We start from the raw sequence: 144,179 nt of genomic DNA on the forward strand, positions 1-144,179 counted from the left end.
TTTAGTGGCTGGCATTTGTTCAGAATGCCCACAAACTGTCCTTATTTTAGAGTTGTACGTGGAAAGCTGCCCAGAATAGAAATCCTAATTATAGGTCCAATGGCAGTGGCAATATCAGGAAATATCAGGACAGTTTTTCGAACAGGAAACTAATGAGGCTTATTCTATGTTTACTTATTTGGAACTTTTGGAAAAATTTAAACAATAAGTAACCTTTGAGTTGTAGAAAAGAAAACTAGTACTTTTTCTAACACATATAATCAAAATTTAATCAGTACCAAATGGAATTTCATAAAGCTACCTAATCTCTTCTATTTTAAATACATTTATTAAACTATACCATCCTATGAGAATGACAGTTATGTTCTTAAATTGTGTTACCAGTAGGCTTAAGCATCTTCATAAGTGGTCATCATGTGATCTCCTTTCCTTTGCTACTCCAGAGACTCACAGGGTATTTACCTTCTTATATTTAGCCGAGTATTGCACGTGACAACTTATGTTGACTTTTTTCTTGCTTTGACTTTAATGATTTTCTTCCTTGAAAGTTGTGGCCCATTTTGCAGAATCTCATCAGAACAAGTTTAAAGCCAAACCAAATTAGAATAGTCAACATATTTCTAGAGCAGTGCAGAATAAATTTTCATAATGCTTTTCTCAGCTTTAATACGAAATGTACCTTAATTGAATTTTCAATAACTGTCAATATTGTCCAGGAAGAAATTATTCCAACCTGATATGTATTTTATGATTTCCCTGAAATGAAGTAATTGTGGACTTTAATATTCTTGTCAATGGACAGCTTGGCATCAGGATTAACTATTGGGATAAATCACATTTTTGCAGCGATCTCAGTTTCAGGAAAGAAAGGATTCTTAAGTTAGACTTTAAAAAATGAGGATATGGAGAAATAGGAACGCTTTTACACTGTTGGTGGGAGTGTAAATTAGTTCAACCATTGTGGAAGACAGTGTGGCGATTCCTCAAGGATCTAGAACTAGAAATACCATTTGACCCAGCAATCCCATTACTGGGTATATACCCAAACGATTATAAATCATTCTGCTATAAAGACACATGCATACATATGTTTATTGCAGCAGTGTTCACAATAGCAAAGACTTGGAACCAACCCAAATGCCCATCAGTGATAGACTGGTTAAAGAAAATGTGGCACATACACACCATGGAATACTATGCAGCCATAGAAAGGATGAGTTCATGTCCTTTGCAGGGACATAGATGAAGCTGGAAACCATCATTCTCAGCAAACTAACACAAGAACAGAAAACCAAACACTGCATGTTCTCACTCATAAGTGGGAGCTGAATAATGAGAACACATGGACACAGGGAGGGGAACATCACACACTAGGGCCTGTCAGGGGGCTATGGGAGGAGCCCTAATGTAGGAGACGGGTTGATGTAGATGACGGGTTGATGGGTGCAGCAAACCACCATGGCACGTGTATATCTATGTAACGAACCTGCACGTTCTGCACATGTACCACAGAACTTAAAGTATAATTAAAAAAAAATAAATTAAAAAAAATGAGAAACATTCAGAAAGCAGTTCTGAATGCCATCCTCATCGAGGGAACCATAATGATGTAGGCTCATTGTGGATCTCTCTTAAAATCCATTTTCTTTTGCCCCATCTCTAAATTATTATCTCCTTGTTTTTCTGTTTCTGATATAGTTCCCATGTACTCAATGTCAGCCTGCCTGATTTCTCACTTTTATTTATCATGGTCCCTAAAATCAAGGATATAATTTGGAAGGCTGTCACAGTAGGTTTCAAGATTTTGTAATTTGACAATGGCACATTGCTGTGTAATGGTATTTGTGAGATAATGCAAGTATTTTCTACCAATAGCAACTCATGTCATAATTTTAGAAAAATAAGAAAAAGACAAAAAAAAACAGGATAGTTAGTGAAAGAAGGTAGTTATAAATATCAACTATAACCATGTAATCAGTTACATAAATGAGGACTGTTAGTATTTCCCCCTTATTTTGTTAAGAAATGTTTGTGTGTGTATAATAAATACCTTTTTCTCCCTCTCTTATTCCTTTATTATGTATTATATAATGTATTGATTTATTAACATAATATTTAAGTATTGTTCAATTTACATCATAGTATTTTTTAAGTTACAGGATGTCAAGGAGAAGAGTAAACATCAAGAACTTTACCTCCTTTTCTGGGGATTGGGTAATGCATATTCAGTTGTATGTGGGATAGTTGTATTATGTAAAGTGGAGTTATGACCTTGTTATTGTGTTTATTTGGAGATTAAATATGATTTAAAGAGATGTGAATGAAAAAAAAAGAAAAAGAAAAGAACAAAGGAGATATAAAACCTTCAAAAATGTTTCCATGAATAAGTGAAAACTTAGCTGCATTAAACATTTTACCAAACATTTTCACATACTTTATCTCAAATGTCATCTTTCTGGCAATCTGGAATTTTTACCAATAGAGATAAATAGTGCTAAATAGAATGTGTGAGCAAGGGAGAAAATAATTTGTATAGTATAGTAGTTACATATAATATAATTGCCTACACACACACACACACACGCACACACACACACACACACACACACAGGACCTATATGCCGTGTATACATATGTAGGTATGTAAAATAACCTGAACAATTATTGTTATAACTTCCCACAAATAAATCACTCCTTTTTCTTAACTTAAACACAAAGAAAAAAAATTTCCTTCTAACTTTAAGTAGAAACTATTTTACGTACAACTTCCCAGGAGAGTCTTAGAAATGACAAGCCAAATCTAAGCCCACAGCATATGATATGATTGTCAACAATCTGACTTTTGACTATTCATGTCATATTGTAAATGAAATGGCTCCTTGACTAACTCTCTGAGATGGCAACCAGCTGTGCAATGGTTGGTTACTCATTGCATTTTAATTAGTACTTGCTCTCCATAAGAGAGGATTAAAATTGTTACAAATGTTTGCTAATAAACTAAAGAGATTGACAATATTTTATTCTTGGAAGCATTTTTGACACAGTGTGTTGACATCAGAGAAAAAAAGCAAAAGTCTCTTATGACAATGCCCTTAGGCTTATTAGTATAATCTATTAAACTTCAATTAGCAATTTTAACTTGGTCTGTATTAGCACTAAAAAGATACTCTGAGTTTAAGTTACGAGATTATTTTATTTCCAACATGTTTTGATGTTCACATCGTAAACATTTCTGATGCACATTGTAACAGAAAACACTCAAATTGCTTAAACCGTTTCACTGAGGAAGTAAAATTAGATTCTTGAGCAAAGGGAGGAACTAAATTGAAATTTTAAAATTCTAAGATATATATTAAAGGCAATGATAAATTATACTGTAGTTTTTGCCTTTCAGAAACTGAGGAGCAGCCAAGATCTATTTTTACTTCATTTATCAGGACTATCACATAGCAACTTGATAGTTGCAAACAATTAGCCATTAGATCCTTTTGAAAGATCTTTTGCCTCTCTTATCTTTCAATATTTAAAATGATTTAAGAATACTATTTTTAAAGAAAATTGAGAGTAAAAGGAACTGAATTAAAATTCAGGAAATATGACTATACCTACCAGACTCTCTCTTACTTTGCTGTGGATCATATGGGAAAGCCTTTCTATTTGCGTTGAGATGTGATTCCTCCATGAAAAGCCAGATACACCCTGTCTTTGTTTGGAGAAATAATTTAGGTTCTTAGCCCTGGAATGAATAAGGCCTCTCCTGTGTGGAAATAGCATTAAAATTGAATTGTCCATGTATTATGTTTATGTTTTTGTTTATTCTGATTTTTCATATGGAAGTGTTTTTATACTTACTTTACTATCGGGCTTCTTTACAAACCTTAATTTGAAATGGTCCTAAAGTTTTCCTCCTATTTTTTATGTTATCTATGCGACATAAAACGTGAATGTGTACATGTGAATGGCTTAAGGCTATATTAGCTGGAATAAAACTTGGCACTTTGCTTATTTTTGTCTTGCTTTATTGAATCATAGAAAGTTTGGGCCCAAGGGATATTAACAATAGTCCACTTTTTTATATTGCAAATGAGCAAAGACATTTAGAAGGTTTGATTGGCTTATCCAAGGAGATGCATGAAGATGGTGAACAGCTAACACATAACTGACAAAATATTCTAATGGGTTTCCACTATTCTACAGTATAATTGTACTGAAGATTTTTGTTGTTGTTGTTTGTTTTTTGTTTGTTTGTTTGTTTTGCTTTTAGAAGTCACTCTTGGCTCCAACATTATCCAGTCAAATTATTTTACTGAAGCTTTCAAACCTGGTTAAAGTTCTGATACGTGAATATTTTGTCACATCTTTTTGCAAAGTTTAGTTTCATGATAAGATAATGGCCACCTGAAGTCAGACCAAAGGCAGCTGAAACAATATCTCTCATTATCATTCTTGGGATGTTTCCTCATAAAGCTACTGGTTTGGATAAGAGTCTATAAATGACTAAATTACAAGGTCACAACTTTGAAGAGTAAGACATTTACTTAGATCACGGTCAGCTCCTGTCACAAAGAAATAAAACCGAAACCTACAGATATACAAAGGGTAGATTTTGATCTAAGGCAAACTTTATATTGCCATCGATGGATTAGAGGTTCAATTACATAGATTTTAGTAAATTGGTTCAACGCCATGCATTATCATGCAACAGGGATGACCAAGTACTAGCAAAATATAGAGTATACAGAGAAACACTAGAAAATGAAATATATGTCATTCTGGGTGAATTTTTAAAAGCAATTAAAAAAATCTAATCATCACCTAAAAATTGAAAAGAATAAGCTTATGCTCATTGATAACTGATTGTGTTTAATGACTTTCACATGCAATAACAGTCTATCTTCCTATTTCTCTGTTCATAAAAAGTTATATTCATGGAAACAGTGCAATTATACCATTCATCTCTCATGAAGAGATTTAGTCATTTAATTTCCATTTAATACTTTACATGTTAGATTACAACTAAAAATACTTACATCTACTTGTTAAATAAGCATAAACAAAATATTCTCTGCTTTGCTTCTGACTTGCATTTGAAAATATAATTGTCGTCTCTTTTTCAAGGATGAGTGATCAAATAATTCATACGAATTACTGTGCCTCCTCCCATTTTTATATTCATCCTTAAAATCATTAAAATTTTAATAATTAATAGTGATTTATTTTTGCTTGATATATAAGGTAATGACATGTAACTGGAATTCCATTAAGGCATTCATATAAATTTTTAAAATCTCTTTTAAATGGCTTTTGTCAATTTAAACATTAAGCTAATTTTATACCATTTAATATTTATTATTTCTAATTTAAGACCGAACGTACTTCCAAAAATTATAAAACACACACCTCACAATAGAAGACATAGGTGAAAAAACTATTAAAATATTTTTAAAGTATACAATGTAAGAGGTAGAAGTAAAATACTAAGCCCAAAGTCAGAAAAAAGAATGTTCAAAAAGCTATTATAATTGAATATGGTCACGTGCCACATAATAAGATTTAGGTCAACGACAAACACATATATGACAGTGGTCCCATTAGATTATAATGGAGATGAAAAATTCCTATTGCCTAGTGACTTTGTAGCCATGATAATGTCAAAGCATAACACATTACTGACCTGTTTGTCATGATGCTGTTGTTAAACCTATTGCACAGCCAGCTGTATAAAAGTGTATCATATACAATACATAAGGAGTAGGGCCTCCATATCTGTGAGTTCTGCATCCACAGATTCAACCAATGGTGGATCAAAAATATTTTTAAAAAATTACATCTGTACTGAACATGTATAGATTGGTTTCTTGTCATTCTTCCTTAAACAATACAGTTACAACAACTATTTACATAGTATTAGATATTACTGTCCGCATTAGTCCATTCTTGCATTGCTATAAACACCTGAGACTAAGTAATTTGTAAAGAACAGGAGTTAAATTGGCTCACAGTTTTGTAGGCTGTACAGGAAGCATCTGCTAGCATCTGCCCAGCTTCTAGGGAAGTGTCAGGAAACTTGCAATCATGGCTGAAGGCGAAGTGGAAGCAGGCATATCACCTGGTGAAAGCAGGAGTGAGAGAGAGAGAGGGGAAGCATCAAACATTTTTCAATGACCAGATCTCATGCAAACTCACTCACTGTCATGAGGACAGTACCAACAAGATGGTACTAAACCGTTAATGAGAAATCCACCCCATAATCCAATCACCTCCCACCAGGTGCCACCTCCAACTCTGGGGATTACAACTAACATGAGATTTGGGTGGGGAGACAGTTCAATATTACTGTATTTGCATCGTACTAGGGGTTATAAGTAATCTAGTAATGAATTAAAGTGTATAGGAGGATGTGCATAGGCCATGGGCAAATACTATGACATTTTATATTAGGGACTTGAACATTCACGGATTTTCGTATCTTAGGGAGGTTCTAGAACCAATTCTCCCATGGATAATGAAAAATAGCAGTCACTGATAATGATAATAAATGACTATGTTACAGGTTGATATACTTACTATACTTTTATTGTTCTTTTACAGTGTACCCCTTCTAGTTATAAAATTAAAAAGTTAACTGTCAGACAGCTTCAGGTCCCTCAGGAGGTATTCCAGAAGAAGGCATTGTTTTCATAGGAGATGACAGCTCCATGCGTGTTACTTCGCTCCATGCGAAGGCCTATGAAGACCTTCCAGTGGGGCATGATGTGGAGCTAGAAGACAGTGATATTGATGACCCTGACCCTGTGTAGGCCTAGACTACTGTGTTTGTGTCTTACTTTTTACAAAAAAAAAAAAAAAAAAAAAAAAGTTTTAAAAGTTAAAAAAATTTTAAAAATTGGCCGGGCGCAGTGGCTCATGCCTGTAATCCCAGCACTTTGGGAGGCCGAGGTGGGAGGATCACGGGGTCAGGAGATCAAGACCATCCTGGGTAACATGGTGAAACCCCGTCTCTACTAAAAAAAAATATACAAAAATTAGCTGGGCGTGGTGGCGGGCGCCTGTAGTCCCAGCTACTCGGGAGGCTGAGGCAGGAGAATGACGTGAACCCGGGAGGCAGAGCTTGCAGTGAGGCGAGATCACGCCACCGCACTCCAGCCTGGGAGACAGAACGAGACTACATCTCTTTAAATAAATAAATAAATAAATAAATAAATAAATAAAATAAAATAAATAGAAAAAGGCCTCATGGAATAAGAATATAAAGAAAATATTTTTGCATAGCTATACAATGTGTTTGTATTTTTAAGATAAATGTTATTACAAAATGTCAAAGTTAAAAACTTTAAAGTTTATAAAGTAAAAACATTACGGTAAGACAAATTTATTATTGAAGAAAGAGAAAATATTTTGTATACATTTAGTGTAGCCAATGTGTACAGTGTTTACAAAGTCTACAGTAATATCCTAGGCCTTTACTTGACTCACCACTCACTCACTGACTCACCCAGGGCAACTTCTAATCCTGCAAGCTCCATTCACAGTAAGTGCCCTATGTAAGCGTATACATCTTTTACATTTCATATTGTATTTTTACTGTACCTTGTTTATGTCTAGATACACACATACCATTGTGCTACAATTGCCCACAATATTCAGTACAGTGACAGGCTATACAGGTTTGCAGCCTAGGAGCAAGAGGCTGACCACATAGCCTGGGTGTGTAGTAGGCTGTAGTATCTAATTTTCTTTGAGTACAATCTATGATGTTCACACTACAACAAAATCGCCTGATGTCATTTATCAGAACGTTTTGCTATCATTAAATGACTCATGACTGTTCTAAGTTTAAATTTTACTTTTACTAAAGGCAAGGTGGAAGACTATTTAAAGCAATTCCATAGTGAGAGTTCTCTCACCAGCATTTTCAAAAATCTACACACATGGACACTGTCTTAAGCAACTATTATAGGCATGAAGCAAACAGCAGAGGCACATTAGTTCAGGCAAAGTCCCGACTGGAAACATCTCGGGACAAGTTTTCCAGTCTGAATGGAGGCTCGGGGACCTAAAAAAGCATGGCTTGGGAATGAGCTACAATAAAAAAAGAAACATGATTATGGAGATAGGGAACTCCTACGATATACTGTCTGCAAGCTGGAAAACCAGGAAAGGTGATGGTGTAATTCAGTCTGAGTCTAAAGCCTGAGAAGCCAAAGGCATAACTCCCAGTCTGCATGGGAAAGGCCTTAGAACCAGAAGCACTGACGTTCAAGGTCAGATCCATGTCCCAGCTCAAAGAAAGAATTTGCCCTTCTTTGACTTTTATGTTCCATTTAAGCCCAGAAGAGATTGAATATTGTTCACCCTCATTGGTGAGAGCAGATCTTCTTTACTCAATCTACTGATTCAAATGCTAATCACTTCCAGAAACACCCTCACAAACACACCCAGAAATAATATTTTTCCAGCTATCTGGGCATCCTTTAGCCCAGTCAGGTTGGCACATAAAATTAACCATCACACATATTCTCTCAGAATCCTGTACACTGAACATAGGCAGGACCATTATTCCTGCCTGCCTTAGTGACTCCTTCTCTTCCTTCCAGATACCATTTAAGCCTTCCTCCTCCAACAAGTTTACCCTCCTATCTTAGGTGGATTTTGTGACTAGGGGCTAAGATGCCTACCTCCATATTAGCATTTTATATGCTATGCTTTAATTGTTGATTTACGTCTCTATCTTCTCCATCAGAGGTTGTGCCTACAATTTTTCTGTGCCTAACATATAATAGACAATAGATATTTGTCAGATTTAGATTGAATAAATAAATGAAAGGATACTTTGGCTAAATCTTGAAGACTGAATAAGATGAGAAACATAAAGGAATGACAAGCAAAGGCAGCAGCATGTCTGAAAGTCTGAACGCGTAAGACTGCATGAGATATACAGAAGAGAAAAGACTTCCATATGGAAACTCTTAATGCTCACTTCATCACACATCTACTAAATTCAGAACCATATGGTTATGGGATTTGCTAGGAAGTGGCAGACAAAAAAGTGGGAAAGCTGAGGATTATAACAGACACTGTTGGTTGCTTGTCTAGTAGCCATTCCTCCCTTCCTCCTTCTAACAAAACTTGCATTAAGTAATGTGCTTCAGGGACTGCTTATCCTCAGGTTCAGGAGGGAAGAAGTGGGCATCCTCTCATTCTAAGGCAATCAAGGTGGGTACATTCGCGTCGTCAATATTGGTGTAGACCAATGATTATCTGATGCAACGTACCCTTACAAGTAGGTGAAAGTCCACCCATGCAATTACAAATGGCAGGTACTTCATTCATTTGTATTGATTATTCACTTCATACTAATTGGAATAATCTCAGGCTATTACTACTACTACTTAACAATTGTCGTCTATTAAGCATGCTCTCTTCCAAGCACTATAGCAGGTGTTTTACACATCTCCTGTAAAAGGAGGCTTATGTGCAAGGTCTTTGTTGTGGTGAGGAGATCAGGACTGACAATTTCTGGACAACCTATCAATGTTCTTTAGCTAATCCATTTTGTTCAATAAAGTCCAGTGCACCTTGACCTCAGTGACTAGAACAGGAGAAGACGTCTTTTTATACATGCAGTGGATTAGAAATCAAAGCGAGAGAGAGAGAGAGAGAAATTAGAAATTTTATTAAACAGCTTCCTTCTCCATCTCAACCCGGTTTGCAAAGGGGAACATTCTGTATGACTTGGTATTCTTATCTAAATAAATGTGATACTGATTTTAACGAACCCACCATGGCAAAGACTTGGCTGCTCCAAGACCTCTATTTCAGTTACATGTTATTGCTTACTGGTAAGCCATCAGGTAGAGGTGAGTCTAAGATGAGGATTACAGATTATACATTCTCAAGATGAGGATTATAGCAGATTCTCTTTCTGATGAGAATCAGCTCTCTTAGATTGTTCTCCCTCCCGTTCCTGCCCACAGCAATGTCAGCCTGTCACAGAAATGTCACCCTGAAAGCAGAAAGCAGAAAAGGGGAAGTGAGCTCATGTGAAGAGACCAAATGAGAGAGGAGGCCTTTTTTTAAATAAAGACCTGTCTCCTGATTAATCCAGTTCCATTGAGAGCGAGACTGCATTAATTCCCTCTTGCAGGGTGGATGCTTCAGGACCAAAATACGTCTTTAAAGGTCCCAACACTTCTCAACACTTTTACATTGGCAATTAAATCTCAGCATGAGTTTTGTCCGGGATAAGCCACACTCAAACCATAGCAATCATGCAAACCTGAATCATGATTCAGGTTGTCCTGACTCCTGATCCCAAATTGCCCTCACAAAACCAAAATTTCTCAGCACAACAAAGGCCATTTTTATAAAAAGGAGCCCGTCTCAAAAGACAGCAATATCAAAGTTTCCTTCGTGGATAAATGTATAGTTATGAGTGTGTGCACTAATAGAAAGTAGTATATGACAGATTTCTGTGTATTTTAATTTGAATAATATTGAAAATACCAAAAAAATTGAAAATTACCCATAAAGTCAATATCACACATGTGTGCTTCAACACACATATACCACATACATAAAATAGGAAGCACGTGTCTACATTGGCTCCCACTATGTTTTAAATATGACCACTTTAGAAGTTTGGTGTGTTGCCAAGTTTTTCTACGCTAATGAAGGCATTTGCCTACATGCCTACAGATGCATGTGCAGATTTTACACAAATATAACCATGTGAAACACTTTTGTCTACAAGGATTTTTTTTCCCACATTATCAATGTGTCACCAACATGTTTCTGGTCAGCTTGTGCACCTAATTTTCTTGTGGATGTGGCGTATTCTCTTTTATGAATGCGGCGTGATTTATTTAAGCCATGCTTGCTATGCCATCCTGCTCCTTACAATACTTTTCAGTCTTCGGTAGCATCTAATTGGTAATCATCACAGCTTTTTCAAAATGTTTTGGCTATGATGTCCTTATTTTTCCACATAAAGTATAGGATAAGTTTTGAAAGGTTAAAGAAAAACAAATGTCGCTTTTAAATTCATACTATAAAAAAATGTAGATATTAACATGAGATGAATTAGCCCTTTAAAAATATTGTTTTTCCATTCAGGAACACGGCAAGCTTTTGAATTCATTAATGCTCAGATTATTTGTTTGATTGGCTTTATGTTCCCAAATAATGTTTTCTAGTTTTTATCTTAAATATCAGATATGTGTAACGATAAATGGGTGCTAACATGTATCCATGGAAATTTTACAATTCAGCCCATCACATAATTTATAGATGAAAGATCAAAACAGCAGCCTTTGTGCTCCTACTCTCAAATAATTTCAGTTATTAATATTTTAATGGCTGCAAAGTGGCACCTGTTATTCTCATTGCTAATATTTCATTCAATAATGGAATCAATCTTAAGATTTAAGGATGTACCTTTTACCCTGGGAAGCTCAATAAAGCTACTAAAATTTTGAATAAAATGTGTGACCTGCAATATATATAGTATTTTTTTCCCTAAATGGTTTCCCTGCAACAAAGTTTGGTTGTCAGAGTTAGAAGTCCTAAACATTTCTTTTAAAGTTAGTCCTTTTAGTGAAGTATTGATAAGGGGTCAATCAAAGCACTGATTGAAATTGTTCCTTTTCTAAATAAAAAAAATTCTCTGTGTTCTCCATTGTTTACTGATTCAGAAGAAAAAGCTGGCCATTCATACTACTTTGTGGCAGTATGTTTTTTCTCATTGGGTCTTTTTCTAGTCTCTGGATTGCTACTATGAAACCTTTCTCTGAAACAATCTTGCCTGAAGCTAAAAGAACTATAAATCCTAGATTAAGTTTTCTCTCCTTGTACACCTCTACTCCCAGAAAATCCAGATAACCTAGATAATTATACCAGATAATTACCTCAAATAATCAAACAATCTAGAAATCTATTCCAGATGAAGTTATCACAATATTTTGTCTTCATGTGGAATGTATTTTTCCAACACGCCTACTAAAATATTGTTATTCAACCAACTTTATACTTAATGGAGAAAAGTTGAAAGCACTCCCTCTAAGAACTGGAACAATAAAAGGATGTTCACTTTCACCCCTTTTATTCAACATTGTACTGGAAGTTCTTGCCAGAGCAATTAGACAAGAGAGAAAAAAAGGCACCCAAATTGGGAAAGAAAAAGTTGAATTATCCCTGTTTGCTGATGACAGGATCCTATATCTACAAAAACCTAAAGACTCCACCAAAAAAACTCTTAGATTTTATTAATGGATTCAATAAAGTTTCAGGATCCAAAATTATTATATGGAAACCAGTAGTATTTCCATACACCAGTAATGATCTAGCTAAGTATCAAATCGAGAAGGCAATCCTGTTTATAATAGCTATCAAAAAATAAAAATCTAGGAATATATTTAACCAGAGAGGTAAAAGATCTCCATAAGGAGAACTATAAAATACTGATGAAAGAAATCAGAGATGACACAAACACCCCTTGCTCATGAGCTGGAAGAGTCAACATTGTTGACATGACCATACTGTCCAAAAGCAATTTACAGATTTAATGCAACCCTTATCAAATTACCAATGTCATTTTTCTACAGAATTGGGAAAAAATCCTAAAATTCATGTGGTACCAAAAAAGAGCCTGAAGAGCCAAAGCAACCCTAAGCAAAGGAAAAAAAAAAAAAAAAACAAGCTACAGGCATCACATTACCTGACTTCAAATTACTTCAAATTATACCACAGAGCTATAATGACCAAAACAGCATGGTACTGCTATAAAAATAGGCACAGAACCCAGATATAAAGCCACACACATACAACAAACTGATTTTGACAATATTAACAACAATATACAGTGGGAAAATGACACTCTATTCAATAAATGGTGCTGGGAAAATTGGATAGCCATATGCGGAGTAATAAGCCTGGACCCATACCTCTCACCATATACAAAAATGAACTCTGGAATAGGAACACTTTTACACTGTTGGTGGGACTGTGAACTAGTTCAACCATTGTGGAAGTCAGTGTGGCGATTCCTCAGGGATCTAGAACTGGAAATACCATTTGACCCAGCCATCCCATTACTGGGTATATACCCAAAGGACTATAAATCATGCTGCTATAAAGACACATGCACACGTATGTTTATTGCGGCATTATTCCCAATAGCAAAGACTTGGAACCAACCCAAATGTCTAACAATGATAGACTGGATTAAGAAAATGTGGCACATATACACCATGGAATACTATGCAGCCATAAAAAATGATGAGTTCATGTCCTTTGTAGGGACATGGATGAAATTGGAAATCATCATTCTCAGTAAACTATCGCAAGAACAAAAAACCAAACACCGCATATTCTCACTCATAGGTGGGAACTGTACAATGAGATCACATGGACACAGGAAGGGGAATATCACACTCTGGGGACTGTTTTGGGGTTGGGGGAGGGGGGAGGGATAGCATTGGGAGATATACCTAATGCTAGATGACGAGTTAGTGGGTGCAGCGCACCAGCATGGCACATGTATACATATGTAACTAACCTGCACAATGTGCACATGTACCCTAAAACTTAAAGTGTAATAATAAAAAATAAAATAAAAAAAAAGAAAGTGACAGCAAGAAAAAAAAATGAACTCAAGATGAATTAAAGATCTAAATGTAAGATGTGAAACTATAAAAGTTCTAGAAGAAAACCTAGGAAAAACTCCTCTGAACATTTGCTTAGGAAAAGAATTTATGACCAAGTCCTCAAAAGTAAGCGCTACAAAAACAAAAATAGACAAATATGACTTAAACTAAAAAGTTTCTGCACAGCAAAAGAAACAATCAACAGGGTAAACAGACAACCTACAGAATGGGAAAAATATTTGCAAACTATGCATCTAACAAAGAGCTGCTATCCAAAATCTGTAAGTACCTCAAATATCTAAACAAGAAAAAAGCAAATAACCCCATTAAAAAGCAGGCAAGGCTATTATTAAAAAGTCAAAAACTAACAGATGCTGGTGAGGTTGTGGAGAAAAAGGAGCTTATACACTGTTGGTTGGATACAATGTTTACTATTCAGATGATGGGTACACTACAAGCTCACCCTTCACCACTATGCAATACATTCATAGTGCAGGTAAGAAACCTGCACTTGTACTCTCAACACTTTGGAAACAAATTTTATGTTATGGAACAGCTAGAACCATGCCACTGCTCATGCTTCTTGACAACCTTAAATACAAGAAACAAAGTTATGGAAAATATTTGCCTTATATGAAATTTTTAGTGTGTACACCATATGCGGACACCAAGAATTCGATCAAGTAATCTTAATATTTAAATGTTCTATCTGTCACACCTTGGCAGGAGAACAGAAACCACTCTGCTTGTTTTAGCAGGAAGGGATTTAAGAAAGAGAATTGGATACTTAAAAAGCTGTTAATAGGACCAGAAGAATAAAAGTCAGAGAATGCCACTGCTGACTTTCAGGAAATCAGAAGGCATGGGAATTAAGGAAGGTATCCCTGAAGCTCTTAGTTTTCTACAGCACTGAAGCAGGTGATTCACAGGAGCTCACCCAGAAGATGCTGCAAACCTTATGTCTATAGCCTGCAGAACATCTCATGTTTTGCTCCTAGAGAAAAAAACAAAACAAACAACAGCAACAACAAAACACTTCAATTCTATCATTCACATCTCTTATCACTGATCCCTTTGTTAGAATTAAACTTAAATTCTGCATCAAAGGAGAGTAGGAAATGTAGTTTTGGGGCTTCAGACCATGAGCTATAGGGAAGATTTTAAAGGGCAGGGAAAGTGCTGAATACCAACAGAAGTATCTCATTCAAACATTCATTAGCATGATTTCTAAGATTGTAGTTTTCCATTGGAGAATACACATATTTATTTCTAATTTGGTCAATAGTTAACAATTTCCAGCTTGGGGACTCATCTGGGTGTCCCAGTTCTCTAATTACAAAAACCTACGAGTGCTACCTCATCTAGGATCCTCTGTTGGCATTTTCTTCTTGGAAAATGGTGTTAGTAGAGCGTGGTGGCTCACGCCTGTAATCTCAGCACTTTGGGAGGCTGAGGCGGGTGGATCACTTGAGGTCAAGAGTTCTCTAGACCAGCCTGGCCAACATGGTGAAACCCCATCTCCACTAAACACACACACACACACACACACACACACACACACACACACACAAAATTAGCAGGGTGTGGTGACATGCACCTGTAATACCAGCTACTTGGGAGGCTGAGGCAGGAGAATAGCTTGAACCCGGGTGATGGAGGTTGTGGTGAGCTGCAATCACACTGCTGCAGTCCAGCCTGGGCAACAGAGCAAGACTCTGTCAAGGAAGAGAGGAGAGGAGAGGAGGGGAGGGGAGGGGAGGGGAGAGGAGGGGAGGGGAGGGGAGAGGGTGTTAAAACCCCTGTCATAACTGACCTGGCAGAACTGACTTATACCCTCTTTACTTTCATTTTCTTTCACTGTGAAAGTGGAAAAATTAGTCGTAAAACTTGGCTAGTGCTTTTCCCTAACAACAAACCAAATTAATACAGCTTCATTTCTCTTGGGTCACATTTTTATACAAGAAGATTAACATGTTTTCCAGTCTGTCTGGGTGGTTCTGGATGGCTGAAATGCTGTCAGCCTTATTGAGTCATTCACGGAATTGATGTGAATCTTATAGAAAGTTCTCTCCATCTTCAAAGGCTTAATTTGGTTATTTATGGATGGATTTCATGCAGTTTTCAAAATATATTATTTGTCTCCATTTCAATGAGCCTGAACGTTTGTATAATGTTGGATAGGTTCCAGCAACATTATTCAGAGTGACTATGGGCATCAGGATCCAGGAACTTTAGGCAAAACATTTTCATTTATACCTCCTAATTTTCATCTCCTGTCTCCTTATAAAATGACTATATCTTGAATTTTAAATATTTGTTTATGTCAAAATCTCCACTGTAATCAAAAAACTCAATCCAAAAATTATTTTTCTCTTCTATATGTAGGAAAGGGTAATTATAAATTTAGGGACATTACTAGCATAGAAACCCTAAAAATGCTGAAATATACCAAAAGAAAAGCAGTCACAAGTTAATGCTTTTGTATTTTAAATAATTTGAAGAAAAGCTCCAATTTAGTTATCAATTATTCAGTTTCAAATTTCTTTCAATAATTTTCTGAATTTGGTTGATATGCAAGAATGCATTCTGTATGTTTCTGAATTTTATGGATACAACTATGGCTTTATTAAAAATTACATTATAGAATATATTAATATTGAAACTCATTTGTGATGTAATGATATGTTAAGCAGATTTCAAAAGAACATATTTGGATTCCATTATTAAAGAGGTAGTGGGATAAATTGTGGGCTAGAAAACCACTGATTATCTCTGGCCAGTGATATTATGGCTGATTTTAATTTTTGTAGGTGATTTCTGCATTTTCCTTTATAACTTTTATTATTAAAAACACTTATTTTCAAATAAAAGAGCCGATCTTTATTTGGAAGTTTTTCTCAGAAAAGCAAATAATTATCGTATTAAAAAATTGATAAGCTGAACTTCACAAAAATGTAAAACTTCTGCTTGAGGAAGACACTATTAAATGATTCAAAGGGCAAGTTACAAAAATTTGCAAACCGTGTCTCTGATAAAAAACACATAAAGAATATAAAATTTTTAAAACACAATAAAAATTATGCAAAAGACTTAGTAGACACTTCGTGAAAAATATGGATAGCAATTAAGTACATGAAAAGATTTTCAACCTCATTAGTCATTAAAAGTGCATATTAAAATTATAATCGGATACAACTACACATCTATTAGGATAACTGAAATTTAACAATATTACTATACCAAATGTGGCCAAGGATGTGAAAAAATTGAAACTCTCCAGGAATGTAAAATGACACACTTTGGAAAACAGTTGGCAGTTTCTTAGAAAGTTAAATATACACCGATGATATTATTTCCTTTGCCAGGCATTTACCGAAGAGAAAAGAAAGCAAATATTCAGTAAAGATTTGTGCACAAAATTCATAGAAGCTTTGTTTGTAATAGTCCAAAACTTTAAAGAATCCAAATGCCCATAAACAGGTGAATGTACAAATTGTGGGATATCCAATACTGTATATAAAATGAATTACTACTCACCAATAAAATGGAATGAACTATTTCTATGTGGATGGACTAATGTGAATGCATCTCAAAATAATTCATTGAGATTGAGTGAATGCAGCCAAACCAAGTAAGTACATACTGTGTGATTCTGCTTACACATAATCCTAGAAAATGCAAAATAATCTATAGTAAAAGAAAGCAGATAGTGGTTACCTTATGATAGGAATATAGCAGGTCAAGAAGGAAGGATAACTGCAGGGCACAAGGAAATTTGGGGGGGCATGATGGGTGTGTTTGTTATCTTGATTTTAGTGATGACTTATGGATATATACATGTTTGTGTGTGTGTGCGTGTGTATATATATACACATATATACACCATTTATATCATACACACAATTGAGAAAGTATATAATTTAAATATATATTTTATATGTCAATTATACCCCAATACATCTGTTTTATATATGTGTATGTGTGTATGAATATATATAATCACACATATAATAGAAAAGTGATATAAGTTGTATTAATTATTTCTAAGTAACAAGTTTCCCCAAATCTTAATGTCTTCAAACAACAAATATTTATTACTACACACAGTTTCTGAGAATCTGGAATCTGGGTATGGCTCAAATGGATAGTTCTCTGGGTTCCTTATGAGGTTGCAGTCAAATGTCACACAGGGCTGCTGTCATCTGAATGTTGGGCTGTGGCTGGAGGATCCTCTTCGAAGATTGCTCGCTTTCATGGCTATTGGCAGGAGGCTTCAGTCCTCCATGTGTACCTTGCCATAAAGCCACTTTTGTATCCTCCAGAGCAAACAATCCAAACAAGAAATAAAAAGGAAGAAAAGATTCTTTTCAAGATGTGTCTCATAAGTGTCATATCCTCACTTCTGCCACATTCTGCAGGTCACAGACAAATCCTGATACAATGTGGGAGGGAATGGCAAAGAAAGTAAATCCCAGGAAGTAGGAATCATTGGGAGTTATCTTGGCTATGCTCATTGTAGATTATTGTAGCATTTAAACTTAAAAGTGAAAGCTCCTTGTATTCCCACAAAGTTAATATTTTCCACTTACGTGTATTTAACAAAAGATATGGCTATTGCTTTATATATTTTTCCCCACTCAATACATTGTGGACATATTTCCTATGAGTGGGAATTGGCTTATTTAGATCTATCTCATACATTTTGGTTTTGTAAACAGTTTTATTTCATTTAATCAACATAAAATAAACTGCACATATTTAAAGCAAAAAACCAAAAACATCACGTGCTTATTTAAGAATAAATAGATCTATCTTAATAATTAAAGTTCTGCACGTTATCTATTTGCCCCCTTTGCCTAATAAATTGGTATGTGAAAATAAACATTTGAATCAAATAGATAAAAAGGTTAGGTATACCTCAGACTTCTTTAGGTATAACCTTTAGGTATACCTAAAGGTTAGGTATACCTTTAGAACTTCTTGGTTTCTCTGCCTTGATGGGAAGTTTGGAGATTAAACGTTTGGGGGCATTTGAATTAGGCAAGAGATGAAGAGTCATTGAAACACTGAGGCACAGTGAAAGAATCGGAAGAATCTTACGTCTCTTATATCACTTACCACAATACAAACAGCTGGCAATTTTCATAGTAATCATCCCACTAATAGTATTTATATAGCACTTGATATTTAAGGTAAGATTCTAACAATTATGTTTGTAACAAAAGATATATTGCATCTATTATATGAATATGGTTAAGAAAAAATATTTATTATTTCTTGTATGCAGTCTTCATAATGAACTAAGCAACAAACAAAAAAACTCTAATAAACTGAAGAGACTATGAATATAGGAGAGTGGCTTAATTTTCCTACTTCTTATTTTAGCTACAAAATTAAAGGTTTAAAAAGTTTTAAGATTTAAATTTAATATTTATGCTTCCATGGAAAACCTTTCACTATATCCTTTGCAGTTAAATTTATTATAACAAAATAGTACTTTTGGGAATACTGTCTTGGAGACTAAATTGTTTAGAAATACACAGCCTCATCAAAACATTTCTCAGACTGATATGGAGAAGTAAAGAGAAATCAACCATAAGCTTCATGAGGAGAGGCTTACCACTGTGCCACTAGAGTCTGATACATTGCAGGTACCCAGGAAATATGAGCTCAGAGAACAAATATTAAGAGAGCTCAATGTCAAACATAGGTCCCCTGCTAACCAGGTGTGTGTTGACTTAGGCAAATCACTTGCAAATTCAGATTTCATTGCCCTTGTATGTGATGTTTCCAGTGGATCCTATTAATTGGGACTTTTAATTGCCAAGAAATTCAAAACAAACTGGCCAAGCCAAACAAAAAAGAAAAACAAAAAATGTCAGTTAGAGGGTAGAATTTATTGACACAGGAGTTCTTGCTTCTTTGTATATCAGGGATTTTTAATACCCCAGATGTCCATCTTTCTTTATTTGGGACTGGTCAAAAAAAATCCTAAAATTACCACTGCTTGTAACACATGTCTGCTCATGAAGCAGTCACTGGGGCTAAGGGAATATAGTATTCAGCTATACAAGTCCTGTATCATGCGTCTAACCCTTTATAGTGGTCAGGCATGGGAGTGGGAGAGGAAGTCACTCCATCCAAATCCCGTGGAATAGTTTTTCTTAGTAAAAAGAGTTTTCACAGATATAGATGATATAGATACAGATAATAGATATGGATATAATATATAGATTCCGAACACATAAAAGTAGACAATGTCCATTACAAGGATCATGAAATAAATAGCTTCCCATATTTCAGACATAATTAAATATCTGGTTCTGTTTTCAGGACTTAACACCTACTAAATAATTATTATGAGGTGATATGATTTGGCTGTGTCCTCACGCAAATCTCATCTTCAGTTTTAGCTCTCGTAATTCCCTTGTGTCATGGGAGGCACCCAGTGGGAGATAAGTGAATCACGGGGGCAGTTCCCCCCATGCTGTTCTCATGGTAGTGAATAAGTCTCACAAGATCTGATGGTTTTATAAGGGGAAACACCTTTAACTTGGCTCTCATTCTCTTGCCTTCTGCCATGTGAGACATGCCTTTCACCTTCCACCATGATTGTGAGTCTTCCCCAGCCACATCGAACTGTGAATCCATTAAACCTCTTTTTCTTTATAAATTATCCAGTCTCAGGTATGTCTTTATCAGCAACATGAAAACAGACTAATACATGTAGTATACCTTTTTATATGATATTGGTTCCCAGTTAAGAGTGCATATCTGAAATGTGAAGGTCAATCATGTCAAAATACCATGTACAAACATTTCACTCAAATGCTGCAGAATACTCATTCTCCTCATCAACACAGGGAAGGTTCTCAAGGATAGATCATATGTATTAGACCACAAAGCAAGTCTTAACAAATTTAAAAACTCAAAATTATAGCAACTATCTTTTCTGACCACAATGCAATAAAACTAGAAATCAATAACAAGAGGAACTTTGGAAACTATACAAATACACAGAAATAAAACAACGTGCTCCTGAATGAACAAGTGGTCAAATAAAGAAATTAAGAAGGCAATATAAAAATGTCTTGAAACTAATGAAAATGGAAACACAACATACCAAAACCTATGGGACACAGATAAAGCAGTTATTACAGGGAAGTTTACGGCAGCATATGCCTTCATTAAAAAAGTAGGAAGACTTCAAACAAACAACCCAATGACAGAACTAGAAAAGCAAGAACAAAGCAAACTCAAAATTAGTATAAGAAAATAAATTTAAAAAATCAGCCAGAAATAAATAAAATTGAGACTATAGAAAAATACAAAAGATCAACAAGACAAAAAGTTGGATTTTTTTGAAAAGATAAACAAAATTGACAAACCTTTAGACAGACTAAGAAAAAAAGAGAGGCTCAAATAAATAAGAAAAAAAGAGAGGCTCAAATAAATAAAATCAGAGATGAAAAAGGAAACATTACTACAGAAACTCAAAGGATCATTAGAGACTATTATCAGCAATTATATTCCAATTAATTGGAAAGCCTAGACAAAAGGAAAAAATTCCTAGAGGCATAAAACCTACTAAGATTTTACCATGATGAAATAAAGAACCCAAACATGTGACTAACCAGTAACAAGATGAAAGCAATAATAAAAAGTCTCTCATCAAAGAAAAACTGAAGACTTGATGGCTTCGCTGCTGAATTCTACCCGACATTTAGAGAAGAAATAGTAACAATTCTACTCAAACTATTCTAAAACGCTGAGGAAGAGGAAATACTTCCAAACTCATTCTATGAGGCCAGGCTTGCCCTGATGCCAAAATCAGACAAAAACAAAACAACAACAACAACAACAAAACTACAGGCCCATATCACTGATAAACATAGATATAAAAATTCTCAACAAAATACTGGGAAATTGAATTCCAAAACACATCTGTTGTGCTGCAGAAGAATTTATCATGATCAAGTGGGATTTATCCTAGGCATGCAAGGATGGTTCAACATACATGAATCAATAAATGTGATACATCACATTAACAGAATCAAAGATAAAAATTATATGATCACTTCAATAGATGCCAAAAAAGCATTCAATAAAATTCAATATTCCTTCATGATAAAAACTCTCAAAAAACTGGTTATAGGAGGAACATATCTCAAATAATAAAGCCCATATACAATAAACCCACAGCTATCATTATACTCAATGGGGGAAAAATTAAAAGTCTTCCCTCTAAGATCTGGAAAAAGATAAGAATACCTACTTTGCCACTTTTATTCAGCATAGTACTAGAAGTCCTAGTCAGAGAAATTAGGCAAGAAAATCAATAAAGGGCATCCAAAGGGAAAGTAAGAACTCAAATTTTCTTTGTTTGCATACAACATAATCTTATGCTTAGAAAAACCTAAAGACTCTGCCAGAAAACTGTTAGAACTAATAAAGAAATTCAGTAAAATTGCAGGATACAAAAATTAGCATACAAAAATCAGTAGCATGTTGTATGCCAACAGCAAACAATCTACAAAAGAAATCAAGAAAGCAATCCATTAACAAGAGCTATAAAAATAAAACATCTAGAAATAAACTTAACCAAAGACATGGAAGATCTCTACAATAAAAACTGTAAAACACTGATAAAAGAAATTGAAGAGTACTCAAAAAGGGAAAGACATTTCATGTTTATGTTTTGGAGGAATTAATGTTTTGAAAATGATCTTACTAAGCAAAGCATTCTATAGATAAAATGCAAACCTTTTCAAAATACCAATGGCACTGTTCACAGAAATAGAAAAAACAATCCTAAAATTTGTATGAATATACAAAATACCCAGAATAATGAAAGCTATTTTTAGCAAAAACAAGAGCATCATACTACTACACTACAAAATATACTACAAAGCTATAGTAACCAAAACAGCATGGTGCTGGCACAAAAGCAGAAATATAGACCAATGGAACAGAATAGGGAACTCAGAAATAAATCCACATATTTACAGCCAACTCATTTTCAATAAAGGCATCAATAATCTATATGAGGAAAAAGTCTCTTCAATAAATTGTTCTGGGAAAACTGTATATCTACATGCATAAGAATGAAACTAGACTACTATCTCTCACCACGTAGAAAAATAAAACCAAAATTGATGAAAGACTTAAACCTAACAACTGAAATTATGAAACTATTAGAAGAAAAAAATTAGAGCAATGCTTCAGAACATTGGTCTGGGCAAAGATTTTTTTGAGTTAGACCCCAAAAGCATAGGCAACCAAAGCAAAAATTGACAAATGGGATTACATCAAGGTAAAAAGTTTCTGCACAGCAAAAAATACAATCAACAAAGTGAAGAGACAATTCACATAATGGGAGAAAATATTTGCAAACTATTCAACAAGGGATTAATAACCAGAACACATAAGAAACTCAAACAACTCAATAGCAAAAAAAAGAAAAAAGAAAAAGAAAAAAAATCTCATTTAAAAAAGGCAAAAGATCTTAATAGACTTTTCTCAAAAGAATACATACAAATGGCCAACAGGTATATTCTTTAAATGATCAATATCACTAATTATCAGGGAAATGCAAATCAACTTACAATGTGCTATCATCTTACTCAGCTAAAATAGCTATTATCAAAAAGACAGAAAATTCCCTACGCTAGTGAAGATGTGGAGAAAAGGAAATACTCATGGACTGTTGATGAGAATTTAAATTAGCATAGGCACTAAGGAAGAGAGAATGGAGGTTCTTCAAAAAGCTAAAAATAGAATTACCATATGATCCAAAAATCCCACTGTGCTGTACGTACAGCCAAAAAAAAAAAAAAAGGGAAATCAGTATATCAAAGAGATATCTGCACTCTCATGTTTATTGCAGCACTATTCACAATAGCCAAAATATGGAATCCACCTAAGTCTTCATCAACAAATTAATAAGGAAAATGTAGTATATTTACACAATGGAATATTATTCAGCCCTAAAGAAAAATGAAATCCTGTCATTTGCAGCAACATGAATGGAACTGGTGGACATTACATTAACTGAAATAAGTCAAGCACAGAAAGATAAATATTTCATGTTTTCCACTCATATGTGGGAGATTAAAAAATTGATCTTATGGAGGTAGTGAACAGAATGATGGTTACCAGAGGCTGGGAAGGTTTGTGGCGGCAAGGATTGAAGACAGGTTGGTTAGTGGGTACAAAAGCCAGTTAGATAGAATGAATAAAACTCTAGTGTTCAGTAGCACAATAGTTAACAATAATTTTTTGTAGACTATAGTTAATAATAATTTTTTGTATATTTCCAAATAGCTAGGAAGAGAAGAGTTATGATGTTCCCAACACAAAGAAATAATAAATGTTTATGGTGAATGATATCCCAATTACTCAGATTTGATTATTATATATCATACACTTGTATCAAAATATCACATGTACACTATAAATATGTATAACTATTATGGGCCCACAAAAATTAAAAATAAAGAAGAAATACCATGGGCAGGTATTAGTCATTTTATGGCGTATTTTCTCACTGAAGACAGAAACTGTGAGATACATGTATGTTGTTAGAGAAGCTTGCAGAAAACTGCTTTTCAGTATAATTCTTCTTATCCCAGACACAATCCCTAAGACTTTGTTCTCAACTGGACTTGATTAAAGCTGTGCTTCTACAGTTTCTTTGTTTAGCTTGCACTAACCACACAGGCACACTTAATGCTAACTGCTTTCAAGCAGTGTCTGCACAAAAACACTCTTCTATACACAGTCTCAATTGTGACCCTCTGAAAGAAGAAACTCAGCCTGAGAGACCAAGGTTTGTTTTCATAAGACCAAAGTCAGTCAGTGATCACTTTTGAATTGCTGTGGTGTCTGCTTTAATTTAGAGTAAAGTTGTATATTTTTTAAGGCCCATATGTTTTGAGTATGTAAGTGCTAAACATTGTAAATGAGGTTTATAAAGTAGGATTGAAATACATGCCTAGTTAGAAAAAAAAAAATCACATGGCCAGAAAAGCAACAGAGATGAAAGAATTCTGGAAGCATCGAGATCACATTTTATTGAGAGAAATATCACTCCTCCAACACAACCTAAAAATCATTTCTGAAAGATTTTTGTCAGGGCTGCTTAGGCTACAGAAAGAAAACCTGGAGTGGCTTAAGGATCATCTTCAAGTGTATGAAGGATTTCTATGGAATTGAAACTTACTATATTTTCCCTTTCCATGGTGAACTGAATGCAATAAAATAGCATTGAATTAAGTCAGAGGCAATTTAGGTTGGAGGTAATGGAGATCTTCCTGGCTTTCAGAATTGTAACAGAGCAGGATTCCTCCAAGGGAAGGCCGGGACCTCTTTGTTCCTCATGGTCAGTAAAGAAGAAAAGAGGAGGAGGATGGGGAGGGAGAGAGGGAAGAGAAGCAGGAGAGGGAGGGAAGAGGAGGAGGAGGAGAAGGGAAGGAAGAAAGAAAAAGACTGCTTTTCTCAGTTCCCTGAGCTGAAATGGTTGTAACTGCTCTACAAGTACTAGGCGCTAGTTCTATTCCATTGATCATCATTCCTACACATTGTCTCTGATTGTCTTTAACGAGGGAGAACCAGCTTTAGCCTGGACCACAAGATTTCTAAACTACTGCCAAGAAGAGGCTGAAAACAAATTGAAGGAGCTTGGAGCAATATATCCAGGGCTGCTAATGTCACATGTGATGTAACTTAATCCTAAATCACTCAGAATCCAGGAAGTGTGGTGAAGCAGTCAGACAACTGTTTAACTTTGGGACCACAATGCTGGATCATGTCCTCCTGTGGAGTGCAAGTAATACCAGGACAGGAAATGAGACTGTGGGGGAAGGAAACACAGCCCTCCTTTTTTCTGGGACCAGAGTCTGCATTGTGATATGAAGGCATGGAAGTAATAGGCTACTTCTGGTGTTAAGATCTGAGGAAACAGCTTCACCAAAGAAAGGAGTGGCCCAGGAAACCCTGTCCAAGCCTGTTATAAGCTTTCCTTTCTGTTGTAATGCACACTCCAATGGAAGTTAAACCTGGGCATATGGACAAACATGAATTGGGCTACAAATATCTTGACATGACTCGAGAAAGAGACTAAAGAAAGAAAAGTAGTAAACACTCAAGAACAAAGAGGGTAGGAGCGGACATAGTGATGGGTACTAGCAATCCATATTTGAAACTGAAAAGCAGATAGGGGAATGGTAAGCAACCTACGAGAGTGGAGAAAGTGGAAAACTAGCATCTGAATACAAAAAGTACCATAAAAGAAACAAGCTGATTCACCTCCCAGAACCCAGGAAAGGCTAAGGGCTGCAGCCAGAAATTGTGATGCCAAGGAGAGTAAGAAATGAGAGACCGAAGACAGCTAAAACATATGAGGCTGACACTTTAGACATAGAGCTATCAGAGGAACTAGTCCCTCTTTCACCCTGTTGAACCATGGTGACTACTCCTTCTATACCCCTGCAAGAAGTGAGAGGTTTATACCCTGCAGAAATCATACCAGAACGGTCTTGGCTCAGAAACAGGCACAGAGGGTAAGTGGTGAGGTGCAGCACTCATGCCTAAGAGTGAGACCTCTTCACCCATCCTGACTGGCTATGCTCCGCCCATCAAGGCAGAAGATTGAAGAATCTTCTCTAAAGAAAAAGAAAATGATAGATTTGGGGATACCTCAATATTATAGCTGGTCTAGCAGACACAATGCTTTACTGCCTTACTTTGGAGGCAGTCAGAAATCATTCTAGGCCGGGCACGGTGGCTCACACCTGTAATCCCAGCACTTTGGGAGGCCGAGGCGGGCAGATCACGAGGTCAGGAGATCGAGACCATTCTGGCTAACACAGTGAAAACCCGTCTCTACTAAAAATACAAAAAATTAGCCGGGCGTGGTGGCGGGCACCTGTAGTCCCAGCTACTCAAGAGGCTGAGGCAGGAGAATGGCGTGAACCCGGGAGAAGGAGCTTGCAGTGAGCCGAGATCGCGCCACTGCTGTCCAGCCTGGGTGAAAGAGGGAGACCGTGGCACAAAAAAAAAAAAAAGAAAAAGAAAAGAAAAGAAATCATTCTAACTCCTGGGCAGGCACAGTGGCTCTTACATGTAATCCCAGTATTTTGGGAGGCCGAGGTGGGTGGATCACCTGAGGTCAAGAGTTCAAGACCTGCCTGGCCAACCTGGTGAAACTCCATCTCTACTAAAAATACAAAAATTAAGCAGGTGTGGTGGCATGCACCTGTAGCCCCAGCTACTTAGTAGGCTGAGACAAGAATTGCTTGAACCTGGGAGGTGGAGGTTGCAGTGAGCCGAGATCGCGCCATTGCACTCTAGCCTGGAAAACATAGTAAGACTCCATCCCCACCCCCCACCAAAAAAAAAAAGAAAAAAAGAAATCATTCTAACTCCAAAAAGAAGACCAAAACTCAGAAAAAGACACCACCATTCATACACAGTAACTCAAAATAAGAGAGAAAATGCACGGGGCAGAAAAACTTAAAAACTAAAATTATTATCCTTAGAAAAATAATGAAAAATATTGAATTCATGAAATAAAACCATGGTACCATTTACAAAAATAGTTAAACAGTATGGGAAAAATAAATATAATAGATGAAAGTTTAAAAATTTTTCAAAAGTGAGAAGATAAAGAACCTACAATATAGGATAAAAAGATAAAGAGATCAACAATAGGAGGGAACAGACTAATTTATCCTGAATGTTGTCTGAATTTGCTACCACATACTGGTAACATTTTCAGTACCCCACTTTTGTATATCCTTGGACTTTCAGAATCCTAGATCATGTCAAAGAAAACAGATAGACTGGCAGTATCTTGAGACCATTGAGTCACATGTGAAACAGGCTGTTCAAAAAGCCACCTTTTGATTTAACATGGGTCTCAAGCATTACACTGCCCTCTCCAATAGGAAGCCCCCTCTAATCAAAATGCAGTCATCACTAGATTGCATTTTCTGGAGAATTGGGCTACATCAGCTTATCGCTGAAACCACTGGTCTTTGCCATCCATCCCATCCTAATGAACTCTTGGAACCTTAGGATTTTCATTGGCCTCCCTTAGAGAGTCGGATACAGAGACATTCTAGCACTTAGGCATCTCCATGACCATGTTAGAAGCAGAATTATATAGATACTATATTTCAACCAGGAAAGGGTGAAAAATACTCCAAGACAAGGAAAGTAGAAGTTACTTACTAGTGGTTCTGTTTCAGAGGTAAGGAAAATGTAGGTGGTACGCTGTAACACTTCTTATTTATTAACCAGTTGGTCATTTCCTATTTCTAAGTGTCAAGCCCAGAAGAATAATGCATCCCTAACACAGTTCAGATCTCCTCTCTGAGGAACAGGCATATTCGTATAGCTCCCACTCAGCATCTTTCTGAAGACAGCTAGACATACACACTTTCATGGTTTATTCCTTTGACTTCTATGCTATATTAACCATTCTGCTTTTAAATTATTTATTATTACTAAAGATTAAATACATTCAAGCTGGTCTTAATTAAGGAAATATAATTCATAGGAGGTAACTTTATTTCCCTCACTTCTAAATTGTTGGAGAAGCCACCTACATATATAAGTGTAGTCCTATTTAGCATAATATTATGCTAAGTTGTTCTCTGGTTTAAAGTACTATGATATCTTTAGAGGTTTCATTAAATATATCTTTTCATCACTCTTAAAAGATTCCAAAATAAAAAATAGCATGATACAATGCCTTTTAAATAAAAGAATGTATAAGGTTTTAATACTTATGGAATTTTTACTAATGAGAAGGGGAAAGACATCCAGGAATGTTTGTATGTCAGAAAGGTAGTGAAAGTATTTTCTTTTCTATTTCTTTTTTTTTTTTTTAAGTTTCTTTTTTTTTTATTATACTTTAAGTTTTAGGGTACATGTGCACATTGTGCAGGTTAGTTATTAAATTGTAAAATTGAGGCTGTATTGACTTTTCCATGGCATGAAACTTGCAAAAGCTAGGGCTTTATTTTAATCAATTGATCATAGCCCCCACAGTTAAATAAAATATTTAAAATATCAAGAATCATAATATAAATAAAATGGACAGTTTTGCAATCCCAACATACATTTCTTAAAAAATACAAACCTAATCTTTTGCTAAGTGGACTTTTCCATATACTTTCTTTTGAGAAAAACTTGAAAATTTTTCATAACTTGTTTTTTTCCCTAGTTCATTTCTGTGCCTTATTTCAGCAATTCCTCTGAAAATCAGAAACTTGGCATTGTTCTTTGTGTTTCTGAAAAGAATCCTCCCTCCCACAATTGTTCTTTGGTGAGAAATGCTGATTATGATTTCGCTAAAGAAGTTTTATTAAATGTATCTTTTCATAGCTTTTAAAAGATTCCAAATAAAAATAACATGATTTGATACAGTAATTTTAAAATAAGGGCATTTAGAAAGTTTTACTCCCAGGAAAGAGGAAGGCCATTTTTTAAAGATTGTTAAGCACTTGCCAGCCATGTTATCATTTTCCACTTGGAGAACATCAACCACGGTAAGGCCAGATCTTCCCCGAACCTTTCTGTCTGCAAACCATTAATCTGCCTGGCCTCTTATTTATTTAGTTCACTTTGCAGACTGGAATAATTCCCTCTGCTTAAAGAGCAGTACAAATTTTTTCATCCGCCAAAAGCCTAGGACTGTCTTCTTTAAGACTCCGCCCAGTTTTATGAGACTTTAACCATTGCAAGTGCCAGAATTTAAAGCCCATCAGCCAAACTATAACTTATACCTTTGTCTCAAAAGGATTGTTTTGATCTTCTGACTGGAAATTTTAATACTTTGAGATATATGTGGTTACATGCATATATATTGTCATACTCAAACTAAACTAGAAATAACCTAATGTCCAAAGATAGAGAACTGCTTATAGCAATTGTGTTACATTCATATGTAATGAGGCATTCTCAGCCATTTGCATAATGCTAAAAATGAGTATTAAATGAAAGCGAAAGACGTATAGAATATGGAGTTAAATTTAAATATATGCAAGTATGAAAGCTGTGTGTGAACGTGAAAAGAGGTGAATACGGTGAATGTGGTGGATATGAATGTGCATGCATAGTGTGTATATCAGGAAAAAAAACACAAGGGATTCAACATTAAATTTAAAAAGTTAAAAGTGGTGAAGATAAATTTTCTGCTATTCTTCCTATATGATATGTTTTCTAATGTTTTACAGTGAGTGAGTGTATATGGCATTGTAATAAAATTTTTAAAAGTAATTTATAACCAACAGGTTCTGTATGTTTTCATTAGAGGTTTGCTGTTTGTTTATTTTGTCTTAGGATAAAAATGGAGTACTTTCTGTCTGGAGAGTTTGATGAAGACTTGTCTAAAATCAGAAGAAGTAGGGGGCAAACTATTGCAGATCCTGAAGGAAAAGCCTCAATCCACATAGATTTACTCCTTGCTCTGAATTTCCAAGCTGAGAAGAGTTCAACCACACCGACTAGAAAGCATTCAGTCTGGTGTTCATTCCATCCTCTGTTACAACTGCCATCTCACTTTCAGTTAGGGGAAACTGCTAACTCAGATTAACATTCAAACAGAAAAACAGGATAATAGAACTTAAAAGAGAGAGAAAAAGAAAGAGAGAGAGAGAGCTCTACTGCTGTAAATTGGCTCTCTATCCTCCAGTCTTCTGGAGGCACAGTCTTCTCCCTAACAAATGACACCAAGTTGTTCCTCCCTTATACTAGCCCCCTTATCTCCCAGACGTCAATGAATGTTTATGATGCACATGCCATGGTGTGTGGGTTCAAGTGCAACCCTTCCACTCCTGCACCAGAGTCCAAGTTCAAAATATCAAGGTCTCCGAGTACCACACTCTGCTCACATTACTCTGCTCACATTAGAATCACCTCAGTGCCAAACCCAGTGCTTGATAGCACACCTACTTGTATCACCACACTCAGATCTTTATAACCTCCTTTGAGCATGTCAGATGTCTTACTTTTCCCAAAGATGTTATTTGTTTTTTATAGATGTTCAGCAATTCTGTTAAAGACAGGACAGATAGACATGAATAAATATGTGTAAGCTGGTATAAGCATTCCTCCTCCTAAGCTAAAAATGGGGACTCTTATTTATATGTATTTGAGGGTTGGAAGTTGCACAGTGAATGATATTATTTTCTCCGGCACATGTTAGGACTAACTGAAAAAAGCCAGGAGAGTGGAGGTAAAGACATTTTGGAGGATGTGGGTAGCCACAAAAGACATCTTCATAAATCACTCCAAAGCTAGGTAGACTTACTAAAGGCCCAGCAGAGCAGCCACATCACAGGAAAATCCAAGAGGTTTAATAAACCAGTTTTACTAGCAGAGAACTTTATGCTGAAGTCCTCTAAATCAATGATTCTCAAACTTCACTTTGCTTAAGAACACCTGGAGAGCTTATTCAAAAATCAAATTATCAGGTTTCTACAGATAAGTGGCCTGGGTAGAACCAGTTATTTGCACATTTTCAGATTTGGCTCTATGTTTTATCAGGGAACAGAATTGTTACAATAAGGTACCAAACACTGCAGCTGAACAAATGGCCTTCTCTTTCTTTATTTGGGAAGGTTGCCTTTTCAAAGAGCAAAGCATGTGCAAAATTCAAATATGCAATTTGTAAAAATCAGCTAGTCATTACTAGCTGTTGGAGATGAATATGGCTAGCCAGTCGAGTTCATACTGCCTCTCAAAGGGCTTTATTATAACAAGTGGCAGAACACACTACTTGGCTGGAAAAGGACAGCATCTGCATCGGGACATCCTGGGAGCACAGATGTGTGCTTTGGCTTGCGAAACACTGACTATACATCAGATGTTTTTCTATTATGTGGCCATCGTGAGAATGCTATAAGCCAGCCATACAGCTGACTGGGTGTTTAGCTTTAGGAAATTGATTCTTCAACCTGAAAAGTTAACCATCTTATTTAAGAAACATGAGTGATGCTAGAGTAAAATCTTAATTTCCTCAAGCTTTCCAAATGAAAAAGGTAATTATTTTAAGACCACTTCTTCCATTCCCCCATATACATGCAAATGTTTTGGAAAAGAACCTAATGCTGGCAGGGACTAAGCTAAGGGTCACTGATAAATGGCAGTGAAGAGTTCTCCCACCCTCAGCTCCCAGGGGACACATTTGGTGCCGGTGGAGGATGCAATTTTAATGTTATTGCATTACTTCCAGATCCTTTTCCTCGCCTACCAGCTAATGAGAAAAAGTTACTGGAATATGAAAATTTATTGTCAAAGTAAAAACTTGCCTTTGTTAAAAGCAAAATGTTGTAAATGAAAGATGAAGTCTTGTCATTTTTTGCAGGCAAAAGGAGGAAACTGTGTCAAATTCCTACTTTGTACCAGACATGGCTACAGATCCACTGAGAAGAGTGAGGAGTTAAATATTCCAGGTATTCATTGAGAAAATGTATTACTCTCATTGTAACAATGGAGCAATTTGCTGATTATTTTTTCCTATAGACATTAGTCATGCCATAGTGACTAACCTTTAAATTTTCTGGCAAATGTTTCTCTTTATAATTGTTCCTATTAAAGATCAAATGCTGGCTAATTTCAATAGCAGGAAAGAGCAATTAGAAAATTAAGGAGCCTTTCTCTTCATACTTCCATTTCAGAAGCTCTGTGTTAGCTTAAGTAATGTTTTATGCATTGAACAGAGCTATTAGCAAATGGCTTTATTTTACGAAAGACAAGAGTATGTCTAAGGTGCCAACACATTTGTGAAATCGAATTCCAAGTTGCATTAATTAATGTCTATTAATAAGGTATAAATTCTCAGTTAAATACTTATTTGGTGGTGCAAAAATAATTATTAATTTAGTCCTTGTCAAGGGTCTTTTGGTTATGAGTAGAAGAAATCCACTACAACTAGCAGAGGCAAAATGGGGGGAGTTTACTGGACAATGACAGGCTGATCTTCCATACTATTCCCTGTGTTGGCTGGTTTTCTCTGCTGCTATGTGTGTTTGGGTGCATGATACCACCCCTTCCTGCAACATACCCTCTGAGTTCTAACATCAACCTCAGGTTGTAACATTTGTGAGTCATAAATCCGTTTTAACAGGAATGACAAGCATATGAGTATACCTTGGGTCAACTGTCTACCTCATAGTCCAATCAGGACTTGATTTAAAAATGCTACAGTTTCTCTGGAAAGAGAACTGGACACAGTAGTAGACACTTGAGCAGTCGCCAAAGCTGTCACTAACTGGTACTTCAGACCATGTGCCACTCAGCCTCACTGCTTTACCATAATCTCACCTGCAGAGTCCACAGGTGAGGATAGGTCATTTCTAACTTCCCTTAAATGACATTAATCATTTAAGAGAACATCTTCCAGGCCAATGATAAAGAACATTACATCTGCGTGTTATGAGATTTCAAAGAAGGCAGATTCCATTGTTAACTTAAAAAGAAAAAAAAAAACCTGAGAAGACCAAAGGATAATCAACATAATGAATCATTTCATTATAACAAAATATTTAATTATATTTCTATTGAAGAAAATAATATTAGTTAGCATCTGTTGTGCCCTATTAATAGCCAGGCATTGTACTAGGCATTAAAATCCATTAGCTAATTTAATTCTCACATGTATATAAGTTTGATATTATTACCCTTATTTGGAGATAAACTTACAATTGAGTTAAATAATGAACTAAAAGTCAAGTGCTCTGAACAAGCACATTTGAGAATCAACTCTGACTATGAAACTTTTGCCACAAGATGCTAGCCTTCTGGGCATTCATCTGACATGAGTATGCTTCTATCCAGTGCTTATGTGGGATCCTGGGTAAGGAAGATGCAAATTTGATGCCAAATGGATAATCATATTCTACCCCAGTTATCCTGACGAACTACCACTCACTCATGGATCTGACTCTATCATCCATTACTACCCTCCCAGGGCATACACAGAGGGAGAAAGCAAAAAGTAAATGCAGGGATAAACTAAGATGCTTTGGGTTTGTGAGACACAAGTGAACAGATGACAGCCTTCAAAACAGTCATCCAAAATGTTATAGGGAATCATTTCACTTCTTGTTTACCTATAATTTTATTCTACTTTTTCATAAAATTATAGATACCAGTATATTACATGCTGATATGGTTTGGCTGTGCCCCTACCCAACTTTTATCTTGAATTGTAGCTCCCATAATTCCCACACGTTGTGGGAGGGACCCGGTAGGAGGTAACTGAATCATGGGGGTGGGTCTGTCCCATGCTGTTCTCCTGATAGTGAATAACTCTCACCAGATGTGGTGGTTTCATAAAGGGAAGTTCCTGTGCACAAGCTCTTGCCTGCCACCATGTAAGATGTAACTTTGCTCTTCCTTCATCTTCTGCCATGATTTTGAGGCCTCCCCAGCCATGTGGAACTGTGAGTCCATTAAACCTTTTTCCCTTATAAGTTACCCAGTCTCAGGTATGCCTTTACTAGCAGTGTGAAAATGGACTAATATTCATGCCTACATACTAAAGAGCCATTTAATTCAGACTGATCCCAGGATAGCCTGTTGATATGGTTTGGATGTTTGTCCTCTCCACATGGCACGTTGAAATGTTGGAGGTGGGGCCTAGCGGGAGGTGTTTGGGTCCTGGGGGTGGAACCCTTATGAATAGCTTGGTGATAAGTAAGTTCTCCCTCTATTCACTCACATGAGAGCTGGTTGTTTTAAAGAGCCTTGCAACTCCTCTTCTCTCTCTTGCACCTTCTTACTCCATGTGACATGCCTGCACCTCCTTCACCTTAGGCCATGAGTAGAAGCTTCCTGAGGTCTCATCAGAAGCCGAGTAGATGTTGGTGCCATGCTTGTATAGCCAGTGAAACCGTGAGACAAATAAATCTCTTTTCTGCAAAAATTACCCAGCCTCAGATATTTTTATAGCAATGCAAAATGGACTAACACACCTATCTAGCAAGTCAAAGGAAAAGCAGCACAGAATCTTGATAGTCCTCTGAATAGATAACCTAGATGACTAGTCCTTGAATTAATGAGAAATGGCAATGCTTATTGGGTTTATTTTTGAATCATCATTAATGGGGGAAGGAAAAACTTAATTCAATATCCCAAGCATTCATAGAACACTAACTACTAATATATAATGCACATTATATGCATCTATCAAATACTGCCTTAGATAGTATCATTGATAAAAAGGAATTTATCCAGTTTATAATATAAGACTGAGAACATAAATAGGCATAAGGCCACAGAGAAGCAAACATTAAGACTAAAAAAGGACAAGAAATAGACTGAAGGAATATAATAATCCAAAATCGATCATCATCTTCATATGTTTCATTTTGTTTGCTGCTATGAAGATCTTTGTCATTGTCATTATTCATTCAATAAATATCTATTAATATGTACCAGAAAATGTTCTAGGTCTGGGAATCCAGGGGTAAAAACAATTAGAAGTGGCTGCTTTCTTCATAGAACTAATATGTCATTTTCTTTATTTGTTATCAAATCCATGGAGATGCCTGATTGATTTAAAATACACATTATGTGCAGCTGATCTTCATAGATGTGTCTCTCTTGCCTTTGTTTGGTGTCTGTTGTACTTCCTGTGCCTCATTATTTATCAAGAAACCATTAAAACTGCACAGTGGAAAATAAAAGATAAAAAGGAGGAAGAGTTCAATGAAAAAAGAAAAAGCCAAGTGTTCCCATCCATTCTCTGTCTGTCTCCCTCTGGATTTATAAATGTTTATTTTGCACTTTCTGTGTCAGGCTTAAGATCACTCTGAGTTACCACAGGAGTTACGTCCAGATGCAGGAAATGGTGCTGTCAGCCTGAAGTCAGTGGTGCTTCCCTTAGCTGTGAAGTATTATAGGAATATGTGTGCTTTCCATCCCATCTAGGACTAGTCTTCACAGTAAGCTGTCATTTTTCCAACAGAATTTCAAGCTATTCTTCTTGAATGCAATAATAACTAAAGACTACAAACCACACACAGGGAAGTATAGATACCTATTATCTGTTAGTCCATCACTACACACCTAGTGCCTGATAGGGTGCATTGTAAACAGAAAGTACTCAAAGGAAATAATAAAAATGGATCCGGAGTTTATCTATATACAACCACTGAAGGATCACTTACTGACCTCCCACTATGAGGTTAGTTCTATCAACTTCTCCAATTTCAATTCCTTTTTCCATCCCATTTCTGTCCTTTTGCCTGTTTCCCAAGTCTGTTTTATGTTCCAAGACTCATAATGTACAAGTTAAGCTACTAGCTGAATTCTTGTCCCTTTACTGTTTCCATCTGGTTCCCATCCTTTATTTTGATTTTTGTATTGTTGTTTGCCATTTTGTTTTTGTTTTTTGCTCTCCGTAAAGTCTCTGTATTCTGCTAGGATTCCTTTAATTTATTACTCTCTTTTTTTTTTAAGTGATATCTCCTTTCAACCCATCAGCAATTACGTGTTTAAAGTTAAACCTATACCCATATGCAATATACACAGTATGTTATCTCATATGTACGATCTACCTGGGATCCACAATCTGCTGTCTTCCAGACATACACCAGGTAGCATCTCTGCACAATAGTCCTGTAGTTAGAAACGAGCATTAAAGGGTATTTCTTCCCAGAGGAGCAAAAACATCTAATGAATGCTGGATGGCAATAATAAATAGGCTTAAATGGGAAAATAGGTCAACTCAGGAATACTTTGCCTCGAATAACAATAGAAATAACTAAAATGGTTTTTCTTCTACAAATTGCATTGTGTGGTTTTCCCCTTTACTCTCTTAGTAGTAAAGATTATTTTCTCCTGAATGCAATCATTTGTAAATACCAAGAAACCTAAAAATACATTTGTTTGTAACAGGAATTTCTTAAAATACTCGAAATTAGATTTTAAGAGTTGTCCATTGGCTTTATTTCCAAGACCAAATTTCTGAGTCAAATTCTTTAACTTATTTTATACGTAAAGATTTCAGTATGTACTCCAAATAATTGAAATTTTATGTTTTAAACAGTATAACACCTGAATAAAATGAATTCTTTAACATTATGGAATATGCTGTCATTGTTTACATTTTGTAAAGTATAAGTGCTGTGCAACTTTGTTTACAGTTTATTTTATCAGAATCTAAATAAGGTCTATATATTAAAATTGGCTGATTCATCTCTTAAATCTCTTTTAATCTAGAGGCTCTTCCCTGACCCCATTCTAACATTTTTACAGAGAAAAAATGGATCATTCATTTCATAACATTTTCCCCACTGTTTGGAGTTTGCTAATTGCATACTATGGAAAAATATTACACTTTAAGTTTTAATTATTTTTTAGAAAATAATTTCTTGAGTCAGATATCTATATGCAATCTCTTTAAAATTATAATCCCCAAATCTATGTTCTGTACAGCCATCTTAATGTAACATTTCTAAAAACTTATTTAGTAAACCATTTCATTATTGGATTAAATATATTCATGTGGCAAAACATTTAGCATTTCCATTAGAATCCTTTGTTCTCTTTTGAACATGTAAAGAAGGAAACACTATTTGTGTGCCACAGTCTTATTCCACACCTCAAACTTTCTTGCTACTCTGCCTTTGCATATTGACATAGCATTTGAAAGACAAAATGTGGGTCATAAGTTAAAATACAAGTTGAAATGCGATAAGGTCTTTTTCACTTACAAAATACTGCTTTGTCCCAGACCACCTCCTTTACCCACTTGTCCTAAAAATATAAGTCTCGTCTTTACTATTTTCCACTGAGTATATCCTAACCAAATCCTTGTGGCTCCCCATCTGCAAGTACTCATGACTTTAACTAGAGTTGAGTCTGTGTCTTTAAAGGCAAAATTTAATTATATATTTATGGAGTATTTTTATCCAGACCTCAAAATTATTTCTCTGGTGCACCAAATGTTTTTAAGGAAAATGCAATTAAAGTCTACCAAAACTTGGCTTTTGTATGTGCATAAGTTAACTGTGGTAGGCACCAGAGACACTAAAATTCTTTATTCAGCAAGGGACCAATCTGTATAGATAAAACACCTTCTAGGCATGAAACCTGATTTCAATTGTTGGTTGAATCCACCCACTTTCCTTTGGCAACACATTACCTGGTACTTTTGGACTCTAGATTTTATAAACTTATGGCTAGTTAAAGATGAATTAACTCACATTATGTACTTTATTTAAGTTAAAGATAGAATGTTGTTCTAATGTCAACTTTAATGTCTAAATAAGGTCAGCAAACTCGTGGCAGGATTTTCTTTATAATTTGTCTCTGCTTCATCCAATGCATCTCCTCCATGCTGTAAGCCACGGTAGATGCCCCATGTCTGTAACATCTTATAATAAATATACCTTTTATTTGCATCAGAATTCACACACTAATTGCAGAAAAGTTTCAGGTTCATTGCAATTGCTCTGGCCCGAAGGAGTCATCTTTGATGGTTTTCGGTTGTGTTTGCTGCTTCAGTTTATGGCTCCCATGGCAATCAGTGCTGCTCTCCTCCTGCACATGCATTATCAAATATGCCTTTTGCAGCTGCTTGGGATGGTCTTAGAAGAGTAGAAGGAGGCAGGGGTGCCAATTCCTTTCAATGTTTGTAGACAAAGAAGAACTTCCTGGCTAAGTTCTACATCAGGATGCATGCCTCTGATCTTTAAGGCAAATGAGACAAAAACCTAACCATAATTTAATAGAGAAGCATGGGTATTATCCCAGCCTGCACAGAAACCATGTTCAGACTAAATAACCCACTAATTGCTTATGCTCAGTATGGAGTCAACCCCACATAAACGATTTACAGAATCCACTATCAACTTTGCATTGGCAACAAAGCAACCTCTAAAACAACAACAACCAAAGCTGGCAACTGGCAAGTGCTGACTAGGGTGAGTTAGAACAATGTGGGAATGGTCACTTCTGGTACAGGCTGGATAAAAGGAGCAGGAACAGATGAGCAATTTAAACTTCCACGTATTTCATCCAAGTTAGTAGCAAAACATGGCAGTCTCATTGGCCCCTGCAAAATCCCAACTCTATTTGTCAAAATCCTGGAAGTTCTGAAGTTTACCCAAAGAAAGAGAAGGAAGCTAGCAGCCTGTTAATTGGTTTGGGTTTTCAATTCACAAGGCAGCAGGTAATATTCACCCAACATCTTCCACTTTATATATCTTGAATGCATACTGGCTGCTCTTCTTATGAACTGCCACAGTGCCTAAGATTAAGCTTCTTGTTGCATTTTACGACTATCAAGAAGAAACAGTAGAATTGTCTGGATGCTCTGCGCTCATGAAGGAAACTACTCATTATCCTTTTTTTTTTTTTCTGAGATGGAGTCTTGCTCTAATGCTGGGCTGGAGTGCAATGGCAATGGGGCGATCTTGGCTCACTGCAACCTCTGCCTTCCAGGTTCCAGAAATTCTCCTGCCTCAGCCTCCTGAGTAGGTGGGGCTACAGGTGCCTGCCGCCACACTCAGCTAATTTTTGTATTTTTTTAGTAGAGACGGGATTTCACAATGTTGGCCAGGCTGGTCTCAAACTCCTGACCTCAGGGGATCCGCCTGTCTCAGCCTCCCAAACTGCTGGGATTACAGGCATGAGCCACCGTGCCCGGCCTCATTATCCATTTCTTTTTGCCTGCTAAGCCAACATGTCTCACTCGCTATGTCTAACTTAGCCTCTGTTTGTCCCCTCTAATCTAGGAGAAATTCTTCTTGCTAACCTATTATCTATATAATCTTTTAAAAAATATTTACTTTAATTATGGATATATAATGGTGGTATATATTTATTACATAATATTAATCTGCCTTAGCATTAAATTAGATTATTAGATTACAAAGAAAACAGAAATCTGAAGAACATTACTATTAGTCCAATGCCATGTACCAAGTAAATCCTTAAAAAACACAACTGGACAATGAAAGGTAACCAAAGGTCTTTGTGATCCATGCCATACCAGACAGCACAGAGAACATGAAAGCTCTGAACTCAGGGGCATTTGACAATTTACTTCTGTTTAACTCATCTATTTTTTAGGAGAGAAAGAGAAATAATGGGCAGGTGGCACATAAAAAAAATAAACAGTTCTCAACAAAGAAGATAGCTAAAAAAAGATGACCACAATCCCAAGGAACACCAAAATGAGAATGCAATGCACCCAGAAGAAAATACAGATATTTCCAGTGGGATTGAAGCAACAACCTGTTGCCATTATGTTTCTCTTTGCCCTGAAAGTTCAAATATTTGTGTTTCTCTGAGACTGCTGATAGAAATGCAGCTGATGAGACTCCTTCATTTAAGGCAAAAACTGGCAGCCCATTGAAGGTGTCAAGAGTTCACACTGCTTCCACATGAACCTCAAAAATCAGAGTCACAAATTATTAGGGCTGGAAGACATTTGGAATCACTGAATAAAACTCCTTATATCACAGTCATTTATCCAGGGAAGGTAAGTGACTTGTCCAGCTATTTGGCAAAAGAGACAAGTCTCACACAGATAGCCAGACCCTTAGGTCAGTCCTTTCACAGGCTGATGATGGTACATTCTTTTTAAAATCACTCACACATGTGACCATAAGACGACGACAACAACAACAACAAATGAAATAAAACCCAGGACACTAAGGGAAAACTGAAAAATGTGTATTCGGTGATGATCCAATTCCAACAAAACACATCCATACCTCACTCTTGATGTGTGGATAGACTGATCTTAGGACCATACATGCAATATTGTATCTGGTTTGAACAAACTTCTAAGCATTCCTCAGTGCCTCCCGCAAAAAACTGCCTATCATCCTTCACAGCACGCTTGATCCTGCCTGCTGAACTCTTTTCCTATCTCCACATAACGTAGGGTGAGGACACATGTGTTCTGTTTTGTGTTTCTTCATAATATGTCATTTCTTCAGAAAACAAATTTGAGTATAAGAAAACACTTTAATCTCCTTAAATTAATGAATGTAGTTTGTAGAAGAACAAATTCATTTTTTCCTTTACCCAATTTGCATAGTAATGTCTGAGCACAAGCAGCAGCTCACAGATTTATACAAGGGCACTGAAAGAAAAAGAATAGGCTTTCCAACCATTATCTTCCAAAATCCTGCCCCCACACATTACCAAACAAAAATAGACCTAGTTTATCTAGAAACTTGAAAGCATGTACTATATCTGTCTACTTTATCCATCTCCATTACTACTATCACAGTCTAAATGACATCATCTAAAATCATGATTTTTTTCCTAATTGATCTTCTTGCTTTTACTTTTATTCCTTACCATCTGTTCATCATTGAACAGTTATATTCCTTTCTTTTAAACATAAATTGAACCTGTTTTTCCTGGATAAAACCCTCCAAAGTCTTTCCAACACGCTCAGAATAAAATTCAAATTCATTAACTTAGCTGGGAAAGGAGCTTGCAGTGCTCCAAAAAGAGTTAGAGGAACTGAATATCACAAAAACTCCTTTATTCTTGGAGTCTATCTTGGATCAAATGAAGCTTCTGAGCCCAGAAAACAAACCCTATTTTGTAAGTAATATTCCATAGAACATTAAACATTTCTGCGCTTACATCCCCTTTGCTGTCCCAGGCTTTATCCAGCTACTCTTTGACCACTCTAGATTCAATCTGCTCAAAGATACGCATATAAAGATATTTTCTTTTCCTTTTCTTTTTTTTTTTTTTTTTTTTTTGAGACAGAGTCTCGCTCTTTCACCCAGACTGGAGAGCAGTTGGTGCGATTTCAGCTTACTACAACCTCCCCCTCCCAGGTTCAAGCAATTCTCCAGCCTCAGCCTCCCAAGTAACTGGGATTACAGACATGCGCCACCACACCCAGCTAATTTTCTGTATTTTCAGTGGAGACGGGTTTTCACCATGTTAGCCAGGCTGGTCTCAAACTCCTGACCTCAATTGATCCACCTGCCTCGGCCTCCTCCTGAAGTGCTGGGATTACAGGTGTGAGCCACTGCCCCGTCCTATTTTCTTACTCTTCATCTTGGAAGACGAAAAGAAACAGTTACATACTCCTGAGTCCAGCATAATAAGAGGATGGTAATATACAAGGGACTCTACCTCAGAAAAGGAGGCGGGGGGCAGGTAGTATAACTGAGACAGAATCAAGACTTTGTGTTCTAACTACCATCAATGCTTTTAATGCAAAAATGAAAAACTTAACAAAGAGGGAACCAAAGAGGGAAGCATTTCTATATGTAAGTGAACACTGAAATCACTGATGTAAGTTAGAGGCATGAGAGCAGCTGCAGTTAGAGCCAGAACAAAAGAGCGTAAGCAGAACTCTTTGTGGGTCAACTTACAGCTGAGACGAGTCAGTAGTTATTCCTTATCAGTTAAAATAAGTCTGTTTTACTTTTCTTTCTGCCATGTAACTACAGAATATGAAACCCAATATCCCCAAATAAGCCCCTGAAAATCCCATCTATAGTCCATTACACTCAAACTGGCACAATTGTCCCATAGAACTGATATTTGCTGTGTTTGAATACACATAGATATTAACTCTCCTGGTCTTAAAGTGTGAAACTTGCATTGGTCTTATCTGAGTTCCTTCCTCAGGAAACTGGCCATCAGACCTCCCAGAAGGAGAAGTATGAAGGAGCTGATACTTACCAGGTCACTACATCTGGACAATGAGATCCCAGACCCCTCACCCATCATGATTGTCTAACGAACCACCTGCCTCCTGTTGACCAGCTTCTCTTGCTTAGCCCTCCTACACTTAGCTACATTCCTTCCCCTATTGTACTTGGTCAGAGAGATGGGTTTAAGATTGATCTCTCATCTTCTCGGCTGCAGTACCTAATTAAAGCCTTCTTCCCTGGCAATACTTATCATCTCAATGATTGGCTTTCTGTGCTGCAAGCAGCAGGACCTAGACCAAACTCTGGCACTTCAGCAGCAATTCCACAGTTCCCTAGGGTCAACCCATGGAAAAGTAGGCATTCTTCTTTGAGATTAATCGTTTTTTCTACCAACTGCAGAGAAACTCTTTCCTATCCTTCTCTTATTACCTGTTCTCATGCATGAAGATAACCAATAGTTTTGGAAACTAGACATGTTCTGGCCACTTCTTCAAAGATTATGATTTGATACTTATATGGTCCCAGAATTTTTTTAAAAAAACTTCCTGTTCCATTCTGATGATCACCCTCAGATGAACCACAACCCAGCAGAACTGGAGGGACAGTGCAAGGCTGTACCCACCTTAGCCAGTAGAGCCACTTCCATGTGTTGAGATCCTACAGCCTCTGCTGCCCCCTGGTGGTAACTACTAAACTTACCACACCCCTCTCTAGTTCAATGACATCAAGAAATATCTATTGAGGACCATGTCAAAAGTATGACATAAGAAACTGTGACATAATGCCATATAATATATTTCTTCATTCATGTTTTGGAAGTCAAGAAATATAAGTCATCCTCCTTGAAACAGCTCCAAATACCTAACTAAACACTTATATATGAAACTGCCACTAAAATTTTGATTCAAAATGCAGAGAAAGCAAAAACTAATCTGTTCTAATATAGGAAATTTAAAACAACAGCTATACAGAGAACCAATAATAAATACTGATAAAGTAAAATTGATTATTTTCTTATCAGTAATAGTATTTTTTCTCTTTTCAGAACAGATACTTTTTAATTTCTTAAATTCCTGTTGTAAAGTCTGTTTTGGTGCTTCTGACCAACCAAAAGTAAATATACTAGGGTCTGAAACAGAACTAAAAAGCATGGAATCTGGGCATTCTTTTTCAGATATTTAGTAAATGTCATCAGCCATTTCTTGTTGTTCATCAAACTGGTCACAAAAAACGAATCACAGATAAATTACAAATTTTTTTTCAAGCATCCCTGAAAATTGCCTCTAAATTGTCACTCTCAAATTCTAGAATTAGAGCACTATGACATATTTTCTAGCTTATCTAATATTTCTTTTCCTTTGACTGGGAGTCCACTAAAGAATCATTTTTGTCAGTGTGTGTCTCATTTAAAGATGTGTTTACTAATAAGATCATTTTCACTTTGTGGGCAGACATCCGCTTCCAATTCAATTTCTGGAAGCCAAGCAGAATTCTGAGCAACTCACAACTATTTGGCAGTTCTCCATCTTTGTTTCTGCTGGTAGAAACAGCCTTCTTAAATGTTCAACCCTTCCAAATGAATTAATAATATATTTAATTTATGTTCATGTCTAATCTAATGTTCTCAAACTGGGATATTTTCTTGTCAAAAACTTCCCCACAGCTGTTTTGTAGTCCAAGGTGTTTACTATATTATTTTTATGTGGCTGCATATCATTATAAACATAAAAACTACATTTTAATGTATCTAAATCTGTCTTTGATGCTCATCTGTCCTTTGATGCTCATAAATTGAATGTGCACTCAGGGACATGTGGGTGTCTTTTCACTATAATAAGCTGTGGTGAAATCTAAGGAGTTCTGATGGATAACCTTGGGCTACGAGGGGGTAATTTTGAGACATGAGTATCTCTAGGATGCTGGAAAGTTCAATATATTATCTTGAAATATATATCTTGAAAGTTCTAAAAGTTTTGGGGAATTTAAAAACTGCCCTACATACTTCTTAGATCTTTAGATCTATGACTGCTAAGAATGAAAATGTACGGAATGTGTAGAACATATAGAGACACCAAGAATAAATTACTTAGAATTAGAAGCCAGTGAATGAATGAACTGGCACTGACACAGACAAAAAGCGGCTGAGTTTCTGACTGTTTTGAGGTCAGTGCAAGTTTAGGATCAAATTCACCCAGGCACCAAATGGATTAACTGCTATTTTTATTTTCTGGATCTCAGTGTATTTTTAGGACTGAATTTTTCCTTCCTGAATGAATGACCTGCTAGCTCTTTCTGCCTAGAATGCTCTACCCTTTCACGGTCACACCTGACCCAACTATGAGTTCCTGTTCTGCCACCCACCTGATCAATCCCTAATTATTTCTGAAACAGCTGGGACACACCTCCTCTGTGATTTGTTCCTTAAGCTGAGCCTGTCAGTGATTGAATTTTGTATAATTTGATCTTTCTGGACTAGAAAATGGTAGCTGTTCACTTTTCGATCATTCCAATTAGTCTAATGAGTAACTTGGTGGCACAGACTTTAATTTTTAAATCCTCAGCACCAGAAATTGTGCCTGACACATAAAGAGTGCTAAGAAATGATTGGTTGCATGAATATAGATAGCACACCATAAAGGCAAAGTCAATTTCCTCTGCACATAAAATTAAAGATTATTTCTACAAACTTTGAGCATTGTTGCAATAAGAAAATATGCCTCTTATTTGCTTTTACAAGTTTAATTCCGGGAGCAATTTTGTTTATGCAAATATTTGCCTCTATTGTCAAATTCCAGCTAAAACAATTTTTGTTATCTACGGTTGTTGCACAAAACTTCCAACTTCCAGTAGCAAAGTTAATTAAATAGAGTATTTTTTAAAAATTTGTAACAGGTTTAGCCTCGATCAATAGGTTTTGACCTATTGTTTTTACTAAACTTAATTCCCAGAACGTATCTCCTTAAGTGCAATGCTTTATATATGGTAAATGTTCAAACTTTTATTACGTATTTAAGTTTAAAGTAATAGGAAAGAATAACTTGAGTAAATTAGTTCCTTGCTACTTTACAGCAATTTTTGCCTCACTCCACTGATTCTCTATTAGATAAACTTCTTCACTACAAAATCTTATATACTTTTGATTGATGCCCATTCTGTAATGTTATCTACCCTCCAAGGTCCCTGGGAGACAGAGTATTGGAATCTAACATTCAAGTCGTGCTTGTCTGCCTAGAGGCTTGCATTCATCAAAGGAAGTAAGGACATAAAGTACATTAAAATAAACTCTACTACAGCACAAATTTCTATATCATACTATTCTACACATGATCTTGATTCTAATCTTCCTTTTTCTGGAAATTCAGAACACCTAAGCTAATGAAAAAATGAAAATTATAACACCAGGAGGGAAAGGGGCTCATAGGATATTTGTCAAAGGGCCATGCAGCTTTTATGATTAGAAAAGCATTTACCTCTGTAACAGTGAAGATTACATGAGACCACCATTTCATCTGTCAGTCAAACTCAGATTGGCTCTGTTTCAAACTTCTGTAGCTAACTCAAAATGGAATGGCCACTGTTCCCAAGCACCACCTGCCATAACTTGGTATTTTTCTGTGCTTAGTGAATCACATTTATTCTCCTGGATTTGGGAGAGTTGGGATAGAAAAACACAGGGACTAAGATTCCCCTGCACTGAGTTACATTAAAGAAAGTCCACCTATCACTGTGTTACTGCTGACGGTTCCTCTGGCTTTATCTATATTCCTGCTTCAAATTATTTTTAGCAAAAATTTAAATGATATTCAGAGGGTTGTTGGTAAAAGAAGATTAATATTGAATTGAAGTACATATTAGTGAGAATGGTTATGATGATGATGATGATGGATTCATGCTGCAATCCTGATTTGATTTGCTATAATTAGGCTACAATTTGGTCTATAGAGGACTAAAATCCTATTTGAAGCATAAGTGCATCCCAAATGTGGTTTATGGTTAAAAAACCTGACCATGTAGATAGCCAATTCCCACCCACTTATTGGGGTTACTTATTTGTTTTTGTTTGGCTTTATTTTTCTGTTTTGCTCCTTTCTCTCATTTTTGAAATTATTTCTCAGAGTCAGTACCAATTTCTTTGGTTTCTATTTACTAGGTAGTACTCATATATTTAAATATATTTACATACATTGTTATACATCTATATATATGAAAGAGAGAGATATCTATACAACTGCGAAGCAACTTCTGAACTAATTTAAGAACTAGAACATCACTAATTCTGTGTATACTACCTGACCCAAAGAAAATCAGCTTCCAAATACAGGCCTTTAATTTTGCAGTTTTTAAAAATGGTTTTACCATATGTATATAAACCTCTAAACTATATATTTCTATTGATTGAAATCTTTAGGAAATGATATTAAGCTTTACATTATCAAAGTAAAATTGCACCAGACAAGGTAACCAGGCAAAGATGACTTTTTTCAAGATGACCACAATAGGTTCACAAATACCGCAATATGGAATATAGAGTGAACTATGTTGAAACAAAAGGCAGGAGAGATTTTCAACACTGGGTCAAGTTGGTGCAAAGGTTCTGAAGGACATAAGCCTGGAGGTCACTAAATACAGTTAGGCCATCTATTTTTGCTAATTGGCATGAATTAAGGGAGAGTAGAAGTTAGGCTCCCACCCCTCCTCCCCCAGAGACTGAGAGATAACGGCCCTATCTTTTTTGATGATTACATTTCATAGAATAACTCCCAAATCCATGTGAAACACATTGCTATGTTGTAAAACTGGCAAGAGGCTGGGAGATTCACATCTTAAAGGGGCAGAGAAAGAATTTACAATTTCAAGTTTTCTAAAATAAACTCACTAAGAAAAGGGAGATCAGGGGCTTAGGTCGGGAAGAAACCTTTCTGAAGTTTAGTCAAACTGAAAGGAAATAGGCCATCTTGGTCAAAATATACTTCTAAATCCTTGTTTTCTCAGCGTTACATTTCAAAGAGATTTACCCAATGAGTATGAGGAACTGTAGGTCACTCAGATTCACCCCAGTATAATATTGCCTCACTTTAATAGACCACATTTTAATGCCCATTTTACTATAGGTGAATACTTGGATTTTTTTCTTTACTTTTTATTATACTTTAAGTTCTGGGGTACATGTGCAGAATGTGCAGGTTTTTTACCTAGGTATACAGGTGCCATGGTGGTTTGCTGCACCCATCAACCTGTCATCTTTTTCTTTTCTTTTTTCTTCTGTTCTTTTTCTTTTGACTCTACGAACAGGGTAAGTGTATTCATTTGCTAGGGCCACCAAAATAAAATGCTACAGACTGGTTGGCTTAAACGACAGAAATTTATTTTCCCATATTTTTTGGAGTCTGGAAGTCCAAGATCAAAATGTTGACAGATTGGGTTTCTCCTGAGCCCTATCTTCGCTGGCAGGCGGATGCCTTCTCAGTGTCTTCACATGGCCTTTCTCCATGTGTGAACAACTCTGGTGTCTCCCCGTGTCCTCATCCTCTCTTCTTAAACGGACACTGGTCAGATTGGCTAGGGCATTCCCCAATGAATCCATTTTAAATGAATTTCCTTTGGAAATCCTTACCTCCAAACATAGTCACATTCTGAGGTAGTCAGAGTTAGGGCTTCAAAATGTGAACTGTGGGGAGAGAGTTTAGTCCACAGCAGTATTTCTGTGCTCATGTTCAACATATTTTTGATGTTTTGCATGTTTTTACACATTCCTTCTAGTACACATAGAAATATTTCCTTGGGATGTCTACTTAGAACAAATATTTAGATTGTCCGGTACTCTTGCTTTTCATCAGCACTTAATATTGTCAGCATTTCCACTATTTCCCAATCAATACAAATTCTTTATATATTCTGGGAATTAATATAATTAATCAGTGATGTGTGCTACAGATGTCTTCTCCCAGTTTTGTTGCATATGTTCCACTTCCGTGATGTCTTAATGAAAAGGTGTTGTTTTTAATACAATACAATTTATCAGTATTTTCCTTTATGCCGTTTCTTTCTGTTTCATTCCTGTTGGAGTCCTAGTTAAGAAAATTATTTCCTACTTCAGTCATAAAAATTCACCCAAATATCTTCTTCAGATATTTTAAAGTTTTGCCCCTAATATTCCAGTCTTTAATCCACCTGGAATTTATTTTAGTATATGGTACGCGGCAGGAATCCAATTTTGTTTTTTTCCCATAGAGATAAACAAATATTCTGGCCCCATTTATTTTCTAGTCTACTCTTCCCTAAGTAGTTGCAATGCTATGTGTTATATATAATTTCTGTATATTCATGGGCTGCTCCTGGCCTATTAGGGACAATTGAATAGCATGTCTCTTGCAATATTTACTATAAAATACTATTACAGATGTACCCTGTTAGCAAAAAATACGGTAGACAAATCAATCTTAGATGCATGGAGTGGGAGTTCACAGTCTGTGCAAATGGAAAAGACATGGGTCTAACCACTTGGAAAATTGTTTGAGATTATCTTATAAGATTGAATATACTCCCTCTCTCTGACCCAGCAGTCCCATTCTGTTTTGTGTGCTCAGGATCAGAAGTTCCAGTGTGGTCCCCAGGAGTGTCAGCATCAATGTCACCTTGATGTTCAGCATTAATTGAATAGCATGTCTCTAGCTAATACTGTGGCTTTATAATGAGTCTTGGAATATGCAAGGGGATATTCCCACATTATTTTTCTTCTTTAGGAAACTCCTGTTTTTCAGCTTTTGCTATGCCAAATAAATTTTAGAATCTGTTTTTCAAGATGCAAAAATAAAATCTGTTGGGATTTTGATTGAAATTTCCCTGAACCAATAGAATCAATCTGTGGAGAATAAACAGTTTTATGATATGGGGGTTTTCTGTATGAGAAAATTGAATATTTCTCCATCTATTCAGCTTGCATAGGTAGTAAATAAAATTTTTGCATCATATATGTGTATATATGTATATGTATATATGTATATGTGTATATGTGTATATGTACATATATACACATATACGTATATGTGTATATGTACATATATACACATATATGTATATGTGTATATGTACATATATACACATATATGTATATGTGTATATGTACATATATACACATATATGTATATGTGTATATGTACATATATACACATATATGTATATGTGTACACACATATAAACATGTATATATACATATATACACGTGTATATATACATATATACGCATGTGTATATATACATGTATACGCATGTGTATATATACATGTGTGTATATGTGTATATATACATATATGTATGTGTATATGTGTATATATGTATGTGTATATGTGTGTATATATGCATGTATATATGTGCATATGTGTATATACACGCACATATGTGCATATGTGTATATACACATACATATGTGCATGTGTATATACACATACATATGTGCGTGCGTATACACATACATATGTGCATATGTGTATATACACATACATATGTGCATATGTGTATATACACATACATATGTGCATATGTGTATATACACATACATATGTGCATATGTGTATATACACATACATATGTGCATATGTGTATATACACATACATATGTGCATATGTGTATATACACATACATATGTGCATGTGTATATACACATACATATGTGCATGTGTATATACACATACATATGTGCATGTGTATATACACATACATATGTGCATATATACATACGTTATATATACATATGTGCATGTATGTGTATATATACACATATGTGTATATATGTATGTGTATATATACACATATGAACATATATGTATATGTATATATGAACATATATGTTCGTATATATATGAACATATATGTATATGTATATATGAACATATATATGTATATGTATATATGTATATATGAACATATATATGTTCGTATATATGAACATATATATGAACATATATATGAACATATATATGTTCATATATATGAACAACAAAGGCTTCTTTTACATTTAAAAAATTATTTAAAAAATTATTCTTGGTTACTCTATATTTCTATGTTAATATAGCTACACACATTTTTATTTTATATTTTCCTTTTGTTTTCATACATATCTTCTAACCATTAATTTTCAACTTTCTACATCTCGTTTTATATAATTGAAATAGATATATTTTATTCAAATTGGCATTTTTAACTGGCAAGTTTATTCTTCTTTAACTTAATGTGATTACTAATATATCAGAACTGATTACCATTTTCACTGTGCTTTGGAACTGTTCCATTTTTTATGCTTCTTCCATTTTCTTTATCTTTTCAATTAATTATATTTTAGTTTGTTCACCTCTGTTTTTCTTTCCTTTTTCTAAGCAATTCATAAGGTACATAACATATTCTAATTTTATAACTGGCTACTATTAAAATGCTGCCATGGGCACAAAACTGTAAATCAGTTTCTTTATCCTCTCACTGAATAATTAAAAGACTTTGACTAATTTAGCTCTGATAATGTTTCTGCCAATGATAATTTTAGCCTTAATTTTGCTTTTCTTTTAAAAATGAACACATCATTATTATTATGTTATGAAGACAGTGATTGGCTCTAATTATATGTATACATGTTTGTGTGATGTCCTCTCACATTGAATAGTGACTGACCAGTGTGGTCAACAGAACGTAGTATAAGCCATAGTGTGTGACTGCCAAGAATAGGTTATAACAACATTCTAACTTCTATCTTGGTGCTACTTGGATTACTGGTTCTGGAAAAGTCTGGCCACCACACTGTGAAAACATCCAAGCACTGTTAGGGAAAGTTAGTCCCAACACCAATTTCCAGCTGTGTGAGTGAGTCACCTAGAAAGTGGATCCTCTGGCCACATGTACACCTTTACCTGCCTGCAACCCCAGCTCGCATATGACTGCAACCTCATGAAAGACCCCAAGCCACAACCATCTGCCCAAGCCACTTCCAGATTCCTGCTGCAAAGAAACTGAGATAAGCAGTGGTTATTGTTGTTTTAATACCACTTTTTGAGCCAATTTATTACTCAGCATTAAATAGCTAATGCAACATATTTACCAGTTTCTTTTCTCACAATTCTTTTTTGCATCTTACCTGGCGGGTTATTTTTCTTCTTCTTGAAGAAAAACTTTTAACATGCCTTTAGTGAAGTTAGTGCTAAATGAATTTAGATTTTCTTTATATGAAAATATATTTCTTTCAACTCAGTTATGTTCTGTGAGTACTTTGAAAGATTTATTCTCCTATTATTTGACTTCCAAGTATTTAAGAAGGCTGCTGGAAGTTCAAGTGTGGTTCTTCGTAGGTTTCTTCCTCTCTGGCTACCTTTTCCCGAGGTTTTCTATAGACTTACTAAGGTGGTAGTTTTTCAACTACTCTGCTTTGAATAGTTGATGTGGTGTACTCTGTGTCTTTGAATCCGGCCAATGCCTTTTTGAACATTTCACCTCTTTCATTTTATGTATTCTTCTGAGACCATCATAAGATATATCATTAAACTGTCCCATTCAATCTTTCATGTCCAGGATCATCACTTTACTACTTTCCTCTTTCTGTTTTCCTATGTTGCAGCCGAAGTAATTTCTTTACATCTGTCTTCCAGTTTTCTCATTCTTTCTTCAGTTATATTTTATGTGATGTTTAATCACTCCATTAAGGTTTTCTTTCAATTACTGGTGTTTCTTTATAAAAGTTCTACTACATTTGCTTCGCATATGCTGGTCATTTTGGTTTCAGATATTAAGGTGAGGTACTTGCTCTCCATTTTTTATTTTTATAAAAAGCAAATTCATCATTTCCTGCTTTAGTGTTTGCTATAAGTCACTGACTAGAGATGTCTGGAATAGCCAATAATTTTCCTTTAGGAAACATGTAAATATATATATATATTTAATAAGCATAAAACTACAAAGATTTCTTTTTCATGCAAATTTCGCTAAGTTGTATCATTCTATATGTTTATTTTATTAGATACATTGGATTATAATTTTACCAACTTACTGTGCTTTACTATTTGTTTCCTTTTTAATTCCTGATATTATTTATGTCTTGTTTTTATCGTGTGACCAAAGAGTTAACAATTTTGCTAGTCTTTTTATATTTCTTCATTTATGTCCCTATAATATTTCTTTTCTTCTATTTTCATTGAGTGTAATTTACTATTTTCTTATAATTATTGAGATGGACGCTCAGATGATTAATTGTCAGCCTTTTTTATTACTAGTCTATGTACTTTTTAGGCTTTTCAGTTCAGGGATACATGTGCAGTCTATGCACTTTTAAGGGTGCACTTTTCCATATAAGCATATTTTAATAGCAGCATGCAACTTTTGAAAGTAGCATATTATTTTTCATTCAACTAAAAATATTTTCTAATTCTCATTGTGATTTCCTCTATGACCATGAGGAACTTAGAAGTATACTTCTTGGCTCTCGATATATAGCTATTTTTAAACGGATTTTTTTCTCAGATTTGTAAATTAATTATACCTTGATTAGAAATTACAGTCTGTGTCATCTCATTTATTTGAAATTTTTGAGACATGATTTGTGTGGCAGCATATGATCAGTTTGACTGCCCCATTTGTCATCTTAAAAATGTATCTATAGTTATTGAGCAGAGAAGTATGTTTTAGGGGGGTTAAGTCTGTAATGAGTACTTAAAATTGTTATTTTTTACTGTTTTTCTCCACTTGTTTTATTAGTTTTTTCTGGTGCCCATGCTGGAGTACAGTGGCACTATCTCAGCTCACTGCAACCTCCACCTCCCAGGTTCAAGTGATTCTCCTGCCTCAGCCTCCTGAGTAGCTGGGATTACAGGCACCGCCACAAAGCCCAGCTAATTTGTGTATTTTTAGTAGAGACAGGGTTTCACCATGTTGGCCAGGCTGATCTCAAACTCCTGACCTCAGGTGATCCAACCTCCTCGGCCTCCCAAAGTGCTGGGATTACAGGCTTGAGCCACGGTGCCCAGCATGTTCTATTAATTATTGAAAGACATGTTTAAAATTGTCCATTTTCATTTTAAATATGTCTATTTCTCATTTTAGTTCTGTCAATGTTTGTTTTGCGTATTTTGAGATCATATTATTAGGTTCATACAATTTATTATTATATCTTCCTGAATGTCTTAGTCTTTTTGTGCTGCTATAACAAAATACCTGAGACTGGGTAATTTATATATAACATACATTTATTTATCACAGTTGTAGAGACGGAAAGTCCAATATCAAGGCACTGGCAGGTTCAATACTGGGGAAGTCCTGGTCTCTGCTGCTAAGATGGTGCCTTGTTGCTGTGTCCCCAAGAAGGGATGAATGTTGTATTCTCACATTACAGATGAGATAGAAGGGGGAACCTAAGCTAGCTCCCTCCAGCCGTTTCCTAAGGCACTCATCTATTCATGAGGACTCTTCCCTGATGACTTAACCACTTCTGAAAAGGTCCACCTCTTAATACCACCGAAACAGGGATTAAATTTCAACACATAAACTTTGAGGAGCACTCAGACCACAGCACAGGTGAATTTTTAGCATTGTGAGTAGCTTTCTTACCTTTAGTAATGCTTTCTGACAGCTATTCCAGATTTTTCTGGGTTACTATTATATGCTATCCCTTTTTTCACTTTTTGGATCTATGTTTCACCTGGGTCTTGGCCTGGGAATTCTTAGCTGCCTCTTTTGTTCACTTATTCCTATAATCTGGTGCACACACACACACAAACACACACTATCTCACACATAGCACACACACATCTACACATCTACCACATGCATGCACACCATATACCACACATACATACACACACCCCACGCATACACACCCACATACACACACGCATCTCCAGCTTTGCTTGTCTTCTCTAGCATAGTTGATCCATATAACCTAGAAATGATCAAAAACAAAGCTATTGATTATAGTCCCTTTTCCTTTTTCTCTGATGAGTTTTGTACATGTTTTACTTCTTAAACATTGCATACATACAAAATACTTCATTTTATTGCACTTGGCTTTATTGTGTTTCACAGATGTTCCTTTTATTTTAAACAAATTAAAGGCTTTTGGCAACCCTGCATTGAGCGAATCTATTAGCACCATTTTTCCAACAGCATATGGTCACTTCATGTTTCTGTGTCACATTTTGGTTATTCTCAAGGTATTTCAAACTTTTTCATTATTATTATTATATATGTTATGGTAATCTGTGATCAGTAATCTTTGATGTTACTATTGTAATTATTTTGAGACACCACAGACTATGCTCATATAAAATGGAAATCTTAATCGATAAATATTGTGTTCTGACTGCTTCACCAACCAGCTATTACCCACCATATCTCTCCCTCTCCTCAAGCCTCCTTATTCCCTGAGACACAATAATATTGAAATTAGGCCAATTAGTAAATTAGTAATTCTACAATAGCCTCTTAAGCGAAAGGCAGAGTTGCACATCTCCTGCTTTAAATTGAAAGCTAGAAATAATTTAAGTTTCGTGAGAAAGGGATGTTGAAAGCCGAAATAGGCTGAAAGCTAGGCCCCTTGCAGGAAACAGTTAACCAAGTGATGAATGAAAAGGAAAAGTTCTTAAAGAAAATTAAAAGTGCTACTCCAGTGAACACACAAATGATAAGAAAGTGGAACAACCTTATTGCTGATATGGAGAACATTTGAGTGACCTTGATAGAAGATTAAACCAGCCACAACATTCCCTTAAATCAAAGCCTAATCCAGAGCAACGCCCTAACTGTCTTCAATTCTGTGAGGCTGAAAGAGGTGAGGAAGATGCAGATAAAAAGTGTGAAGCTAGGAGAGGTTGGTTCATATGATTTAAAACAAGAAGCCATCTCCATAACTTAAAAGTGCAAGGTAAAACAGCAAGTGCTGATAAAGAAGCTGCAGCAAATTTTCGAGAAGATCCAGCTAAGATAATTGATGAAGGCGGCTACACTAAACAACAAACTTTCGATGTAGATAAAACAGCCTTCTATTGGAAGAAGATGCCCATCTAGGACTTGAATGGCTAGAGAGAAGTTGATGCCTTGCTTCAAAGCTTCAAAGGATAGACTGACTCTTGTTAGGGGCTAATGTTGTTGGTGACTTTAAGTTGAAGTTAATGCTCATTTACCATTTGAAAAATCCTAGGGCCCTTAAGATTTATGCTCAGTTGAATCTGCCAATGCTCTTTCTATGGAACAACAGGGCCTGGATGATAGCACATCTGTGTACAGCAGGGTTTCCTGAGTATTTAAAACCCACTATTGAGACCTACTGCTTAGAAAAAAATATTCCTTTCAAAATATGAGTGTTCATTGAAAATGCACCTGGTCACCCAAGAGCTCTGATCAAGATGTACAAGAAGATTAATGTTGTTTTCATGCCGGCTAACACGTCCATTTTGCAGTCCATGGATCAAGGAGTCATTTTGTCTTTCAAGTCTTATTATTTGAGAAATACATTTTGTAAGGCTATAGCTGCCATAGATGATGATCTCTACAATGGACCTGGGCAAAGTAAATGGAAAGCTTTCTGGAAAGGATTCACCATTATATTTGTCATTAAGAACATTCATGATTCAAGAGAGGAGGTCAAAATGTCAACATTAGCAGGAGTTTGGAAGTTGATTCCAAACCTCACGGATGACTTGGAGGGGTTCAAAACTTTCGTGGAGGAAGTAATGGCAGATGTGGTGGAAACAGCAAGAGAACTAGAATTAGAACTGGAACATCAAGTTGTGACTGAATTGCTGCAGTCTCATAAAACTTGACAGGATGAGGAGTTGCTGCTAATGGATGAGCAAAACAAGTAGTTTCTTGACATGGAATCTATTCCTGGTGAAGATGCTATGAACATTGCTGAGACGAGAACAAAGAAATTAGAATATTACATTTACTTGATAAAGCAGGGTGTGAGAGGATTGACTCCAATTTTGAAAAAAGTTCTACTGCGAAAAAATGCTATCACTCATTCACCACATGCTACAGTCAGACCTTTCATGAAAGGAGGAGTCAATCAATGTGGCAACCTTTATTGTTGTCTTATTTTCAGAAATTGCCACAGCTACCCCAGCCTTCAGCAACCACCACCCTGACTGGTCAGTAGCCATCAACATAGAGGGAAGACCCTCCAACAGCAAAAAGATTGCTACTTACTGAAGGCTCAGGTGATCATTAGCATATTTTAGCAACGAAGTATTTTTTAATTACAGTATGTGAATTGTTCATTTACTTAGGTGTGAAATAATGCTATTGCATACCCAAGAGACTACAGTCTAGTGTAACATAACTTTTACATGTGCCAGGAAAACAAAAAATTTGTGTGACTCACTTTATTACAATATTTACTTTATTGAGGTACTCTGGAACCAAACCTGCAATATCTCAGATGCAGGCCTATAGTTACTTTATACTTTTATGTAATAATATCTAAATCTGAAGTACTGTGTTTCTAAATTATTTTTGTTGTCATTGACTCTCATATATTGTAATTTTTTCTTGAATTTTACAGAGTTTTTTTGTCTATATTCAACATTTATTAGAATTTACTCCGTGGATTCCTTAAAGACTAAAATCAGAATGCTTCCCTCCTAAAGGAATTAATACATTTATTTCTCCTCAAAGTAACCTGGGTCCCCTTTGAGGATTCTAGTTTATACTAGGAATTCAGAATTACCTTCACTCCCTGACATTGATTCTAATATCTAGGTTCCTGTTCTCTTTATTGGTTTGGGCATTTGATTCCACAGTACGTCTAGCTTTTACATGCGTTTGTCTCACTATTCTGTGTTCTAGTTTTTAATTTCCTCAAGTGCCCAGGAATATATATATTGAACATAGCATGCATTTTATTTATGCATGATTGAGTTGTATTGAAAAGGTGGTTTATTCAGAATCAGTCATCTGCCATACCACTTACAGCTTCCCTGCTCCACTTTCATTTCTCCATCCCGGGATTTTACTCTCTCTTTAACAGCAGATAGATCCATATTTCTAGGGAAATCCTTGTTAAAAGGTAACCAACTTCTCCCTTATTCCAAAAAGTCCCCAGTATTTTTCACTTACTAACTTACAATGGAAATACATCCCAATAAACCCATTGCATATTGAAAATATCATAAGTTGAAAACGCATTTAATACATCTAACCTACTGAACACCATAGCTTAGTCCAGCCTTCCTTAAACATCCTCACAACACTTACGTTATTTCCCACAGTTGGGCCACATCATCTAACACAAAGTCTATTTTATAATAAAGTTTTCCTATCTCATGTAATTTATTGAATTTGGTACACTACATCGTACAGTCTCTGTTGCTCCTCCTTGTGCTCACAGGGCTGACTGGGGGCTGCAGCTCACTGCTGCTGCCCAGCATCATGAGAGAGTATCGTATCACATTTTCCTAGCAGGAAAAAGACCAAAAATCAAAATTCAAAGTATTGCTTCTGCTGAATGGATATTGCTTTTGCACCATTGTAACACTGAAAATTATACATTAAACCATTGTAAGTTGAGAACCGTCTGTACTCAAAAGCCCACTTGTGCTATTTCAGGCAAAGACCTCTGCTTCCTCCCATTCCCACCAAACATACTACCCATTGACGATTCCCCTGAGCATGCGTGAGACTGAAGGCCTGGGAGGATCACCATTACAGTGTGGTGAAGACTTTCCATTGGAAAAGGCATAGCAAATGGCAGACAGATCAGGGAAGCTGAAGAATAAGTTCAATACGGAATCTATTGTATAGTATTAGGTTCCCACTAAAGGAGGATGAATTGTTCAAAAAAGTGAGTGAATTGGAAAGATTTTAGATTTATCTTCAAAGGAAAAATACCATGACTATCTGCTTTGAAATCTGTATGAATACTAGAAGCATGATTTGAGCTAATATATTCCAGGTTCCAAATTCTTCCAGTGAAGGGAGGCTACTTTACACATTTTATTTCCTTAATATATAGAATGGAGCCTTGGCTTTTTGGTGAAAAGCCCTGGGCAGTTTTTTTTTTTTTTTTTTTTTTTAAGCTAGTTAAGATGCTTTTTGCAAAAGAGGTCTCTTCATTAGTAACCAGCATCACTGCCATGCTTATTTATATCTGCCTTCTGAGTGGCTGGAACAGAATTCCAACCTAATACCATTTCTGCTTTCAAAGGACTTTATCTTCTAGACCTCATTTAGCATGAGGATAGAGAAACACAGATAAATGTCTTATCAGGCAAAAAAGTAATTTCATGTTCTTGCAGTTCTTTTCTCTGTCTATTCAAATGCAAGATGCCCTTTCATCTTCTACAAATGATTTTCTCTTAATCCGCAAAAAACTAGTTCATTCTTTCTAACAACATCATTGTATTTTGAGTGAATTATCATGGAACAATTAAGAGCTGTTCTCATGTGACACACTTATCCTAGGCTGTTTGTTTCAAAATTTGATTCAGCTGTGCCCTCCACTATTTCCTCATTTTGTTGAATGCCTTTGTCAGCTTGGAGGAAAGAAAATAACACAGTAGGGGACAGGGCAAGAGTCACTGTATTATAAGACATTATTGCCTCTGGAAACAATGTTCTCCATTGTAGTTCAATGAGCTAATAAGCAATGCATTATTTTGTTAAAAGGCAGTTGTTACTATCATCACATCAAAACATCTTATAACAGTAACTAAGCTATTGCTCTGACACTTTTGTATATAAAGAAAAAATTTGTTCAAAAAATCATATTTTGTCATGGGTTCCATTTTCATGCTTCCCTTTAGAAATTTTGTGTCTTATTACACTACACATGACAGAGTGATGACTTTTGAATCCTGAGATTGAAACTCTATTAAATACAAATGGTATTACTTTAGAGAATATAAATTCATTTCTCTAATTTGCAACTTCTGCATCTGCAGAAGAGAGATTTTTGAAGTTTATTTTGACTAAAAGTAACGTAGCTAGCTCAAGGCTTCACAGAAGAGGACAGCCTGAAAGAGGGAAACATTATTACAACTATTAAACAATCTTAACCTAGTCTTATTTATTTTTTTGCCGCATAATTCCATTAAGCCATGACAGTAAATAAATAAGTCAGAGAGCAGGAGATAAAATACACCTCTGGTTTATGCTGGATGCTTGCTGTTTTATAAATCCACTTATTATCAGAGGAACAAAACTTCTCATTTGATCTTTTCTTAAGAGAATCCTTGAGCAGCATAGCTGTATATAGACCATTTTCTAATATGCATTGAGAAAATTCTTTGCCCACTGAAATGGTTTGGCTGTGTCCCCACCCAAATCTCATGTTGAATTGTAGCTCCCACAATTCCCACGTGTCATGGGAGGGACCTGGTGGGAGGTAATTAAATCATGGGGGTGGGTCTTTCCCATGCTGCTCTCATGACAGTGAATAAGTCTCATGAGATCTGATGGTTTTATAAAGGAGAATTCCTCTGTACAAGCTCTCTCTTGCTTGCCATCATGTAAGACATCCCTTGCTCTTTCACCATGATTGTGAGGCCTCTCCAGCCATATGGAACTGTAAGTCAATTAAACCTCTTTCCTTCATAAATGACCCAGTCTCAGGTATGTCTTTATTAGCAGCATGAAAACAGACTAATACACTCACTCAGACATTTTCTGATGCTTATAACAGGGCAGCATGAAGCATTGCCAATATCTCTTCCTGACACTTTTTACCGCATGCAATGGAGGTAACACTAAAGGACAGATGTGATGTCAGCTATCCAAGTGCAGAGAAAAAAGTTATATCTTTACATTATTAAGCAGATCCCTAATCTGGCTTTGTTATCACTGCTAAGTAACAGGGCACAGAAGCTCACCGTACTAAAATATAGTTAGAGCAAATTCTGTATGTTAATTCATTACCACATCTTTAGTAAGTGCCTGCCATGTGTCAGAAACTAAATTAACCACTGAAAACACCAAGTAAGACATGGTCCCTATGCTTAAGTACTCAGTGCTTATTCAAGGAGACATACGTGTTAAGAAATAATTATACTTCCAGTTTGGATAAGAGGGTATAGATTCTTTTCTCCCAGCTCCTCCCAACTAAGCACAATTATAAACCCTGGAAATATAAGAAGCAACTGAAGGAGAACTCTGAGAGGTGGAAAGTGGAAGACGAACTGGTTAGTGATTCCAAGACAGCTAGGAAAATAGAGTATCCAATGGTCTTACAACCTTCTACCCAACAGAAAAAGGCTATCCAGTCCTAGCATGCCAAATTCGCAGTCTAGCAATGGAAGGCAACCTAAATAGGCTCATTCCTCCCCTGAATCAAATAGGAGTCCTCTCAGCAATGCGAGGTAAGCAAGGCAACATATACAGGGGGGTGATCAAGCCTTGTGCTGAAAATATGCAACCGAGGAATATGTGCTCCTTCTGCATCAGGCCTGAGACTCTCCTTCCCCACATGGAGCCAATGAGCAGTCAGGCAGCACCCTCAAAGGGGATCCAGCCACAATAAGAATTGACTTCAGAAGCACTCTTTATCCCCTGGAAGAGGGAGAGACTCCCTTCCCCACCTAGAGGCAGGCAACTCAGTTGTGGGAGATTCCTTCCTCCTCTCAGTAGCACTAGCAAGGTCCAGTGAGAGCCCTAATGACACCAAATAAACCAAACAGATAAAAATAGCAGTGTAAAGGCTCTAATGGTTAAATTGTTTACAAACTAACGACAACAACAAAAAAAGAAAATAACAAGTGTTGATGACAATGTGGAGAAATTGGAGCCCCTATATATTGCTAGTGGAAATGCAAAATGGCATAGCCACTGTGTCGTCCAGTTTAGTGGTTCTTCAAAAATTAAATACAAAACTGCCACCTGGCCAAGCACTTCCACTCCTAGGCATATATCCCAAAGAAGCAAAGAAAGGTGTTCAAACAAAACCTTGTACACAAATATTCATAGCAGCACTGTGGAAATACCCATATATCCATCAACTGATGAATGGCTAAACAAAGTCTGGCATAGCCACACAATGGAAAATTATTCAGTTATAAAGGGGGATAAAGTTCTCATACACGCTATAACATAGATGGACCTTGAAAACATGCTAAGTGAAAGAAGCTAGTAACAGAAGATCATACGTTCTGTGATTCCATTATGTAAAATGTTGAACAGGAAAATCTGTAGACATAGAAGTAAATGAATGGTTACTTAGGGCTGGGTGATGGGGAGACGGGGAGGTGATTCTCAAAGAGAACAGGGATTCTCTTTGTATGATGGAAGTGCTCTAATATTGACTGTGGTGATGGTTGCATGTATCAGTGACTATACTGAAAACTATTGAGGTGCACGATTTTTAAAAAATTAAATTGTTGCTAGAACCACAGCCCACAAAATAAGCCTAGAGCTGTGGGCTAAACCTAAGCAAGTAACTTCTTATTAAAATAAAAGATTTAAATAGGATCTAGAGTCTCCTAACACAATTTTCAGAACGTCTATGATACAATTAAAAGTAACCCACCATGCCAAGAAAAGACAATCAACTAATGCCAGAGCCAAGATGAATCAGACACTAGAATTATCTGACAAGGATTTAAAAGCTGCTTTCATATAAAGGCTTTAACAAGCAATTGAAAATTATCTTGAAATCAATGAAAATATAGAAAATCTTAGCAAAGAAAACCAATCTCTGACAAAAAATATTTAAGAATTTAAGATTTGTCCGGGCGCAGTGGCTCAAGCCTGTAATCCCAGCACTTCGGGAGGCCAAGGCGGGTGGTTCAGAAGGTCAGGAGTTTGAGACCAGCCTGGCCAATATGGTGAAACCATGTCTCTACTAAAAATACAAAAATTAGCCAGGCATGGTGGCAGGTGCCTATAGTCCCAGCTACTTTGGAGGCTGAGGCAGGAGAATCACTTGAACCCGAGAGATGGAGGTTACAGTGAGCCGAGATTGCACCATTGCACTACATCTAGCCTAGGCGACAGAGCAAGACTCCATCTCAAAAAAATATATATATATATATTTATTTATTATATATTATATATATTTATATATTATATATTTATATGTATTATATATACTTATATATTATATATGCATTATATATTTATATGTATTATATATATTTATTGTATTATATATATTTATATGTATTATATATATATGAATTGAGTTTTACTTTGGGAAGTGAAGTAGAAAGGAGTAAAGGGAGATTCTCACTTTCACACTTTCACCCTATAACCTTTTGAATTCTTTGAATTGTTTTCACTGAGCATGGTCTATTTTTTTTAATAAAATTTAAATTCAAACCCCATAAAATTACCTAAATTTCATTTTGAAAAGTGAAGCTAGTACTAAGATCTCTCCCTTTTCTGGTAAGTAGCTGAGATACCTACCTGTTCATGGTTTTACATTGGAGTCACAAAAAATGAATTAGTAGCTTTCCTCATAAACAAGTCTATGAGGAACAATTTAAAAAAAAAAAAAAGAAAAAAATACAGTACATATATTTCTAGAAACAAGTAAAGTCTCCTATTAAATTGGCCGAGTTGAATTCTGAGAGTGCCAATGTACTGTGCTAAATTACTGTGTTCAGTGTTTGGAGAAATACAGAGTTAAATATTTTTATATTCTTGTCTTTAAATATTGAGTTTTTGTCTTTGACTACATATTTGTTGTTTTAACTTCATTATAAACGCTGAATATTATAAGTTGAAATTCCTTATGTCCTTTGTATCCTATTGTCACTTAAACAAGCAAAAGTGTGTGGCTATGAATAAATTTTTCTAAGTTACCACCACATACAAAGCTCTATGTTTAAGTATTAATATTATTGAAAAATTCACCTTTGAGACATCATCATGTCTTAAAATATTACCACCACCTGGGGGAAATTGCCTATTTAATTGTGTGGAATTCAACATTGAAAACATGGCTAAAAATGATCAGTATTAAACATGGTTCTTCTCCCTGTGGAGATTGGATACTGAGCTCTACTCTTTTAATTCAAGTAAGTGGAATTGACTGAAATCCCAGAAACAGGTGCTTCTGAAGAACAAAAAGAGCCTAGAAAGGACATCCTTTATATATTTCTCTCTCATTTATATTTGTTACCTCCACACCTTCTAAAGTTCTGATCAAATGTAAGAATCACAAGAGTCACTCGCCTAATTCCTGGTACCTGTAGTTACACCGTTTAGAGTCAAGCTTCCAGGTTCAGTAATTAGACCACATAGAAAGGTCACACTTTTCCCCCTTTTATTTTTACCAGGAAGCTACTAAGAAAATGGTACCATTGTAAAAGTTATTTTTCTGCTTAACCCAGAGGGAAGTACAGAAAAGAAAGGACAAGGAAAAAAACAGGATTTTCACAATGCCAGAATAAATACTGTCACTCCTGTTGGAGGCATCTGCCCTTCACTGCAGCAGCAAGAGCCTCTGTTTGTGCCCAAAACATCCTCGCTGTGGCATGCAAATGCAGATTTTAATATTTCTGTCAGAGCAAACTATAAATATAAAATTTAACCCCCAAAGGGATTTGTCACATCAAGTGAGCATGAATATTTCAATTTCTGGATCCATCACTTACCAGACACTATGTGTGTTAGTACAAACAAGTTATTTCTGGATAAGTGTCTGAGTGTAAAGTGAAAGAGGTAAGATGAGTTGCTGTTTTAGGAAAAAAATAAAATATATTAAAAAGAATCTTCAGTTAAACTAATTCAAACAATGCAGAAGCATATAAGGTGATACTGTCTCCTTGCCATCTCTCTTCCCACTCAGTTGTCATTTCCAGAATTAACCACATCAGCAGTTTCATATCTATCTTTCCAGAAAAATATATTTACACATTATATGCACTGTCCTTTTGTCTATACCAATGCTTCTGTTTTATAATTTTCTTTTCTTATTAACCAATATATTGGTCAATTTTTCATCAAAGTAGCTAAATCTACCCACTTCTGATCACAGTTTCAAAACAGCAGAATGCATGAATATTATTAGTACTTTTTCTATTGATAAATATTTGTATTGTTTCTGCATTTGAACTTCAGTGAACATCTTTGCCCATATATATTTGTATACCTGTGGAAATCAAACAGTTAGATAAATTCCTCTGAAAAGTGGGATTTCTGGGTAACAAGAAATCATGATATTTTCAACTTGTCTTTGAACAAGATGTGGACGTACTTATTTCTTCTAGCCAATTCTGGCTATCATAAAATATTTTAGTGTTACAATATGATAGACAAAAATGGTGTCTTGTTAAGTTTTCGTATTATGAGTGATTTTAGCAACTTATCATATGCTGGCTATTCACTGTTTGTAATTTTTTTCTGGGAAATGTTGCTTCAAGTCTTTGCTCATTTTTGTATTTTAAGAACTCTATGTATTAAGGAAATAGAATGCGTGTCTGGCATATATTTTATATTTTGCAAATATTTTCCTCAGTTGTCACTTTTTTATGACACAAAGACCCAGCTGCTCCTCTGGAGTGTGTACGCTCAAGAATGATTACTCTGCGTAATAAATTATTACTACAGTTATTACCAAAAAAAGTTTTATTGACTACCATAGTAAATATTTCAAAAATTAAAAAAAGTTGCAATTCTTAATGTGGTCCAATTTATGGCTTTTCCTCTCTTTGTGGGTTAGAAGAATTCTTTTCTAAAGAGTTTTTAACATAAAATAATTTTTTTCTGGTACTTTCAGAATTTCATTATATTTATATACTTACTTTTTTTTCTTCCCTGAGATAGAGTCTTGCTCTGTCACCCAGGCTGGAGTGCAGTGGCATGATCTTGGCTCACTGCAACTTCCACTTCCTGGGTTCAAGCAATTCTCCCTGCCTCAGCCTCCCGAGTAGCTGGGATTACAGGTGTCCACCACCACGCCCGGCTAATTTTTGTATTTTTTAGTAGAGACAGGTTTTTGCCATGTTGGCCAGGCTGGTCTTGAACTCCTGACCACAGGTGATCCACCTGCCTTGGCCTCCCGAAGTGTTGGGTTCCAGGCGTGAGCCATGTATTTATATACTTATATTTCTGGTATTTATTTCAGAATAAAACTTCAAGTACAGATTCATCTTTGCTTAAAAAGACCTAGTCAAAGGCCCAACAGAACTTTCTGATTAATCTATCAGTTCTTCAACAAATTTAAATATCTTCTGTATCAAATTATTAATGAGTATATTTCTGAATTTCTTTGTTTTCTTGATCTAGTTATCCATTATTAGCAAATTATTTTAGGGTAGCTCCATAGTACTTTTAAAACAATAAAAATGATTTCTTGTTAATTACTTTTCAGTATCAAAATATTTCAAAATATTCTCACATATTAATTTTTAATCTGATTTTTGTCAAGTTTTTAAAATATCTGTTGACATTTTAATTGAGGTATAGGGAAGTCTATTGTTTAATTCTGGGAAAGTTGTCAATAATAATTTCATTTTTCTATCCAAAAACAGGAAATGGCTTTCCATTATTTAGAAGTTACTTCCTATTCTTCAACGGAATATTAAAACTCTCTTCATATTGTGTCTGAATATTTTTCACTGGGTGTATTCTTCAATATTTTATCTTTGTTGTTATGATGGTGATAGTCTCTCTTCCCAAAATGCTGATAAAATAAAAATGAAGAAGCTATATAACTTGTCAACTTGAAAAGCTCAGAGTCTAATTAGGAACTTGCAAACATGTAAAAGATAGTATCTTTGAGAAAATAAAATATACATACAGAACGATGTGAGAGTTCAGAGGAAAGAGCGGCCAGCTCTGCAAAATAAGTTTCCTCCCAGAAGACAGCATTTGGCCTGGGTCTTTAAACATGAATGAACCTTTGCCTCCACCATCAAGTGCCTGAACATCTGTAGCCTGGTCTTCAGCATCCTTCTGACTACCAGAGTCATTATTGTGGTCGCTGGCTCAGCAATGAGCTTTCAAGCAATTTCACAGATATTAAAAGATCTTGTTGATGACTACCATCCACTGCTGGCCCTGCATCCTGAGGCTGCTGGCCCTGTTCCCTTGACACCGCTCCTTTATACATCAGTTTAAAAGCACATATCTACTTACAGTGGGATTGAATTATGTACATGTGTTTGTTAAAAAAAGAAAAAAACAGCGAGTGGAATCTTTGGGGCAATAAAAGAGGAAAGAGCTTTGCAAGCAGAAGGACAAATGCAAAGACAGGGGAAGGAGAGGAGAGGGCAGTTCAGGTGAAATACTCCTGCTGGGATTTCAGCATGGCTGAAGATGGAGTGTATGTGAAAAGAGGTTAGAATCTAACTCTTAGGGAAATAGCCTGGGCCACATACACATAATAAATGGTCTTGTATCCCAATATAAGAAATTTGGAATAAATTAAATGTATTTTCTTATTGTAAGTTGACAGGTAGGTGTGAAGAGATGTATCCAAAATGGAAAGAGAGACACATGGCAGGCAATTCCAGCAGAGTGGGGAGACTCTGCAGAGTGGGCAGAGTGAAGTTTAAGCATAGTGAATCTAGGTTCTAGCAGCACATCTCAATGGTAGCACAGCTCTTAACATGTAGAAGGTTCTCATTAAATATTAAATGTATCAATGAAAAATAAATAAGATTTTTTTAAGAGTCAGGTATTTCTAGAAGTTCATAATTTGTAATCGCGTCATCTCAAGGTTTAAACCACTCATTCTACACAACTACAAGATTTTCTAAGGTATAGTGTTTTGTCTAATGAGCATGGCAACATTAAGGAACCAGAATCTGAAACATTGCTGTGTTCTGCAACACAGCAGGAATTAAGTAAATGAATTAATGTCAAATCACTTGGGATGCTGCTTTGCACAAACTAAGTGCTATACAACTGATATAACTGTTTGCTAAGTAAATAAATAGTGAAGACTTGGATGCAAGACTGGGGTGAAAATTGTGAAGTAGTAAACATTTAAGTAAGACCTCAGTTCCATCTTCCTTAACTACTTATGTCCCTCTAGACCTCCCCTGTGTTTGCCTCATCCCTTCCTTTAAAGTTTCAAATATCTCTGTTAATCAGTATTTTAAAAATTCACAGAAAACAGCATACATACCAAAGGAATGTGTGCAGAAATAGAGGAAGGAAGGGGCTTGTGTCATTTGACACATACAAGGAAGCTCTGTGCAATTGGACCTTTGTGAGTAAGGAGAATGACCAGAGATGGGCAGGGTTCAGTTCATCCAGTTTGTGTGGACCACATTTAGGGAGTCTGGATTTGATGTTGAGCAATGGGAAGCTAGCAAGGGGACTTAAGGGAGTTATGTGCTTACGATTTCATTTTTAAAATGGGTCCTTTCAGTTCAAAGTGGAGAACAGATTCAAGGAATAAAGAGTAAATGTTAGGTAGCTATTATAGTCAAATTAAAAGAAGACGGTGGCTTGGACTACGGTAGTAGCTGTGGAAATGGAAAGGAATCACCAAGAGGTTGAATTTGGGATGAATTCACATGGAGAGTTGAAGACAGCACAATGTCAAGTATAATGACTAGGTTTTGTGACATGAAAAACTAGGTACCATTTCTTAAAACAGGAAACTTGGGAAGTACAGGCTTTGGGGAAAGGAGCATATGATCAACTTAGTATATGCAAAGTCTAAGAAGTTACATGGGTCTGGAGCTCAGTAAAGTCTGGGCTAGAGAAATGTACTTGGGAGTTGTAACAGCCCCTTTTGTGCATCTTTACAACCTTTCATCCCTATCTCTTACACTGGCCAAAGTTGCTACAACTATGGCTGGTATCCCACATCCAGGTTTCAATCAGATTTTCACAGGTCCAACCTGATAATGTCTGATAATGCCACCTATCTCTTGTTTGCTGCCTAAGGCTCATATATGTGCACCCCAGAAGTATAAAGGAGTAAACTTATATAAGCCACCCTTGAACAACCAGGAAAAGAAGCTGATGAATCAACACTTCTTGTTTCTCTCCCCTGGGTGAAGAGATCTGAGAAGTGCCTTCAGGATTGTTGCCTTGATAATGCATTTTTCTGCTGGCCTTTCCTCTTTCCTTGTCTCATTTCCAGCATACCTCATTGCCACCGCTTGGGATAACTTTCCAAATCACTACCTGCATGCAAGCCTTGATCTTACTCTGCTTTGTGGGGAGCCTAAGAAAAGTAAGAGTTATTAGTGAATGAGTGGTATTGAAGTGGCAAGAGTGGAAAGGTCACGAAAAGAAAGACAGAAAAGAGGAAGAGGCTTCCAAAGTGCCAATATTTACTGATTGGATAAAGCCAATCAAGAAAACTAAGAAAGGGTGTCCAAAGGAGAGGGAGGGAGGGAGTTGTCAAGGAAGCCAAGAGAAGAGAATACTGAAGGAGGGAGAAGTCAGTTCTGTCAAATGCTTCTGAAGTAAAATAAAAATGAATATCAAAAAGTGTGCAGTAGATTTGGTATCATAGAGGTCAGTGATTCCTGTAGCTGGGACCACCCTATTCTTTTATCAAAACACATGCTTAAAAGAATCCATGGAACTGAAATCAATGACATGTTCAGATTAGAACTCTAGGTATTAATAAGCTGGATAAAGAAGGTGGTTTTAAATCCCCCTGGAATCACACTATGTTGGGCGCTCTCTATATGTGAGGTCAGTTGTCTATAATAGCCTTTGGACACATCAGTGCTTGGTGGCAGCTGTGGGATACATAAGAGGCTGGACCGATGAGCCTACTGCTGATCTAGGTGTTTCCCAGGATGCTTTCACCAATAGCTGTATCAAGTTGACAATAATATTTAACTTGATCTCATAAACATATGCTTGAGTTTTCATCTTCAAGAGATTAACCTGAAATTCTCTCTACAATGCTATCTTAAAGGTAATGTCTGCATACCTTTTGTCAATATAAAAAGAAGTTTGTGAGAATTTAGCTGGTATTTAAACCACTCCCCATTTTTATGTGGATTGTTAGCACCAAATGCTTCCTATGAGAGAAAAGAAATCTAATTTCCTGGAATTCCTCCATCCATGTGCTTTCATAGCCAGGATCGCTTAAAATTCAAGCCTAGCACCACCACAAAGATGCCAACTTTTCATTCCTAACAAAGACCTTCCTGAATACCATCTCCAACTGTTAGTAGTAATTTTCCCTTGACTCCTACATACTGCTGGCAAAGTACCAGGTGAAAGGCTCACAGAGAGGCAGACTAATTTAGAAATGTAAGATCTCTCAGTGTCCAAACTAAAAGAAAGAGCTCAATCCTGCATCCCAACACCCATGGTTAAAACTTCTGATTAAATGTAGTGCTCATAAAGAAAATTAAAGTTCAGAGAAAATCGCTTTTCATATTTCACATGAAAATGTCAAGAATTTTATTCAGTTCTTGGATTCAAATACTTTAGTCCCGTGCTAGAGTGCATATTGGGATAATGAAACATATTTTAGAATTACTAACACTTACTGTGTGTCACACTTGGTATTATTGCTTTACATGTACTGATCTAAATCTTTTGAATAACTGCATGAATTTGCTATTATTGTCTCTAGTTCATAGAGAAATAGAGGTACAGAGAGTTTGAGTGACTTGCTCAGGTAGCCAGAGCTAAAAAATGGTAGAGGCAGGATCCACATTGTGTTAATCCCACCTCAGATCCATGTTCCTAAACCCCCTAGAATGAAAGTACTCTAAAAATGTAATTAAGCAAACAGAACACTTAAATTATCATTTTCTTATATGAATTTTCCGGTACATCACAAGCTTTTCACATTCATACATCACCCAAATTAACATACAAAATAAGAGATATTCAGACACCAGTCTAAAGTAGTCCATCATGGAAGAAAAGGGACGTAAAGACTCTCTGTGACTATTGACGGATGGTGAATTCTACATAGTACCACAAATCAATAGACTGGGGAAGTCAAACTTTGTAACCTGAAATGCACCTTTTTCTCATGTCATCCCTCAATGGATTCAAAAGCCTCTGGCAAAAAGAGACTCTATGCAGATGAGGAATCAAAGAGGAGAAATTCCTGGTCAGAAAGAGTCATGTTTGTTTTTGCCTTTTCAGCAGGGCTGCTGAAACAGTCCTGCCGTGGAGGATGGCTGTTCTCAGCCACCCACACTTCTCAGAGGCTGCAGCCGAGGCTGACGGCAAAAGCTTCTCAATTGTATTGTACCTTATTTCTTGAATTTGAAAAAGCTATGTAAAGGTTGCCCTAAATCAAAAAGCAGTTTCTAACAATTAAAATGTGGCTATGCTGAAGTCTAAAAGGGAGGGGGAAAGCTTTTTACACTCAATGATGAACACATAATGGAAATAAGATTTAACTGAGCACAAAATCAGTTGCATCACATTTCAGGAAAAAAATATTCATACTGAGTATCACTTATTTTCCTGTATTTTACAAGGCCAGAGATTTCTGAAAGAAAACATCACATTCTTCTCTGCCTCCAAAATTAGCTTCTTAAACATGTTCTCTTTCAATGATGCTGCAAATCTCAAAGTGATTTGCTATGGTCTGAATGTTTTTGTCCGCCCAAAATTTGTATGTTGAACTTGAAACCCCCCAAAGTGATGATATTAGGAAATGGGAAGCTTGAGGAGGTGATTATCAGATCATGAGGGTGGAGCTCACATAGTGGGATTTGGACCCTTATTAAAGAGTCCCCAGGAGCTGCCTTGCTGATGCCACATGAGGACACATCAAGAAAGTGCAACCTGTGAGAAATCCAGCTCTCACTAGACACAAAACCTGCTGGCTCCTTGATCTTGGACTTGCCAGCCTCCAGAACTGTGAGAAATAAATTTCTGTACTTTATAAGCTACCCAGTTTATGGTATTTTGTTATAGCAGCCAGAACAGTCTAAGAATTCTTTATATAAAGACATTCTTTATACAAAGAATACTGGTTTTGAGATAGAAGGATGAATTCAAATCGCAGCTAAATATCCATGCCAATATCGCATTTTAGGCAACATTTTGAGCTTCAGTATCTTCACATGCAAAATCATAAATAGTTAAGAGCACAAATGTGAAACTGCTTGCCTGACTGACACATAATAGGGAATTAAAAAGTAGCGATTGCATCTCAAATGCAGCCCTTCACATAACAACTCACTGGTTTCAATAAATTATTTTATCATTCTAAAAATTCTGTGACCCCCATGGGTCACCAAGACCTTGTGCAGAATTCTCTGCTACAAATAAAATTGGTAGGTTTTGAGAGATTTAAGTGCTACACTTCCAGTAAGCAGCAAAGGAGAGAATTGTCTGTTTAAGATGTACTCCCTGGCATGAAATGCTGGCTTAATGGTCACAGAAGGACATGAGAAGTCTGCTTTAACAGATGTGTAAGGATGTCTTTCCTCTTCTGCATGTTCCATATTTGGGAACTTTCTTGCCTCTAAATATCCTGTGTGCCTATTGTTCTCTTACAGAGGAGATCTGTTCCTCAGAGGAATTCAGATAAATGCATATAACCTCCTCAGGCAATTTGGGGCAGCTCTTTTAGGACACCTGACCCACAATGTTTAGGGCTGGGCTGAAACCAACCCGATCTCTGAGTGCAGAGAATGCATTCCTTTCAGAATGTGTGGGATTTACAATTGTTAAAATTATTCTGTAATACTCAGAGTATATGGCAAATAGTCCTTGGATTCTGAACCTGTAGTATTACTTCTATTGGCTTGAGTCTTTGATACAGGGGTGACAGAGATACATTTAGCTTATAAAAACAAAATCATGCACAAAATTTTCAACTGGTTCCTGGAGTAGTCAAGTCTGGAAATTGTATTTTATATTCAGCCCTCAAAATATAAGACAAATAAAAAGGTTTTCTATTACTATTTCATATCAGAAACTTTGCTATGTGGCTCACTAATCTCATCTGGCATGTGGGTGATGTCAGTGAAGGTCAGGTCTTTTAAAGTATCATCCTAGAAAGGAAATTATTTCATCAAATACAGAGGAGACTGTTTTCTGGGACCTAGTGTTTTGCAGGGAATATCTATTTAATGTTCAGCGTGTGTATATGTGTACATCAAAACCTAACTATCAACAGCTTGCATGTGTCACCTTGGTGGCCTTGAAATACAGTTAAGAAGGGAGCAAGATTAAAGCTAAGAAGAGGCATTTCACAATTTCTGAATCCAGCTATGTGACATAGCTGATTCTATTCCTTAAACATCTCAGAGATCTATGTAGCCGGAGACTTGCTTGAGTGAGAATTAACTACCCGATGCTATTAATAACCATGAATTTTTATTAGCCATTCCACCAAGGACTTTACATAATACCAAATTTAATCCACTTGGCAACATTTTGAAGTAGATGCTATTACTATGCCCATTTTATAGAAAGGTAAACTAAGGCACAAAGAAGGGAGATGGTTATGTGTCATGTGGAGGTGAACATGAAGTGCTATGGCCTTGAGAGCACTGGTGAGTCTTCTGAGGATGCAGCTACCACATCCTGTAGGTAGCAGTAGCACTGCAATGCAAACACAAGCCATCTGATCACAGAGCTCAAGCTTTTTACCCCTACCGTTCTTTGCTGTTTGACATTTCTGTGTCAAATCCAAATAGCATTACCCTGAGCTTAAAAAATAGAAATTCAAGTCATTAATTCTCCACTTTATTATTGTCTTATCATCATTTTCTTGATTGAAAATGATTTTCATCAGCAAGGATTCTCTTTTGAGTGAAAATCAAGCACGAAGTTCAAAGGCTCTCAGGCCTTAGACAGGGTCTGAAATTCCCCATGACACTAAGGTGCAATGTTTGCCAATTTATATATTTCTCTACATCAAATCCAGCTCTGAGTACCCACTTGCCGTGGTCAGTGAGTGTCAAGACCAACATCATTCATTGGTCGTGGTGTCTTGCCTTGTTTGGGTAATACCAGGACTCCCATAACGATGTGGCCCAGGGAAGTCTTCCATCTTCTGCCCCTGGGGAAGTTGTCATCACTGCCTTGCACCTGGTTCACACTATCAATGTTGAGTGCTGGTTTCCTGCCACCTGTCACACCGCTTATGCAGGCAAGCCTCAAGCATACCCTTCTAAGGTGCCTCTCACTGATCATAAAAACTCTCTTTACTTTCCCCTAGACAAGCAGGCTGAGTGATCAGCCTCCACACATGCCCACGTTGTCATCCACTCACTGAATCCTGTCATCTTCAATCTGCAACTTCTCTCAACAAATATTTGTTGAACACTCAATATGTCCCACGTACTGTGTGAAGTGTTAGAGATAAAAATATCATTTAGGAAAAAAAAAAAGACCTACTCCTCAATATAAATGCTGCTAAATTAAGCACCATTTTCTGTTTCTTTGTAACAAATTATCACAAATTTAGTGGCTTGAAAAAACAAATCTTTTATCCCACAATTTCCATGCCTCAGGAGTCCAACTTATTTTAGCTAGATCCTCTGCTCAGGGTCTCACAAGGCTAAAATCAGGTGTTATCTGGCTGCATCCTCATCTGGAGACATTTATGAGAAAAAAAATACATCTTAAGCTCCTTCAAGATGTTTGCAGAATACATTTTTTTTTTTTTTTTTTTTTTTTTTTTTTTTTGCAGAGGCATGACTGAGCTCCCCCTTTTCTTGCTAGCTTAGAAGACTACTCTTAGCTCCTAGAGGCCACACTCAGGTCTTTGCTACATTGTCATCTCAACAACATGGGAGTTTGCTTCTCCCAGGCCAGCAGAGAATCTGTATGGCCTCAGATGTCTCTGATTTGTTTAAAGGGATCACCTGATTGGGTCAGGCCCACCTAAGACAATGTGCCTTTTGATTAAAGTCAATTGATTAGGGACCTTAATTACATCTGCACAAGTCCCTCGTAATCACAGGTCTTCTCAGACTCAAAGGAAGGGGTTATGCAAGGCATATACACCAAGGGGTGGTCATATTGAAAATAATCTTAGATTTCTGCTTACCGTAGATGGGAAGAGTATGACAAAAAAAAAACACCAAGTGATTTTCATCTTACAAAGTCACTTGGATTTCTGTGTCTATAATAGGCTGCAGATGGACAAAAGTTAGCAGGAGGACAAATCAGGAATTCACTGCCACGACATATGCAGAAGAGGGTGAGAGAAGATGTGATTTGGAATATATTTGAAAATAAAGCCAATAGTACTTGTCTGTGTATTGGCTGTGGGTGCCACGCATGAGTGGGCATAGGGCTCTGCCACCCTTGAAATTCAGGATTCCTGACTCTTTCCTATCTCTTAGAGGCCACTGCTCATGCCGCAGACCTACTCTTCTCCCTCTGCTCTCAGGATAACGGCTGAAACTGAATGCAGCCTCCAACACCTGCAGGATCTGCTCCTCCTATCCCTCAGCCTAATCCAAGACCTTGCTCTACAATGACCTTACTGAAGTCCCTTGAATGTGGTCCTTATCACTTCACCTTCATCCATGCTATTCCCTCTGCCTGGAACACTCCTCCCTCACCACTTTGCCAAGGTAACTTTTCCTCTTCCTTTAGGTACCACTCCAATCATACTTCCTAGGGAGACTTTTCCAACCTAGACAGCATCATGGCTGCTCATATCTGTTATGTACATTTACTCTTACGTGTCCAATTCCTTTATTGAGGTTCATCTTCAGTGTTAAATTCTGCTCAGTGAGGGAAGGAAGAAAATCTGCCTGCTCATCAATTTGTTCATCACCACAAACACAGTACCTAGCAAATAATAATCCCTCAATATCAGCTAAATGATGAACGGCCTCCAAACCTGCCCTCCCCAGTAATCTTGCCTAATCTCTTCATGGGTCCAGACCTTCCAAAACTCGACATGGACAAAGGTGTGGCTTTCATGGCTAACAGCCCCAGTCCCCATACAATGACTGAACAAAGCCAATAGCCCTTTCCCAGCATACTTCTTGCCGTCCTCATCCTTTAGCCTCAAACCAAACGAGTATCAGACGATGATGGGAAATGAAGTTCTTTTATGGAAGGGCACAATGCGGGAGAAACAGAAGATGAGGATTTGCTCTACCTCACAAAGAGAAACATTTGAAGAAAGCATTGTTCCATGGTACGTATACATCGTGGAATACTATGTAACCATAAGAAAGAACAAGATCATGTCTTTTGTGGGAACATAGATGGAGCTGGAGGCTATTATCCTTAGCAAATTAATGCAAGAACAGATAATCAAATACCACATGTTCTTACTTATAATGGAAACTAAATGATTAGAACTCAAGAACACAAAGAAAGGAACAACAGACACTGGAGCCTACTTGAGGGTGGAGGGAGGGAGGAGGGAGGGAGGAGGGCGAGGAGCAGAAAAAATAACTATTGGGTACTAAGCTTAGTAGCTCAGTGATGAAATAATCTGCACAACAAGTCCCTGTGACACGAGTTTACCTGTATAACAAACCTGCACATGTATCCTTAAACCTGAAATAAAAGTTAAATAAAAATAAAAATAAATGAAGAAGGCATTGTCCCATGAGAGCATGGTTCATGTACCACCATTGCTTCCAAGGGACGGTGGGAAATAGCTCTAAGCTTATGAGGGGCACTGATGGGGGCTCCAGTTGCAATTCAATCTCTTGATCAGGGAAAGCTATGGCTGATCGCTATCTTGGACTTTTAGATGAGCTCGCATTGATAGGGGATAACTCGTGTTTTTCTAGAGGCGCTCCAGTCCCATTTGGGAACAGAACTTACTTCCTAGTATGTCTTTCATCCTGCCCTTTGTAGGACAGTAACTCAGGCATCCTCATGGGTGAGGATCTTTCATAATCCTGGCTCTTATGGTTAGAAGAGTATAAAAGGCTCTCTCTCAGCTATTCAGGAAGGCTAGAGTCAGTTTCAGTTAAATGCTTTCCCATTTCAAATTGCCACCAAGGTTAAAAGAGGAAGGCTATAGGTTGGTGTCACTTTATTTTACGACATAATCTACAGTCTTCACTGTTTCACTTAATTCAATTTTCTTCAGTCCTAGAATAGTCAGCACATGCAGTTATTTTTTATGTGAAAATTATTATAAAATTGGTCCTTTACTTTCATCTGCTACAATTATGATAGGCCCCTTTCTTTATATTGTCTTCATATCTTCTAATTTGAAAGTTTGTAATTTTCCTATTAGTTCTTAAGAACTTACAAAATGCTTGCTCCCTGAAAGTCCCACTGAAATGAAGGGTCCACAGGACAAAGTGATTTTATTGCTTTCGAAGGAAAGAAAATGCATTATCTTGATAGAATCTTAGTAGCTTCTTAGCAGGTAAAGTTGGAATATTTATGAGGTCTGGAAGTTTGGTTTAAGGTTCACCTTTCATCATGGGGGCTTGGTTGGTAGTGGATTAGGATCATGCTATAACAGTTGAGGTTTAGTGAGCATAGCAAGGTGGAGATTTTGAGGTAAGGTTTCAGAGTAACAAGGAGAAGGGTAGTTTGATGCTAGTTATTGAAAAGTTGAATGTCTGATGTTCATTTGAATGTTTTATTTGGGGAGGTGGGAAGTTTTTCTGAAACAAACAATACCATTATTTACAACTTTTATCTTCCTGAGAAGTTTCCTGGCATTGTAAAGTCACATTAGTGAAGACAGTTGAACAATACAATTTTCCTAATGAGGATAGCAAGCTGTGTGGGTGTGGACAGTTCTGATCATCAAATGAACATTAATGTTAGGATTCCTGATTCAATTAGGATTAAGGAGTCAAAATTTGGCTAATGACTCAGGCTTAAAGAAACTAAATGTGTGTAAGGTCAGTTACTTTCACAGCTAGAATTTTCACCTGATCTATCATGTCTTTTTTTTTTTTTTCCACCTATAGGGTGAGTGAAACATTAGTTGCACTAATAGTATAGGAATGGGTACTCATGACCTGGGGGAGAATTTCCAGTGACAGAATCATAAAGCTGTTCTTTTTTTTTGTTTTTTGGGGTTTTTTTTGTTTTTGAGATGGAGTCTCCCTCTGTCGCCCAGGCTGGAGTGCAGTGGCGCGATCTCGGCTCACTGCAACCTCCGCCTCCCAGGTTCAAGCAATTCTCCTGCCTCAGCCTCCTGAGTAGCTGGGATTACAGGTGCCCATCACTATGCCCAGCTAATTTTTGTATTTTTAGGAGAGACAGGGTTTCACCATGTTGGTCAGTCTTGTCTCGAACCCCTGACTTCGTGATCCACCTGCCTCGGCCTCCCAAAGTGCTGGGATTACAGGTGAGAGCCACTGCACCCGGCCTCACATTCTTACAATATATGTGGCCCCATTTCCAGATATCCTTGTTGTATCTGTGTCACTGCTTGCTAGTGAAATGAGCAGATCACACATGAATTAATCATGACATTTTTATGTATTCTAGAACAGCTAACTTTGTAAAATATCATGCTTGCAAATGGAGTACGCTGGTTAATTACTGTCTACTTATTTTTAACAAATATCTCACCCACTCCAGAAAGTAATTCAAGGTACCTAAGTTACTCCCCAACACCTTGTGGGCAAAGTTTATGTTTAATTTATGTGGACCACAGATTCTAGGACAGCTTCTTGTACACACTAGCATGGATGAATAAAGATATGGTAAAATACTTTTAACACTAAAAGTACTTTGAAGATAATTTCAATAATTTACTTGCTTAATAAATGATTATTCGTAAGACTGTTCTGAATGGTGCAAAATCAAAGACACTTAATCATAACATCAGTCATAACTATTGCACATTTATAAATCTCCACTGCAATTTTCTGCTTCGTATAACTTACTCTTAATAGATACATGGGTGACCTAGCACTCAGAAATAATTTGCTATCATATTTACCAGGGTTGTTCCAACTTGTATTTGCAAGGTTCATTGTTTTTCTTCTACTGCGAGTCACATCCTTATTATTTTTGAATGATTTTACCATCATCTGAGATTTGCAGAGGATCTTTCAGTTATGATGCTTTTTTCGGAGTTCTGTCCTTCAGAGTGCATGTACTGCTTTATTAAATTAATGTGCAAACTAGAACATGAAATTCTGCATGAATCAGTTTTATAAATCTTCTTTCAATTGTTTGAGGGAATTGGTGTGATGGAATTTCCAGACAGAATAAAGCTGGAAATAAGGGGGAAAATGCTGTTTTAGAGAATATGAGTTTTCACATGTGTGGCATACTTTATTATTATTTATTTCATGTTATTTCACTGTTATTTTCTACAGCTCCTCTATGAAGCTTACAGTATCCTCACAAAGATGAAATTCCCTTCATCTCAGCATTCTGGGAAGAGTGGCCACTATATCCATTTATATAAATATCCCAAGTCTTAATTTTTAATAATTAATGCATATTTTTCCTATTACTTCACTAATATAATCACCTCTTCCTCATAAATCTGGCTGTCCTTCTGTCTGTTCTCTCACATTTCATTAATTTGCTTCTTTGAAAGAAGAATAAAAGATACTTTCCCATTGATCACATTTCTTCAACATATTCAAATATACTCTAAGGAAAACAGGTAGCCTCTTTCTTCAGGAATCGTTAGCTCTAGAAACGGTCCCTGCAGTCACCTGGAGGAAGAATAAGTGGGGTTCCCTTAGGATTTGCAGCATTCCATATCCATCATCACTATCATCCTGTAAGCCAGGGTCCTCTTTACATTTTTTAAATGTATTCCATTTTGGCTTCAAAAGATGGAGTAGGTGTACTTTTCCCTATTCCTCCTGCTAAGTACTACTAAAAACCCTGGACAATATGCACAAAATAAACATAAGGAGACAATGAAAGTCGGAGAAAAGAAACCTCAGAGCCCAAGGAATAACACAGTCACACGTTCCCATTGTTGCATTATGCCAGAATTAAGACAACTACTCCATATTGTTGAATATTTAGGTTACATACAATTTTTACTGTTATGAAGTTATAAGGATCACCTGTGATATGGGTTTCTTTTCTATATCTCTGATATTTTTCTTAGCAGAGACTCTTAGAACTTGAATTATGGATTAAAGAGTATGCATCATTTTAAGGTTCTTGATTTTAAGTTATTGTATATAAATAGTACATAAAAAGTATCCTCTAAAATAGAATGCATATTTTTAAAAACTGCCAAATTGTTAAAGGCCAAATGGCATGCTAATACTTTAATTGGCCTTTCTTTTATTAATAATGATGTTGAATAATTGTTGGATTTTTTGGTTGATTGTAATTTGGGGGGACTAATGTTTTTATAATCTTTATGAGTATTCATCTTATTTGTTCAAAAGTTCCTTTTATTTATTAAGATATCCCACTGTGTCTTGTGTTTGTTGCTTTTTTTTTTTACCAATTAATGATTTTACTTTTCTTTATTGCTTTATATATATATTTGTATTACATTAATAACAGTAATACAATTTATAAGTTTAAATATTATAGACATGTATAAAGTAGAAGGTCCTCCTGTAATTTCACCCCACATTTCTCAAATTTACCCAAGGAAAACAAATCATTCTACCAAAAAGGCACATGCACTTATGTGGTCATTGCAGCACTATTCACTTTATTAATTCCTTCTGAATGGAACTTTTTGCTGTGAATAGCAAAAGAAATGGAATCAACTAAGATGCCATCAACAGTGGACTAGATAAAGAAATATGGTACGTATACACCATGGAATACCACACAGCCATAAAAAAGAATGAAATCATGTCCTTTACAGCAATATGGATGCAGCTTGAGGTCATTATTGTAAGTGAATTAACAAAGGTACAGAAAAACAAATACTGAATGACCTCACTTATAAGTGGGAGCTAAAAACTGAATACACATGCACACAAAGATAGGAACATTAGACACTGGACTGCTTGAGGGGGTAAGTGGGAGGGAAGGTGAGTTAAAGACTGCCTATCCAGTAGTATGCTCACTACCTGAGTGATGGGATCATTTGTACACCAAGCTTCAGGAACATACCATTTACACATGTAATAAACCTGCATATGTACTCACTGAACCTAAATTAAAATTCAAAGAATAATAATAAAATAAAAATAAAGAACCAGCACTGTATGGAACTTTTTAAAAATTATTTATTTATTTATTTATTGATTTAATTTATTTTTCGATACAGGGTCTCACTCTGTAGCCCAAGCTGGAGTGCAGTGGTGCCTCCCGGGTTCAAGCGATCCTCCCATCTCAGCCTCCTGAGTATCTGGGACTACATGCGCATGCCACCACACTCAGCTAATTTTTCTATTTTTAGTAGAGATGGGGTTTTGCCATGTAAGCCAGGCTGGTCTCAAACTCCTGACCTCAACTGATCAACCTGCCTTGGCCTCCCAAAGTGCTGAGATTATAGGTGTGATCCACCACGCCTGGCCTGTATGGAACTTTCTGTTGTGGCAGTGATTTTAGTTCTTCTTACCTAATTCATCAGTTTTTTTAAACATTTGGCCTTTATTAATTCCTTCTGAATGGAACTTTTTGTTGTGATGGTGATTGTAGTTCTTCTTACCTAATTTATTAGCTTTTTTTTTTAACATTTTGTCTTCATTAATTCCTTCCTTCAACATTTTTAGTACTTTTTTTCTAATTTAGACATTTTTTAGTTCAGTTGTATTATATATTTTCTACTCATTGATGCAACATTTAACTATAAAGTTTCCTCTAGATTATAAATTTGACCATGCATTTTATGTTTTGACATATATAATAGCATTTCATTGACATTAATTTCAAAATATCTTTCATTTTATCTTGATTTCCAATTTGGGCTATTTTAGAGAGCAGCTATTATATTTTCAAGTGATTATATTTGCAGGATACTTTTCAATATAACATATAAGATTTTTTTACTATAGAATTTATCTAGTTGACTAGTCTGATTGTCATATCTGGTTGACTAGTATATGGTTGATTTTTGGTATGTTTTCTATGAACAGTTGAAAATGATACATTTGACTTGGATTTGGAGTACAATATGTCTATATTAAGTCTCTTCTGCACCTTTTCTCTTTGTCAACACCAGCCATTAAATTCTAAAAAATTTTGTTAAATCTTCTACTCTGGCTGTGGTTTGGTTGAATTCTGCCTGAATTTCTAAGAAAATGGTTGATAGGTAGGTAGGTAGATAGATAGATAGATAGATAGATAGATAGATAGATAGATAGATAGATAGATAGATCATGGATATATGCCTCAATGATTATGCCTTGTATTTGTTGAGAACAAACATCTTCATGTGACCTAAAAGATTACACTTCGGTTTTCTGAACCATCACTGTGTTTTTCAACATCATATTTGGAAGAGGACCTGGGTTTAAGTTCTGTCTTATGTGTTGTCATTATCAAATCAGGCTATTTGTTTAAACTCTTTGAGCCTTAGTTTTCTCATTTGCAGAAGCAAGATAATAATAGTCCATTCTACCTTAATAAATTGTTATAAGGAGCATAGGAAAGTAAATAATGTAGTTTTTTAAAAGTAGAGTTTTTCCAACATAAAATACTATTTTTTAATATTTATTTACTTGTAAGTTTCAAACCTATAGCTGATATTTTTCTAAGGCTGTAATTGGCTAGCTTCTAAAGTTAAAATCCTAAGTTTGAGAAAATATTTCAAGAGTTATCTGAAGAGTTATTCAAGAGTTAGTATTGAATACTAACTCTTTAGCTTTCTTAAATAGTTTATTAAACTGTTTTTTTCACTGGAGTACTAGGGAGAAGAGACGAAATCTCACTCTTGAGGTTAGGAATAAATTCTGCTTTTTTTTTTTTTTTTTTTTTTTAACAGCTAGAGCATTGAATGTGAATCCTCTTCAAAGTTCATTTTATCCCCTAAATTAACTTCAGTGTGTTTGTTTTAGAACACTATGCTCTTATATGTGATTCAAGGGGCATATGGTCCCTTCATTGGAAAATAAAGAACAGATGTGTGGTTTAGATAAGTACACATAAACATGTGAAGGTCAATGGCAGGTGACTCATTGCTTTCACCATATTGTGGAAGGGATATGAATAATTTCCTTAGAGGAAATTTAATCCTTGATACAGTGACATCAAAGAAAGCATTATTTTATTTATTTTACTAGATAAGCATAAAAGAATCTAACAAAGAATACAGGTTTCTCTGGGAATCCAGATGACGGATTTAAGAAAATGTGCTGAAAGTCAATCTAAGTGCTTAACTCACATGTCAACATAGACTCACATTAACTAAGAACAGGAACATCTTAAATATACTTCCCTTTAATTTATTTGAGTATGCAATTCATTTTTCCTGAAAAGACTATGGGTAACTTGGCATAGTAGAGTGTTTTATTGATTTTGTCTTCAGATATCAAAATATTTTATTGGAGTCCCTTGAAATAGAAACTGAGCATGTAACCTTTAATAGAAAAAAATGAAATCATAAGTTCCGGAAAAACTTTAAAAATCTATTTTTACTTTTTGCCTGTCTTTGCTAGGATTTTCCATGTTGATCAATTCAAGAGTTTTCTGGGCCAGGCACAGCGGCTCATGCCTGTAATTCCAACACTTTGGAAGGCTAAGGTGGGCGGATCACTTGAGGTCAGGAGTTCAAGACCAGCCTGGCCAACATGGTGAAACCCTGCCTCTACTAAAAATACAAAAAACTAGCTGGGAGTGGTGGTGGCACACAACTATAGTCCCAGCTACTGGGGAGGCTGAGGCAGGAAAATCGCTTGAACCAGGGAGGCGGAGGTTGCAGTGAGCCAAGATCGCACCACTGCACTCCAGCCTAGGCGACAAGAGCAAGACTCCATCTCAAAAAAAAAAAAAAATAGTTTTCTGGATGGCAAAGCAAGTCTTAAAACTGACAGGCAGCACTCTGCTAGCCTTCAGAGAGAATCACATTTACACTTTTCCCATCAAGGCAAACTCTTTTCTGGTTCCACCACTTTTATTCCCACAGCTGTGAGAAAATCAGTCCAGACTGTAAACCCTTGAACCTAGACTCCAAAAACAACTTCCTCATCAATTCCCCTAGTACTAACTTCTTTTTCCTATTTTTTTTTTTTTTTTTTAAGACAGGGTCTCAGTCTGTTGCCCAGGCTGGAGTGCAGTGGCATGATCATAGCTCATTGCAGCCTCAACTTCCCAGGCTCAAGTGACCCTCTCACCTCAGCCTCCCTAGTAGCTGGGACTACAGGCACGTGCCACAATGCCTGGCTAATTTTTTGTGTGTTTTTTGTAGAGAAGGGGTTTCATCATGTTGCCCAATCAGGTCTGGCCCAAGTGATCCGCCCACCTTGGCCTCCCAAAGTGCCGAGCCTAGTAGCAACTCCTAACTCCATCAAACAATAATACAAAAGTAGCAAGAACAGTTTTCTTAGATTCATCCATTCATTTACCTCTCATTAATATATGCATGTATTACTTAATAATCCATCACTTAACCATCAAATATGTGATAAGAGATCTACTAGGCACCTGAGGATATGCAGGTAATGTTGCTTGAAAGACCTTTTTGGAGGTCCTGGAGGATCTCAGATCATAGTGGAGGACAGAGATGTCCACAAACTATTACACAATGCTGCATTAAGAAATTAAATGTATGTATTTCTGGGGATAAAGAGAATAGCATAGAATGAATGCAGATTTGTATCTGCTTTGGTCACCATTGTATTTCAGCACCTGAAACACTGAAACCTGTGGCACTTGGTAAATATGTGATGAATACATGAAAGGATGGATGGATGGATGGATGGATGAACAAGAGGGTCAAAGGTAGCTTTGTAGAAAAATCAACCCATTTGTAGGTTGAGGACTATAGAGGTATACATGAGAGATATATTTCCATGTGGATAACATGATATAGAGAAAGTAAATGGCATTAGCATGTTGAGGACACAGGGCAAGTAGGTTTGCATGACAGAGCACGGTGTTTGTGGTAAAACGACAGAGAATAAATTTGGGCAGTTTAAAAGAAACTGCAATATGAAAGGCTTTTTATGCATCACTAAGAAATCTGGTCTTGGTAATTTAAACATACTAAAAGATTTTAGGTAGAAAACTGATGTGATCTGATTTGTCAGGTGAGAGAAGGACAGAGCTACAGGGAAACAAAGCATTTGAGAGTGGTGGCAAGAGAATGGTTGAAACTAGAGGCTCTGGAATAAAGATTGAGAAGAAATATACTTTCTCCTATAAGAATTCTGCAGGGCTGGCCGGGCCAGTGGCTCATGCCTGTAATCTCAGCACTTTGGGAGGCCAAGGCGGGTGAATCACCTGAGGTCGGGAGTTCAAGACCAGCCTGACCAACATAGAGAAACCCTGTCTCTAATAAAAATACAAAACTAGCTGGGCATGGTGGTGCATGCCTGTAATCCCAGCTACTCGGGAGGCTGAGGCAGGAGAATCACTTGAACCCAGGAGGTGGAGGTGGTGGTAAGCCGAGATTGCGCCATTGCACTCCAGCTTGGGCAACAAGAGTGAAACTCTGTCTCAAAAAAATAAATAAATTAATTAATTAAAGAATTCTGTAGGGCCTCCAGTAACCTTGAGAAGAAGTATAGCATAATTGCTAGGACCAATCATACTGGAGCCAGACTTCCTGTGTTTGAATCTGGGATTTATCATTTACCAGTCATGTGACCTTGGACAAGTTACTTAGCTTCTCTATACCTCAGTTTACTCACTTGAAAATGGAGATTAAAATGATAGTGCTTGCATCATGAAGTTGATCATTTTTAAGACTGTGTTAGTCTATAAAGTTCTTGGAAAAGCAGCAACAGTGTTTGTTAAATTTGTTAAATAAAAGCCATATGTAATGATTCATAAATTTTTGCCTAAAATTATGCTTTAATTTTTTGTTTTCTTTTCTGCAAAACCATATATGTTTTTATTTTCTGTCAGGTGAAAAGTTTGTCTCATTTTTAGCCTACAATGACGGATGTCTGATTCAAAAATGGGTTGTAAGTTGAACTAATCAATCAATAGAACTTGCAAAACTCTAGATGCTCAAGATAATATTCAGTACTTCCTCCTCACCGAGAATATAAAATGTCCAGAGAGAATTTGTGAGAAAGACCTTGTAGACAGAGTTGCCAGTGTACGAAGAGCCATTCACCACTACCTAGAAGGAGGAATGGAGTGAGTGCTTTCATCACCTCAACTTCCACAGGACCACTCAGCTTCAAATGGGACTCCTGCAACTGGGGAATTTTAATATCTTGAGTCTGAATCCTGCCTGAGAATTGCAGCAAGCAGAAGGCAGACCAGCCAGCTACCCCAGCAGCGGAAGTAAGAAATAGGGTTGCTGTGTTGAGCCAAAAAAATGCATCAGGGCAAAGGAATGATGACTCCTGCCCATGATTAGAATAGAGACCACAGGGGAGAAAGGGTCACAGGGGAGGCATGCTGAGGAACTGTCCTGTAAAGAGGGAAGTTCAGGGTTCCTAGGGACTATGAAAGGAGAGAAAATGAGGAGCCAGATAAATGTTCCTTATGCACATCAAGGGAACTGCTAATAAAAGATCTCTAGCAATGAAGAAGCAGGGGTCCCACCCCTAAGAAGAAAGTGAGTTTGAACCTGCCTGACACAGACCTAGCATGAAGATGGTTTACAAGAGCAAGAACTTTCTCATACCCCTATATCCCCTCACTTTCAATATTCTAACTTCAGAGCTATCAGACATCAGGGTTAGTGAGCTGGGTGGGGAAGAGAATCAAAGCAGGTTGTAGCTCATGTCAACCCCCTCACCTTTTCCCTCAGCCAGCAGAAATTAGAAGCATTAACTTCTATATAAGAGACATTCAGTACTTTTAAGTACCAAATGAGACTATTTTGTGATTGAAAGTGATCTTAAGCCTTTGGCTTCCATTCTGCAATGTCCTGTAACCTCCCTTTTTCATGCATGGGCAGGGGAATATCTAGCTCACTGAGCAGCCTAAGAGACCAGTGAGAGAAGGAAACACATTTTTTTCTGTGACTTGCATTCTACAAATTATGCTTGACCAGGGTACTGGTTATGATTTTTTTATTTTTGTCTTCTGTTTTATTCATTTGCACATTTCACACCAGACAAATCAACTCACTCTGGACACCACACAGGAATTATATTTCCAGACTTTTTTCATGCCTCCTTTCCCAACTGACATGAAAGTGCTTGTCACATTCAGAATTTCTAACAAACACCCCATTATTCTAATGATGCCAACAAATGCTTTGATTACTTGTCCTTAACCTGCCATCTTAGATAGATTTCAGAGAGTCTTTGAATCCCTGAAATTGTCCCCCAAATTACAGATGAATGCACATAGGAACACTTTTTTCTCGTGGCAGCATTTATGGATTTGCTAGATTCTCAAAAAAAGAACAGAAGAAAACAAAAAGTAAGAAAACGTGTTCATTTTTAAAACCATTCTTACAGCTGAGATAAACTAGATATATGCACATCCAGGTTTGTACAAAATTGTGAAAGAGTTGAAGTTTCGTTCTGTGAACTTACTATTGCTAAAGGCTCTTTATTATTTTCTGTCCTCCTACCTTATGACCCTCCCATAATAGAAAACATTAGTATCATGCATATATTCCTTACACTAATGAGTTACCTCTCTCCAGAAGTTCTTAATTTTAAGCCTTAGGGTATGTGCTCATAAATCAATTTCAGATGTAGTAAACAGAAAGTGGGAAACGTTCTTCATTGTTAGTGGAGATTTCTTAACCCTTGAAACTGCATTATGTAGTCTTCACCTAAGGCAAACTCTAGAACATTTATGTTTTCAGGTATTATTATAAATATGCATATATTATGTTTTAAATGTATTTATGTCCTTGCTCATTTCCTCAAAAGTCATACATGGTGCTTACTACAGAGTTGCTGAGTAAATGTCTGATTTCCAGGACACTGGTTGGTTTGCAGAAATTAAATCTGACGAATGCCAGTTGTTTTCTGATTTCTATTACTGACAGGATTCTCCAAGTTTTCCCCTCTCTTTCCCGTTTTGAGTTGTTTAGAAAATTCCATTCGTTGGCTTCTTCCTTTAGCCCTTTTCTAGGATTTTAACTGTTATTCAGAGTTGGAGCTGTTATTCTTGGTGGCCTTTGATTGTGAGTCAGAATATTAATAATAATAGTTCTCAAGGTACTTGAAGTACCATTCTATTTCTGACTATTTCCCCACCCACCCCGACAGGAAAATAATGGAAGTAACTTCCCTTTGTTTAAAAGATAGTCGCTGAATCTATTAGCTCCAATTTATAATTTTAAACAAATGCCAACAAATATCCATTGATAAGGGAGGGGGAGAGTTTCTAGTGTGAACTGAATCAAAAATTTCAGTGGTTATTTACAGATTTCCAGATGCTTTTCTGACTATGTCCAAGTCACAGAGTGTTATATGACAGTGGTTAAGACAGCCCACTTTCCAGCCGTGCAGAGTTCCTCTTCTTACGGAGAAAGCCATCTCTTCTGCTCCAGTAAAGATTCCTTTCAAATCCACAAATAGACATCTCACACTGACAATGTGTGGAGAAAATGAAGAAAAAAAACACACAAGGTGAAAGTAGGGGGAAAAGTTTATCTTGAAGCGTACTCAAATTGCAAGTCCCCAGCTTAAATTGATTTGCAGAAAGTGTCCTCTGATCTGTTAACGTTATTTAAAAAATAATAATAATAATAATTTAAGTAACTGTAGTAACTACTTCTTTTACAACTAACTGGGAACGGAATTGATAAGATTGATTTGGAGAACACAGACTGAGTGACCAGAAGTAGTAAAATTAAGCCCTTCAAGCTGACTCGATGTTTGGTGCATTTAAGAAGTGCATCTACTGAGACTCGTGGTTGTAAGAGGCTCCATGGATGTGGTAAGGCTCTGTGATGATTCCTGAGCCTCCTGCCTTCTTGGTTGGCATATTATCACCTGGCTCTTGGGGTTAGAACTTAACATAAACCTTGGCTGCTCCTTCCCAGGCCTCTTGGCTGATTTCTTTTCTACAACATTTATTTTTTATTGTATAAATTTAAGGCATACAACATGATATTTTGATATACATATCCATGGTGAAATGAAGTAAACAAATTAACATGTCCATCACTTTCCATATGTACCTTTTTTTGCATTAGAACACCTAAAATCTACTCTTAGCAAATTTTTAATATACAATGTAATATTAACTACAGTCCTTCTGCTGTACCTTAAACCTCTAGACTTATTCATCCTACACAACTTAACCTCTTTGACCTTGTTCTTTGCTATCTATAACTGAGAAAATAATATCTACTTTATAATATTGTTTTCACTATCAATTTAGAAAAGCACATAGGAAAGTGCTTAATACATGGTAAACAATGAGTATTAGTTACTCTTGTACTATGTCTTTTAATAGCTTTGTCACTTATCAGTAATTCACAGCCCTCTTCCCATGATAACATGTCAAGATTTGTCCTAGCTTTTAAGATAACTATTATTTTCTATTTAAATAAACCTATCTCATATTCTATTAAACATGCATACGTAGAATGCTGGTATGACACTGAGACCAGCACCATCTTGTTGTAACCACTTTGTCTTTTTACTCTGTCTTAATACCAGATAATGCAAGTAATATTTATTCTCTCATGAATTCACATAGCCAAAAACTGTTGCACACTTGCTGTTTGTTGCAATTGGTTTTCATACTGAGGCAGGAGAATAGGGTCTGGAGACAGAAAGCCTAAGGTCAACCTGCTGCTGACTTCTTAGATTTGGACTGAAAGGAAAACCCCACCTCTCCATCCCCAAGTGACAAGGGACCAGAGACACCTCCCTCTACAAAACTCCTTCTATCCTGTGTCAGAAACAGAAAATGCCTCTAATTCATCCGCCAGCCGAGCCTTCCCTTCAGCCTCTGATCGGTTGCAGGCCAATCCTTCATTCACATAGTGTGTAACCAATAGGAGGTCTCTAAAGGGTACCTCAGGGTGTTAACAAATTCTTTTAGTTCAACAAAAACCCTAAAGAACATTGCAATCAGGGCTCTTGAGCCGCTTGCTCGGGCCTGCTCCCCCTCTGTGGAGTGTACTTTCACTTCAATAAATCTGTGCTTTCGTTGTTCTGCTTTGTTCTTTTGTTGCTTTGTTTGTGCATTTTGTTCAATTCTTTGTTCAACATACCAAGAACCTGGACAACTCTCAGTCGAGACTTTCCATCTGGTAACAATATTTCAAATGTATTCAAAGAGGAGAAAAAAAGTTTATGATTGTTTTACCTATTTATTTTTCCACTGGAAATTTCCAAACAATTTACAATTGTATACAACAGGAATTACATAAAAATTATGAATTTCTATTAGGAATATTGACATTTTACACTATTGCTCAGAAGCATTCTATATCTCTCCATTCTATATATACTTTCCAATTCATTGCCATAAAGTTATCCAGAAAGAATAAAGTATACACTTCACTCTTTTCAGTCTTCTCCACATTTCTAGTTATATTCATTTTCTTATCTTAAAATTTTGTAATTGTGTTTAGTTTAGGTTAGTGTTTTGGTCACACTTTCCAGTGGTTTGTCTGTTTTCATGGCTTATTTTTCAATACATGCTTTTTAATGTTCAGATATTCTAACATATTACCCTTTTCTAATTATTTTGCTCATTAGTGAGTATTTAACCAGTGAAGGATTGGGTATATATTAATATTTTCTTCAGTTAAAAACAAATTTTAAAAGTCTATTATGAAGAAAATATATCGGAATTAAGTTTCCAGATATTCCAAACATGTGCTGTTTTAAAGAAGTGCTTAAAACAAAATGCCTCAGAAGTTTAAAATAAAAGGAATAATGAAGGTATATTTAAAAAGGTAACAGTACAGAATTTGATGCCAAATGCACTAAATAGGCCAAACAGAATAATTATATGTTCATAAAAGCATATATAGTAAAATAAATGTAAACCTGGGTGCAACAAATAGCATGGCATTAAAATATATGGAACAACGGAAAGAAAGAAAGAAATGAACAAAACAAAAGATAGGCAAGCTATTTAAATAGAGTACTTTCAGTGTGTAAGAGATTATGGAGAAAAAAAATTGTATTATTTATCCAAAAATACCCTACTTGAAATCACAAAAGAACCTCAAGAAATTCTACAAGTATATTTTTTTCATACTATACTCTAACTACAGTACAAAATACCTAGAAATCAACATTAAATGTGTAATTTTAAAACATATCTGAAGATTTAGAAACCCCTTCTGCAAACTAGTGGGTAAAAAAGGAAATTAAAATAATTACAAAGTATTTAGAAAATAATACTGTAGTTTATATGAACACAAAGTATATAGAAAAACTCATAATGAGGTAAATTCTTACCCTTAAGGATTTCATAAAGGAAGAAAGAGGTATAATAAATTAAATATGCCTTTGTGCTGAACTAGGCAATCTTCAAAATGTCTGCCATACTCATACCCTTTTGTGAGGTTAACTACCTGCTCATAGGCCCTACTGCCCACAGTGAGGCTCTGTACCCTATAACCTCCTTCCAGAGATGGCTAATTAAATGGACCAGGAGTCAGCTTGTTATCTAAGACCTACTCATTCTTAGGCTGGACAGTGACCAACAGGAATATAATATGAAAAGATGAACAGGGCCAGTGAAAATCTTCTTTAGGTATCTAAGCATCCCAAGATGCAAAACACTTCTGCTATTCTGGCCACTGGTTGATGTGGTCTCTGAATGGATTAAGAAAGAGAAAAGCTGGGTCGGGCGCGGTGGCTCACGCCTGTAATCCCAGCACTTTGGGAGGCCGAGACAGGCGGATCACGAGGTCAGGAGATCGAGACCATCCTGGCTAAGATGGTGAAACCCCATCTCTACTAAAAATATAAAAAATTAGCCGGGCGTGGTGGCGGGCACCTGTAGTCCCAGCTACTCTGGAGGCTGAGGCAGGAGGATGGCGTGAACCCGGGAGGCGGAGCTTGCAGTGAGCCGAGATCACGCCACTGCAGTCCAGCCTGGGCGAGAGTGACACTCCGTCTCAAAAAAAAAAAAGAAAGAGAAAAGCTGTTGGTCCTATTGATGCAGGATTTTTTACTCCTTAGTTCAGCTAAAACCGGGTTCTAGTCTCACGACCAGAAAAAATTAGGCACGGGGACACATTGAAGGGTGAGGAGAACGGATTTATTAAGCATAAAAGAAAGCTCTCGGCAAAGAAAGAGGGGGTCCTACTAACAGGGTCCCACCTCACAGATTGAATACCAGGCCACTGCTCACGAGCTGAAGAGGCCAGGCTCCTCCCCCTGAATAAGGCACGAATTCCTGATGGCTCCACCCCATTCCCCCAGTGCCTGTGGGCCTCCAGGCAGTTGCAGGCATGCCCAGACAAGACCCTATGCAGATTCCCTCTTCTGAACAAAAACATCTGGCATAAATACTTATAGAGCAGGTTGGAGATTCTCCAGGGACCCTTCCTTATCTGCCTAGGCATTTGTCTGCCTCTTGCCTCTATCACTATGTGTTGAGAGATAAGTGAAGAGAAATTAGAAACACAGGTTCTCCTGCTGCTGTCTTGCTCAGAAAAATTGATCCTAAGCAGTTATATGATAGCTATTTTCAACTCAGTGTTTCTATCAGTCACCATTTCTAATAGTTAGCAGAAAATTATGAGATGCCAAAGTCCTTTCCTATCTCAATACTGACCACTCATATGTTTCCTATTCAGAGAGTAAAACACATGCCATATTATCTAAGAATCTTAATATATGCCTCCCAAAGATATGCTGTTAATGCAAGTTCTGGCCCATGGAAGGAAAAAGGCTTCACAGAGGGCCTTCCCCGATCTTTAACTTGAAGTGCCATTGCTAGTTTCTGCGTTTATCTGTTTTCAACAGTACTTAGTGGAAGTTTGGAAAAAAGCATACCAAGCTACTCCACTGAAATATAAATTACTTACTTATTACTTTTTATTTCATTTATTTTCTTATTTATACAAATGCACATAATACAAAAGGAATAAAATCAAAACTTGATGACAAAATAGATGCACAAAACATAAACAAGGGGAGATGAATAGTAGAAAATGTATACTGTCCAGTTCTGCACAGTTGCTAAAGGTAAGCTGAAGGTTTGTTTGACCAAACAAAGAGGGAAATAAAATCAGTGTAAAATGTGTAATGTTTTCAAGCGATAAAATTTTTATTTGGGAGAATCTATGTTTTGCCTTATATCGACACATTTCCTAATATTCATATGTGAGAAAACACTTTCAGGTAACCTTCCCCTAGCTACAGGAGAAACACTGTATAGTATCAATGAATGGCAGGTTGAAAGAGCCTTGAGTCAAAATAACGAGCATTTTATTCTTTAACTTCCTTCTATTTACATCAGTGGCACAACTGAAAGAGCAGTTCGATAGAAACGAGTCTAAAAGGGAAGAAAAAAATAAACACATTTTAACATCTCAGAAAGGTCATTTACATTGACAAGATTTCAGTTTCTTAAGTTTAAATTGGAAATTAGTATTGTATCAATTCGCTTCAGTGGTAGTAATGACTTGAGCACATAAAGGGTAATTAATTGGCTTATGGAACCAAACTGCAGGTGGGGTCTTTCTCCATAGTTTATCTGTCTCTCTCTGCATGTAGATTTTATTCTCTGAAAGAGGCTTATGCCGCCCTGTTGGGGACATGACTGTCAACAGCTCTAAAATTACTTCATATCCACTTACTGACCTGCCCACCATGCTCACATTTGATATTACAAAATAAAATTCCAAGGAAGGATTTTGATTGGGTTGGGCCACACGATCAATCCCTAATAATTGCTAAACCATGACCAGTCCTTGACAATTGCTAAGCCAGAGAGTATGGGTCATCAAAAAATATTGGATCTTGTGAACCAGAGATGGAAAAAGAAACCAATTCTCCAATAGAAAGGATGGGATTAGCAAAGACATGGCCATTGGAAAAATCAGTGTAAGCTCTATAGCCAATTTAATTGGTGCCTAATAATGAAACATATTTCATAAGTTATGAGAATTAAATGTAGGAATGTGCTGTGTAAATAGTAAAATGAAATACAAAAGGCAAACCACTATCTCTTTCAATATGACTACTATTCCTGAATTTAAAAAAAAAAAGCTCAGAAAAATATTTCAAAGAAGAGAAGTTTTTTTGTTGTTGTTGTTCAAGAAGAAACAAAACTGCTTTTTCTACAATCCCTTGTGACTCGACAGCAAATTACCAGCTGTTAAAAGTCTGAAAATCAAGAACCTCCAGGAATGTGCTCCGGCCCACCAGGCAGGTGATTACTCAGCAGCAACTCTACTCCTAGACCAGACCACTGTCTTACTTGCAGTCCTCCCCAAAGTCTATTAATGGTGTGAAAGTAATACCAATGACATCACATGGTTAGACTCTTACTAACAAAATATTTGTATGTGTATGAGTTAGTATCCTTTGTTAATTAAATCTGTCTTTGAAAATAGTTTCCTAAGAATTCTAGGAAGAGACTGGGTTATTACCCTCCCATTTCCATGTAGCAATTTTCTCAAGGGTGCTGTGAAAGAGGAAATGTGCCAGTAAAAGTAATTTTCTAAACAATGCTCTGAGGACATCAAGGCAAGGGTGTACTTAACAAAACTGTGCCATGCCCTATAATGTAAAGCCAAAATTTTGGCCTATTTAAAGATAGTTTAATTTAAAAAAATAAAGAGCTATAGTCTTATGGAGTGCAGAAAAACACATTGAAATGTCCCTCTCTCCCCTTTGCCAACAAAAGAGCTCCAGCCTGATCGAACAATTATATTTGAAAACAGACTATTTTTTAAACTGGAGCTTTCATCTTAGTTTATCTAATGATGAAAAGTGGTATGCACAAGTAACCACAATTTGTATGCAGAAGATAAAGTCTTTTTGTAAATTACACCTATAAAATATTCTAGTTCCTTTTTTTTTCCTTTATCTTTTGGAGCAAATCAATTACCAAGACCAGACTTGCATTTAAGCAAATACAATTAGCATATATACAATTGACCTTGAACAACATGGGTTTAAACTGCTCTGGTCCATTTATTTATATGCATATTTTTCAATAAAAGCAAAGTAACTTAGGAACAGAAAACCAAATATCCTATGTCCTCACTTATAAGTGGGAGCTAGGCTATGATGACGCAAAGGCATAAGAATAATATAATGGAAATTGGGAACTTGTAGGGGAAGGTTGGGAGTCGGGGTATGGGATAAAAGTCTACATATTGGGTACAGTGTACACTGCTCAGGTGACAGGTGCGCTACAATCTCAGAGATCACCACTAAAGAACTTATCCATGTAACCAAAAACCTGTACCCCCAAAACTATTGAAAATTTTAAAAATGTTGGGCATGGTGGCTCACGCCTGTAATCCCGGCACTTTGGGAGGCCAAGCCGGGTGGATCACCTGAGGTCAGGAGTTCCAGAACAGCCTGAGCAACATGGTGAAACCCCATCTCTACTAAAAACACAAAAATTAGCTGGGTGTGGTGGCATATGCCTGTAATCCCAGCTACTTGGGAGGCTGAGGCAGGAGAATTGCTTGAACCCGGGAGGGGGTGGTTGCAGTGAGCCGAGATCGTGCCATTGTGCTCCAGCCATTGCGCTGCAGCCTGGGCAACAAGGGGAAACTATCTCAAAAATTTAAAAAAATATTTTTTTAATTAAAAATAATTACAGGGACTCTGCCTGCCTCTCCTGCTTTCCCTTCTACCTCCCCCATGTCTTTTGCTTCTACCATTCCTGAAACAAACAGCAAGATCAACCTCTCCTCTTCCTTCACGTACACAGCCTACTCAACTTGAAGACAGATAATGAAGATGAGGAGCTTTATGGTGATCCACATGATCCACTTCCACTGGATGAACAGTAAATATATGTTCTCTTCCTTATGATTTTTGTTAATAACATTTTCTTTTCTCTACATTATAAGAATACCATATACAGCACATATACAAAATATGTGTTAATTGTCTGTTTGTATTATCAGTAAGGCTTCTGATCGACAGTAGACCATTAGTGGTTAAGTTTTGGGGGAGTCAAAAATTAGCTGTGAATTTTTGACTGCATGACACCCCTGGGCCACTGTGTTGTTCAAGAGTCAACTGTGCCATTTATATGACAGTAGCAGAGACTCCCACCCTGGAGTGACTTGAAAGCAAAAGCCTTTGCCAGATTTAGGAGAAAAGTATCTATTTCACTTGTCCCTTAGGTTTAGTCTTTAGTTTTCAATGATTAATGGAATTTTTATAGAAAAGAAGAAGGAGAATATTATTTACAGTTGAGGAAATTCCATGTGTAATGGCACAGAAACTTGAGAAGGCGTATTAACACCAGGAATCCAGATGAAAATAGTAATTCTAAGAGTTCTTTATTGATAAAATGATGCCCAGGAATGACCCCTTAAGATGCCCAGCATGCCACAGCCCTCATCATGGGCTGTTCTGGGAGCAATGGTTGTAAACTGGCACCAAAGCAGAGCAATTAGTAACCCCTGGTGGAAATAGTGCCTGCTGAAGAACTAGCATAATTTGAGCCAACTTTTGCTTTCCTGTGAGGACTAGCAAAGTTCAAGACTGAACCTCATGTTCATTAAACTGGACAACTTGCTGCTGCCTATTGATAAATGTGCCATAACCTACATGGTCATTATCTTAGTCTATTTTCTGTTGCTTATGGCAGAACACCTAAAACACGGTAATTTATTAAGAAAGGAATTTGTTTTTTACAATGTGGAGGCTGAGAAGTCCAAGGTCAAGGGATCACACCTGGCAAGAGCTTTCTTGCTGGTGGGGGCTTTCTTGCTGGTGGGGACTTCCTGAAGTGTCCTGAGGCAGTGCAGGGTATCACATGGTGAGGAAGCTTAGCATGCTAACGAGCCCATTTCAGATCTCTCTTCTTATTAAGCTACCAGCTTCACTGTCTACATAATCTATTGGTCTATTAATCCATGCATGGGATTAATGCATTCATAAGGGCAGAACCCTCATGATTCAATTACCTCTTAAAGGCCCTACTTCTCAATACTGTCACATTGGGGATTACATTTTAACATGAATTTTGGAGGAGACAAACATTCAAACCATAGCACTCACAAAATCACATTCATCGGTATGAAGAAAGTTCTGAATTTCTAGCCAAAATTGTTTACAGTTGTATCTTTAAAGATTAAACTTAAAAGTTACTGGGTATTTTTTTTTTCCTTTTGTAGTTAGCACCATGAAACAGAAATGCTTGCTGAGTTAAAGGTACTGTATGTAACTTCATCCCATTAGTCATTTTAGCACCTTGCTCATCTGATGTTGGCATGGGATTCTGCTCTTCTTCCTCTTCCTCCTTCATCTGCTCCAGAATTTCAGCCAACAACCAAAGCACACTTTGGTTCTTGGCAACTCTAAGGCCCAGATGCTGAATAATTTTCAACAGTTAACTCATTACTAATTTTATTCTAATGTCAACACTTTTGAAGAAGTCTATGACAGTGAGACTTATTCATAGGATGTGATTGTCTCACTAAATTCAAATAGTTGCACCAGAAGAAACAATGTAAGGAATTTCCATCACCCTATTATGTATATATAGTAAAATTCCAACCCAGTCATTTTATTGCAAATAGGTGATTATTTCTGAAGCATGTGTGCCATGAGTACTCATATTATGCTTTCCTTCTTTGAGGAAATAAAATACTCTTTTTCTAGAACTAAAACTTCTTCAGAAGTACAACAGAAAGGCACTCATCTTTTGAGGTTAGTTTCCTCAATTGTTTATTTTCCTAACAGGGCTTATGATGCTACCTTGAATGATTAAAATGTTCTATACATCCATAATACCTTCACTTAAAGGACACTGAATTACAAGCAAATCATGTCCTGATAACAACCTCCAGAGGCAGAGTTGTATAAATAAATAATTACCACCTCTGAAAGCCAAGCTGAAGTAAAGAGAATTAGACTAGTGCTACACATTAAATTGGAGGACTCTTTTCATAATTATTGGAATTAAGATATTTTACCTAATAACCAGGATGACAAATATCCTGGTAACTGCTGGTAATTCAATGCAGCTTCTTTCCCTTTGGTTTCTGGATGCAGCCTCAGAACCCTCTGCAGCACAGCTCCCTGGGCACCTGGGCAGCCCTAGCAAGCTACTGAAGCTGGCGCAGTAACTAAAACCCATTTGCTATCCCTGCCCTGCAGTGTTCACCTCCAGAAAGAAGGATAATGCCAGTTCTTTCAGTTCTTCAGACAGTTGGCTGTGATCAAGCACTAGATGACATGTTTATTGATTAACTCTTATCCATAATGTTTATTTTTAATTGATTTGAGGGATCTGAAAACAGTTCAATTGTTGTAACTGTCAGATACAACATAAGTAATTTATGCCTCTGTGACTAAAATCAAAATAGGCTCAAGTACTCTCTTCTTCTGTTTTGACTTAAAACATTTAGTACCTTTGATGATTTCAATTGTGAGATTTAGGGGTCTCTTTCTAGTTACTCCTTTCTTTCTCTTTTATCATGGTCAACGTCCTTGAAATAATAGGGTGTTTTAAACAGGTCACTGGATGAATTCTACAAATACATGATTATGTATTTGGTTAGTTCCCTTAGTTGCATGGTACATCAGAGTAGACTCTGCCTCCCTCTTCCATGCTTAGCTCAGTTTAGTGAAATCAGTAGTTTTAATGATAGGGCTGTGAGTGAATAACTCCATACAGCTATCGCTTTAAAATCTTGGACTGCAGTATTATGAATCAGGACACAGTCTTATGGACCAGAGTACTTGGATCTGAATTGAGTCTTTGCTACTTAACAGCTGCATAAGGTTGGGCAAGTCACCTGACCTTTCTGTGTTAAATGGGGATAATAGCAATACTTATCTTGTGGGTTGTTCGGAGAATAACCTGTAATAATATGTATAACAGGCTTCAAAGTGCCTGGCACACAGAAAGCACTATATGAGGACTAGCTATCATTAGTCTGTACCTAGAAGCTGCCTAAGTACAACTATTTCGCTAGGAAAACACTGATCCTAAGGAAGAGCTGAACACAATAAGAACGTGAAAACTGAGTAGAATAAATCCACCCTACTTCCAAAACAATGAAATAACCTATTTAGTGATGGCGAGTTGAAACATTGCCATTGTTTGAAAAAAAATTGCACATCTATGTTCATATTTGATGAAGACTGAATTTGACATTAATATTTGGGAACATGTATCTTCACAGGAATTTATTGTAAACAATTTTAGCTTTTAAATCTGGTGGTAAAAAAGTTGATATTTTCCTCTTTTTAAAATGCATCATTTGGCATGTATGGAAATTATTATATATTAGCTTCACCTTTGTATATGTCCCAGTAGGTCATGGTTCTTTCAATGTAATATTCATCACATTTTTGTAAGTAAATTGTTTTCCATTTAACTTTTCAGTAAACTGAACAGTTACTGAAGTTTGTTACGGAAATTTGAGTCTGAATTTCTGATTTATGTAGCCAAGCCTCTTTTGAACACAAATTACTCTATAGTTCAAAGGAAATGCATTCTTTTAAAAAAAGAACAACATCAAGTCAGCAGGTGAAGTAATGCTATCTTTTTGAAATAAACATAACCTACAACTAAAAGAAGCATTAACATTATAATACCTGAATAAAGACATATATGCCATCCAGTCAACATTTATGAAAACTGGTTCACTACACAACTAGTTATAATTCTGTGGGAGAATTAGTGACCCTGTTTGATTTTCAAAATAGCCCTTGACCTAAATTCACTTTTTTAAACTACACGGTTTGAAAATGGGGCATTGTGAAGAAAAAGAGTTAGCATTAGAACTGCTCTCTGAAGGAAAAATGAACCACCAAAATAGTGGTATTTTTTCCATGTGAACCAATTCTTCAAAATCTAAGGTGTTTCTTGAATACCACATTTACCAGTTAAAATGAGCTCCATTTATTTTGAGAAATGTCAAACTTAAAACACACAAACATATTTTTTTTTTGTTCTGGCCGTCTAAGATATAAATGGATGGACAAATAGATAATTTAAAAACAAGCTATAATACTATAATATGGGGATTAAATTTAGTTTGCGTTATTTGAATTCTTCTAGACACAAAGTTTTTATGCACAATTAGAAATATTTACATTGTCCTAATTAACATGCAATTTGGCTTCATGAATCTTCTGAGAGACTACTGGGAGAAAATTACAAATCTGGGGTTTTAATTTCAAGATCCTTTTTAAGTAATAAGAAATTAATGTTCATTTATATTACCTTATTAAATCAGTCATCAATATGATTATCCCATAATTTCTCTGAATTAAAAATCTTTAAAAGCAGATGGTCTTTATCAGAAATAGAGGTAGTTTTTAGTTATACAATCTATTAGTTATGCAAAAATACATGTATTTCCATTGAACAGAAATATATTATATAAAAGCAAAAAATCTTAATTCCAGTGGGGCATTTTTTGATTTGTGGGCTTATACTTAATGGGTTAATTTAATTTGAGACTTTTCCAGTAACACATTAAAGGAAATTTGGGTTCACTCATTTGACAGCCACTATTAAGGTTATTGTTTTCAAGTTTGAGGTAGGAAAACAGTCTAGGAGGACAACCAATTATTTTCAAAATAAAAGTGCCTCATTAAGTAATTATAAGAAAAGAATTAAGTACAAAGTAGATTTTTACAAACATCTATGTAAAGAAAAACACCAAATACTTAGGGAATTCTGACAAACCAAAAAGTCAAATCACTGATAAACTGCTGTTAGAATTTTCATACTTAAAATTAAGTTTCAAAGGTTTTGTATTTATTCCAATTTGGGTAAAATAAGGTAATTCTTTCACTGCAGTCTTAAAGTGAATTAACTGACAAATTCCTGGTCATAGCCAAGTGTCTTTGTCCTTATTTTTCAAAACCTAGAGTTAATTGGGTGCCTTTTTCCCTGCAAACCTATCCTACACCAGAACATTTACGTGGAAGCCAGCTTCTTCCAATTTGACTTCCTCTTCGAGTCCTGTCAAATCACACTGTTGCTAAGATGCAACTATTTTTGTTATATCATGCTCAACAACTTGTCTTCTTTCCTACCTTGCCCAGTCTTTTTAGATTGTATTAAGTCAGACCATTAAACATTTAAAATATCAAAAGTTCTGCCCATGCTAGCTCACTACTCCTGACTTGGATTTATTGGGTCTTAATATAAATAATATCTGCAAAAACAATGCTACATTCTAAGAACTCAAAAAAATTCTCCAGGGTCCTCATCTCTTTCTCTTCAAAAGCCCCCTGTGCTAAATGACAATCTTTGTTTCTCTGCTTGCTTGATTCTCTATCCACCTGTACATCCTTCTGTCTCTACTCTCCCTCATTCCTGCTTCCATAGGTACCTCATATTACCAATTTCTGAGTTTAGGGGATAGAGGGAGAATGGGCAATGGAATTCAAATTGTTTCTTGACCTTCATCATAGTGAACTTGGAAGTCAGTTTTCTTGGTATTGCTGAATCAACGAATGCTTCTGAGGGGCTTTCCGGCTTCACATATTTCTGCTGTATTTTTCTCCTCTCCCATTGTGTAGGTTTTCTGGGGCTGCCTCAACAAGGTACTACAAAGAAGATGGCTTTTTTTTCTTTTTTTTTTTTTTTTTTTGTGAGACTGAGTTTCACTCTTGTTGCCCAGGCTGGAATGCAGAGGCGTGATCTTGGCTTACTGTAACCTCCACCTCCTGGGTTCAAGCGATTCTCCTGCCTCAGCCTCCCAAGTAGCTAGGATTACAGGTGCCCGTCACTATGCCTGGCTAATTTTTTGTATTTTTAGTAGACATGGGTTTTCACCATGTTGGCCAGGCTAGTGTTGAACTCCTGACCTCAGGTGATCCACCCACCTTGGCCTCCCCAAGTGCTGAGATTACAGGCATGAGCCACTGCATCTGGCCAAAGGTGGCTTAAATCACCATAAATTTATTCTCTCTCAGTTCTACAGGCCAGAACTCTGAGATCAAGTTGCTGGCAGGGCCAGGCTCCCATCAAAACCTCTAAGGGAGTGTCCCACCTTGCCTCTTCCAGCTTCTGGTAGCTCCAGGCTTTCCTCAGCTTGTGGATGCATCACTCCAATCTCTGCCTCTGTCTTCACAGGGTGTTCTCCCTGTGTGTTTATGTTTTCACATGGCTGTCTTCCCTCTATGTCTCTGTCTTCTCACAAGGAGACCAGTCAAATCAGATTAAAGGCTCACCCTATTATACAGTATCACCTCATCTTAACTGGTTACATCTTCCCTGACCCTATTTCTAAATTAGGTCACATCCTGAGGTCCTGGGATTTAAGACTTCAACATATCTTTTTGGAGGGATATGATTCAACCTGTAACACTCATCCTTATTTGTTTACGCTTTTTTAAAAAAGGAAACCAATTTTTTACTCCAGGTCAAGTTTAGTTTCAGGAGAAAGCAAGAGCCTTATATGACCCAGAAATTTTATATGACCTCTTGATGATTTGGTTGAATAATAACAGTGCTCTCGGGAACTCTGAGCTCATGATAAAATTTTTTTTTTTTTTTTTTTTGAGGCAGAGTCTCACGCTGTTGCCCTGGCTGGAGTGCAGTGGCATGAACTTGGCTCACTGCAACCTCTGCCTCCTGAGCTCAAGTGATCCTCCCACCTCACCCTCCCAAGTAGCTGGGACTATAGGCATGTACCACCACACCTGGCTAATTTTGCAATCTTTGTAGAGATGGGGTTTTGCCATGTTGCTCAGGCTTGTCTTGAACTCCTGAGCTCAAGCAATTCACCTGCCTCAACCTCCCAAATTGCTGGGATTACAGGTGTGAGCCACTATGCCCAGCCAAAACTTACCATTTTTTATGGAATTTAGGTCTCCTAAATTTCTGTTTCTGTTCTTCCCTACTTCTACTCATAGCATCAGCCCTCAAGACATTGCTAGGTATACCTAATTGTTATGGGCAATTAGATTCTGTTTAATTGATGTTGATCTGTGCTCATACAGCACTGAAATACCAATTAACATTACATAGAATGATAAAGTATTTTACAAATATATTTTATCACTACTTTTATCAAAACCAGTATTTATGATAACCATAATGTAGCACAGAGTTCTAGCTTTTACAGGAAAGATCTTTTTTGTAACAATGTAATAAAAATTTCACTCAGCAAATTACTGACTTAAATACTATTCTTATTATATGCTCCTCTCAGTCTAGTTATGAGGACTGTTCTTTAAGTGATATATAATAGAGTCATGGGACAGGTAATAAAGTTAAAGTGCTCACATTATGAAGAGGATTTCATATCAAAGATAGGTTATGGAAGATATATTTAAGCACATCATAAATATAAATGCTACTAATGATGGTACACCTCCTCAATGGCTTTATTCCAAAATGTATCCTCATATTAATCAAACACATTTTGTCATCTGGACACTGATTATTACTAAGGGACTAGTATTTCAAAATAAGATCCCACCATGGTCATTATTGCACATCGTATATAGAGGGCCCTTAAAGTGAATTTACTCAGGGAGGTAGGTTTATAGTTAGGCAACAGACTTACAGATGACTCATCACCTACTGCTTAGGTGGCATTTGGAAAGTTACTTTATATTTGTGAAGACTAAATACTTTAAACTAGAAAATCTAGAAGAAATGAATAAATTCCTGGACACGTACACCCTCCCACATCCACCATATACACCCTGAACCAGGAAGAAGTTGAATCTCTGAATAAACCAATAACAAGTTCTGAAACTGAGGCAGTAATAAATAGCCTACCAACCAAACAAAGTCTAGGACAAGACAGATTTACAGCTGAATTCTACTGGTGGTACAAAGAGGAGCTGGTACCATTTCTTCTGAAACTACTACAAACAATTGAAAAGGAGGGACTTCTTCCTAACTTTGTTTACGAGGCCAGCATTATCCTGTTACCAAAACCTGGCTGTGATAGAACAAAAAAAGAAAACTTTAGGCCAATATCCCTGATGAACATTGATACAAAAATCCTCAATAAGTTACTGGCAAACCAAATCCAGCAGCACATCAAAAAGCTTATCCACCATGATCAAGTTGGTTTTATCCCTGGGATGCAAGGCTGGTTCAACATATGTAAATCAGTAAACATAATTAATCACATAAACAGAACTAAAAACAAAAACCACATGATTATCTCAATAGACGTAGAAAAGGCCTTCAATAAAATTCAACATCCCTTCATGTTAAAAACTCTCAATAAACTAGGTATTGATGGAACATACCTCAAAATAATAAGAGCTATTTATGACAAACCCACAGCCAATATCATACTGAATGGACAAAAGCTGGAAGCATTCCCCTTGAAAACTGGGACAAGACAAGAATGCCCTCTCTCATCACTCCTGTTCAACACAGCATTGGATGTTCTGGCCACGGCAATCAGGCAAGAGAAAGAAATAAAGCGTATTCAAATAGGAAGAGAGGAAGTCAAACTGTCCTTGTTTGTAGATAACATGATCCTACATCTAGAAAACTCCATCATCTCACCCCAAAAACTTCTTAAGCTGATAAGCAGCTTCAGCAAAGACTCAGGACACAAAATCAGTGTGCAAAAATTACAACCATCCTATACACCAACAGTAGACACACAGCGAGACAAATCATGAATGAACTCCCATCACAATTGGTACAAAGAGAATAAAATACCTAGGAATACAGCTAACAAGGAACATGAAGGACCTCTTCAAGGAAAACTACAGACCACTTATCAAGGAAATCAAAAAGGACATAAACAAATGGAAAAACATTCTATGCTCATGGATAGGAAGAATCAATATTGTGAAAATGGCCATACTGTCCAAAGTAATTTATAGATATAATGCTATTTCCATTAAACTACCATTGATGTTCGTCACAGAATTAGAAAAAAACTACCTTAAAATTCATATGGAACCAAAAAAAGAGCCTGTATAGCCAAGACAACCCTAAGCAAAAAGAACAAAGCTGGCACCATCACACTACCTGACTTCAAACCATACTACAAGGCTACAGTAACAAAAACAGCATGGTACTGGTACAAAAACAGACACACAGGTCAATGGAACAGAATAGAGAACTCAGAAACAAGACCACACATCTACAACTATCTGATCTTCAACAAATCTGACAAAAACAAGCAATGGGGAAAGAATTCCCTGTTAATAAATGGTGCTGGGAAAACTGGCTAGCCATATGCAGAAAACTGAAACTGGACCCCTTCCTTACACCTTATACAAAAATCAACTCTAGATGGATTAAAGACTTAGATACAAAACTCAAAACTATAAAAACCCTAGAAGAAAATCTAGGCAATACCATTCAGGACATAGGCACAGGCAAAGATTTCATGACAAAAACGTCAAAAGCAATCACAACAAAAGCAAAAATTGACAAATGGGATCTAATTAAACTAAAGAGCTCCTGTACAGCAAAATAAACTATTATCAGCATGAAAAGACAACCTACAGAATGGGAGAAAATTTTTGTAATCTATCCATCTGACAAAGGTCTAATATCCGGAATCCACAAGGAATTTAAATTTACAAGAAAAACCAAATAACTTCATTAAAAAGTGGGCAAAGGACATGAACAGGCACTTCTCAAAAGAAGACATTTATACGGCCAATAAACATGAAAAAAAAGCTCAACATCACTGATCATTAGAGAAATGCAAATCAAAACCACAATGAGATACCATCTCACGCCAGTCAGAATGGTGATTATTAAAAAGTCAAGAAACAACAGATGCCAGTGAGGCTGTGGAGAAATAGGAACGCGTTTACACTGTTTGTGTGAATGTAAATTGGTTCAACCATTGTGGAAGACAGTGTGGCAATTCCTCTAAGAGGGAACCAGAAATACTATCTGACCCAGCAATCTCATTATTGGTTATATACCCAAAACTGGCTAGCACATTGCCTACATGAAGTAGATGTCCCTTAAGAGCTGTTATTTTATACAGCATTCAGCTAAGTGCAAGGCACAGTTCTAAGCACTGTTCTAAATATTTTACATTTATTTTCTTCTTTAACCTCTTTATCACATATGTTTACATTTAAAACAGTGACCAAACTGATCTACACTATATGTATCATTTTGGGAAATGTATAAACTTGTTCGATATATGTCAAGAAAGTAATATTAAATAGATTATTTAGTCTAACTACTCCTTGGAAATATTTTTACCAAAGTGTTCTGTATACACAGTCATCAGTCTTATTTTAAGGGATTTCAGAAAGGTGATTTTTTTTAAGTAATGTCCTATAGATTAATGGTTCCCCACCTTTAGCATGCATCAGAATCATCTGTAGGGCTGGTTAAAACACAAGTCCTCACCTGCCCCACCAGAGTTTTGGATTCAATCGGTCTGGACTGGGGCTTGAGAATTTTCATTTTCAATAATTTCTCACAACACATTTCCAGATGAAGGTGGACTAATAACAGCACTTTGAGAATCGTTGCTATAGGTCAGATTGGTGAGAGGCAAGAAATTCTTTCTTATTTCTAAATCCAAAATCTATCTCATTCATGGTCTAAATATATGCCTAACAAGAGATAATGCATTTGCATTACTCTTGCCTAGATGCTAATTTCTTTTGAAATATTGAAACTAAAACTGGTACGAGTATTGAGGAAAGCCTGAAACTCAGATGACAACTGTCATTCCGTAAGTATGGAACTTCTTGATGCAGATTCACTTATAAATAGCCCCATGGCAGGAATTTTGAACATCAGGGGAAGCAAGAAGCCCTTTGCAGTCAAGAGGAAACAACCCTGCTTTGTTCTGGACAGACAGTACACTCCTTCAAGAACACTATCCTAAAACATGAGAGTATTTATTTTTAACTGATATTGGCTTCTCCAGTTGGATCACCTCAGGTTCATCCTCTAACTTAAAGCCATACAAATCCCGTTATGTATCTACTTTTAAATATTGTTCTCCAGGTGCAGCCATAAAAAAGGATGAATTCATGTCCTTTGCAGGGACATGGATGAAGCTGGAAACCATCATTCTTAGCAAACTATCACAAGGACAGAAAACCAAACACTACACGTTCTCACTCATAGGTGGGAACTGACCAATGAGATCACTTGGACACAGGGCGGGGAACATCACACACCAGGGCCTGTTGGGGGGTGAGGGGCTGGCGGAAGGATAGCATTAGGAGAAATACCTAATGTAAATAACTAGTCGATGGGTGCAGCAAACCAACATGGCACATATATACCTATGTATCAAACCTGCACATTGTGCATGTGTACCCTAGAACTTAAAGTATAATAAAATAGTTCTCAATAACATATGGATGACTTTCTTGTAAAGAACAGGTTTTTCACTGGCGTCAAATTTCAAAGCCTTTTCAAAGGATTTCTGACTCCAAAGTTGACAGTAATGAGGTAAGAAGTGGGGCACAGAATTTGTATCTGCCAAGAAGTCAAGCATTCAGCTTAGTGCTGTTACTGGGAGGGGCAGCAGCCACACAACTGTATCTATGAAGCAAATGTTCTGTTCTGAAAAACTGTTATTTTTCAGAAGGTTGGAATAGGATGAAAATTCACAAGATTCTCCAAAGTGCAAAACACAAAAGTTTCTTTTCTTTATTGTCCATACATTCACAATGTTGCTGAATACTTTTTTCTCTGATGGCAGGCAGGTTTGGCAGGATGATTTAAACTTTCTAACTAAAGGGGGACTTCACTTTTGGACAAAAATGGAGCCTGGTCAAAGTGTAATCTTGGTCCAAAGCTCTTTTTTTTTTTTTTCTCAAGGGGTCTTCCATTCCTGCTTCCCTTCCAAGATAGTGTCTGGGTACAGGGAAATACATGAAATTCTCATGGAATTGGATAGTCAGAGGTTCTAATGCCATCTGTCGAATTAATGTATTGTCTCGTTTGCCTCTGGGCATCTGCTGAATTGGCCATGGCTGATATCAGCTGTGAATTTCTTCCTTAGCCTGGGCCAATCATATAAATGCCTCCAAGGACATCGCCCAATTCCTTACTATTGATCAGTCTTCCCCTTCCTCTCATGGACACTGCAGATTTCCTTACACATAGCCACAACTTTGCTCTGTGGGGGCACCCTAAAGCCATCAGCTTAATTTTATCCTTACTGGTTTTCTATAACCCCCACAGGCAACAGAGGAATTTGTGGAATCCTGACAGTTCACGTGGGAGCTGAGATTTGTGCAGGGACATTCTCTCAGGCCCTCTGTCTAAACACACCACAACACCGTCTCCTCCATCTGCAAGTGCTCTGTGTTGAATACTGTAGCAGGGACTCCCTGCATGGTAATCTCCTCCTTGAGTTCAGTAAGTCCTCCCCTGGAGCTCCTTTCTTCTCACTGCTCACACCCAAGGCAAGGCAGGGAGGACTCGGGCTAGAGAGGAGCCTGCTGCTCATCTGAGGGAGCAGGAAGAAAGGTCATTCCATTCTCCTGGACTCTGAGCCCTTCCTTGCCTTCTCCACACTCCTCACTTTCTTCAATTACAGGGACTCTGTTTTTAACCTGGGCATACGTTGAGTTCTTACTTCCTATGGCTTAAAATCTCAGTTTAGACCACAAGTTTTGTTCTTAATATGTTTAAAAAAACAAAAAAATGGTTTTAAATTTTAAGAAAAGTGGCCTTCTGACATAAAACTTTCAGAGCTATTACCTGTCTATGGGCTACAAGATTCTATTTTGACAGTCAAAGGTTGAAATCGACACTTACTTTTGTCTTATTATTATAATTCATATTCTTCTGAGATAATAAATACCTGTCATTGAAAAGAAAAAGGTCAAATTCAAGCAAGTATGAAACAGAAAAGCACGTGTGCACGTGTGCGAGCGCACACACACAGACACACACACACACAATTCTTTATTGAACTTACACTGCTTCAGGAATTTTAAATTAGAAAACAATAAGGATCAGGTAAACATTCTGGGTAAGAGCACCATCATCTAAAGACTGCCTTTAGCCCTTTAGAGTCAGATGTTTGATCATGTTAGTTCACCCAAAGGCATCCACAGCTAATACATTAGTTTCCACAGTTTAAACTCATAAAAAGCTAATTTTGAAACTATAAAGCTAATAATATAATTTGTAATGTGGTATGTATTTTCTTTGTTACCCAACAACTGCAATCTTATGAGGCAGACTATACAAAGACTGAAACTGTGCAAGCAGACATTTTTTTAATTCACTTGCAACAAAATCTGATATTTCTAACTTTTGATTTAGAATTACTTGAACATTGTAAATGTGTACACAATACATGACTAGCATTAAAATTCAAATAACACTGAGTAGTTATAACTATATAGTTATATCCTTAAATATTGTTGTCTATAGATCATGAGATTTAATTGGGTGTCAGACCTTTTCTATTTCATTCATACAAATTAAAATCACTATCAAGAAATCTGATACTCTATTATCTTATCTTTATTTTCTTTATTTGGTATTAAACACTTCATGCTGTGGATATTCATCACGATAATGTAGAGAGAAAAAATACCTTAAACTATGCATAATTTGTTAATTGTAAATCTGGACTAGAACTTAAGGTTTCTGATACCACTCTGATATTCTTCATTACCTTCACATTTTTAATTGAGTAAATTTGTTAAGAAAAGGAGAAAAGGCAAGTGTCTCTACTCATATTCCTTCTATTCAACATTGTACTAGAGATGCTATCCATTATAAGACAAGAAAACAAGGCACAAAAATTAGAGAGAAATAAAACAGTTTTTAGTAACAGACAACTTGATGCTCTAAATAGAAAATCCCAAATATGCTACAAAAAATATTAAGTAGGACTAACATGTGAGTTTAGCAAGATACAATAAAGGGTAACATGCAAAAATCAAATGTTTTCTATATAGTACAAATGCACAATTAAAAATTTTAAAACAACGCCATTTACAATAGGACAGTAAAACAAGAAATTCTTAGGTATAGTCTAGTAAAATAATTCTAAGATCCATATGCTGAAGGTATAAAAATTGATGGGAAAAATTAATACAAACTAAATGAATGGGAGTTATATCATGTTCATAGACTGAAATAATATTGCTAAGGTATTAATTCTCTGTAAGTTGATAAAGAGATTCAACGCAATTCCAATCAAAATCCTGATATTCTTTTTTGTACAAATTGAAAAACTGACCCTAAATTTATATGAGGAAAAATTTGGAAAGAAGAAAAAAGCTGTAGAACTTGTGGTACATGATTTTAAACTATTAAGCTATAATGGAAAAGATACTATTCATGTAAAATAGGAACAAGGAAGAAAGTCCGGAAATGGACCTATAGATAGATAGATAGATAGATATTGTCAACCAATTTTCAACAAACATGTCATAGTAGGTCACTGGAAGAAAGAATAGTCTTTTCAGCAAATGGTGCTTTTAGGTATGGACATCCACATACAAAAAAAAAAAGAAAGCTCACTTATATATTATACCATAAGCATAAAACAACTCAAAATGGATCACAGACTTAAATGTGAAATTATACATCTTTTGTGAGAAAACATAAGAGAAAAATTCTTATGACATTGGAATAGCAAAAACTTCTTAGAATCAAAAAAGCATGTGCCATTAAAAAAAAAAACTTGATAAATTGGACTTAATAATAAAATTTTATGCTTTTGAATAAATGATATTAAGAAAATTAAAAGATAAGCCACAGACTGGGAGAAAATATTTGCAAAACACATATCTGATAAAGAGCTTCTATCATATATATATATATATATATTTAAAAACTCTTACAACTCAATATTTTATTAAAGTCAACTCAATTATATATATGTACATACATATATTTAAATTTTATTGTAACTCACAATTCATAGTTGTCAATTATAATTTTTTAAAAGTTTAGAAAAATGGGCTAAGAAATTTAAATAAATACTTCAACAAAGTTGAAAGCAAAATGGCAAATAAGCATATGAAAATGTCAACGTATTTGTTATTAGGAAAATGCAAACCAAAACCACAGGGGCAAACTAGATCTCTAAAATCAACGATATCACTAAATACCTACTAGAACAGCAAAATTAAAAAACCAAAAAACTGGCAATAGCAAGTGCTGGCGAGGATGAGGAGCAATTAGAAATCTCATATTTTACTAATGAGCGTGCAAAATGGCATACCTACTTTGGAAAAGAGTGTGGGGCATTCTTATAGCATTAAATATATACACATGGCACAACCCAGCAGTTTCACTCCTAAGTATTTATTCAAGATAAACAAAAATGTATGTCCACACGAATTTCTGTACATGGAAGTTTACAGCAGCTTTATTCATGGTTTCCAAAAATTGGAAAAAGCTTAAATGCCCAAGAATCAGTGAATATATAAATTGTGGTATATGATACAATGGAACACTACTTTGCAATACAAACTACTTAATACCTGCAACAAATAAATTAGGCTTAAAGGCATTAAGCTAAGTGCAAGAACTCAGACACAAAGGGCTGCATACTTTTGTGATCCATTTATATGTCATTCTGCAAAAGGCAAAACTGAGGATACAGAAATCAGTTGCTAGAGGTGAAAGGAGGAAGTGGAGGGTGTCAGCCAGAAAGGGGCACTAGAAACTTTGCGGGGTGATGAAAATAATCTATATCATGGTTGTCATGGTGGTTACACAAATTGTATTCATTTGCTGAAAAATAACAAACTTCACACCTAAAAAAAGGATAAATTTTACTATAACCCAAGTATACATCAATAAAACCAACTGAAAAACCATTAAAGTAACTACATGTTTTTACACTAGGCATTGTCACTTAATCATTTGAAGATGGTGTATAATACCTGAGGAGTTAGGTACATGTGAACCAAGAAATAGGTAACATGGATTCAAGATTTCACCTTCTTCTCACTAATCCACCTCTTACCAGGTGGCATTCCAGATTTCCACTTGCTGTCCCTGGAGAAAATTAATGGCATCTACCTAACTCCTTTCTAACTCAGTAACAAGCATTAACAGCATCAGTCACTTCGAGTACTCATTTCTCTCAGGAGAAAATACAGCAACCCCACAGCAGCCAAAGAGCAGCATGAATCTGAGATAATGATGAGAGAGGAAAAAACAGAAATGAGGAATGATCGAAAGTAAAATAAAAGCCGAAAACAAAGGAGTAGGGCTAACAATGTGGCACTTTAAATGTAAGGCTACAGATCATGTTTCTTTTCCCAGATTATCCCTGTATCTTCTTTTCCTGTCGTAGATTCAGATGTGATTTGCAGCTCATTATTTTCAGGTGACGGAAATAGGGTCATGGTTTTTGAGAAAAGTTAATAAGAAAGCATTAAAAAGTCTGTAAATACAGAGGTTGCAAACGTTTTATGGTCACCTCACAATCAATAGGCATGTGTTTCTTTACTCCCTGAACACTACTATGAACATTCTGCAAGTTCATAGCATAACAAAGCAGAATAGAATATGGACCTGGATGCTTGATTCACAACAAATGAAATGCAGGAAATATGACTAAGAATTAAATGTAGTTCTCATGCTTATTACGTTAAAGAAACACGCCTTTATTTAGTCGTTCTACTTTATATAAATATACTTCACAGGAGATCCATTTTCTACCTACCTATGAAAAAATAACAATGAATAGACTCTGACATCCATGGAAAGTATGAGGCAAATATGGTGCCCCAAGCATGAAAAATATGAACTTTGGTAAATCCAGTTCTCCCATTATATTAAATGTGCATAAAAATAAAGATGGCCTCTCTTATAGACAGGGTAGATGTGTATTCAATAGGCAAGTTTGGGGACTCTAGAAATACATTGTTGCCACCTCATTTTGTTTTCCTGCTGACAAAACATCATCTTTAAAGGTCCATGCAGGGACATTATGCCCAGCTTATTAAGTGCCATAATGAACAACTCTAAAGGCAGTTTTTATATTGATTGCTATTGTAGATTGTATATTTATTATGACAATTTCCTGGCAGGTGATGGCACACTGTCTGAAAGTCAGAACAGAGAGGCTTTTTCTAATGGGTAACAAAGGGACATTTAATCTAGTGAGCAGTGGCCTGGCTTTGATAGCTTTGTAAGCTCATTAAAATGCAAAATATCGAGATGTGACTTCCAGAATGGCAATGTGAGGATCCCCATGGCCCTTTCTCCAGGGAACGACCATGATTGGTAAAAACTGTAAAAGTACATTAATTAAATAAAACATGAAAACTCTCTGAAAATTGTTGAGGGCATTCAGCAAATGGAGAAACAATTATTTAAGAAAACCTACTCAATTTTGGTAAGAACAGTAAGAGTCTGTCGTAGTTGAGCCGTGACCTAATCCCCACCCCACTCCATATCACCATGATGGAAACTCAACTCTTAGAAGGTGCAGCCAAGAACACAGAGTTCCCTCCCTCCACTCTATCCCTTGCTCCCTACCTGTGAAAAATAGCTCTAAATAAACTCTGACATTCAAGGACAGTATGAGGAAAATACAGTGCCTCAAGCATGGTAAATTATGCGCTTAACTATGGTAAATCCAGTTCTCCCATTATATTAAAAGTGCATAATAAATATGGCCTTTGTTGGTTCTTTAGTGCTCCCAGGATAGGATTACAGTTTCTTCATGGGAAGGACAGTAAACCAGCATTTTTTGTACCTCCAGCTCCATGTTGCAGAAGCTCTATTTCAGGCAAACCATTTGAGAGGTCTGGAACTCCATTCCTACACCCATCCTCATTTCAATGGCAGAAGCTCTATCCAGGCATGACAGACCAAGAATACTGAACCCCAATCACCCTCTCTCCTGTTAACTCATAAAGTAGAGGCTTTCTACTGGGTGAACCAAGCTGGGAAGAACAGAGGATATCACCCCTGCCCAGAACCCCACTCATACAATAAGAGTGTCATGGAGTCACTCCAAGAGAAGTGTGCTACTGTCCCTAAAGCAAGCTCCAGAATAGTGAAACCATTTTTTTCTAAAGAAAGAGGCAACCTGTAAGAACAGAGACCTCTGCAGTTCTCCCCGAGGGCACTGATTTTGTTTAGAACAGAGTGTGGGGAAGTTCAAATGAAAGGATGCTGTCTAAAACAAAGGAGATTTTGCTGGTGAGCAATTAAGAGGAAGGTGGTAGCTTTATCAGAGCAACCAACAGGCTAAACTGTAGAACAGCTTGTGATTCAACTGAGAGAATCAGGGAAAGAAACAGCTAAGAATAGACCTCTGGGGTCATAACAGGCCTCAAACACTAGCCTCAAAATCTAATCCTGCAGAGAATCCCATATTTAATTAGATCAGACTGTGCAGCAATATATGTCCCAATGCATTATCAAAAATAATAGAGCAATCAGCAGGTATTACTTGAGGCTAAGAGCTGAGTGTGATAACAAGAGAGGTAGACAATAGAGAGATGAAGAAAAGAGAAAGATGAAGAGTGCTTTTCTAAAACTGTTGTCATTCTATGGTGACTGTTAATATGCCCAAGGCTGTGCCCAATGTGGAGTTAACACAAGGAGACTATACGTTGCTATGGAAGTAGACTTCATTAAAATAGTACAACCATGTCACTAAAGAAATAAGCATGCAATAAAAAAAACCCTGTAGGTACATGGGTGATGAGATTATGATTCAGAGTTGCTACAATGTATTATCTAAAATGTCCAGATTTAACAAAATTACAAGAAATGAAAAGCAAATGTGATCCATCCATAGGGAAAAAGAGTAGGCAATAGAAATTCCCTCTGAGAGCCTAGATGTTAGGTTTAGCAGGCAAATACTTCAAATTTGTTATAAATATAAATGAAGAAAATGATGTTTAAAGAGGTAAAGAAAGATATGGTGGCAGTGTCATCAAATAGAGAATAGTAATACATAAATTAATAAAAAGAACTGAGTAAAAATCTGGAAGTTAAAAGCTACAAGAAACAAAATGAAAAATTCACTAGAGGGGATCAACAGATCTGAAGTGCCAGAAAAAAAAATCAGTAAATTATAAGATGCATTGATGGAGATCATGAAATCTGAAGATTGACTCTTTTCAGTTACTCAAATCAGTAATGAATAAAAAGAATGTAGGTAATGAAATTTAATGACAAAATATGTTCATGGATCATGCCTATAATCCCAGCACTTTGGGAGGCAGGAGGATTTCTTTTTTTTTTTTTTTTTTTTTTTTTAATGTTTTTTTTTTTAATTATACTTTAAGTTTTAGGGTACATGTGCACATTGTGCAGGTTAGTTACATATGTATACATGTGCCATGCTGGTGCGCTGCACCCACTAACGTGTCATCTAGCATTAGGTATATCTCCCAATGCTATCCCTCCCCTCTCCCCCGACCCCACCACAGTCCCCAGAGTGTGATATTCCCCTTCCTGTGTCCATGTGATCTCATTGTTCAATTCCCACCTATGAGTGAGAATATGCGGTGTTTGGTTTTTTGTTCTTGTGATAGTTTACTGAGAATGATGGTTTCCAATTTCATCCATGTCCCTACAAAGGACATGAACTCATCATTTTTTATGGCTGCATAGTATTCCATGGTGTATATGTGCCACATTTTCTTAATCCAGTCTATCATTGTTGGACATTTGGGTTGGTTCCAAGTCTTTGCTATTGTGAATAATGCCGCAATAAACATACGTGTGCATGTGTCTTTATAGCAGCATGATTTATAGTCATTTGGGTATATACCCAGTAATGGGATGGCTGGGTCAAATGGTATTTCTAGTTCTAGATCCCTGAGGAATCGCCACACTGACTTCCACAATGGTTGAACTAGTTTACAGTCCCACCAACAGTGTAAAAGTGTTCCTATTTCTCCACATCCTCTCCAGCACCTGTTGTTTCCTGACTTTTTAATGATTGCCATTCTAACTGGTGTGAGATGATATCTCATAGTGGTTTTGATTTGCATTTCTCTGATGGCCAGTGATGATGAGCATTTTTTCATGTGTTTTTTGGCTGCATAAATGTCTTCTTTTGAGAAGTGTCTGTTCATATCCTTCACCCACTTTTTGAAGGGGTTGTTTGTTTTTTTCTTGTAAATTTGTTTGAGTTCATTGTAGATTCTGGATATTAGCCCTTTGTCAGATGAGTAGGTTGCGAAAATTTTCTCCCATGTTGTAGGTTGCCTGTTCACTCTGATGGTAGTTTCTTTTGCTGTGCAGAAGCTCTTTAGTTTAATTAGATCCCATTTGCCAATTTTGGCTTTTGTTGCCATTGCTTTTGGTGTTTTGGACATGAAGTCCTTGCCCACGCCTATGTCCTGAATGGTAATGCCTAGGTTTTCTTCTAGGGTTTTTATGGTTTTAGGTCTAACGTTTAAATCTTTAATCCATCTTGAATTGATTTTTGTATAAGGTGTAAGGAAGGGATCCAGTTTCAGCTTTCTACATATGGCTAGCCAGTTTTCCCAGCACCATTTATTAAATAGGCAATCCTTTCCCCATTGCTTGTTTTTCTCAGGTTTGTCAAAGATCAGATAGTTGTAGATATGTGGCATTATTTCTGAGGGCTCTGTTCTGTTCCATTGATCTATATCTCTGTTTTGGTACCAGTACCATGCTGTTTTGGTTACTGTAGCCTTGTAGTATAGTTTGAAGTCAGGTAGTGTGATGCCTCCAGCTTTGTTCTTTTGGCTTAGGATTGACTTGGCAATGCGGGCTCTTTTTTGGTTCCATATGAACTTTAACGTAGTTTTTTCCAATTCTGTGAAGAAAGTCATTGGTAGCTTGATGGGGATGGCATTGAATCTGTAAATTACCTTGGGCAGTATGGCCATTTTCACGATGTTGATTCTTCCTACCCATGAGCATGGAATGTTCTTCCATTTGTTTGTGTCCTCTTTTATTTCCTTGAGCAGTGGTTTGTAGTTCTCCTTGAAGAGGTCCTTCACATCCCTTGTAAGTTGGATTCCTAGGTATTTTATTCTCTTTGAAGCAATTGTGAATGGGAGTTCACTCATGATTTGGCTCTCTGTTTGTCTGTTGTTGGTGTATAAGAATGCTTGTGATTTTTGTACATTGATTTTGTATCCTGAGACTTTGCTGAAGTTGCTTATCAGCTTAAGGAGATTTTGGGCTGAGACGATGGGGTTTTCTAGATAAACAGTCATGTCGTCTGCAAACAGGGACAATTTGACTTCCTCTTTTCCTAATTGAATACCCTTTATTTCCTTCTCCTGCCTGATTGCCCCGGCCAGAACTTCCAACACTATGTTGAATAGGAGTGGTGAGAGAGGGCATCCCTGTCTTGTGCCAGTTTTCAAAGGGAATGCTTCCAGTTTTTGCCCATTCAGTATGATATTGGCTGTGGGTTTGTCATAGATAGCTCTTATTATTTTGAAATACGTCCCATCAATACCTAATTTATTGAGAGTTTTTAGCATGAAGGGTTGTTGAATTTTGTCAAAGGCTTTTTCTGCATCTATTGAGATAATCATGTGGTTTTTGTCTTTGGCTCTGTTTATATGCTGGATTACATTTATTGATTTGCGTATATTGAACCAGCCTTGCATCCCAGGGATGAAGCCCACTTGATCATGGTGGATAAGCTTTTTGATGTGCTGCTGGATTCGGTTTGCCAGTATTTTATTGAGGATTTTTGCATCAATGTTCATCAAGGATGTTGGTCTAAAATTTTTTTTTTTGGTTGTGTCTCTGCCCAGCTTTGGTATCAGAATGATGCTGGCCTCATAAAATGAGTTAGGGAGGATTCCCTCTTTTTCTATTGATTGGAATAGTTTCAGAAGGAATGGTACCAGTTCCTCCTTGTACCTCTGGTAGAATTCGGCTGTGAATCCATCTGGTCCTGGACTCTTTTTGGTTGGTAAACTATTGATTATTGCCACAATTTCAGATCCTGTTATTGGTCTATTCAGAGATTCAACTTCTTCCTGGTTTAGTCTTGGGAGAGTGTATGTGTCGAGGAATGTATCCATTTCTTCTAGATTTTCTAGTTTATTTGCATAGAGGTGTTTGTAGTATTCTCTGATGGTAGCTTGTATTTCTGTGGGATCGGTGGTGATATCCCCTTTATCATTTTTTATTGTGTCTATTTGATTCTTCTCTCTTTTTTTCTTTATTAGTCTTGCTAGCGGTCTATCAATTTTGTTGATCCTTTCAAAAAACCAGCTCCTGGATTCATTGATTTTTTGAAGGGTTTTTTGTGTCTCTATTTCCTTCAGTTCTGCTCTGATTTTAGTTATTTCTTGCCTTCTGCTAGCTTTTGAATGTGTTTGCTCTTGCTTTTCTAGTTCTTTTAATTGTGATGTTAGGGTGTCAATTTTGGATCTTTCCTGCTTTCTCTTGTAGGCATTTAGTGCTATAAATTTCCCTCTACACATGAGGCAGGAGGATTTCTTGAGCCCAAGAGTTCGAGACAAGCCTGGGCAATGTAGAGACACCCCATCTCTACAAAAAATAAAAAAGTTAGCCAGGTGGTGTGCACCTGTAGTCCCAGCTACTCAGCAGGCTGAGGTAGGAGGAACACTTGAGTCCTGGAGGTCAAGGCTGCAGTGAACCCTGATTGCTCCACTCCATTCCAGCCTGGATGACAGAATGAAACCCTGTCTCAATAAAACTAACTAAATAAAGTGAGGACAAAACCCCATCTCACATGTATATGAATACAAAAATTGCTCAATAACATGGTATTGCCATAACAGAGATATGTGCAGAGCACATAACAGGAGGCTATGTAGCAAGAGGGACTGTTTTTATACTTGTTCCTTTTCTGGGATAACTATGAGAAGATAATTGACGCAATTTTCAGTTACCCAAATCAGTGATGAATAAAAAGAATAAATTTTCTAGGTCATGAATTTGTTTAATGGCAAAGCATGTTATCTCTGATATTTTATGTTATTCCAAAAGAACTATTTTCAATACAACAGTGCTTTCTGTTTTTTCTGTATAAAAAGAGTGGAGAGGCTCCATTTGGTTTGAATTTGAACCATTATTTGGAGTATTCAACCAACTGAGTACTTCAAACAATGGTACAAACTGAAACCAAATGGAGCCTCTCAACTCTTCACTCTTTTTACCAGTCTCATACAGTATACTGCTTCACCAACCACTGTCTCAAAGTGAAATTCTATATAAGCCCAGAGCCATTGCTAGAAAGATAAGGCTAAAGTCTCAATGGGCACTTAGCATACTCAACTTGAATCAGAAGAAACAGGGACTTACAAGGGAGAGTAGATTTTCATTTGTTACCAGGGCTCTGATTACATAATAGGTTAGTTTGGCACATTTAACATACCTAGTTAACTCAAGGCTATGTAAACCCCACCCCACACCCCCAAATTTTGATGCTGCATTTCATTTTCATGTCTACTCATTCAATATTGATTAAGCACCTATGTATGTGAAGTGATGTACCCAGCACTGGCAACATAATAAATATTTATTTTATGCCTGTTATGTTTATTCCTTTATTCAACACAGATTTTTGAGTATCTACTTTATACGAGACATGAAACTAATGGATAGATACATATTGGTAAACATAACAGCAGTTCTTGCTTTCATAAAGCTTAGAGTCTGAAGTTGGGAGAGGTGGCTAAAAGTTTTAACCAAAAATAAGGCAATCCAGTCATATGCAACAACATGGATGAACATGGAGGACATCAAGCCAAGTGAAACAAGCCATGCACAGAAAGACAAATACCACATGATCTCACTCATGCATGGAATGTAAAACAATCAAATTCATAGAAGCGGAGAGTAGAATGGTGATTACCTGAGACTGGGAGCAGGGACGAGGGACAGGTAAAGAGACTGGGGAGATGTTGGTAAATAAAATTTCAGTTAAGAGACATATATTAAAGAGATTTATGGTGACCATAGTTAATACCAATATATCACATGCTTGAAAATTGCTGAGAGTGTAGATTTTAAATGTTCTTACCACAAAAAAAAAATAAGTATATAAGGTAATGGGTGGGTTAAATAGCTTTATTTAGCCATTACACAATGTATAACGTAGGTCAAAACATCATGTTGCGCATCCTAAGTATATACAACTTTTACTTGTCAAAAAATTGCAAAAGAAAATAAATTGGCCAGATGCAGTGGCTCATGCCTGTAATCCCAGCACTTTGAGAGGCCGAGGCAGGTGGATTGCCTGAGCTCAGGAGTCTGAGACCAGCCTGGGCAACATGGTGAAACCCTGTCTCTACTAAAATACAAGAAAAGATTAGCCAGGCATGGCAGTGTGCACCTGTAGTCCCAGCTACTCAGGAGGCTGAGGCAGAATTGCTTGAACCCGGGAAGCAGAGGTTGCAGTGAGCCAAGATCGTGCCACTGCACTCCAGCCTGGGAGACAGAGCAAGACTCTGTCTCAAAAAAAAAGAAAAACAAAAGAAAAAAGAAATCAGCATGGGTGGATAGTAAATAGCTCATGTGATTGTCTCCATGTCTGCTCTCTTCCTGCTTCATCAGTTTTAGGAAGTAGCAGTCTCCGTGTTCATTAATAGATGGAAGTTATGAGGCACTATAGAAAACAGAAATTTATTACAAGACGTCTTGGCTTTTAGTCTAAAAGCCTATACTGGCCAGGCACGGTGGCTCATGCCTGTAATCCCAACACTTTGGGAGGCCAAGGCAGGTGGATCATCTGAGGTCAGGAGTTCGAGACCAGCCTGGCCAACATGGTGAAACCCCATCTCTACTAAAAATACAAAATTAGCTGGGTGTGGTGGAAGTTGCCTGTAATCCCAGCTACTCAGGAGGCTGAGGCAGGAGAATAGCTTGAACCCAGGAGGCGGAGGTTGCAGTGAGCCAAGATGGTGCCATTGCACTCCAGCCTGGGCAACAAGAGCGAAACTCCATCTCAATTAAAAAAAAAAAGTATGAAGTTTCAGTTACGCAAAATGAATAAGTTCCAGAGACCTCATATAGAGCATCATGACTACAGTTAACAATGCTGTATTGTATACTTGAAATGTGGTTAAAAGATAGATAGCTCTTAACTGTTCTTGACATGAGGAGGAGGAGACAGGAGAGGAGGACGAGGAAGAGGAGAAGGGAAAAAGAAGACAACAATGGTAACTTTGTGATGTAATGGATATGTGATAATTAGCTTGATTATGGTGATCATTTCATAATGTATACATATGTCAAAATATCAGGTTGCATATCTTAAATGTGTACAATTTTTATCAATTACACCTTGATAAAGCTGTTAAAGAATAATTCATACAATTATTTCTCTATTCAATATTTGTTAAGCATCTATGTGACAGAAAATGTTCCAAAATTATTTTCTGAAAAGGTAAGAGGTAGGCTATAATGTCAGTGAATGTACCTAAGACAAGGTGGTTTATGGGGTAGGCTCTAGACCTCTCAAGTCCACATAACCTCATCTTTAGAAACAAAATAACACAGCTGAAGAGGGATGCCTGGACCAGGTGATTTCCTGGAGACCACTCTCTACTGTATGTTTTGTGATAATAATAGCGACTGTTGTTGGCCATTCTTATCTGCTAGGTACTCTTCTGAGCACTTTACATGGATGAGCTCATTGAATCTCTGTAAACTCAGAGAAAGTATAATTTTCCCGGTGAAAGGCTGAAGCACAGAGAAACGTGCCTCAGGATAACCCAAGCCTTCACCAGATGTTAATCCACCCCCTTAGTCCTCAGTCTGATTTTGAGCTACACATATTTGTTTTTCCCTATAATTTTTGAAAATATTTTAATGTTATTTTTAACTCAGCAAGTGTCTAGGGAGAAGGTCCATCTCTCATTAGCTCTAATATATGAATGTCAATTTCTCCACCTAGGAACTCAAAGAACAATCAATACTCAGGTAATCTGAATCCCTTTATCCACACAGCTGTGTGAGCGCAAATGTCTTTGTCCCTTCAATGAGTACACTGAATTATGAATGCAAAATCTTCTTATAAGAAAAAATAGTCATCTTATGCTTTTCTGGCGACAGCTCCATTATAGAGTATCAGCAGGGAGTTAAATATTTTAATTAATGATTTTATCATACTAACTAGCTAAACATTTTTTCCTTTTTGTTCAGGGTGATTTTCTAAAGTTATCAAAAATTAATATGTTGTTTCCAAAGTAATTATTAACTTGAGTCTATAAGGAAGTAATATCTTAATTTACACCCATGAGATCATAAGACTTTTTAAATTTTTAACCCCTTTTCCATTTGCCCCAAGAATACTCACTGGAGGTGCTTGTGGCTGCAGCATTAACCCCAAGATAAATTTGCCAGAAAATATCTTGCTTTTATTATTTTCACATGGCTCTTGGAAACAAAAGACGTCATTCTATTTATAGCTTTCTGTTGTTAGTAGTGTTATTTCTATTTACAAAATATAGTAATTCCTCATTGCTAAAAATGTCAAATCTTAGAAAACGTAGCATTCCTACATGTGATGTTAATATCGTTCTTGAACATTTGTTGGCCAAAGATTCATTTGATGAATCAATTTTTCTGAAATAGACAATTCTGATGATTCAGACAATTCTGATGTTCATTCTGTTTAGAAATAACTCCAAGAACAGTCTGTATATTTTATTTTCACTTTGAAAATCAGTCAGATTTGCTTCACTCTCAAAGAGCATGTTTATGTAAAATTAAATAAGCGCTGGCAACAAGCTGCATTTTTTTTTTCTAAACAGGAAAATCAATGATGTTGTTCCTATGTCAGTGTACCCATTCTTTGCAAAACATTTCCTCCCTGATGAGAAGTGTTAAGAATGTAATCTAAATTATCTTATTGGCAATCACACACAGTTTTAAAATTGCCAAGTCCTCTTTCTCTGAGAATTTATTTTACAATATGAAAGGAAAACAACATCAATCACTTTCCTTTTCAATGTTTTCAAAACAAACACATACGCAATTTTCTATATAATAATTTATATGTATAACATTATATATTATATAAGATAAACATATATAATTTTTAAAATGCTTAAGTGTGCATATATCTAAAACATATATATAAAAATCATCACAAATTAAATGTAGATGTGATCATAATTCTGTCCCTTGGTAATTCAAAATTTAAATTCATCATTTCCTGGATTAGGCAAACATCTAGATAAGTAGAAACAATCATATATAGGGTGAGTCATTTTATGTAGTTAATGCAAAAACATAAAATGACAACATAATTTCTGGTAGGATTATAGGAGGTCGTTCTCCCTCTTTTTTAAACTGTCTCCACTTAATCAGAATCTGCAGAACTCAGAGACAGAGAGGAGCCTGAGACCTGGTATTTTTAACAATCTCATCTAATGACTCTTAAGACCCAACAATCTTGGAAAATATCAGTTGGGCTGATATTTTCTACTAAAACATCCTCCACTGGAGGAGGTGAGAATCCAGCTGGAAGAACCTGTTAATTATCTCTTTCACTCTATCACAGATTTTTCAGTTCCCTACTGTTACTTCAAAAGATATTTCTGGATGAAGGCACCAAGTGATGGGCTACAGTTTCTTAAAAATCATAGTGTCTGGGCCAGGCGCGGTGGCTCATGCCTGTAATCCCAGCACTTTAGGAGGCCGAGGTGGGTGGATTGCCTGAGCTCAGGAGTTCGCGACCAACCCGGCAACATGGTGAAACTTCTCTACTGAAATACAAAAACTTAGCTAGGACTGGCGGCGTGCGCCTGTAGTCCCAGCTACTTGGGAGGCTGAGGCAGGAGAATTGTTTGAGCCTGAGAGGCAGAGGTTCAAGATCACGCCACTGCACTCCAGCGTGGGTGACAGAGCGAGACTCCATCTCCAATTAAAAAAAAAAATCATACAACGTCTGGTTGGAAGGTAATTTAAAGGTCATTCAGCCCAGTCTTAGGTGATTTCCTAATCTTTCTTCAAATTTAGTGTTATCCTCTGGTCATCACCTCCTGCTCATCATCAATTCTTGATCTTAATGTATGTGCCAATCACATGAAGTTAACCTAATTCAATTAAAGAGAGTAATGTATTTTAAAGAAAGCAATATATTTCAGTAGATTCTCCAATCACCCAGCCAATCATGCTTAGCCTACCTTGCTCACATATTTTTGGATTGACAAGTGACTATCATGATTCATTTCTCATTTACGTACTTATTCATTCCCTAAGGCATAAAAAAAGTCAAGCCAAGGCTGCAGAATTACAGTTCCTTTGTTATTATCGTCAGGTGTTATCCAAGATACCATGTCTACAGAAAAAAAAAAAATAGAAATTATTATGAGAAAATTAAATTGGTTGTTGCTATAGCTATTTTAGGAAACAGTTCACATTAGTCTCCAAAATTGCATTTGCAACTAAACAATATTGCTTTTATTGATGGATTTCAGGGCAACAACAACCCTGAAAGATTTGGTCTGTGATTGAATTGCACGGTATAATTTCATTGTGTTTCAACAAAATTTTTTCTGTAATTCAGAGTCTGGGAGACATTAAGCAGTTATGTATTTTCTTTTTTTCCCCTCAAGTAATCAATTCAATTTGTGTGATCTTCATTTCCCAAGACTGTAACATCTATAAAAAGATTATTTCTGTGAGTATAAGATTCTGCATACTACAAAATGCCATCAGACATTTTTGAGGCCCATCTGTACAATTGTCACTTCAGTAACAGTGGTAGTAATGAGAATTGACTCTAGCAGAAAAAACAGATCTAAAAAAGGAAAAAGAAAGCCTGGATGAAAATAAGAAGTCTCCCAGCACTTTGGGAAGCTGAGGTGGGTTTATCACCTGAGGTCAGGAGTTCAAGACCAGCCTGGCCAACACAGTGAAACTCCATCTCTTCAAAAAAAATTTACAAAAATTAGCCGGGCGTGATGGTGGGTACCTGTAATCCCAGCTACTCAGGAGGCTGAGGTGGGAGAATCGCTTGAACCTGGGAGGTGGAGGTTGCAGTGGGCCGAGATCGCATCCTTGTACTCCAGTCTGGGTGACAGAGCGAGACTCTATCTCCAAAAAAAAAAAAAAAAAAAAAAGAAGTCTCAATAAATGTTTTCAAAGAGGCGAAATCTACTGGGTCTCACATTTTTCTAAATAGGATAAGAACAAGTTACTTCTTTTAATTCTTATTTTACACACTGACTAGACATGTGTCCTTGACCATAGAAGGGCTCAAAGATTATTTAGTGTCAAGCAGATGAGGAAATTATAGGCTACCTGATATTGATTGCCCACTCAACAATAACTGTTTATTAAGGGGCCAGTCCCCAGGGCACTGGACACACAGCAATGAGCAAAATAGACAAAGCTCTTTTTTACTCCTGAGCTTACATTCTAGTGAGAGGAGACAGAAAATGAGCAAACAAATAAATAAATGTTATCTCATATTGTGATAAGTACTGTGAAGAAAAGTAAGGTGGGCTAAAGCTACACGATGGTGAGGGAAGGGTGCTGGGGGCAGGGGTTTCTAATAAGGTGACGATTGAGCGAGGCCTGTATGAAATGAGGGGGGAAGCCACACAAGGGTGCACATGCCTTTGCTCTTCAACTAGAATTTATGCCCCTTGAGGGCAGAGACATACAGTGAATTTTTTTGGCCTCCCTTTCCCTCCTCTTAGGGCCTTGCACACAATAGAGGCTTTAAAATCTTTTAATTGCTTTGAAAGCAACTTCACTGGTATCCTATACAATCATTAACATCTCTTTCTAGCTCATAAGGCATAAATACAACGACGAACCTCATGAGTTGGCAATACAGATGCTATCAGACCACAGTGATTTCCCACCTCTTCTACTTAGTTTAACCTATGTGAGAAATTTCATGGAACCATGTTGCAAATCCACATTGACAATTGGGAAACTCATTTTATGTTGTCTTCAAAATTGGATATACAAAGATCTGCAGCTATCAATCATTCAGTTAATCAGCTCCAGTGGAGGATGTTTTAGTAGTGGCTGTTTTCATAATCATGATCCTACTGAAACCTGCAGAAAACTACTACAGGTGAGAGTATTAACACCTACTTGTAAAAGTCTTCAATATGGCAAAACTAAGCTATATTTTATTCATCCAGAAATATCTCCTGTGCACCTACTATGGCCCACACAAGTGGATATTTAATGCACAGGAGAGTCCTTGCCCTCAAATAATTTATTTGCTGGTACATTTTTGGATGAAACACATTTTTTTAATATACGGGCTAATTTGTAGAGGTTAGGTACCACTACCACCCAGCATTGCTTGAAGAAATAAAGGACATTTCGAGTGAAGGAGCCTGGAAAAGGGGAGCCCCAGGCTTCAGTATTCCACTGTCCAAAAAGGACAGTGGTTTATTTATGGGTTAGCATTTCCAACTCACATTTCTCTTTCCAGACAGAGAAAAGGGTGTTAGGAATTGAACCCCTCACTGAGCTGGAGCTCTTGAGCAAGAGCCACATACAAAGAAGTATAAACACACACATCTTGGGGGACAGTACAGCTGTGCTCATCATTATCATTCCCATCTGGGAGTCCAGTCCATCTTTTCTCTGTCAGATGCTGTTCCATGATGTGCAGAAGCCTTTGGGTCACTGACTTTCTGGATGGCCACTAAGAGACCTCTGCTCTCAGAATAATCAAGAAGTATGTGGGTGCAGAGGAAAAATAGCCATGTCATAATTTTGACATATTCAAATCACCAAGTTTCATCTATGCTTATAGGTAACTGGTTTGAAAAAGTCCTTATTTTATACTGAAAAGGAGAAAATCTAACACGATCTGTGTTCGCTTTGTTGTATACTGGCTCTTGTATTTCTGAGATCACCCTTAAGTTAAAACAGGGCTGAGGCTGGTCTCTTGTTTTTACAACCTCCCTGGTTTGAGGGAAGAGCATTTGATTGACTGATCATATTTTTCATCTCATTTGTCCTTTTTGCCCTTTCCCTGACTGTTTTCTTGAGGCAACCAACATTTTTTTTTAGTGCCTTCTCAACTTGACACTTCATGTGTACAGATGTGTCAAGTTGCTATCTGATCTTGCCACAGTCATGTGCTTTTCTTGTCCAGTTCTGATGGGGAAATTTGACACACACTGTGATCTTGCTGTAATTTTGACAAGGGAAATCTGGCTGAAAAGACCACCGTCTCCACACAAATAACCTAGAATTCTACCCTCCCCCACTACCATCTATAAAACAAATAGTTATGCCAACTTGAGATGTAGAGCCATGAAGAAAGTGACACCTTTTGCTGTCAACTAAAGCAATAGAAACTTGTACTCTTTCTGCCCAAGGATAGTGAGTCTTTGGGCACACAAACAGGTATTTTCTATTTTAGAATATGCATTTGCACTTTCTTAAAAGAATAATGTAATATTTTGTTGTTTTCTAACTAAACAATAGAAAGTGTACGATATTCTTATACAATCAGCAAACTGAAAATCTGGGGCCAGAAAACAGAAACTGGTTCTGGGTTTCAGATTTCGGGATCTCAAAATAAAAGTAAACAGAGTGAGAAAAAAATAATAAAACTCAAGAATAAATTTGATGATATGCCATTTCTTTTACTGCATCAGTTCCATAATTTCACAATCTGGTCAATGATCTTTTTTGCCTGCATCAGCCCTTTAAACACAGAGAATTTGAAATGATTTACTGCAGCTTTGGAAAAACAACAGTACTTAACATTGGTTTCTCCATAACATTTACCAAACAAAAAAATATTTTAACAAAGCAAAACAAAATGGAAATACCTGCCTTTTTCCCCTGACACAGGCTAGCCTTTTGTTCATACTCAAGATCACCTTGGAAAATTTGTTAGATTACACTTAATGAATCTTGGAGAAGAATGACAGAGTTCAAACGTATCCACTTTCTTTTCTATCACTAGAAAAACATAGTTTTTGCAACTCTATTCACTTCATAGTTACAAGAGCCTTTTGTTTATACATTATTCACTTTATTAAGGGCTTTGAAATCCCTTTTTCATAAGGTGAATATGCCTGTTTTACCATTTTCAGACTGGATGCCAGCAACTGCAAATTTTGAACAACTATTTCTTATTAAAGAATATACATTTGCATATTCCTAAAAGAATAGCATACTTGTTTATTGCTTTTTAATTAAACAACAGAAAGAGTAAAATATTCTTATAAAAGGACTTCTATTTTTAAAAAGTGACTAGGGTATAAAATAAGAGTGTGGTTAAAACAAATACTGCTATGCTGTGATAAAGAAAATGTTAGGTAAGTGGTCTATAAATAGAGCCTTACTAGGCCGGGCATGGTGGCTCACGCCTGTGGTCCCACCACTTTGGGAGGCCAAGGTGGGTGGATCACGAGGTCAGGAGTTCAAGACCAGCCTGGCCAAGATGGTGAAACCCCGTTTCTACTCAAAATACAAAAAATTTGTCAGGCATGGTGGCAGATGCCTGTAATCCCAGCTACTGAGGAGGCTGAGGCAGGAGAACTGCTTGAACTCAGGAGGCGGAGGTTGCAGTAAGCCAAGATCACACCACTGCACTCCAGCCTGGGCAACAGAATGAGACTCCGTCTCAAAAAAAAAAAAAAAAAAAAAAAAAGAGCCTTAGTAAGAAAAACTTTGGTTGTAATGTAGAAACTGTTCTCTAGTAGTCTATGTTGGAAAGAATGGCAAGGTGACAGGAGTATAGGACTTAAAGAGACAAAACCTTAAGTATAGGTCTTTTAACTACAAGCATGACCTGGGTGAGTTAAGTTACTTTAATCTCATTTCTCATCTGTAAAAATCTATTACCCCACAAGGATAGAACAAAATGTGATAATAAATATCAAAGTGCTTATAACTTTTAAAGTATTGTAAACAGGCAAGTTACTTTAATTCCTTTTGAGGTATTACAAAACTAAGTATCTTACAACCAGAAGCATAGTATTTGCTCTCATTTCCGAAGTCAAAATGTTATCTCTCATAAACTGTGTGTATAATGTGTATAGAGATGGCCCTTCACATCTGTGGTTTCCACATCCATGGATTCAACTAACCTTGAATCGAAAGTATTTTAAAAAATACATATTGAAAGCACTAAAGTATAACTATTTGCATAGCATTTACACTGTATTAGGTATTATAAGTAATCTACAGATGACTTAAAATACTTAAGAGCACATGCATAGGTTATGTACAAATAGCGTGCCATTTTAGGTAAGGGACCTAACATTCAGGCATTTTGGTGTTGGTGGTAGGGATCCTGGAACCAATTTCCTGTGGATATGGAGGGATGGCTCTATCACTTCCAGATAGGAGTCTTAGTATGTTAACATGGTAGAAAGATGCTACCAGAATCATTCTAGCTGGGATCCAGCTGGTTCAGATATAGATCCACAACAATGCCTGAAGTAACTTAATGCATGACTGTAAGAAGACAAAAGAACTGAAGTGAGAATGACTAAACTTACATTCTGAAATGTAGAACTGTAGTAGGCATATTGGTAACACATTTGACAGAAGTACAGGGGAATACAGCAAACTATAAGCATTCCAAAGTGGTGTTCCATCATTAACTATCTCTCCCCATCCCTACTCATTGAAGAATTAGTGGAGCTAGGGGAATATTTTTGATGTTCTATGCCTCCTTTTGTTTCCATCTTTCTGACTTAATCTTTCAGTGTCCCACTTGTTCTTGTCCCGATCTGCTTTGCACTGAAACAGCTACACTCATATTTCTTTTCCCTTATCACTAAACAGAAAATTCCAAGTCTCTCTGGAATTGATCAAAGTTCAAACTTTGAAGAGCAAAGTCCTCATTAAGTCTATTACTAAGGAGATTGCTTCTTACAATATATTTGGGAAAATGCCACTGTCATTTACTTTGATTTTAAGAATGACTTCTTTCTCCATTTGCCCTCCACTGAAACTTTTTCTATTTCTGGATATCCGTATCGGTAGCATGTTCCACTATGACGGATGCCAGGACACTTCTAAATGCAGCAGCCTAAGGCTGTATTATTTACATCTTCATACCTTTTCTTGTATAGGATACATATGTCTGATTATTTTTATTTTTTGAGACAGGATCTCACTGTCTGGGTCTGGGGAGCTGTGACATATCCACGGCTCACTGCATCCTTGGCCTCCTAGGCTCAAGCAATCCTCCCACCTCAGCCTCCCAAGGAGCTTGGACTACAAGCATGTGCTACCACACTTAGCTATTATTATTATTATTATTATTATTATTATTATTATTATTATTGTATTTCTTGTAGAGACTGGGTTTTGCCATGTTGCCCAAGCTGGTCTCGAACTCCTGGGCTCAAGCGATCCACCTGCCTTGGCCTCCCAAAGTGCTGGGATTACAGGCATGCACCACTGTGCCTGGCCTGATTCTTAAGAGATCAGAATTCCAATGTTTGCCAAAAGGTTAGTCATCAAGCATAATGAAATTTGTAATTATGAGAATTAATCCACCTAGACTATTAAAATTTTGGGTGTCATAAGTAGAAAACTAAGAATAGAAGTAATACTCCTTTAATATTTATGTATTCTCAACATATTTCAACAAATAAGTATGTAAAAAGCCAAAAGAAAAAGTTAAGAAAAACTTTGGAGAATGCCTTTTTAAAATTGTATTTTTATGAACTGTAACTATTTGCCAGTGCTATAGCTATCTCTGCAATAAAGAGCATCTTACATTTAATGTGAGTCACGTGAAAGGCCTATATCTATTTTACAAAAAATTAATTATTAATAGCCGTTTGATAAAGCTTTACCTCAAGCTAAGAAAACAGCATTCTACTTTGCAGCTTCTTTTTCTATATAAAGTTTCATTTTATTTTGTTTCTTATTAAGTTGCAGCTATTTATCTACCATGCCCCATCTTCCTTCTGTACATTGTATATTGACAATTAGGCTATTTGTCATTCTTGCTCAAGACTGTAGAAAGCCACATAATTTTAAAAGGCTTTAAAAACCCTTCAAGATTAAAGCCTAGCAGAAAAATCCTCTCTCCATATTTGCATTTTACAATCCATAATTTACTATTGTTGCTTGCCCTCCCAGAACACTGTTCTTTATGTACTGCTGGGAGCAATATATATAGTCCAAACTCACTATCTTTTCCTCTTTGTCTACCCAAACGTAACACCCAAGAGAAGACTCTCATTTTCCATACTGCAGACAATGCTGACATGACCAGCAGTACAGCAGACTAGGTGCCCAACTTACGAGCTTGAAATGCCTAGGTGCATGCCATTCATGTCAAGTCAAACATACACCCCTCCCGTTTCTGATCCCTCCAGGATCTTAGTATCTGAATGAGTTGTCCTAAAGAGAAAATAATAAATAAAACATCAGACAAACTGCTTTCCATCTCTCTTGGTTCATACTATTTTTTTTTTTGAGAGTCTTGCTCTGTCACCCACCCTAGAGTGCAGTGGCGCAGTCTCAGCTCACTGCAACCTTTGCCTCAGGGGTTCAAGAGATTCTTCTGCCTCAGCCTCCTGAGCAGCTGGGATTGCAGGTGCGTGCCACCACACCCAGCTAATTTTTGTATTTTTAGTAGAGACAGGATTTCACCATATTGGCCAGGCTGGTCTCGAACTGTGACCTTGTGATACACCCACCTCAGCCTCCCAAAGTGTTGGGATTACAGGCGTGAGCCACCGTGCCCAGCCAGTTCATACTAATCTTTATTGTTCTGGAAACTCCCAATATATATCAACAGAATCAATTCAAGACAGAACTCTCCAAATTTTAACCATATGGACACTCTTAATATTTCTAAAAGTAATTTGTTTCCCCTCTAAGGTTCTTTTATTTATTATTGAGGGAATAACAGAGAAGTAATTGTCTTTTCCAAACCATGAAATATACAGTGTCCAACAGTCTGCAAAATAAGAAAGCAGAAATAAAGGTCACAGGGTAGAAGGGGCACACAGGAAAATCGATTCTAGTAATATGAAGTGGGTGTCATTTAAATCATCCTGCTTTCCTCACTACTAATGAAAATCCCTGGAAGTCTATCTTACTTACGAAGTTATACAATCTTCCAAATAGCATTTTGAATAGAGAATTGTTCTGTTTTTTGACTAAAATAAGATACAGTTCAATTTAAGGAAAACAGTCATGGTAAAATTGATGCAGCTGCCAAGAGTAGAACTTTACATATAAAATTAACTTTTAGAAAAATATTTAAGATTCTTTAGAGAAAGACTTACTAGCCCAGACTCAGATAATGAGTTTATAGAATCAATGTTACAAATAAAATTGTTACCCACAAAAGTAAGATATTTTGGTCCTTCAGAGATGTTATGCAACTATTTGAATAGCATATTCTGGCAGGAACTCAACCCATTGAAAACAAATCTTCTTAAACAGTATCTTGACGACAGTCTGTCATCTCTGATTTTTTTTTTAAAAAAAAGAAAAAATCATCATAATGTGAAATTAAGGTAAAACTGAAATAATAAGTTTTTCATAAAGTAAGCTGAATGCAGAGATAGTTTACTGGACAATTAAATGCCAGAGACCAAGTGAGATTTAATTGGCCAAAATTGACATGAAATTGATAACAAGCTCTGTTCCTCCTGTATTTGTGGTTTTGTTATTAAAAAAGAATACATTCTACTGAGTAATGTGTTGTAATAACCTATGTCTATTTTGTCTTAAGTCTCAGAAAGGTAAAACGGAGCAATTTCATTATTTATTTACTCATATCTTTCTCCTCTTCCTTGATATCTCACAAAATACTGGCTCGTAATAGTCTTTAATAAATGTACTGTATTTGCCATCTAAATTAATTATCTAGTAGTCAGCCTTTACTAGGGAGGTATAATTAGCATTTAACCCTGTTTTGCTAAAACCTTAATTGTTATGGCCAATTTTTTCTTAGTGCCTACCATTTATTGTGTGTTTACTACGGGTGAGGCACCATGCTAACCACTTCATTTATATTTTCTGAGTTCACGTCTCACAATAACCCTATGCGATAAGTAGTACTACCGATTACATTGAAACTAGAGAGGTTCAATGATCCAGAGTTAATAAGCCCCATTACTAGGATTTAAACACTTTTCTTTTCCTGACTCTAGATGAAGTTTGGCAACAAAGTTTAGGCAGACAAAAGTAGCAACTGGAAAGGGAAGAAAAAAAGGCTCTAGGGTGTTGGGGAGAAAAAATATATTGGATGAGGATTGTGGTACCCCTATGCCTGCCTTTATGCAACTCCTTCCTCCATCAAAAAAAAGATTATCCACTATCTATTGCCCCAATAGTTCGGTGTAGTGAATCATTCCAAAAATACCGTGACCTTAAAACAATAGGTATTTATTTATTTAGCTGATGAATTTACAAGTCAACAATTTGGGCAGGGTTGAGTTCAGCAGTTCTTCCAGTGTTGACTGGGCTCACTCACATCTTTGATGGTCTGCTGACTGTTGGCCAGGGCAGCAAGGCGATAAAGCCAGGTGCCTTTCTCATTCTTCAGAAGGCTGAACTGAGGAACACAGAAACAAGCAAAGGCAAACCCAAGCACACAAGCACTCTTCAAGCCTCTGCTTGTGCCATATCTAATATCCCATTAAGCAAAGCAAGTCACATGGCTGATACAGGAGGCACAATGAAGCTACACAGCGAAGTGTTCAAATATACGGGGGTAGAAGAATTGGGCCCATTAGTAAAAGTAACCTACCAGAACCTACAACTTTTAATCTTATTTCTCAAGTTTCCCTTCACCTTTGGCATTCCAAGGCTATGAATGTACAAGAAAAGTGTTAAATGATAATGATATGAAGTGATAAATACAGATGTACCCACAAAAATGACATTCTAGGACTGCCAGGACTCTGTCATCAAGGAAGCATTTATTACCTTGCTATTCAAAGGTGGCAGTTGGACCAGCAGTATCAACAGCTTGCAGGATCTTGTCAGAAATTCAGAATATTGGGCCACACCCCAAACCTACTGAATTGTGAAGTACATTTTAACAGGGTACTCTAGTGACTTGTATTAACATTAAAGTCTGAAAAAAATTGGTTATTAGAATTCGTATTTAGAATTCTGTTCTTGTATTTGTTCTCAATTGTATTTACTGAGGAAACAAACTAATGTAATTTGATGGATTTTTAACTGTTAAGATTGGAAACAAGAAAGAAGTTCATCTATCCAGAAAATTAAAGTAACAAAACATTTTATTTGTTGAGGCTTCTGGAGCATCGTGGTTGATCTTGTATTTTTGTGAAGTTTTGCAAAAATCTAGGTGAAGTGATTCAGCTACTTCCCTAAGCCCAAGGGCTATGCAAACAAAAGCAGACATGGACCCTGCTCAGAAACTGATTATGTTCCTTCCCCTTCTTCCCAAACAAGAAGCTTTAAACAAAGAATTATGAGATGGGTCACAGTCTGAGATGATTCTGACTCAATGTTTTAAGGCACAGTGAGAATGTGGGTCTTTGGCAGTCTGTTGCTTTTCGCTCTGATATGAAGTCTCCATATATCTAAGACAGGTCACATCTACTCTGCCAGAATTGTTACTCATGCCTCCCTGTATTAATGTTCTACCTTCTAAGAACACCTATTGTTTGGAATTTGGCATTGAGTATTTTAATTACTTAACTTCTTGTCATTCTGCTCAGTGGATGGTGGACACACTGAAGGGAGGGACTGTGTTTTTACTCTTTATTGTATCTCTACCCCTAATGAGAATGGGGAAAGAGGGTTCAGTGTTTATTGAATGGATAAAGGAGGCCAGAGAACAGGAACACTAATAACCAGTAAAACAAAATGACTGTTTTGTTTCCTAGGTCCTAATAACTGAACTGAGTAAGAACCAGCTCCTATTCTTATTGTTTGATTGGTTCTGTAGTCTCCATCAGAACTATAATTTTATTTTCTCTCAGAATATTAGCTTAGGAAGAAGCGAAATGGCTTAGCAATTTAAACAACTGAATGCACTTCAGTTGAACCTTTGAGATTGTCCTCATAATTAACAAAAGGAAATAATATAAAATGTGGGGGATTGATTCTATGAATATCAAAATTAGTCATCTTAAGGAAGTGAGGATCTAAAAGATTCCAGTGGATTGAAAGTAAAATACGGCAGTGAATATTAAGTCTTATGGAAAAGTAAATTAAAGCTAAATAGTTCCAGAATATAACTTTTATATAATGAGATGGTTGTACAGATTTCATTTTTTTCTCTCTTCATACTTAAAAAATGTCCATACTTAACTAGGGAAAGGCAACATCCTCTTAGTGGAAGTATTAGACGTTCAGGATTTCTTTATATATTTTCAATCCCTTTTGAAGTCTACCAGCAATAGGGAGCCAAAGTTGGATGAATTCTTGGAAATAATAGGAGTAATTTAAATGTATTTCATAAGGCTTCTGCTTCTAGTGATGGCATAAAATAATGCAAATTGATTTCACTCTCATGATAAAAACAAAAAAAGATTAAATAAAATGTCATACTTTTCTATGGGGTTAACAAGTAGGGGTAGATGAAAGGAAGACATGATAAACTAAATTTCAAGAGAGGAAAGGGGTTTTCTATGGGGTTATCAAGTAGGGGTAGATGAAAGGAAGACATGATAAACTAAATTTCAAGAGAGGAAAGCCTTCATAATCAAGATAACAGTCACGGCAGCATCTACACCTGAAATAAACAACAGATTGGATGAAGATAGGTAAAGAAATGGAACAGCCATAAAACAGTAGATACTTCAAGAGACCTAAAAAATAGGAAGCTTTGAAAACTATGTGAGTCAGGACGCTAAGAACACCCAATGAGAAAAGGAGGGTCTCTTCAACAAATGATGTTGGAAAAACTTGATATTCACATGCAGAATAATAAAATTGTACTCTTATAACATATAAAAAGAATCAACTTAAAATGGATTAAAGACTTAAGACGTGAAACTATAAAACTCTAGAAGAAAACGGAAAATGCTTCATGGCATTATTCTTGGCAATGATTTCATGAATATGACACCAAAAGCACAGGCAACAGAAGCAAAAATTAACAGTGGGACTACATTAAACTAAAAAGCTTCTGCACAGCAAAGGACACAATTGACAGAGTGAAAAGGCAACCTAGAAATTTGGAGGAAATATTTGCAAACCATATATTTAATAAGTGGTTAGTCTCCAAAATACATAAGCACCTCCTTCAACTCAATAGCAAATAACCCAATTTTAAAACGGGCTAAGGACTTGAATTTCTCCAAAGAAGACATACAAATAGCCAACATGAATAAGAAAAAAATTGCTCAACATCACTAGTTTTCAGAGAAATGAAAATCAAAACCACAGTGAGATATCACCTCATACCTGTTAGGATAATTATCAAAAAAAAAAAAAAAAAAAAAGAAAAGAAAGAAAAGGCAACATATGTTGGTGAAGATGTGGAGAATCAGAACTCTTACACACTGTTACTGGGAATACAAAATGATGCAGCCACTGTGGAAAACAGTAAAGATGTTCTTCAAGAAATTAAAAATAGAACTACCATATTATTCAGCAATCCCACTACTGAGTATTTATCCAAAAGAATGAAATCAGGATCTTGAAGAGATATTAACACAGCCATGTTCATTGCAGCACTATTCACAATAGCCAAGATGTAAAAACAACCTAAATATCCATCTAAAGGTGAATTGATAAAGAAAATGTGGTATATACAAACAGTGAAATGGTAATCATCCTTCAAAAAGAAGGAAATTCTGCAATATATGACAACAGAGATGAACCTGGAGGACAATACACTAAGTGCAATAAGTCAGTTACAGAAAGACAAATACTGTATGATTACACTTATATGAGGGTTCTAATACAATCAAATTTATAGAAACAAAGAGTAGAATAATGGTTGTCAGGGGCTGGGTGGAGGGACAAATGGAGAGTCACTAATTAATGGGCATAAAGATTAAGTTAATCAAGATGAATAAGCTCTAGAGATCTGCTGGAACCTATTTTTGGCCGGGCATGGTGGCTCATGCCTGTAATCCCAGCACTCTGGGTGGATTGCCTGAGGTCAGGAGTTCAAGACCAGTCTGGCCAACATGGTGAAATGCTGTCTACTAAAAATACAAAAAAATTAGACGTGGTGGCATGTGCCTGTAATCCCAGCTACTTGGGAGGCTAAGGCAGGGGAACTGCTTGAACCAGGGAGGCAGAGGTTACAGTAAGCCGAGATCATGCCACTGTACTCCGGCCTGGGAGACAGAGACTCTGTCTCAAAAAAAATAAAATAATAAAATAATAAAAATAAATTTTATTTATTTTTATAGTGCTTTAAAAGTACTTAAAACTTAAAATTTTGTGAGTCAATAGGACGTATTAAAATGTGAAAAAGCCAAAAGTGCAAAAATAATTTTTTATCCTGACAACTCTTCCTATATCCCCTAAATTATGCCAAGAAACAGAAAGTGGAAAATGTAATTGGTAGAGACTATTCTTACATACAGTGACCCAATCCCTTCTGAATTCAAATGTTGGCAATATCAAGAAGCTCAATCCCTCATCACCAAGAAATATGGAAGTTGTGGGTTATGTTAACCAGAGGATAATTCAGTCTAATTTAAACTTTAGCCCAGAATAAGTTTAACTCAACTCTTGGAAGAACTATTACTGGTCAGCACAGACTCAGGAGAGAAAAAAATAAAAGAGTTATAAAAAAAATTGAAGAAATAAATTTCATTTTTTTCCCCAATTTTGGTGAGGTAAAAAAATCAGCCCACAGACACAAGATCAGCAAAACCCAAGCCAGATAAATTCAAAGAAAATTACACCTATTTCACAACATAGTACAATGTTTGAAAACAAAAAATAAAAGAAGAAATCTAAATTAGCCTGAGAGAAGAAAAGTATACATTTTAAAGAGGTGCCCAATGATAAGAAAGGAAGCTAACTTACCGGGAAATGTAGAAGCGGGAAAATAATGGAATGAATTTTTAATGTAAAAAACAGTATGTACCTAGGATTGCATATATCCATCGAAAAATACTCTTCACAAATGAAGACAAAATGACACTTTTTGTTAAAAGAAGTCAAAAAGAATCGATTTGCAGAAGACTCCCTCTAGAAGAAATGCTAAGGGAAATCTTATGCTGAAAGAAAATGGTATCACATGAAAACTTGAAATTGTAGGGAAAATAAAGAGTGCTAGAAATAGTCAATATGTAATGTAAAAACTGTATTATTTAAATTTCTTTAGTAGATATTTGACGGTTATAAAGGACTTATATCACATGTAGAGATTAAACATATGACCATGATAGCACAAAAACTTGGGGAATAGAATTACATTTTCATAAGGTTTTTTATATTATAAATGAAGTGGTGTAATATTAATTCAAGACAGTGTGTGATATAGTGAGGATATGTATTGTAATTCCTAGACAGAGCCCATAAGTTTCATTGAGTTGAAAGATTGTTGGAAGATCTTTAAGTAGAGAGTTGGAACTCTCTTCTTAGTTCTTATCTTATCTACCAAGGAAGGTAGAATTGGTGAGGAGAAATACTGAAAAGTAGATCACTTCAGAAAGGACTCCTGTTAGGTGTTTGGCAGAATACTAATCAGAGCACTCATATAAGGAAACTAGTAAAGCTGGAAAAAGGACTACCAGAAAGGAGCAGAAACAAAAATCCTGGAGTTCATTCAGAGTTAGAAGACGTTTGTTTCCCCAAAACAAAGTAGAAGGCCTAACACACAAAGCATGTAGTAAAGACCTAGACTAAAGGCTGTTGTAGATCTACCTGACAAACCTTAAAACAAGCCTCACAGTGATCTAACTAGCTTCAGGTAAGCTTAATTGTGTCCTGGGGTGAAAATTATTTTCAAAAAATACCAAAAAAGCTAACACCCTTACAATGTAAAATTCAAAGTGTCTGATACCCAGTAAAAATTTAGTAGGCATGCAAAGAAGTTGAAAAATAAAACCCATAACCAAGATAAAAATCAGTCAACAAAAATGAACTCAGAAATCATGCAAATGATAGAATTTTTTAAAAGGACATTAAAAGAGTGATTATAGATATATTCCATCATAGGAAAAAACTAGAGCATGATGAGAAAAGACATGGAAGATATTTTTTAAAGACCAATTTTTAACCTCTAAACAAAAAATACAGTGTCTGAGGAAAAAAATACAATGATGGCATTTACAGAAGATCAAATATTGCAGAAGAAAAATTTAGTGAGCTGGAAGATATAGCAATAGAAATTATACAAAATGAAACTTGGAAAGTAAAAAGACTGAAGAAAATAATGAACAGAGTATCAGTGAACTATGAGACAACATCAGTCCCCCTAACATTTGTATAATTGTCCTAGAAAATAAGAGAAGGCAGAAAAAACATCTGAAGAAACAACTGATATCTGTCAAATTTGATGAAAACTATAAACTCATAAATACAAGAGTCTCAATTAACATCAAGAAGAGGAAATATGAAGAAACCACACCAAAGCACAACATATATCAAGTTTTTGAGCAGCAGTGAAATAGAAAACCTAGGGAAATATTTTTTGTGGCCATGGTTTAAGCAAATATTTCTTATATAAGACAAAAAAATCACCAACCATAAAGGAAAAAACAAATTAGATTTTGTCAAAATTTCAAATGTTTCCTACTCAAAAGAAAATAATTAAAAAAATGAAAAAACAAGCCATAATATGAAAGAAATATTCATAATGCATATATCTCATAATTGTATTCAAACTATATGAAGATCTCCTACAAATCAGTAACCTATTTTTAAAAATAAGCAAAGATTTAACACTTCACCAAAGAATATATACAAATGACCACTAAGCATGTGACAAGACAATTAGTATTAGGGAAATGCAAATTAAAAGTATATTGAAATCCACTAGTGTGGTTGAAATTAAAGAAATCAAAGAGATTGGCAAGAATGTGGAACAACCTGAATTCTCATACAACTAATTTGGAAATCAGTTTAGCAGCAGCTTCTTACAAAGATAAACACCTACCCTATTACCCAGCAGTTCCACTTTGAGTACATACTCAAGAAAAATGTGTATTCCAAAAAAGTGTATATCCACAAAATAACATGTATAATATTCATCGTCAATTTACTCATAATAGCTAAAATGAAAAATAACACAGATATTCATTAACAGGAATATGGATGAACAAAGCATGATACATTCATACCGTGAAGTACTCATCAGCAATAAAAGAAATGGTACACAAAACATGGATGTATCTCATCAACATAACATTAGAGAAAAAAGTCAAATATAAAGAATACATAGTATATAGTCCCATTTAAATAAAATTGAAAGACAGGAAAACTCAATCAATGGTCCTAGAAATCAGAATAGCGGTTGCCTGTGGTGATTGGGAAAGGTACAGTATGGACTAACTGGAAAAGAGCAAGGAGGGATTTTCCACAGGTAAGCTTTTGTATCTTGCTTTAGGTATTAGTTATACAAGTGCATATATTTGTTAAAATGTCCTGAACTTTAGGTCTGTGCATTTTATTGTTTATAAATTGAAGTGTTTATCACCTCACTGTTTTCAAATCATATTCCCATATGTCATCTCATTTGCGACTCTATGGAATCAGCAATGTAGCAATTATTATGGACTTTACTGATGAGGATGTTAAAGCTCGGAGAGGTAAGACTTGCTAAAGTCTCCTGAGTGCCTGCAGGTATTTGACCACTATTTCATTTTCTTTACACCACATTCCTGTTTCCCCCAGCAGCAAGTGGAAGCAAAGCCACAAGTATTGAAACAGAAAAGAGTCAAAGAATTTTAAAGTGCTGAGAAGAACTTTTCTTCTGGGATAGCACTATTTGAATACTAAACATCGGCTTTGCATATCAAATGCTGTTTTGTCTCTTGGCCACTGTTCTAGAGAATGGGGAAGCTTTCCAAAGAGGGAACTGGAGAAGACCATAGAAAAAGTAGACTGTTGTTGCTAGGGGAGCAGACTTCCTTTCTGGCTTGTGGATACTCTCTTCTGCTCAGAACCATGGGGGAAAGATAAACATTTTAAATGAGCACTGAGAGTCTAGAGGGAAGCTAGAGAGACCTACATCAGAGCCAACATGAGGAGAAATAGATTGGAGAGTGGAAGCCATGGGTCAGACTAGCCAGCAGGATTGTTGATTTTCATAGCCTAGGGGTCAGCAAGAAAACAAAGGAGATAGATCTGAGATTGTGGACCAGTGGCCAGAGGTCAGGACAGAGCTCCTCACAGGAAGCTTTCTCCAGCATTGCAGGCTTGTTCTCAACACCACTATCCATTCCCAGTCCTCTGGATGAACCTTTAGACGCACATACTTGCAGCTAAGTGAATGATTTCTTTGTTGGAGGTAATACATATTTGAAATTGATTTTATGCATAGAACAAACTGAACTGCCCCTTACAAGATGGAGTACTTATTCAACAAGAAGGCATCTTTGTGGCATTTATCACTATTAGGTTTAAGTGCTTAAGAAACCTATATGTTGTTTCCTCATATTGTTGTTTTGATTCTTCTCAATGAAATGCAGCTTAGAACTGGCTGGGGAAAAGACATGTGCACACAGGGAGGGGGAATAGGTGAAGAGAAGTGGTTCCTGTGATAATGAAGGACGGAAATAAATTACTCCAGAGGTTCTCTAGCCTGGATGCATGGTAGAGTCGTACTGTGGAGCTTTCAATAAAACGCTACCATGCCCATGCCCCATGGTCCAGAGATTCTCATTTAATTGGCTTGAGGGTATAACTGAGTATCCAATTTTTAAAAGGGAATTAAATATTTTTCCCCTTTTCCCTTTTCCCCCACCTCCTACTTAGCTCTTTGGGAATACAATTATAACCTTTCCCTTCTCTCCAACAGACACTCCCTATACAGGCAAGCTTAACTAACTGTGTGCTTGGAAGTTCCAGAGACTGAATCTTGAAGCAAACCAGGTGCCTCTGGAACTCTCTCCCACCAGGAGATTGGCTCAGTTTACAGCCTAGCTCTGCCTGCTATGACACCAGCCAGACCTGATAGATAAGACATTGGAAGCAAGTCACACAGACCCCTCACCTCTTTGTACCCTCCCCTGCATGCTGTTCATGCCAACCCTCTCTTTAAAAGCCCCAGCTTTCTACCCTGAAACCGAAATGGTATCTTCAAGACAGAAGCCTATACTACTTCCCCTCTGCTAGCTCTGAAATAAAGTCACTCTTTCTACAAGACCCTACTGTTGTTAATTGAACTCTGCACGCAACAAACGACTGGATCTGCTTTTATTAACAAAGAGGACAGAGAGGGTGAGCAGACTAAACTGTTGGAAAAGCCCCACAGGTGGGTTGAATGTTCAGTCTGTGGTTGAGAACTACTGAGTTAGGCAGAGGAGAAATAATAGTTTTTCAAAATTAAGTCCAATTGCAAAATTAACTCCAAATTTGGTTGGTGCCATTTTCCTAAAAAAAGAAAAGGATTTAAAGAGGTTGTCCTGCTGTCTAGTCAGTTAGAAAGTCAAAACACCAGAGAACCCAAGGCCAAAAATGATCACAGTTCAAATACAACACTGCACCACAAAGGGCTTCCTTGCTTCAGTCAGCTCCCAGCACCTCTCATTCTGTTGCCAGTTGTTATGAGAAATAAGCCTGGAGTCAGGCTGTTGACATGGGATCTCTGATTAATTTTTGCCACACATCCCATTTCATCTTACAGAGTGCTAAACAGTAACTTTCCCACTTTGTATCACTTAAATAAGTTATCCAGCTAAGCCCTGGGTATTATACTAAAAGCACTTATTTTATTGTTTCCTATAAAATTGCATACTTACAGTCTACTAGCAATCAAAGAAATATAAATTACAATCATACTATTTTTAGAATCACAGAGAAGATCAAAAACAACACTCAGCATTGACAACTAACTGTAAAGAAAACAGGCTTTTTTCATACTTTGCTGCTAGAAATATAAATTTATAAAACTCTTCTGGTGGGCAAATTTTTCAATCTCAAGAGAAGCCTTAAAAGTTAAAAAAAATTTGATCCAACATTTCTCTCTGTAAATTTATCCCAAGGAACCAATTATGGAGATATATAAATATTCATATACTATGTGGATGGTCTTGGAACCAATCTAAATATCTATTAATAAGTGACTATGTAATTAAATCTCTATGTCCATTCCATTAAAACATGTGAAATGATGATGTAAAAGATCTTATAAAATATATATGATCAGATAAATGTTAGGTCATAAAGAAGACTGTAGAGTATAATCCCATTTTTTGTAAATACATTATATAAGCATAGTAAAAAAAGAAAGGTGCTTGACAACAAACTCATGATGGTGGTTATCTGAATGAAGACACACTTTTTTTTTTTTTTTTTTTTTTTTTTTTTTTTTTGAGAAGGGGTCTCACTCTGTCACCAGTCTGGAGTGCAGTGGCACAATCTTGGCTCACTGCAAACTCCGCCTCCTGGGTTCAGGTGATTCTCCTGCCTCAGCGTCCAGAGTAGCTGGGATTACAAGCACACACCACCATGCCCAGCTAGTTTTTGTATTTTTAGTACAGACAGGGTTTCACCATGTTGTCCAGGCATGTCTTGAACTCCTGACCTCAGGTGATCTGCCTTCCTTTGCCTCCCAAAGTGCTGGGATTATAGGCATGAGCCACCACACCCGGCCCACTTACTTCTCTTATACTGTATCTTTCTGTTATTTTTTATATCTTGAATTTAATTTTATATTCTTTATGCAATTAAAACACATAAAAGCAAATAAAGGAAAAAGACTGAAAAACTATGGGACAAAATAGTAATCGCTGATGGTTCAGTAAAATAATCTTTGTTTATCTGTATTTTTAAGATTTACAACAATTAATATGTATGACTTTTACAATAAAAAATGCTCCAAGTAATTTTAAGTGCATGCTTATATAATCTAAAACATTTCAGGTTCTTCAAATAATTTAGCTGTTCTAACTATTATATTTCCTTTAATGTCCCCAAATTATTTTTTAGACAATTATAAACAAAAACATAAAGCATTAACAGGCTTTTTCAGCTGAAGGGGGAAAGAATCTGGCCTTTCACTGTGACAGTCTGTTTGGGTTTTGAGAACTGTTCTTGCCATCATACGTGGCTTTGTGACTTCAGGGCAGAAAGAAGACACTTGGATTTTGTTCTAATTAGAGACCTCCATTTTCTTGTGTGATGTGTTATTCTGTATTTTGAAGCAAAAAGAACTTTGCTAACAACTTTGTTCACTATGATTTTTATTTCTACAGTAAATTGAGCTAGTTCTTGACAACTCACATCCTATAAGCACCAACCAACACTCTAATTACATTGTGTCTGCAAATGTTCAGGTACCACTTAGGGCAGGAATTCACATCAAAATATTCATTTTCAAATTTCACTGTCAGAAAAAAGGAAGATATTTGAGGATTTCCAAACCTATCAACTTGAGGTGCCAGAGGCATTTCTGTGAGCAAAGCAACTGTCCTTCAACTGTAGTCTGAGAATATCATTTATATAGAAAGTTAACACTCCCTCCCGTACTTCTTCTGTGGAAGAAAAACAAGACACTTCTGCTTCTCAACTGAAAGACCCTCAGCGGCCCTCAGACCCATATGCTCTTATTAGGAGTGGCATATGTTAATTGAGAATGTTTTACAGGGGAACTTGGGCAGACAGACAAAAGATATCTAGGAAGACCCCATCCTAATACCCACAGTTGCCCAAAAGGCTATAAAATGACTCTACAAGCTTCCTGAAGGCAGGGACTACAACTTGTTCCCCATTGTCCATACAGACAATACTTGTAGGGTAAGTGAATGAAAACTTAAATAAGTGAATGAATGAAAGGTGTTCCATGGAATTCTCCACAGAAGATCAATCTTTATAGAAAATAATTAGCACAGGATAAGAAATGGAAAAAAAGCAAAATTAAGACCACCTTAAAAGATAAATGATACTGGGTTATTTCTTAAGAATATTTTAACAGATACATAGATAGAGATAGCTTAAGGCCCTGGTGAGGAAAAGGAGAGGACTGGTTAGAGGCTGGACTTCCAGGAGCAATGGCGGAAATCCCATCCCATTTCAATGCTTTGGTGGAGACCATGACACTCCAACGCTAGAGGAGACTCACCAACTTCAGAGGAGTCTCAGGGATCTGCCTTCTTGGTTAGCAATCTTCTACTTTCCAAAATA

At 36.5% G+C, this 144,179-nt stretch overlaps 2 long non-coding RNA genes across 2 annotated transcripts, besides 1 other annotated feature; one reads left to right on the top strand and one right to left on the bottom strand.

Annotated features, from left to right (window-relative positions):
* The first annotated feature begins 29,128 nt into the window (after positions 1-29,128).
* LOC105370263 (uncharacterized) lies at positions 29,129-94,945 on the top strand. The gene is made up of 3 exons (XR_001749919.1): positions 29,129-29,197; positions 32,017-32,104; positions 94,908-94,945. It is a non-coding gene; the product is annotated as an uncharacterized LOC105370263 (long non-coding RNA).
* Positions 42,887-43,046: a silencer, noted in NCBI's record as "silent region_5409". NCBI's record gives its function as "represses an Ori minimal core promoter by ATAC-STARR-seq in GM12878 lymphoblastoid cells {active_cell/tissue: GM12878}" and the evidence as "EXISTENCE:reporter gene assay evidence [ECO:0000049][PMID:35858748]".
* Positions 94,946-121,335: 26,390 nt separating the features above from the next.
* On the bottom strand, positions 121,336-123,980 carry LOC105370264 (uncharacterized). Its single transcript, XR_942095.1, has 3 exons — positions 123,943-123,980; positions 123,152-123,306; positions 121,336-121,397 (listed from the first exon to the last, which is right to left on the bottom strand). It is a non-coding gene; the product is annotated as an uncharacterized LOC105370264 (long non-coding RNA).
* Between the last annotated feature and the right edge of the window lie 20,199 nt (positions 123,981-144,179).

The sequence above is a fragment of the Homo sapiens genome, chromosome 13, assembly GCF_000001405.40.
Source record: "Homo sapiens chromosome 13, GRCh38.p14 Primary Assembly".
Classification (NCBI taxonomy): Eukaryota; Metazoa; Chordata; class Mammalia; order Primates; family Hominidae; genus Homo; species Homo sapiens.